We start from the raw sequence: 123,521 nt of genomic DNA, 5'->3' as shown, positions 1-123,521 counted from the left end.
TGCTCAGGCTGATGCTGTTGGGCCTTTAGGTCTCATGCCACTGTGCGCCAGGGCAGGCCAGGGGGACCCTGTGGACCAGGGGCAGGCGGGGGGACGCTGTCTCTCCCACAGGGTCAGGGCGGAGTGTGGCAGTGACAGCTGTGTGGCAGCAGAGGGTCCGCGGGCCTGGGTGCTCCCTGAGGGAGGGTCAGACCGCAAGCACATCAGAGAAGGGTCCCTTCTCCGGATGCTGCTGGGGACCTCCCTCCAGGACTGCCACTGGGCGTGGTTCCAGCCTGCGAGCCCCTAGTGAACAGGACCCCGCAGAATCCCAGTCACCTGCCCTTCTGAAGGGTGGAGATCTGGGCCCGGCCCCTCCTGGCTGCGTCCTGCACCAGCGGAGAGGCCCCTCGGCAGGGCCGTCCTGCACCCATTGGGCTGATCAGAGGGGCGCGAAGACTGGTGCACCTGCCCTGCAGGCATTTCTCAAACGTGCCAGAGAACAATGTGCTGGCAGCTGATCAGTGCTGATTCCCAGGCCCTGGCCTGTTCAGCCAGTCAGGGGCTTCACCGGCTTGGGTGATGGGATATGGCCATCCTGGAGAAGAGTGCTCTTGGGAACTAGGAGCTGTCCCAGAGAAACTCCCTCCTAAGTGGTCCCTGGGGCGGCTGGGAGGCCCGTGGTCCGTGCTCTCAGCTGCTGCCGGTGTGAGCCAAGCGAGGGCAGGCCTGTGAGCGAGGCTGGGCAGGGGTCAGGGGAAGCCCGGATGTGGATGGTGGCCGTGTGTGCACTAAGCTATGGGGCTCCCCGCACCAGCTTGAGTATGGCTGGCCGTGTCCCTCCTGAGGACAGCGGTGGGGGCGAGGCTGTACCTCCAGGGATACTGCTGGGACTCTGCCTGGGGACTTCCACCTTCTCCCACGTACCCCGACATGCAAGGCCAGCGGAGCTCCTGTCACCTGGCCTGCTGGCCCATGTAAATGAGTCGCTGCTGACCCGTGGTGCCAGGAACGTCCATATGCAATGATTCCTGGTGCCAGGCTGTCCCCAGAGGTGTGCAGGCAGCACTGGCCCTGGAGTGCTCAGGGCTGTGGAGAGCAACGACCTGGGTGAGGTTTGCACACACGACTCTGGGTGGGCGGCCCAGTTAGGAGGAGCTGAGGGTGGCCTGTGGCCTTGAATGTGGACAACACACTGTGCGTACTATGTATGCATTGTTGTCTGGTCAGATCGGGCCTCGGGGGGTGAAACTGGCTCAGTGTGGAGGGCTGCCCAAAGGTGGGAGAACAGGCGATGGACAGGCAAGGCCGGCTTTGTGGAGGCTGTGAGGTGGTGGGGAGTGCTCTTTTCCCTTCTGGTCCTTTCACTCCTCCAGCTTGTCTGATCACGTGCTCCTCCCCGAGGCCAGGTGCCCAAGAGGCAGTGGTCAAGGCAGGTGAGGCCGGTGGGGGCGGGGGAAGGAGGTAAGAAAATAAAACCAGGAGATCCCAAGAGTGACCGCCGTTCTGCGGAGAGGACCAGGTGTTAGGATGCAGGGTCAGGGAAGGTCTCTAAGCCGCATGACAGGAGCAGCCCTTCGCAGGAGCAGATGGCGAGGAAGGGCTGGAGCAGTGTGAACAGGGCTTTTGGGGATGGCCTGGCGGCTACCTTTGTGCAGCAGGAGCCCCGAAGGCCTGAAGCCGGGTGTGCTGCCATCTGGTCTCCCAGCCACTCGTCCTGGCAGTGAGGGGCGGTGGGCGCTGGCCGGGGAAGTGTCCAGTCCATCAGGTGGGGGTTACAGCTGGAGGCACCTGTCCCTAGCAGCTGAAATGTTTGGAATTGGTGGCTGGGGGAGAGCCTAGGCAACCTGGGGGCCAGAACGGGCAGAGGTGGGTTTGGCAGAATCACAGTTGCTTTGACAGTGAGGTGTGAGTAGATGAGGGTGCCGCTGCAGGTCTGTGCATGCGCAGGTGTGGGAAGAAGACGTAGGGGCGAGAATTCAGTCTTGGATGAGTCAGGGCCCTTGAGGGCCACGTAGTGGGTGCACAGGTGGGGCCAAGGGGCATGGCTGGGCTGGAGAGAGGTAGGGTCATGGGAACTCACGTGCCCGCCCATGAGAGTGAATAGAGAGCTGCGAATGGGGGTGGTGGCCCTGAGCCGTCAGTTGGGGGTTGTTCGGGAGCATCATGGCTCCTGGAGATTGGTGTCCCTGGGTGGCAGCTGTGACGGTGGTGGCAAGTTCTCAGGGAGATGGGGGTGGCTCGAGGCAAGGTGTGGGCAATGGGGGGGTCCTAGGAGGTTGGGTGGACTCAGCACTGGGGACCTTGGCTGGGCAGAGAGCTTGGCCTGGTCAGCAGTTCAGGCCTGGGGCAGGGGTCAGAGGTTGGCTCTGGGCCCTCAGGACGGGCTGCAGGATCCTGCAGCGCACCACACTCAATCTGTGGGCGTGGACCCTGAGGCCCTTTTCCAAGTGGTGCTGTCTTCCACTCGTGCAGTGAGGGGTGGGAGGGTGGACGCTGACCCCATCCTCCTGCTTTGAGCATCTGTGCTCATCAGCACACAGGGACATTTACCCTGCCTGAGGTTTAATGGCCTCTGCCTCACGTGGTCCCACTCAGAGGTGGAGCCTCCAAAGTCTGTGCAAATGAGGTGCTGGGCCTCCCCTTCCCCAGCCTGGGAGGGCAGGGGTGGGATGGTCTTCACAAGGGGGGCATCTGCCAGGAAGCTAGCTGGTTCCCCGGAGGCCCTGACCAGCAACTCTGGTCACACCCTGGTACTAAGGGTCAGCCAAAAGCAAGCGGGAGGGGGCTCTTCTTGTCCTGACACAGGTTCCTCAGTCTTCCACCACTGAGGACTGGGTGGGATGGAACTTGCCTTGGGCAGGAGAGTGAGTCTGGGTGTGTGGCAGGAAGCCTTTCAGATATTTGGAGGAAGAAAAAGGCCTTTTTTTTTTTTTTTTGGCAGTAGGCTACCAGGTCTGAGCAACTTCACTTTCATGCATTGGAGAAGGAAATGGCAACCCACTCCAGTGTTCTTGCCTGGAGAATCCCAGGGACGGGGGATCCTGGTGGGCTGCCGTCTATGGGGTCGCACAGAGTCGGACACGACTGAAGTGACTTAGCAGCAGCAGCAACCAGGTATGTTGTATTTGAAAAAGACATTGTGTACCTCAAATCAAGGGACACCAGGCTGGAGGAAGCCCACAGACACCCAGCTGCCAAGTGCCAAGACCACAGCTGGATTCCTTGCTTGGGTTTGGGCCAGGTCATGGTCAGCCATGGTGCATGCAGCCCCCACAGCATCAGCAGGAGAGACTGGGAGTGGGGTGGCCCCAACCTCGTGCCCACTGCAGGACCACAGGTGCCTGCTGCCTCCAGTCCAAGAGCTGGCTCTTCTCACGGAGCACTGTGGGCTTGGGGAATTGGCTGCCCATCTCCCTTCTGCCCCCATAGGCCTTGGCAAGCAAGGTGCTCCCATCCCTGGATGCCTCGGTGGCCTGTGACTGGACAGGTGGCATCCAGCGATCAGCACTGAGCAGGTGGAAGAGCTGTGAGCTGGCCAGGATGAAGCTCTTCTCTTTGGCATCTGGTGCCCAAAAGAGAGCTTCTGGCTGGATCTTGGAGGGCAGCAGTGGACCAGGAAGGCCAGCACCTGCTGTCCCCGTGCCCCAGGGGCCCGGAGCAGTGCCATCAGGCCCGACTCTGGGCGAGATCCAACTCTTAAGGCCACTAACCATGTGACTCTGGCCTGCAGTGGCCCGTGTGTACTCAGGTGTGGTGCTGGTCCTATGTGCGCCCACCCCGTAGGGCCCTCTGCTCAGAGAGAACTAGGCTGCTCCACCACTGTGCTCAGCAAACTGAACTTCTTTATTAAGTGCCAAGGTCCAGGCGGGCGCTGCCCCCTGCAGCCCCTCTGCCGAGGCCTGTGCGTGGTTTCCCGGGCCCCTGCAGGGCAGCAGCAGCCGGGCGCTCACTTCACGTGCTCGGCCGCGTGGGAGGAGCAGTAATACTTTTTGTGGGCGATGAAGGTGGACAGGCTGCTGAACCTGATGTTGCACAGGCGGCAGTACCTGTGGTTGCCGTTGGGCACAGGGGCCGGCGCTCCCTGGCTGGGGGTCTGCACACCCTTGTCCGAATACGAGGGGGGCGTCGGCACAGCCTCCGGGGACGCGGCTGGGGGCGGGCCGGGCCGGGGGCTGCTGGCAGGCGGCTCCTGCAGGTCCTGACCGTTGAGGCCATCGCGGGGAGCAGCGGGCGAGGGCGTCCGGGCCTCCGCGCCTGGACCAACTAAGGGCTTGCCCAGCAGCAGGCCGTGCGCCAAGCGGAAGTGCTCGATGAGGTCGCCGCGCACCACGCCGTTCGGGGGGCAGTAGGGGCAGACGACGGCGGGCGGGTCCTCGGGGGCCGCACGCAGGCGGCGCGGGGCGGCGGGGCACGAGAACTTTTTGTGCGCCAGGTAGGCCTCGAGGCTGTGGAAGCTCACGCGGCAAGCCGTGCACTCGTGGTAATCGGCCAGGGCCGCCAGGCCAGGCGCAGGGCCGGGGGCGGCTGCTGGAGCCTGGCGTCGCGGCTTCTTACTTAGGTCGATAGGGCCTTCGGCCGCTTCCTGGCCACTTCCGCCTCCACTTCCGCTTCCGGGCCGCGGCGATGCGGGCGGCGTGGGGGCAGGTCCGGGTGGTGTAGGGGCGGAGCCTGGCGCGGAGGGAGGGGCGGGCCCGGCCAGGGGCGGGGCAGGTCCGGCTAAGGGCGGGGCAGGCCCGGCCGCGTGCAACTCATAGAGCTTGCGGCGCCTGCGCGTGCGCACTGGCGGCGCCGAGGGCGCAGGTGTCCCGGCTGGTGCTGGGCGGCGCGGCGGCGGGTCGTGGCGGGAGGCGCAGTAGTAACGCTTGTGCACCGTGTAGGTCTCGTGGCGGCTGAAGCGGATGTTGCAGGCCTCGCACAGCGTCCGGCGGGGGTCGTCGTCCTCATCCGCCCCGCTGCCCGGGCTAGGGCTGCCCTCGCTGCCCCGGCCGCTCGCGTCAGCGTCTGCCTCGGGCGTGGCCGCGCTCCCCGCCTCGTCCTCGCGTGCCCCGGGACCCGGCGACGAGCGTGGCGCCTCGGCCTCCGAGGATGGCGGGGCAGGGGGCACGCGAGGCGGGGCGGGGGCCGCCTTGGGCCGGCGGGCTGGGGGCACGTCGTCGGGCGGCCGGCGGCCAGAGCAGTAGAGGCGCTTGTGCACGTAGAAGTTGTTCACGTTGTTGAAGGTGATGTCGCACTCGAAGCACGTGGCGCCCTTGGGGGCCCCGGCGAAGAGGCCTGTCGGCGCGCCCAACCCCGTACCCGCCTGCAGCCGGCTGTGCACCAGCTCGGACATCTTGGCCAGGATCTCGGAGGCCGGTGGCGCCGCGGGCAGGTGCGGCAGGAACAGTGCGCTGGGCCCTGGGCTGGAGCCGGGTGTGGGGCTGGAGAGCTCTGCTTTCACCCGCGCGGGGCCAGGGCTGGGTGGTGACGGCGTTCGTGAAGGGGCGAGAGGCCCTGGCTCTGCCTCGGGCTCCTCCGCTGCCTCCACCTTGATGCTCCTGGGAGCCGCTGGGGGATCGCCGCCGCCGCCCCCGTTCTGGGGACCCGCTCTAGACTCTCCGTTGGTGGCTTCGGCCAGGGCCTTCCTGTCCACTCCTGGTGAGGGGGCGGGCGCCAGGCCTAGGTCGGCAGAGGCCAGGGGGCCATGCAGTGCCGTGTGCTGATGGAAGGCGGCCAGACTGTCTGTGGGGAGAGCCCAGAGGCCACCTGTCAGGGCTGGAGCAGGACCTGCCTGGGGCAGACCTGAAGTGGGGAGGGTGGGAAGGGGGAATGGGGCTGGGCAGACGTGGTACAGAACCCAGTCTGAAACCGCCACCCCTCTTTCTGGTTCCCAGGGGCTCACCTGTGGGGAGTTTGGCAGTGGGGTGGCCTGTCCCTGGTGAATAGATCTCAGCCTTAGAGCCCGGCTGGCAGACCATGTGGTTGGTCACCAGGTGGCTGTAGAGGATGTCCCTTGTGGTGGAGATGAAGCCGCAGCTGTGGCAGACTCCTGCAGGAGGGCCATGGAGTCAGGGCCCTGGGCAGCTGGGCCCTACCAACCCTAACCACGGCCTCCATCCCCACCCTGCTTACCGGTCAGCGTGTCTGTGTGCACCTTTAGATGCCGCTCACAGTTGGCCTTGGTGGTGAAGGCGGACAGGCAGATGAGACACACGAAGGGGCGCTCTCCTGGAACACAGGCCTGGTGAGAGAGCCTCACTGGCCAGAGACCCCTCGGCTCTGCCTCCCAGGACCCTGGGGCCCGTGGGAGGCAGCAGGGAATGGTAAAGAGGACCACCCAGGCACACCCGTGGCTGGCATGCAACCCCAGGACAGGCACGGTGAACCTGGGTGGGAGGACACTGTTGGGGGGTGGGGGTGGTGCTCACCACTATGGCTACGCATGTGGATCTCCAGGGAGCTAGCGCTGGGGCAGCTTTTGCGGCACTGGGGGAAGGGGCAGACCCGCTCGTTGGGGTAGGTCTCCTTGGGCTTCTCATCCGGGGTGGCCACGGCAGGGGAGCCGGCACCCTGGCGGCTGGCACAGTAGTAGAGGAGGTGGGCTTGCAGGTTCCGCTCGCTACGGTACCAGATGCCACAGTCTTTGCAGGGAAAGACGTCTTCTGAGGGGATGAGAAGGCAGGGGAGAGTTGGGCCAAGCCTGAGGGGGTGCCCCGGCAGCAGTGTGGCCACCTCCCACCCAGGGCAGGCATGGCCCTCTGCAACATGAGGGCTGTGCCGCAGGGTCCTCCAGCTCGGGGAGCGAGGCCTGTGACCTGGGCTGTGCCTTCTTAGGTGTCCCTTGGTGACGCTGCGTCCCCTTTCTGTGGATCTCCAGGATGCCATGGGGACACGTGGATGGGGTCCCCCAGGACAGCCCCGCACTGCTTTCCAACAGTGAGCCCCGGAAGGAGACGCTGGGGTCTTGTGGGTGCCCATGGAAGGAGTGTGGTCAGTGGGGATGACAGGACATGGGGGACAGCCTGGAGCCGGGTGCCCATGGAGGAGGAGGAGACAGGTGGGTGGGCATCCAGGTGCACGTGTCCCCAAGCGCTGGGGGCGGGTAGAGGCCAGGAGCTGCGGGGGACCAAGAGCGTCAGAGTCAAATACACCCCCCACCTGATGGCTCCGTGTGTTACTGGTCAGACTTTGCTGATTCACCACACTTAGCCGTGTGGGCTGCCTCTGTGTTTTTGGTTTATGGGAGTGTGGCCTGTGGGGGTGGACCTGCCAACTGGTGAGGGTTTCTCTGATGGGCGCTTCAGCAGCCCTCCGGTTCCCAGAGATCCTTCAGGAATGTCCTGTTGTTTCTGCCCTGCTCTGCGGCTGAACCCAGGGAGGGGGAGGCTTTGTTCTGTGTCCTGACCTTGATGTGGGGTGGAGGGGCCTGGGACCCCTTCTTGGGGTTTTAACTTGTGTGGGTTAGGATGTGCTCCTCGCCCTGCTGGTTGGCAGTTCTTCAGAGGTGGCGGCCTCCCCACCGCCCGTGGGTGCTGCCAAGCCTCCACCTTCTGCCTCCTCTAAACCAGCGGTCCCCAACCTGTTTGGCACCAGGGGCCAGCTTCATAGAAGACAATTTTTCCAGACGGGGGTGGAGTGGAGATGGTTTTGGGATAATTCAAATGCATTACATGTATTGTGCACTTTATTTCTACTGTTAACATCAGCTCCATCTCACATCATCAGGCATTAGATCCCAGAGGTTGGGGAGCCCTGCTCTAAGGAATTTAGTACCTGTCTGTGGGGTGAGGTCGTCCCCTCATGCCCAGTATCTGCAGTTTTTCTGGCCCCAACCTTCCCACTGTGTTACCACTGGTTTTCAAGTTCCCTTTTATTTGGGGGCCTCAGGGCAGCTCTGTTCTCTTACTAGCGGAGGCCTGGAGCTGGGATCCAGATCTCTAGGGCCAGCGGTGGGCTTTTGGTATCTGCAAGCTCAGTGCTGGGGGATGGGGGGCTAGCTGTGGCATGGGGAGGGGGTGGGAACCTTGGAGTCTCAGGTGAGCCCTAGCCCTGAAACAGCGAGGATGGTCACAGTCCCACTGACCCAAGGTGACCCGAGTCCTGGCTGGACGCAGCCCTGTGACCTGCACAGACACCTCGATATGGGCATTAGCTCCACTCCTGTCACAGGTGAGAAAACTGAGGCTCCCAGTGCTGGAGTCTCAGGAATTAAACTGGGTCTGATTGACTTTGGAGCTCAGGGTCTGAGGGCCTTTCTAGACCAGCAGCTGGAGACCCACTTGAGGCTGGGGTGGGGTTGGTGTAAACTCGATAGCGAGCCCACCATGGCCTCACAGATGAAACATCAAACTCAAGGGGAGGGAAACCGAGGCCCAGAGAGGCTGCCTCTGGGCTGGCTCGAGAGGAAGTCCTCCAGCACTGGGGCTCCTGGCAGGCTCCCCTTGAACAGAGGGGAGACAGGCCTTGCTAGGCAACGGATGCCATTTCCTGCCCTGGTGCAGTGGCCATCCTGGCCCCTTAGAGACCCTTCCATTCAGCCTCCCTCTTTCCTGAAACTTTGTTTAGATAAGACCCCTCTGTACTCACCGCTGCCCTGAGCCCCCTGCAGGACCCGTTCTCCCTGGAGCGGCGGCCTTGCCCTGTCCAGTACAGTCCTTCCACGAAGGCTCTGGGCACGGGCCTCCTGCCTGTGCTTGTCCCCCTCCCTTCTGGTGACACCTGCCTCACTTGGCTGCAACTGTTTGGGTCATGGTGTCCCTTCCAGTGCCCGCAGATCCTGTCTCTCCCTGGGGCCTCATCCCGCCCAGAGCTCCCCACTCTGACTACACCCTGAGTCTCAGCACGTGTCCACTTAGTGCCCAACAGGCTGCTGGCTGGGCCCCCCTCCTTGCCTGTGATGCCCTGGCCTTGCGCTGCTGCCTCCTCACCCAGCAGGCCTTTGGGCTCCCACACCTCTCCAGTCTGCCTCGGTCCCTCCACTGGCTGCAGGTCACCACCACATTTAACCTGCTTAAGAAGAAGGCTACTCTTCTCCACCTAACAGCCCTGCAGTTTTAGAACTACATTGGATCCCTGACTTAGCGACTGCACACACATTGCTGCCTGAAAGCCTTCTGCTGGGGTCATTTCTCAGAAGGGACCCCAGCCCTCACGTGGGACCACCCTCGGAGTCTTGCTCTGGCCAAGGTCTTGCTGGGCCGTCCGCCTGGCTGCCCTCCCTGGTCTGCGGGTCTCCCAGGCACCCGGACTGAGGCAGCCCTGGGCAGTGCCCACGTCACAGCTTTTCTCCCATCATGAACCTGCCCGTGGCCACCTGCCTTAGCCCTGGGAGTGGTGGTGGTTCCCTCAACACAGGCAGGTCCCTCCACTGCTTGGTCTGGCATGGACATCAAACAAGGATTTGAGGAATAAGCAAGTCCAGACCCTCTGCTGGTCGTGGGGAGGGTCCCTCTGCTCCAGCTGGTCTTACTGGTGCCTTTGTCCTAGAGGACACAGGTGTGTCCCTCGCAACTGGGAGGTAGGGGTGGGGCCAGCACATAGTGGGTGAGGGCAGGGCTGCTGCTAGGCCCCCAGGGTGGGCGCATCAGAGACCCCACCCCAGCCCCAGGAGGCTGCTCTGATTGCTGGCCAAGTAGGGGGCTGAAGAACCTGTGTGTGCCAGACACACCGGGTGAAAAGCCCCCTCACCCATGGGCTGCATCCTGGGGCTCCCCCCGATCCCCACTGCCAGGCCCCTGGAGCACATGCCCTCCTCTGGTCAGCTAACAGACCAGCAGACTGGTCCCTGCAGATCTTAAGCTGGGGACCCCTTGCAGTCTAGCGGGGGCCGGGTGGCAGTGGGTTACTCACTGTTGACGACCGCGGTTGCGAGGATGGATGCCATGCCAGCCTGCTGGGGCAGGAGCTGGATGTCGGGGTGGGAGGGGGCTGGGCTCTCAGGCTCCGCTGGCTCCTTCTTCACAGGGTGGCTGGGGTTGCTGGGGGGCTTGGCCACCAGGAGCACTTTCAGCTGTCCACCTGCAGGCACCGGCCTGGTGAGCCTGCACCAGAGGGCTTCATCTGCGGGGGAGGGCAGCTGTGACGTGGCAGCCCGCAGCTCCAGGCCACAACGGCCGTGCCTCTGCAAAGACCTCCCTCCACCGCCCCAATCTTATCCTCCTGAGCGCCTCTGCGCGGCCCCATCTTAGACACCTGGGTTCCACAGCTGGGCATGGGGACCGGAGAGAAGCCACACCAGGTGGGCAGCTGTGGCCGGCTGGTTTCCATGGTGCCCCCTGCCTCCTTGGGGTTCCTGAGTGGTCCCCCAGGGTGTGCCTGCTCTTTTGGGCCTCCCTGCGCCAGCCTGTCTGAGTGGGAGGGCCCTTTTCCAGGAGAGAGGAGCCAAGCAGACTGGAGCAGCCCGGAGGGCTGGGTAGCCACTCACCAAGCCCTGGAAAGGCCTCACAGCTTGGCCGGCACGGCTGTTTCCACAGCAGCCTGCAGGGGGCAGCCGCGGCTAACAGGACTCAGTCCAGCTCAGAGGCTGCCAGGAGCCTGCCTTCCCTAAGAGGCAAGGCCCCAGGCCACCTTATGAGAGCATTCAGCACCCCAGGGACCCTTATCCTACCCGGGCAGATGGGCCCTGCTGACCAGGCAAGGCAGTGCTAACCAGGCCGTTTCCCAGTCAGGTGTCCAGGCCCCTAGCTGGTCACCTGCTGCCAACCCAGGCCCTCCAGTGCTCTCTGGGCCCTTAAGAGTACCCTCAAGCAGGGAGGAGGGGTGGGGGTCCTCTGGAGAGGAGTACATGTGGCCATGTTAGCCAGGTCCATGGGGTCACCACAGGCAGAGGGAAAGCTCAGGTCCCTGGGTGCTCCTGGGGACCCCACATGGGGAGGGGCTCGGGTGGGTGTTGGAGCAGCAGCCCAGCCTGGTCCCCTCTTGCCCCCAGGACACTTAATTCATTGCACTCAGGCGATGGTGAGGGGGACACCCCCAGAACATTCTACCGAAGTGGAGCCCCTGTCGGGGAAGGAGGTGGGTTTCCTGTGGTCAGCAGGCACATGGCCCTTCCAGGTGGCCACACTGTGGTGGATGGCCCTTGCTCGGGTGTAGAACTTGTCATGAGTCCGTCCTCCCACCCACCCTGGGACCAGAGCCTCCATCTGTAATGGGAGGTCCCCCGCCTTGATGCCCAGATCGTCACACGCTGGGAAGGCTGGTCTGGGCAGACCAGGGCAGGCAGGACCAGGACACCAGGGGTGCCAAGGACCCAGCCTGCCCCCCTCCCTCGAGAACCACTCCTGGATGGCACAGGAGGGGCATGGGGGCGCTTTCCTTGTCCTCACAAGACAGAGGCCCCACATGGACCTGCTGGCCCTTGCCAGACCCGGCAGCCCACCAGGCCTGGTTCCTCTGCTGCCCTGGTGGTCTCCCAGAGGTCCTGAGGGCAGTCCTGGCCTCACTGGGGGGGCTGCTCCCCCATGCCCGGGCAGATGTCTGTCCAGTCCCAGACTGACATTGATCGGGGCATGGCAGCAGTGGCCCAGGCAGGCTGGTTTGCCTTTAAGGGCTGCCCCAGGAAAAGCATGACCCCCCCTCCTCCGGAAGCCGTGAGGGAAGCACCAGGATACCAACCCTTCCGGTAGATCTCCGCGTTGGCCTCAGCCTCGGCCAGGGGCTGGGGCAGTGTCCTCAGCCAGCAGGCCTCGTCCTCCAGCAGCAGGGTCAGGGCCGGGCTCTGGGGGCAGGAAGAGGGGTCAGCAAGCACTCAGTCATGCTCCCGGACACAGCAGAAAAAGAGGTAGACCAGGAGCGTTCTTCAGGGACCACGTGGGCAGAAGCCTGAGAGTTCACCCCATGGGTGTGCCGAGCACCGTGCTGGCAACAGGCACACTGCAGGGAGCCAGCGCCTTCCACAGGTCAGGCGCTGGGTTCACTGAGGAGCTGAGGCCCAGAGAGGTCGAGCAGCTCACCCAAGGTTGCACAGACAGACCGCCATTCGCTCCAGCCGCCCCCTCCCGAGTGGGCTGCTACCCCAGGCGCAGGCTGCTGGCGCGAGTGAGCAGGGGACTGGCCTGGAAGAGATGGCATCATCCCAGCCCTGGGGCACGCCGGTGCACCTCTGTCCAGTCCATTCTGGGGCTGGTAGGTGGCGGACATGTGAGGAACCTCTGCCTGGGCCCAGCAGCCCCACAAGGTCCCCGGGCAGCAAGACGTCCCCCTGCCTTGCTGGCTGAGCACCCAACCTCCCCGCGGCTCCCAGAGCATGGTCAGCCCCTTGCCCCCACCTTGCTGGTTGCACCCTCCTCCCACCTCACAGGTGAGGGAAGGGAAGGGAGGCAGCTCACTCCCCCAGTGGCCTGGGCTGAGAGTCCGGCCTTTGAAGCGCCCAGCGGGGAGCAATGCAGTACAGACCTCGCCCTGCTTGGCCCCAGGAGGTTGGAGTGACCACTGCCGCCCGTCAGGCTGCAGCCCCAGGGCTGGGTGGGTTCTGGACTGCTCCTCTCCAGTGGGACGGCCAAGCTCAGCCCCTGGGCGCCGTGTGCAAACTGTTGAGCTAACTGTAAGACCATGTTACCTGCTGCCCCCTGGACGGGGACGTTTGTGCACCCTGAGGCACCTGTGGCAGTTGGCCAGGATGCTATGTGGTGGGATGTCTGGGGCAAGTAGCACTTGGAGGGGTCCTCTGATGGGTTGTGGGCACCAGCATGCCTGGTCCTAGCCCATGGCTTTATTAGGCTTTGCCTGCAGGGACCACATGGGCTCCAGAGCTGGGTACCAGGGTGCAGTCCAGACTCCCTGACTGGGAGACTTGGGAGGGCACTGGCCCTCAATGCACAGCGGCCTCACCGCACTCCTCTGCGCCTTGCCCTCATCCTGTGTTGGGCTTAGGCAGCCCGGCCAGTGGACTAGCTGCAACGCTCAGTCGTGGAACAGTCGAGTGGAGAATAGTCGGCCAGTGGGTCACAGGAGTGGAGCTGGCCAGCGCCATGCCCACCCTGCCTGGGCCCCAGCATCTCTGCAGATGGCGATGCCTGGAGCCTGCATGCCCCATCGACCGACCTTGTGCTGCGCCTGCTCTTGGGGTGGGTCACGTCCCTCTCTGTGACTTGGTTTCCCCTGGGGTACCGGGTAGTCACCGTCGGTGTGGAGCCCCCCTCACTTTGGACAACGCCTTCCTGGCAAGTGAAGAACAGGAGCAGGGCCATCCTTGCTCATCCATTCCCTCTGGCTGGCAGGACACAGTGGGCAGGGGCTGTGCCTCTGGGCCCAGGAGGCCACCAGGCCGTCAACCACCAGATATCAGCTGGAGGCAACGGGTGCCACCAAGGAGCTGGCTTTTGAGGGCCAGCCGCAGAGCCAGGGGTCTCCCCACTGGGAGGTTTTTGCCGCCCATAGCTGGGGACAGGCTGGGGCCAAAGCGGAGCGGGCGCAGCAGCGAGTGGCCAGCGGCTCCCACATCCCGGCTGGCCCGACCTGGGCTGGCAGCTCGCAGAGGCGGGGGCCTCTCCGAGTCTCTAATGAATATTAATGAGTGGAGGAGGGAGAAAAAAATTAATCTGCCTGATCCTCTGATGGGTGCTGCGGTAACGATATGAAATCTAATTATTCGTCCCAATATTTCTAAACCCTCAAACTGAGACTGACAGCCTCCCGGTCGGTTTAGTGCTTATCACTCCCGGGAGCGGCGTGTTTGCGGCATGATAAAAGCACAGCCCTGCTGACGCTGCAGAACCCCCGATTTTCCACGTCCGTCCACGCGGAGGGCAGGAGGCAGCGCCATGTTCCTGGGGGCTCTGTGTCTCCTGCCAGGAGCGGCCCCTTGCCTGGTGGCTGCCCTGGACTGGCTGGGCGCCCATGAGGGTGGGCGAGGGGTAGGGGACATGGGGACCCCATGCCTGAATCCCAAGAGGGAGAGGGGCCAGGAGATCCAGGGTTAGAACCCTTCCCTCTCATTCCCTTGGCCCTTAATACTCTGTGGGAGCCTGGCCCCCACTTACATGGGCAAGGCTGAGCCCATTACCCCTGGCCTGCCCTCCTGCGCTTGGACCCTAGGGGTGCAGGCACCAGCACCCCGCCACAGTTCCAGGGAAGGGAGCATGCCTCTACCCACCCTGTCCCGGGAGCTGCAGCCTGCCCCTGACCCAGCCCTGGGCGGTGAGGACAGATTTCAGTCTCTGCCCTCCCTGCTGTGAAGGGCCGGACATGGTTCGAGCTGCCCTATTCTATCTTTTCTTCTCCCCTCTGCCCCCACCCTAATTCCAGGCAGCCTTGGGACAGAGCCCTTTTCTCTGGTGGTTGAAGGTCCTGTGGGCAGCATGGTGTGAGCCTGGCCCTTCTGCCAAAACTATCAGAGACTGGCTGCCTCCCCTCCCTGGGCTCCCCCAGGCTCACTGCTGGGTTTGGGTCTAGCTCGCTCTGGACAGGCTAGGTCCAGAGCGAGCAAGAAGCTTGGTTTTCCACCCTGCCTTAGCTGTGGGGGTTGCTTGGTCCCTTCGTGACTAGGCCTCCCCACCCAGCCCAGGGATAGCGGGCGGCTCCTTTAAATTCTCTGGGTGCATCTGAGAACCCTCCTTGTTCCCCCAACAAAGAGGTCAGTGTCTGGGTTCTGTGCCCACTGATAACCATCAGAAACCCTATCTCTACCGCATCCGCTGTGACAGCCATATCTCAGGCTGTTCCCAAACCTGCCTTGCGTCCGTGAAGCAGCGTCCAGGGGCGGCGGGGTCCTGGCTCAGGGAGCCAGACGGCCCGCGGAAGGCCTCCCAGGGCACTGCGGGTAGGCTCACGGGAGGTGAGGGGAGCAGGCTGTGGTGGGCTCTGATCAGGCTGCACCCCTGTCTTGTCAGTCTGTCCCACTCACCATTGCCAGAGGCATCCCCACCCATGGGGCAGCTCAGGTGTGTCAGGCGAGAGAAGCCCAAGGGACCCACCGTGTGCCATGCCCAGGCTGGGCATCTTTCCTTAGGGATCATTCCCTATGGCAACCGCAGGAAGAGGGGCCTCACCAGGAGGGCCGTGGTCCTGTGCGCTGCAGCACCCCACCCTCTGGCCAGGGCTCGTCCTGCTGAAAGTTTGGCTCTGCCCGGCCATGACCACTGATGACAACCTTTGGGGGAGGTCCTGTGGGGAGAGCCGCTCAGGGCCTGTGGTGCCCGAAGGCCCAGCCCCATCTGCGTGGAGCCAGCTGACCTCGTGTCAGCCTCATGGGCAGGGGCTGCCTACCCAGACCTGCTGCTCCTCCAGAGGGTCCGTCCTGCCTCTCACTGACGTCACAGTGGCCTTGCAGATAAAGTGGATGAGCTCTGGGAGGGCAGCTGGACAGATAGATGGATGGGCCAGGTTAGTGCAGGCCTGCTGGTTCGCTCGTCCAGCCACCATCCATCTCCCCTTTCACGTGTTTACATAGCTACCTATCCATCCACCCACCCACCCACCCATCTTCTGCCTGCCCACAGATTCACCCACCTGTCCATCCACCTTCTAACTGCCCGTCCATCTTCCGTTCATCCATCCACTATCCATTCATCCATCCACCATCCACCTGCCCATTCATCTGGTACGCAACCTTCCATCTGACATCTACCTGTGCACGCATCCATCCATTTATCCGTCCAGTGTCCACTCACCCTTCCATCCATCCTTGTCCATCTACTATCCTTCCTCTATTATCCATCCACCTTCTGCCCATACATCCAGCACTTAACCTTCTGTCCAACATCTATCTGCCTGTGCACGCATCCATCCAGTTATCTAGCCAGTATCCACTCACCCTCCCATCCATTGACCAACACTCTTCCATCCACCTCTGCCCATCATTCTACCATCCAGGTCATCTGTTGGGAGAAGGCAATGGCACCCCACTCCAGTACCGTTGCCTGGAAAATCCCATGGACGGAGGAGCCTGGTGGGCTGCAGTCCATGGGGTCGCTAAGAGTTGGATATGACTGAGCGACTTCTTTCACTTTCCACTTTCACGCACTGGAGAAGGAAATGGCAACCCACTCCAGTGTTCTTGCCTGGAGAATCCCAGGGATGGAGGAGCATGGTAGGTTGCAGTCCATGGGGTCGCACAGAGTCGGACACGACTGAAGCAACTTAGCAGCAGCAGCAGCAGCAGCAGGTCATCTGTCTACCATCTGCCTGTCCACCTATCCATCTGTCCCTCTGCTTATCCTCCACTCATCATCCTCTTACCCATCTACATATCCATCTACCACCCATCCTGAACGTTTCTTCTGCATCTGAGTACAAGTTTTACACTGCTGGGCTTCCAACCCCTGGGTTTCCAGCAAAGGCCCCAGTTGCATCCTGGGGTACCTTGAGGTCCCACAGCGAACCAACTCTTGACTCCTGGCAGGCTCTGTGTGCTGTGTCCTTTCCTCGGTCCCATCCCCAAGGCCTGGCGTGTGCAGGGACGCCACCGTGCCTCCCCTCTGCAGGCAGCCTAGGCCCAGGGCGATTGTGGGAAAGTGCTGCCATACCCCAGAGTTGCCCCTCTCCCACTTTGTCCTCCAAACAGCAAAGACAAGCTGCGTGGCGGGCGATGGGATGGTCTGGGGTGGGAGGTACGCGGGGGAGAGAGCCAGGCCCATCAACTGAGCTCGATAAGGGGCCCGCTGGAACGCTAGCGAAAATATTTAGACAATAAATGAAGTATCGGAGAGGCACGCGTATCTTTAAGAAATCAATCATCTTGTACGCGTGTCTGGACACTTGGCGCCAAGGCAGAGATAGTGCCTGCTGGGAAGATAAGGGTTAATCAAGGATTTAATTCTGCAGGAGATAAAGCCGCAGGCCGAGCGGGCTGCCCTTCCTCCCTGGGCTCCTCTGCACGAGCCTCAAAGGAGCGCTCCCTGGACACTATCTCCCAGCCTGGAGAGGGTTTCCAGCCTCACGCCAAGTCTTCCCAGGCTGACCTGTGCCCTGGGCCCAAGGAATACAAGAACCTCCAGAGGGGAGGCTGCCGGCAGGAGGGGAGGGCCTGGGGGTGGGGGTGCAGTGGGGATCCCGGGGCTCCAGTCCCCCAGCCCCACCTTCAGGGGTCTCTGCTCTTTGGTCCTGGTGACTGTATTATGTTACCCACCCTCTTGGGCCTCAGTTTTCTCATCTGGACATTGGGAACAGCAGTGCCTCCCTCAGGCAGGGCTGGACAAAGTGAGGGGCCAAGTCTAAAGACCGGCGCCTAGCAGTTGTGTCTGGAACACACAGCTGTCCCTTGGAAGGGGCTGACCTTCCCCAAGGAAGGAGCGGAGGGAGAGGTAGGGTCCTGCTCAGGACAGACGGAGGGCGCGGTCAGCCTGCCTCGACAGTCACGGCGCTCCCATCAGCGCCGCCTAACAGCTGCCCTCTCGAGGGTAGGCTGCTACTTGCGTCCCTCCAGTGACAGGGAGCTTCCTGCCTATAGGGACTGCGTAAGCACCGCAGCCTCAATCACACAGTGGAGCCAAGTCTGGCTCCTTCCAAGGAGCTGAAATCCATGCTGGAGCTCTCGCTGCTTCCTACCTGCTTGGGGCCATGGGATAGGAGGGTTGCCCTCCACAGGGTGCTGGCCATGCTGCCCTGGAGGCGTGGCCTGGGGTAATCACCGCACGTGTATCGCCTCATTTAACCCACCCAGCATTCCCGGGAACCCGGCTTCCCCGCCTTACAGAGGAGCTGCTGCTCTGCCACCCTCTTCACTGCCAGGAGTGCAGGCTCGGGTCTCAAGGACCCTACAGGACTCCGATGTGTCCCCCTGAGGTTCCCGGGGCTGAGGAGACAGCAGCTCAGAGAGGCGGGGCACACGGCAAAGCGGCCACAGGGTAGGAGACCCCAGGGTCCGACCCTGTGCCATGGGGATGGCCTGGCCTTGAAGGTGGGCATCCTATGTCCTGGGCCAGCCTCCCACCACCTCGCTGAGCCGTCTCCAAGCTCCTGAAGCTCAGGTCCCGATTCTGAGACCTTTGCCCCAGCGTGACCCATGGCCCAGGCTTCACTTCTCACCAGAGTGGCTAGGAGCCATGAGCCACCGTGGAAGGGCATGGCTGGGGATTCTGCCCATGCTCCCTGCCAGCCCTGCTGCGGGCACCGCGCCTGGGCCTGGTTTCCTCTGCAGAGAAATGGGCTCTGTCGGGTTGGAGCTGATTAGAGCTGTGGGGAGGGGGAGAGGGGCAAGCCCACCCTCACAGCCCCGCACTGCCACTGAAGGCCGACCAGAGGCCCAGCACCACAGGGCACCTGCTGGCACCCTGGATCCAGCCTCACCTGAATGCCACACTAGCAATTGCAAGGGCCTGGGCCATGGCTGCGCCTGCGCACGTGGGGCACCGGGCCCTGGACTTGGGGGGGCCAAGCTGGGTGCTGCCTGGCCTTCTAGGCCAGCGTCACCATGGCTGGAGGTGTTTCCCGAACACTTGTCATGCACAACCTCCCTCCCCACCCCATTCCCATCACAGCAGGCGCCCACTCCACCGCCCATACACCAACCCACACAGGTTCTAAAAGGAGCACTTGTGCCCCATGAGAGGATGCCGCACCAACTCGCCTTAAGGAGAGGGCACCTCAGAAGTAGCCCTGAGACAGGTGACATGCCCCCAGTGGTCATCAGCCCGCACTGGAGACGCTCGGGCACCAACAGCGCCCTCTCCCTGTCGTCAGGAGGACCCACAGGCATGGGAAGGGACGCACCGCTCACCCTGGGTTGCAGCTGTATCCAGAAACCCACCTCCCTGGCCACTGGGGGTGACCCCACCCGTGAAGCCCAGTGCCGGGGCAGTGCCGCCCGCCTGCCTGGGCACAGGCCAGGCTCAGGCCCAGCACTGAGTCCCTTGCTGCTTCCTCCCCTCAAATGCCCTTCTCTTTCTCTGCCTCACCAACTTCTCCTCCTTCACTGAAGGCCCGCTCAAAGAATCCTCCCCCAGGCAGCCCTTCCTTGGTCGCCCTGAGGGCTAGAGTCCCACACCACCTCCCCCAGGCAGCCCTCCCTGTGCTCCCATAAAGTTACCTCTTCCCTTCCCTCCTGGTCCCAGCACCTCATGTCTGTATCTCCTGACCTGTTTTGAGAGGCAGGAGCTCCTGGGTGGGGGTCTAGCCCAGGCCTGGCTCAAGGATTGAAGGGCCTGTACCCTGGGCTGAACACTGCCTTGGCCCATGCAGCTGAGATTGGGCTACTTACCAGTTCCGCCTGCCCGGGGGATGAGGCTCTGGTCTGGATGCTCCCGCGGAACGGGCCCCAGGACAGGCCCTCGGTGAGGCTGCAGCGAGCCCGCACACACCTCTGTCCGTCTTGCAGCAGTGGCTCCAGCTCGTCTACAGGGAGAGACGTCAGAGGTGTGAGGAGGGCCTGCTGCCCAGGTTCAGTCCGTCCTTGCAGCCCCCTCACCCGGGAGCATTCAGGGGACTGAGGGCAGAGGAGGGCAGGCGACGGGTGGGTGGCCCTGTGGCCTGGCCCAGGTTACGAGGGTGGTGCTGGGTCCTGGGGGCCAGGCCAGACCCTGTGCTCAGACCTTTTATGAGGGATGGCAGGCTGCAGCAACCAGATAGCGAGGGGTGCTTGCCACTGAATCTGAGCAGATGGGTGCACAGCTCGGGAACCACGGCTGCCACATTGGGATGCGTGTGCCTTGCACAGCTCAGGACGCGCACACAGAGCCAGGTCACCCCCTCTGCCTTACATGGGGGCGACACTGCCGAGGATGACGATGCCGATGAGACTCACCTCCCGTCCCACCACACAATCCTCCCAGCCCCCTCCCATCGGCTTGAGTCCGAGATCTGCAGAGCACACCTGTACAGGCAGCTGTGGAAATGCTGGTTTCCCACCATGAGTCAGGGACTGCATACCTCCCACCTCCTGGGGTTGGGGTGAGGTTGAGTGAGTCAGTCCTCTTAGCGCCTGAGCACAGGGCCCAGCAGGGGAGCCAGGGCAGGAGCTAAGTGTCCTGCCCCTGAGGTCCTTGGCACAGCCAGACCGTGTGCACCCAGGTGGTGCCATCACTCCCTGCAGGACCCCTGCCCACTTTCTGGAAAGGTCTGGACCGGATTCCTGCTGTGGCCTTTGGTCAGCAGCTGCCTTTCTGAGCAGTCTGCTGTGCTACTGGGGGTCAAAGGCTCTCAGGCTAAGGCCGCCTGTGCTGTGGCCGGGGTGGTGGCTCCTGTGGCTGGGGCAGCCACTGCAGGACTCTGTCCCGTGGATGTGGACTGCTGGCCTCTGCCGGGAGCACCCCCAGTCCCTCTCACGAGGCAGGACTTCAGGGTTGCACAGTGTCTGCAGTCAGGCTCCCAGGCTCGGCTGGGCCTTGCTGCACGACCCACATAACCTCGTGGGGTGGACTACAGGGCGGCCCCTAAAGACACTGTACTGCAACCTGGGGGTGGGCCCTACAGCAAACGATGGGTGTCCTCGTGAGAGAGACACAGGAAGAAGCCCCTGTGAAGATGGGGCAGGGATTGTCATGACACAGCCGCGAGGACACTGTCCCTGGAGCCTCGGGGCAGAGCGGGACTTCAGCTCCAGAGCTGTGAGAGAGATTTCCGACATTTCAAGGCACCAAGGTTGTGCGATTTTCCCTGGGCCGCCTGGGAGAGACACACGTGGCAAGTTACCCACCCACAGGGAGGGGATGATGGTGGCCATGCCCCCACAGGGCGGTCCCTCTCCAGGCCACACGCCCTCTACCCTGGAAGGCAGGGCCACCTCGTCCCTCGGGTGCCACCTGGGCCTACAGAAGCCTCATGTGCCCTGGCCTGGACCCCGAGCAAGCACTGCTGTGTCGGCCCCACTTCCTGGATCCCTGATCGGGCAGGCTGTGGCCTTAATGGGCCTGATTATCAGATAACTGCCGGCCTAATGGCACAGATAACGTGTAAATACGCCAGGAGGCCTGGCTAAAACGTTCTAACTGGGTCCTTGTCTTCCCCAGGGCTGATAAGGTGGCAGGGGACCAGGACGAGGCCAGGAGGCGGTGCCCTTTATCGGCCCTGTGGGGAGGGGCAGAGGCTGCCCTGTTGCTCTGTGGCCCGCCCACAAGGGGCTGTGTCCTCCACCGCGCACCAGGATGGCCTGGGTCCTGGCCAGGGCTCCGCAAGGTACTGGCCAGCACCGGTCACCTGTTCCTGCCCAAACAGCCCTGTGACGTCGGCTTTCCCCTTGTTCCCTCTTCCAGTACAGATGAGGAAACAGGCCCCGAGAGGTGGTGAGGCTGACAGTGGGAGGTCAGGATCTGAGTCCAGGCCCCTGCTCTCTAGGGCGTACCTGGGTCTCTGGTGCTCCACTTGGCTGGCCCCAGGGGGTGGGAATGTGGGGAGCAGAAGAGGCTGCCTAATGGCAAGCTTGCTGGGCCCTTGTGGGTGCTGCTTCCAAGGCTAGGGGGAGCCCACCAGGGTTAGGGTATACTGCCCATCCCTCCCATTGTCCCCACTGGAGGCAGGGGTCAAGGAGGAATCTTTCCGAACCCCGATGTGTGGACAGCCAGAGCTTTCAAGCCTCGTGGGGTCTGCACGCTCACAGGCCTCTGGAGCAGGGAGGCCCACGCCCCTCCCTGGGCTTCAGTTCTGCTGCTGGGGCCACGGACAAGCCAGGGACAGTCCTCTCACTGCCCGGGGCCTGTTCCTGGTTTGTCAGGCTGGGGACCCCTGTAGGAGACAGTGGTGTCCATCCGAGGCCAGCACCCACCTTCCCCAGAGGAGGAGGAGCAGGAAGTCGTTTCAGTCTTCCCAAGAGTGGTCGAGTCCCGCCCAGACCTGGGGACACAGCAGGGACCGGGTGTCTGGCCCAGGTCCCCACCATGGGCGGGATGGGGTGCAGCCCTGGGCCCCCAGTTCCCCCTGACTTGCTACAGCTGTGGGATCCTGAAGCCCCTCTAGCCCTGGCGGCCTCCTGGAGGAAGGGGCAGAGCACCCACCCACGCCACACCACAACAAACCGCCGGCTCCCTAATCGCGCCCCAGGGCTGGCGGCCCCCGCTCCCAGATAACAGCATGGCTGGTGCTTCCCGTGGCACCCACTCCATCTCCTGGGTATCACGCACTGCCAGAGAGGACGGCTCCTGATAAAGGCAGCCGTTCAGCACGATGAGGTAGAACCCATCACTTTGGGCTTGCTGGGGGCAGGCCCAGGCCTGGGAAAGGCATGGAGGCCAGGGACCTGAGGGATGCGAGCTGGGGATCAAGCAACAGTCAATCAGAACCCACTTCCCTAGTCCAGGGGAGGCTATTCCTGAGAGGCTGGGCATTAGAAAGGGTACCCCATGTGGGCAGAGTCAGGGCCACAGCAGGTGCCTGGCTCGGTGGGGCGAACATGGCTGGATCTCAGCCTCAGCTCACTCAGTGCACTTGTGCAGTGCACAACCTGTGCAGCTGTCCACGGTGGCCCTGGTCATGTTCAGCATCCAACCACTCAGATAACCTATTTCCGGCTCCCAGTTCCTGCCTAACCCCAAGCACAAGTCAAACAGGTGTTAAAGCCCAGTTAGCACCTATCAGAGACCCTTACCCAACCAGAAATAACTGTATCCAAAAAAGGGGTGAGGTGAGTGAGGCCACCTACTCCTGGCAGACTAGGTACTCAGTGAGAGCTCCATTCAAAACTGAGAATGAATTAAAGTACAAATGAGCAAGGAAGGGGCTGGGGGTGGCAGCTGACCAGGTGCATGACAGACAGGAAGACACAGTTATTTTTAAACGGCCCCTAAAGCTCCAGAGGATCTAGACACTGGTGGCCTTGGAGATGGTCAGCTCCCAACTGCACTCACAGGAAACTTGGAGCCAGGGAGGCCCAGGAGTGCTCAAGCCACAGTGTGAGGCCTGGCCGGGTGGGACCGGAACTGTCTTTGGACTTAACAAAGCGCCAGGTAGGTCCCTGGGGCAGAGCTGAGGGTGGCACATGCTCTGCCCTCAGAACTCCCAGGGAACATGGACAGCAGTGGCAGCGCCACTGGTGGGCCAATCAGGGTGGGCTTCCAGGTGGAGGTGTCCTCCGCCCTGGCAGCCTCCTGTGACCATGTCTCTATCTCCTCCTCCCAGCTCCAGAGAAGCTGGAGCAAGCAGGGAAGCTAGGACTCCAGCTCCAGCAAGGTCCTCGCGGAGGCCTCCCTGCCTTACCTACCACAGCCCCATCCCCACAGCTGGACACTGGGGGAACGATGCCATCTGCCCTGAGAACTAACATGGTCCTAATGGAGTTTCCGGCTTGTTTATTGAGCCTTAGCCAAATGTTTGCCATCACAGGGATTCCTCCCAGCCACACTGAAGCTGCCCACACCCCCCCGCCCCGGCAACCCCCACCCCAGGCGTACAGGGGGAGAGAATGAGGTTCAGAGAGGTTAAAAGACTGGCCCAGGGTACACAGCTGGCTGGTGGGATTTGACCGGAGCCCTAGCACGCTCCCGGTCAGGGCCCTGACACCCTTTTCTCGGTCTTTCTGGGTGGAGGCAGGAGGCGATAGAGAAGAGAGAGAGGGGAGAGGCTGCTGGGGGGCAGTGGGGGCAGTGGGCAGCCCCTGCTCTCCTGTCGCGGGCTGGCTCCTCCTGGTGTGGAGGAGGGGCAGTCCTGTGTGGCCTGGGTGGGCCTCCCCACGGGGGTCGGGCCATCACTGCCCGCACAGTGTCGGGACAGAGACTAATTTATTCTGGCAAACAACCCCACACACACTATTTCCAGAACAAACATGCCACGCTGGGATTCAATTTCACCCCCAAAGCTTGTGTGAGAGTCCCGATGAGAAAATTCAGCCTTTGCATATTTACATGATTTAAACATCTATTTAGGTCTCAAACCGCTTCAATGGCGTCCTGAGGGGCCAGAGAAAGGAGGCAGGACTGGGCATGGCCACCCCAGGCCTGGCGTGGGATCCCAGCAGATGGGGTGGCGGCTGGGAGCACTGGGGTCTGGAGTCCCAGCCCAGCCACTGCCTGGCTCTTGCTGAGCCTCGGGTCACCTGCTGGGCTGGTGGCTCCGAGAGTAAAGATGGTGCCGGTCAGCACATGCGCCCGGCATGCCCCCTCCCCTGCGCCTGGGTGTTTCCACACCTCTGGTCCTGCCAGGGCTGCGGAGAGCTGTCCTCAGACTCGGCCCTGCCCCCAGCTCTGTCCCACAACCTGGAGTCCTTGGCGGCCTCCTTCAACAACAGGCAAAACAAACAGTGAGGAGGCTCTGGTCTGCCTGTGCTTCCTGCTGGAGTGGCCCAGAGAGCTCAAGCAACCTGCTTGAGGCTGCTCAGCAAGGGCTGCCGCCACCTGACCAGACCCGAGCTCCTTCTTGAGGGAGCATCTGGGGCCTCAACCCAGACCATCTGGCTGCGGAGCCCACAAGCCCAGCCACCCCCAGGTCCGGCCGAGCCACGGCCCGCTGGCCGCTTGGCAGTTCTGACCGAAGGGTCCTGATGTCCGCAGGAGTGTCTGTGAGCCCAGGCCTGCCCCGCGCCCTGCTAGCTGGCCCCTCCTTCCAGGGGCCGGGCTCCATCTGTGCTAATGGCCAGTGGCCTCCAGGGTACAAAGGCCAGCCACCCGGCAGTCCCCGCCCTGAACGGTGGGCTCTGGGATCGGTGTGTGGGTGCCCACCCTGGGGTCACTGCCAGAACCCACTTATCTAATCAGCCTCATCGCTCCCGCCCAGCCCTGCCCTGCGGCTCCCGGGGGCCAGCTGGCCCCGGCTTTGTCGGGAGCGGCCCTATCTCAGGGATCACGCTGTTTGCCTTTGATAAAAGTCACAGAAAAGGGAGAGAAGGAGTGAGAGGGAGATGAAGAAAACCCTAGAGTGAGCAGGCTCCACCCTGGCGGGTTCTAGAACTCTCCAAGGGCCTGGTCCCAGAGGAGCACGTCCCGCACCAACGTGTAAGCAGGCCGAGGGGGCGTGCGCCTCCCTCAAGGTCACACAGTAGGCCAGGTGGTGGGGTTACCCTGGCCAGGTAGGGTGGGCACCACCAAGGCTGTGGGGGCCCATCTGGACACACAAGACCTGGAGCTGGTCACCTTCCCTCTTGCTCTGTGGCCGTGGAGTCTCTGGGCTGGGAGGGGAGGGTCTGTCTATGCCGGTGCTGAGGCCCTGCCCGTGTGTGGCTCTCCTGTGATCTGGCTGGAAGGGCAGACTGTGCTGGCGGACGGCAAACTTCCATCATCTCCTCGGAATGCTCCCACCCTAGGTCCTACCTGCTGGCCTGCTTTTGATTCCTGTTTACAGACGGGGGAACACGGCCCAGAGGAGGGGACTGGGGACAGGCCAGGAGGGGGACCCAGGTCCTGCGGCACAAGCAACGCTGTGGGATGTGCCCGGGTGAGCCAGCGAGGTCAACGTGCATGGTGGGCAGCCAGCTGCTCAGCAGGAGGCCCACACATCTGCTGGAACCATGTGGCTTCTCCCACCCAGGCTGGTGCCCCAGGCTAGGTGGCAGCAAGACTCTCACCCTGGCTGCTGACAGGTGGCTTTCTCTAAGCTGTCCCACCCTGTAGGCCTCAGGACCAGAAGATGGCCTGGATCAGGCCACACCTGAATCCCGCATGGGAACTAAAAGGGGCGGAGCTTGAGCCTGAGCCTGCTGTCACTAGTCACCATGTGCCTTTTGGACAGACGCAGGCTCCCAGCTGTGACTCACGAGGACAAAGTGTCAAAGCTCTGGGGTAAAATTGGTGGGGTCTATTTCTGCCACTCATTGCAAGGCAAGGAGAACATGTCTTGGAGAGGTCAGGGGATGGTCTTAGGTCACAGGGCCAGCAAGCAGCACAGGAGGGTGAAGCCCAGATCTCCCTGACCCCAACCCACGACCCCACCCAGGCAGTATGCTCTCGCTCACAGCAAAGCCAGCACAAGCAGAGGCTGAGCACTCTGGGCCCTAGGCACGATCCTGTCTCTGTTCCACAGGGGAGCTGAGCAGGGTGGGAAGCCATCCTGACCCAGTCCTGCACACAGGCCCAGCCCTGGAACTCTGGGCCCACAGCAGCGGCGTAGCCAAGATGGAAGGAATAACCTGAAGCGTGTCTTCTAGATAAGACAGCTCAGGGAGACACTGGCTCAGAGCAAAGGCGCTTGAGTGCTTGGAGGATTAGTGGCTCTTTGGGGCCAGGTGAGGGTTTCCCCTCTGCCTCCAGCCTGGGTGCCCCCAGGGAGCCCCTTAGAGTACCTGGACCCTGGCAGGAGAGCCTAGAACCAGCAGAAACAGCTGGAGGAGCTGGGGGCATGTATGAAAACGGTGACGGGCTGTAATGAATTAAGAACTGTATGGCATACACCGGGGTCTCTGGCCTTGTGGGGGTAACTGGATGCTGAGACAGAGCCAGGCTCTGGTTCCCACAGGACCACGACCTGCTGGAGCCCAGTGCTGCCTGCTGCCCCTCGGCCTCAGATGCCACTCTATCCTACACCCGCTCTGGGGGCTGAGCTCCACCAGATCTCTGCTGTGTAGTTCACTTTACCAAGGGTGTGGCTCTGGAGCTGTGGCTGTGACCAAGATGATGCCCAATTCACTGACAGGGAAAGTCAGATGAGAGGACGCCTGGGAGCTGCCCCTGTGGCCCCTGCATGCCGCGGGGCGCACCGCCGCTCGGGGGTCTCCCACTTGTCTGCCGGCCTGGTGCCCTCTGCCAGCACTCCTGAGTTCCAGGCTGGGCAGAGGCTGAGCCTCCCTGGAATGAGATGGCCTTCTCATTCCAGGCCAGAGGTTTTCAAAGGGCTTTGAGCCCAGAAACTCCTTCGCAAGAAGCTGCCCACAGATCCTGCACTCACAGCGGCAGGTGGTGGGGGCGGGGCTGGAGCTCAGACCCAGAGGACCCCTCTCAAGCCCCTCCCTTGGGGTGGGGCACACCTGCCGCCTGTGTCTCATGGGGACCGCCTAGTGCGGGGTGGAGCCGGCAGGCAGGCAGGTTCCCCAGAGCCGACGGCAGAGGGGGGCTGGTGGGGCGGCACGGAGGCCCGTCCATCATGGGCCGGTGGTGCCAGGCACCACAGGGCCTGGGCCAGGGAGGGCCCTTCAGTGGGCAGGACCCTGGACACTCTGGCTGGGGGCCTTTGTTCCCAAGTCCCCTCATGCAGCGGGGTGCCTCCACCAGCTTACTGTGCCCTGAGCTGCCTCCAGCGCCAAGGGGCCCATGTGTGCATTTTAGTGACTCTCAGTCTCCCCTTAGAACGTACCCATTGGGCAGGGGGCACTGGCGGCTGGCTGTGTCTGAGAGCGCCTGGGTGCAGCCCACCCTGTGGGCATCTGTCTGCAGGACGGTGGCAGGGGGGCAGACCTGAAGCTGAGCACCCGGGCCCTGCTGATGAGCCACAGGCCTGGGAGAAGGGGCAGCTGGTCGTGTGGGGCCGGGGGGTAGGGTGTGCCCCCATGCCCGCCCACACATGCCCTGAGCCCCCAGATGGATGGAGGCCCAGAGCCACCTCTGGGGCTCCCGCTTCCCATCTGTGAAGAGCTGGCACACGGAATGGGCAAGGAGGGGGACATGCTGGCCCCTGGGCCTGGAGTCCACTGTGGACTGGCCCCACCCACCAGTGGGTGACGCCAGCCCCCAGGTGCTGAGCCCCTGCCCACCCCCACCCCGCCAGCTGGTGCTGTGACTCTCTTCCTATCGCTGGGACATCGCTGGGATTATTGATTTTTTGACACAGAACAACAGCCTATCTCTATCAGGCTGAACCCTGGCCCCGGCTAATGGCAGACTGGGACTGCCTGGGGAGAGCCAGCAGTGCAGGGTGGGGCCGGCCCCACACCAGGGTTCTGACTGACCCCCCTCGCCCACCGACCTGTGGGGCCCCATGGCCTCAAAGTAGGTGGCCGCATGGTCTCTCCAGCCTTCCCGAAAAGCTTAAAAGAAGATAAGAACTGTCCTGGTCTCCAGGCCTCAGCCTTCCCATCTGTGGAGTGGGCAGAGGGCCCCAGGAGCTCTGGGCCCTGGGACTCTGATCTCGGGAGAGACCTGTGGCCTGAGAAATCGGGTGGGGGGGGGTCCCTGGTTCTCCCTAGCCCTGCCTGCTCCTGGAGGGGTGGGCTGGAAGCAGGAGCTGTGATAAGGTAAGGAAAATACCTCCTGTGCAAACAGCTTATCAGGCTCCTATCAGCCTGGGCGTCCTAGCCCCGGCCCTGTTTTCCAGGGGCCAATGCCACCGAGGGCCTTTCTTTCTGGCCGGCTTCCAGCTCACCACCTCTCAGTTGGCCCGGCTGGCCCCGACACCCCCTGTACCCTGGGGCCCCACCCACCTGCCCCTTGGGCCCTGTCTCTCTACTGTGAATGGGCAGGAGAGGTGGGCATGAAGGCAGCTGAGGCTCTAGGCCAAGGCTGGGTGGTCGGGAGGGTAAAGAGAGGGTGCCCACCCTGCCACTGCCAGGGCACCACCACAGGATCCTTGGCACCACCCCAGCCTGGCAGGGGCCCACTCCGGCCCTGAGGGCAGTGGTGGGCACTGAGGTTGGCCAACATCATCGAGGAAGTTGCCACACCACACGACCCCGCAGGGCCGGCCCCTAGGGAGTAAGAATCTCCCTTGGGAGAAGCGCTGGCAGACCCTGTGTGAGCACCCTTGGGCCACTCCACCCACGGAGGAGGCTGAGCCCGGGGATGGCTGTGTCACCCAAGGCCCCAGGGCTCTGGGGCACTGGCCCAGGGCACCTGAGGATGACCCAGCATGAGGCCGGTCCCAGGAACTGTGAGCCCCTCTCAGGAGCCGTGCGGACCTGCAGACACCTGCTCCCAGGACGCGGATGACTCAGTCCTCAAGCTACCACGTGCCCTGGGGGTGGCGATTCTCTGCGTTCACAGAGGTGGAGACCGAGGGTCAGAGGGGATCTGGCCACGCAGTGTGGTGGTGACTGAGTTCAAGCCCAGCCCCTGATTCCTGTCCAGCCCTCTGTTCTTCCTGCCCCTGTGTGTGTGTGGGGGGGGGGGGGGTGGGGGGGGTGGGCAGGGCGGGGCAGGGGCTGAGGAAGAGGCGGCTTAGAGGACAGAGGGCCCTGCTTCCTGCACACAGCGGTCCCCGGCCAGCCCCAGCTCCAGACACAGAGCCCTTCTCTGAGCCTCTGCCCAGGAGCCTCCAGGGCACCCCCGCTGACCCTCCACAGAGCACATGTGTCTGCACCCCACGGCTGGGCTCCACCTGCTCTCTGCCTCGGGACCCGCACCTCTCTCATCTGCTGAGGTGATGGCTCCTGCCCTCTCTGTCAGGTCCCGGGCCCACAGGAGAGGCAGAAAGGCCTGGGACTGGGGAGGCGGCGGCGGCAGTAGGCATACACAGCCTGGCAGGGTGTCTGTGTGCAATCCGTTTTTTTGGGAATCATTTCTCCCTTTACGTGTGGACATTTTGCAGAGCCGCAGAAATAAAAACATTGATGGCTTACTATCTTCCGCATGCGGTGATGACTATCCACACCACCACACCGCCCTACGCCTGTCTGCATTTGAGATTATTTTTTCTGGGGTAAATTCCTAGAAGTTGAACTGCTGAGTCAAGGCAGGGGCATCTGAGCGCCCTGAGGGGCTTGGGCGGCTCTGGCCTGAGCACCTGAGTGTGTGGGCACTCGCGGGGCTGCGGTGGCCAACTTGCACCCACTGCGCCAGCAGCTCCTGGCCCCACGGAGACCACAGTGGACCTGGGACCCGGGCTGGCTGGCTAGATGCCAGGGCCACCTAGTGGAAGGGCGTGTGTGGGGATGGGGTCGGGGAGGGGTGGACACAGAGGCTCTGTCTGGAGGGGGAGGGGTGGCCAAGGCAGCAGGACCCCTCCCCCCAACACATAATATGCCCCGATAGCATCGCTCATTTCAGGCCCCGCTCGGCCCCTTCGGGCAGGATATGACCAGCCCTCGAGCCGATGGCAGCCCCTTTGTCCCATCTCCAGGCACTGATCTTATCGGTCGCGTCCACTGCTGTAGTAATGGAAACACGCGGTGAGGAAATAAGAAGTTAGCGCGCAGACAGAGCACTAACAATAAATAAATAAATAAATAAGGAGCCCAGCGCCGCGTGAGAGGGGCTCAGGGACACTGTTAGATCGGGAAGGCCGGGTAGGCGGCTCCCCTCCTGGTCTGGCTGACCCTCTGCAACTTGCCTTCCTCACCTGTCAGGTGGGCCGGCCAGAGTCGCCTGCTACCTGGTCTGCGGGGAGATCCCGAGACAGACAGAGCCGGGCATGAGGGCGGCCCTGCCCCAGTCTGCCCCTGACCCCTGGGCCGTGAGCCCAGGTCACCCCAAGGTGCCCCCCGTGCGGGCTTGGAGGGGGCCCCATGTCACACACACCACTCTGCCGCCCCGCCCGCCATCCTCAGCCCTCCTGGCTCTTCCAGATGGCCCGAGTGTCCGGTCTCCTGTCCCACAGATGCGCGGCCCACGTGCCAGGCCACACACCCAGTAGGAGTGGGGACGGCGAGAAGTCAGACTGTCCTGATGCCCATGGTCAGTGGGCCCCCCCAGCCAGGAGTAGCTGGACGGTCACCAGTGCTGGTGGCAGTAACCACGGCTGTGCAGGTCCCTTGCCAGCGAAGGCGCTGACGACAGTCAGGGCACAGCACGGCCCTAACCGCCTGTCGTGAGGCCGGCCCAGCGTTGGGCATCCTCCTGTGTGTGGCCTGCGCATTCCATGGGAGGTGGTGGGGGGAGGTGAGCTGAGGCGCCCCAGGCCACAGTGGGCCCAGGAGGATGAGGAAGCACACTTCCGGGAGGGGTCGCACTCTCCAGGGGCTCCAGGCGGGGCCGGGTGGCCCCGCACCCCTGATGTCTGGAGGCCCTGGCGGGACAGGCGGACGCTCAGACGCCCGGCCTCGGGGCTGGGGGCAGCCAGGGCAGGAAGCGGGCGGGAGGGCGGAGGAGGAAGCCGGCTCGATTAGCACTCGCGGCAGAGATAGGCGGCCCAGCCGCAGATAGCCACTCCCGGAAGGCGGTGAGGTCAGCGGCCAGGCCTGGGCCCCCACCCGCCGCCAGGAGAGCGGGATCTGGGCCTGGCCACACTCCCCACAGGGCACCCCGCGCCCCCTCCATCTCCACCGGCACAGGGTCCGTACCTGCCCACTAAGGGGCCTGGAGAACCCTGTGGGGCTGGGCTGGGAGGGGGGACTACAGGGCCCAGCCCCGGTCACCCCGCGTCTCTCTGGGCCTCAGTGTCCTCGCCTGAAACACGGGAGCATGGTGCCTGCCACCACATTTCAGGGTCAGCCTTTTCACGGGTCTCTCGTGTCCACACCGGAGCCCCTAAAGTCCACTCACCACAAGGCCGCTGGGCCGGCCCGAGTGGTCTCCCCGCCAGGCCCCGCACCGGCCGTGCGGGTGGGCCATCTTCCCCGGTGTCTGCGGGGCTGGCTCCCCCTCCGCGGAGCTCCTGGTGCAGACCCCCGAGGGCAAGAGGCATGCACCCCTCACCACGTGTGCCCCTTCTCGGTCGCCTTCCCTGCATATCTTCTGGGCCCCTGCTGACCGCTCTCCGCATAGTCCGTGGCGCTGGGACGGCTGGGGCTCCCGCAGGGTCCGTGACAAAGACTGGCACACAGTAGGTGCTCAATGAATGAAAATGGGAGCGAGTGAGTGGACAAGCTGTGTGGCGGGCAAGTCCAACGGGACGGTGGGCAAGTCTTGCTAAAGAGCGGTCCGTGGATTGCCGGCCCTGCCCATGGGTCCTGGGCCCTCGAGTGACCCGAGGCCCAGGCCTTTGTCGGGGTGGAGGTTTAAGTCAGAACTGGGCCAAAGGGTGGCTTCTACTAGCCGGACTGAAGGACCACTGACCACAGAGGGGGCTACTCAGGGCTGAGGGGTCAGCAGCCTGGTCTGGGGGGGGATGGGCCATGGCCTCAGCCCCCCTCAGGGTGGCGGGGGCACAGGCCCTCTGCTCAGGGCCCTCCTGGGGTGTTGTGTGTGGCCTGGCACCTGGGCCTCTGGTGCCCACTGGGCGGCACATGACGCAGCATCCAGGTGGGCCACACCAGCCAGAAGGAGGGACCTCGGGCTGACGGCCCCCGCTCAGACTTGGCCCCGGGGCTCTCCCACAGGGCCCCGCTGGCCAGGGGTTCAGGCCGCTCCCCTAGTCTGGGGACTGATGCCCTGGGGAGGGGGCTTGAGAGGGGGTCAAGGAAGAGCTCAAGTGGGCCCGTCAGGGTCACAGCCAGCCAAAGCCCGGGACCCTGAACCCCATTTCCACGAAAACCACCTACAGAGTGGGATCCCCCTGCTCTCTGAGACCGTCCCGGTCAGCGGTCCCCAGATGGCGGCCGGCTCCCCTCACTTTTCTGGTCTTTGCTCAAACGCAGCTCAGGCCGCCCAACTCAGAACTGCCCTTCAGTTCATTCCAGGGCCTTACCCCCTCAACTCCCCTGGACATGTGATGCTTTTACTTCTTTATTATTTAGTCTCTGTCTCCCTGATCAAAACAACAGCCCCCTGGGGGGCCAGGACGATGCTGGCACTGAGCAGGCGCAGGAAGCACAGGTTTGTTGAGCGAATAAACGACCCCCTTCCCTGGCCCACTCCTGGGCTGCAGACTCCCACTCCTTGCTCCTAATGGCCCATGTCACCCGGACACACCTCCCCTTTCCAGCTGGCGGTGCGTGGTAAACACCTGGGAAGGAAGGTCACTGCGGAGACCAACGACCCCCTCCTCGGTGCGCCCCCTCCCCGCTGCTCCAGTCCTTGTCCACTCAGCTGTGAAGGGGGTCAGGATGGGTGGAGGGCCCTCTGGACGGGGGTTGGGGGTGGTCTCAGGGAACATGTCTCTCTGGGGACATCTGCTGTGGAACAGAGGTGGCTCCTGACAGAGCTCCTGGCTCTGGTCTCTAGAGCTGACCCCAGGCTGACCCCTACAGCCCGCCGTCGCCCCCTCCTGTGCCCCTCCCCCCCGCCCGCTAATCTAAGATAAATGGGCCTATTGGGCCGCAACGCCAGGCCCAGTGATAACACAAAATAGCTGAAATGATTTTTCCCACCCACACATGCCGAGCGGGCGGGAGGGGCCGTGCGGCCAGGCTGTATCAGCTCATCTCCCCGCTGTCCATCAGGACGGGCCGTCCTGCCTCAGCCGCCTGCCCACCACCGCTGCCCGATAACAAACCTTGAGGTCTGCAGAGAAACTCCAGGCGGCAAGATTAGTCCACTGAGTGCACCCAGACGGCCAGCCCGATGCCCTTGTGCACGCTTCTGGGTGAGAATGCCGGGCCTCCGGCAGACCCCCGGGACCCTGCACAGAGAGGGAGCGGCTCCGGGGCCCAAGCGGAAAACTACAGCTGCCACACCCGCCCCTGCTCCCAGAGGTGGTGTCCACTAGCCCACTCTCCACGCAGCGGCCAACCAAACGGCCTGCTTCACACCCACCCCATGTTACAGCCAAGGAAGGGGACGCATCTCACTACAGTCCATGGCCTTGAGCCCAAACCCTGACCTATCCGTGTCCTGTCCTGTCTCTCCCCAACCCCGCTCCAGCCGCACCCATGCTGTCCAAACCTCAGGGCGTTTGCATGTGCCCGCTCCTCACCTGAACACCCTCGGCCCACTCCAGTGTATTCTTTAGGCTGCACCTTGGGGGTGGGGTACACCTATGGTGCTGTCCTGGCCTGACCACCTGGCTGTCCCCTCTGCTGACCTGCGGTGTGGTGGGGACATGACCAGCCTTCCCATCTCAGCCTCAAGAGCCCGGGATGAAGCTGAGAACCAAGAAGGTGACACCTCATGTTTGGTCATCTGAATTTTGTCCTGTAAACAGAGGTCACCAGGAAAGAATTCCAGGCCCTGATACACTTACAGGTGAAGAGACTGTTCCTGGGGCTCTGACCACACTGTCAGGTCATGGGCCTGGCCATCTGTGGAGTGCAGGCCACCCTCAGGGCCACCTGACTAGCCACCAGAGCTGGTGGGGAGCCCTGGGGTCCCCTAGGTTCACCCCTTCGCTCCCCAGCTACTCACTGCCCCTGAAGTAGACAGCCCTGCACTCAGGGGTGTCTGAACCACGCTGCCTCCCGGACAGGCATGCGGAGAACTGGATGGCACGTGCTCACGTGGTCTGCCCCAAGCAAGTCCCTGGGGGTAGCGGACCCCCACGAGGTCTGGCTGCAGAGGCTCTCGGGTCCCTGGGGGCCCAAACCCAGCCCAGCCCCCACTCACTGCTCCCTCTGTTTCTCATGCCCCAGCCAGGAGGCTGAGGCCATGCCAACCACCACTGCAATGGGGGCCACGAGGTGGGTGATAGGGCCAGGACCCTCCACAGTTGAAGGGGACCCTCAGGGCTCGCAGCCCTCCCGGGGGCTGCCTGTGTGCCCAACCCTCTGCTTTTCCTGCACATTAACTGGGGAGGCAAAGGGGGAGCCTGTCACTGGGGCCACGGAGCACAGGCAGGGCAGGGCCGTCACAGATGCGAGGTGGGGATTTCAGATTATAACTCCCAGCCATCTGCATATCGGAATTCTAAACAGCCAGCCCCTTGCACAAACAAGGTCATTTCAAAGATAAAAACACTCGGCTCTCCGGGTCCCTACCGTCTGCCCCTTTCCTCTACCCTCTCACTTGGGGTGGTGGCTCAGTGGGAGATGAGGACAGTGCCAGGCAGGGCAGCCCCCGCCCAACACCCCCTCCCCATTGCGGACTGTAGCCGCCCCACAGACTCAAAACTGGGGGTAGGTCCCTGCTCTGCTCTCATTCACTTTCCCAGTGGCGGCCCCAAGGGACCCCCTCTCCCGGGACCAGACCCTTCCCCCTGCACCCTGCTCAGCACCCTGGGGTCCTGGCGCATTCCTCTCCCACATCCATGCGGACCTGCTGACCTCAGCGCCTTCGTGCCTGCGAGCCCCTCGGGGTCTCTTTTCTGGCAAGGACCCGCCTCTCCTAGACAGTCCACGGAGCTGGTGGTGTTTGGGTACCATGAGGATGGGGGTGCCCCGCCCACCTGGTATGGCCTCCGCACCAGCCTCACCCCCAGTGCTGCTGCCCCTGCCACTCAGAGGAGGGGAGCAACCTCTCTGCGTACCCAGTCCAGACCCCGGGCTCCTGACGGTCAGCGGGGACCCTGGCCAAAGTGCCCGTTACCAGCAGGGGCTCCTCCCTGCTCCGTGGTCTCACACAGCGGCTTCTCCCCCAGACCCTCCCTGACCCAGAGAGGCCTGGGCCGTCCCAGCAGATTCACAGCACTGAGTGGGGAGCTGGCTCCGCTCTGTGTGGTTATAAAGATGAGGAAACCAAGCCCAGAGAGGTCAGGCAACCTGCCACAGTCACTCAGCAAAGCTGGCCCCAGGCCTGGGCAGGCAGGTCCCGGCCTCTCAGCACAGCTGGGGCTGGACAGGGCTCCCCCTGAAGCAGCTGCACTTGAGAAGTGGCTGCCGGCAGCTGACGACGCTCGTGACGTCTCAAGTGAAGCAACATCTGGAGCACCTCCCCACCTGTTTCTGGAGCTCTGGGGTCGTGGTGGGGTGGGGGAGCTGGCGTGGGGAGGAGGGAGCTGGTGTGGGGGCAGTAATGGTGCTGGAGCTGACAGGCCCCTCACACACCCTGCGGCCCCGACTTTGCTGTGTGTGTGGTGCAGTGCAGGGTCCCCTGGGAAGAGCGGCCGGAAGACCTCCCTTCTGCGTGGGCTGGGGTGTCTCCTGGGGTCTTTGCTCAGGGCCTGGACCCCTGCAGGAAGGGCAGCTGCACCAGACCCACACGTGGCTGCAGAGAGGCGTGTGGCCCAGCCTCTCTGCCGGGTTGAGTCACCTGCCCTGGGACCTCGCAGTCTCGGCCCGCACCTGGCATGGGTCTGACCCAGGAGCTGTCCTGGCCAGCGGAAGACAGCGGCCAGAAAGGCGAGGTAGGGGGCAACCCCCTGCCGGGGCCGCACCATGTGTGAGCGAGCCAGCCAGTGGCCCCCAGAGCCAGGCCGGACAGGGTGTGTGTGATCCCAGCTGGTGCCCCCATCCCGGAGGGAAAGGCAAGGTTCCACTCCCCCAACCCCAGCCTGACAAGCCAGGTCCCCAGCGTGGCAGTCCTCACGTGGGATGGGGCAGGAGGAACAACCGGATGTCAAGCGATCCTCAGATGGGGAGCGGGAGACAAGCACAGGCAGGGGGTCAATGGGACCGTGCGGGAGGGGCCAGGGAACCACCAGAGCCCCAGGACCTGGCGAGGAGTGGCTGCACACCCCTTCCCCTTGGCTGGTCGGACCCTGGGCTGGGCACTGCCCTTGGGGACGCCGATCCAGCCGGCCCCGGCAAGGCCTGCCTCCCATCGCCAGCGGGGCGGCCCCTACAAGATAAGAGCCCACGGGGCCTCTCTGGCTTCCCGGCCAGGCGATAAGTGTGGCCTGTTTGGGGTCTGATAGAGGACGGCCACCACGGCGGTTGGCCAGCGGCCGCTTATCGGCCCATCGCTGCCCACTACACAGAAATTCCTATCTGCAGGAGCCGACAGGGAGCCCCCCCGCAGCCCCCCGAAGATGCAAATAGCGCAGGAAGCTCCCGGGTGCACCCACCCGAGCCAGGCCCCCACAGCTGCCCTGGGGCCAGGCCCTGATCTCCAGGGCCCTCTGCCTTCCCATCTGTAGAACATGGATGTGGATGCTAAGAAGGCCGCGTGGTGGGCGGTGGCCGACGCAAGACAGCTGGGCCGGCGTCCACACACGCACAGCCCGAGCTCCAGAGCCGGGCTGGAGTCTGGTGTGCTGCCTCCGGGCAGTGACGTGGATCAGCCCCAGGGCTGCTCTGAGGACAGCCCGGCCTTTCGTCCCCGCGGTCATGCTCCAGACTGCAGCCTCAGGGTCCAATGCCTGGACTGGTGGTGGTCCCTGGAGTGTGGGAGCCATGGGGCCAAGGCAGGGTTGACTTGGAGTCTGTAGCTGCCTTTTTGTTACCTCGCCCTAGACCTGGGGAAACTGGGGCAGCAGAGTAGATCCCAGCCCCCCAGCTCTGTCCCCCGTGTGTGGAGAGGCCTGGCCCCGCAGGTGGGTGTCCAGCTCAGCCGTGCCCAGCTGGTGGTGCGGGCTGCGTAGACATGTGGCCTGAGGCCTGTCCCTGGCCAGGTGCACTGTGTGTGGAGAAGGCATGCTGTGGGCATGGCCGGCCAGGGCTCCTGGGGCCCCTCCCCGCCTGTCATTGGGTCACTGAGGTGATAAGGGGGCGGCCGAGGAGTCCCGACGGCAGTGGAGTGGCTGTGCTAACGCCCCTTCCAGCGCTGGGCTAGCATGGGGGCCCCGGCCTGTCTGACCTAGGGTGCTCTCTCAGTGGACTGACTCACCCCTGGCCTTGAGTCTGTGGTCGCGGTTCCCATCCTGGTTGTGACCAGCAGCCAACCCTACCCTCTCCAGGCCTCAGACGTGCACATATGGCAAAGAGGTAAGCAGGGAGCCCAGAAGACACACGAGCCCCTCATCTCTTTGGTGCCCTGCAGACATCACTAATCAATCCAGCCCTCTTTCACTGGCACCTCGGGATCACGATGAGGTTCACAGGGCTACTCGAACTGAACTGCAGGAGAGCATCTCTAACACCCCTGGGAGACCGTGGGGGTCCTCTCTGCCGGGGTGAGGTCTTCCCAGCCCCCATAGCTGAGGCCCTCGCCGTATGTCCCCTGCGACCTCCCTCCCCACACTGCTGGCTGTGCTGGTGTCACAGCTCCCCAGGAGCCTGTCTGCTCAGAGTTGACGTCCGGTACACAGCAGGTGCTCAATACATGCTACGTGGCCATGCGCCTGGCCCAGGCCCTGCGTTCACCAGGGCCACGCCTGCCCCCCCTCACCTAGTGGCCCCCACTCGGGGCCCTGACGGCCAGCCACGCTGTGCCCAGTGAGCCGCCTTAGCTCCAATTAGGATGCGCCCAGCCCACCTGCGACTCAAGCTGGTGGAGATGGGCGCCTCTGGGAGGGCCTGGTGGGCCCCGAGCTCACAATTTCAGCTACAAATGGGGTGGGGTGGGGCGGGGCAGTGCTGGGAGGCACAGAACCGATTCAAAGACATGCCCTTCATCCAGGAACCTGGGGGGCTGGAGCCGCCTCCTGTCTCCCCTCCCACCCCCTGAGGCCGGAGCCCCTTCCTGGCTGGCAAGGGCCTGGCAGGCGGGCAGCTCCAGATCCACACCCCCACCACCCTGCCTTGGCCCTGCTGCTCCTGCCTGGCGGATGCCCTTCCCGTCTCTCGGCTGCTCCGCTGTCCCCGCCAGACCACAGCCTGCCTCCAAGGAACCCTCAGAGGCCCGTCCACTTCGTGGGGCCCCGGTTTAGCTCTGAGCATCGGTACAGCTCGGTGCCCCATCCAGGGAACCTGCGGACCCACAGGCCGGCTGGACTTTGGGACAGACATCAGGCTTGGGCCCAACAGTTCACCACCCACCTCCTGGCCAGTATAGCTGGCCTGTCCACCGCGCTCCACCCCGTGCCGTCAGGTGGCTGGTTCTCAGGACCTCCCACTGGCTGGGCCCCAGGGCCGCCCTGCGAGGCAATGCTGCCAGACCCGGCCGCAGGCGCGCTTACCTGGCCCACTCCAGGGGCTGCTGGCTGCCTCCTCCTCCGGCCTCATCTCTGGCTCCCGATGCTCTGGCTCCTCGGGGCCTCCTGGGGACGTGGGGGCCGGCGGCAGTGGAGGGGGTGGAGGATTAGCGTCTGCGGAAAGGAGACCAGTAGGTTCCCTGGAGCCTCAGGACACCGAGGTGTCTGCCCACCCCAGCCCGCGGCCGCGAGGGATACTGAAGCCAGGTGGGTGAGCGTGTGGCCACGGTGACCCCCTCACCCAGGCTTCTTCAAACTGGGGGGGTACGATCAGACATCTCAGTTCCGCCCCCCAAGCCTTTTAAAAAAACAAACCCTCAGCCCCTCATTAACTGCAGCAGTGATAGGCGCCCTCCCCACTGTTGTTAATAATTAGAGCGTGGATGGCCTCTCGGCACGCCCAGGCCAGCGGGCACACGCGCAGCCCAGCTCCCGGTCTCCTCGGCTGGCAGCTGGGGGCCCCTCCGCCAAGCCCCGCACCCAATTCCAGCCCAAAGGGCATATTTGCCTTCCCTGCTGGGCCGATAACCACGGCGGCCCCCAATCAATGAGGTCCCATAAAAGCCCCCCCTTGGTGACGTCACGCACCCGGCAGATTATTAATACCGCGATAAGGGCTGTGATTAACATCGAATAAATCAATCACACGGTATAAAAGTCCTATTATTTTTGGCTATAAATCAACGCGGCTGGCATCTGAGCTCCAGCCACTGCGCGGGAGCCACGCTGGGCCCGCCCGACAGGCAGACATTGCTCCTGCCGCCTTATCAGGCTCATCAGCGCGTTATCACCACAGTCTGTGCCAGGTGCAACCCCGACTGTTTTTTCCAGCTCCTCCCCAGGCCCGCCCCCACTCCATGCAGCCCAGCTCCCAGATCAGATAAGGGACCCGGCTCCCCGGGGCAAAGTCCACCAGGAACCAGCCGCTGGCCCTCTGGAGAGCGAGGCCCCCGTGAGCTCGCAGCACCTGATGGTGATGGAGGTGGTGGTGGAGGCCCCTCGCCACACCCTGGGCCACTGAGGGGCTCAGGCCCAGTTACAGATGTGGAAACCAAGGCTCAGAGAGGGCCGAGGCTGGGGCCAGGCTGGGGTGGGCGGGGCGGGTGCTGGCTGCAGTGCTAAGTGACTGATGGAGATGATGAAGGCAGAGACAGAGACAGCCACCCAACAAGAGTGTCAGAGTCCAGGCTTGGGCCCCTCTGTTCTGCCCGCTGCCCAGGGGAGCTGAGGATGACGGGAACCCTGGCACTGGGTTCGAGTCCTGCTGGCCTGGCCTCACTGCAGGAGCTGGGACCCCAACGGGCTGTGCTGGGGAAAGGCACACAGGCCGCAGGTCTCAGGATGGGGCCTGTTGGGGGCCTATGGTTATCCCGGAGAGACTCTGACACTGGCACCTTACGGGGGTGGGGGGTCCACAGTGAGAAGCCCCCCACCTTGTGTCTGGGAATCTCAGCCCCTCAGTCCCAGCCCTGCCAGGCTGTCCTGCTGTCCTTCTGCATCCCACTGCAGGGCCTTTGCACGGGCAGCTCCACACGTCCTGCACGTCTGCTCACAGCTGCCCCCACCCATCCCGCCTTCACTCCCAGTCACAGCACCACTCAGTCCTGTGACTGTCTCCCCCATCACACTATGGCCTGGGGGTGACTCTGCCTCTGTGCAGGGGGCTTCATGGCAGAGTGGGGATGGGAGTGAGGTTTCCACCCACGGCCAGCAGGGCAGAGGGGGTGGGGTAAGGTGAGCAGGATTCAGAGCCCACCCCCAAACCTACTAACCACCCCCCAGTCTCAGGTCCCTCTTCTGGAAAACAGGGATGAGGGCGCTGACCTCCCCCAGGGCCTCCACCTCAGGGAGGCCTCTCCTCCTAGGGGTCTCTGGGACAATCTGAGGACGTGGCTGGCCCAAGAGGCTGGGCCAGCTTCGAGGCCCTTCCAGGGACCTGGCCAGAGGAGACTCCTTGGTGTCAGTTAATCCACCGCTGGGTGTGTGTGGGAATCTCTCCTCCCAAGTCCTGTTCTCAGCTTTAGAAACACATCCCCAACCCCTAGGATGCTGCCACCAGGAGGGCCCAAGGAAAGGGTCAGGTGCAAAGGGTGGGGTGGGGAGGGGAGGGAGCCCGCAGAGGGCTGGGAAGTCCACCTGAACTCAGGCCTAGGGTGGGATCCTGTTTGGGAGTTTACAGGCGGGGTGACCCTGGGCAAATCACTCAGCCTCTCGGGGCCTCATTCTCTCGTCTGTAAAGGGAGCCCCACATGTGCTGAGGCAAGCGTCCCTGTTTCACTGAGTCTGGGAGGCCACTCAGAGCCCACGTGACCCTGACTCAACCTGGACTAGACCCTCCCCATCTGGTTTCGCTCTCCCCATCTGCGCCATGAAGGGCTTAGCTTTCCAGACCCCCATCCCCGACCCCCTCCATGCCTTCTCCTGGCCCTGCAGGGCATGGCTAGCCCACGGGCACCTCTCAGCACAATGCCCATTTCACACGTGTGGAAACTTGAGTCCTCAGTGGGCACTGGCTCGTGTGAAGTTGCGAGGATGGGGGGCAGCCCAGGGGGCCGGGCCAGGCCTGTGGGGCCCACCGCCCGACTCACCTGGACTGGAAGGGCTTGTGGGCTCAGGCTCCACCACTGTGGCCTCCCGCTCTGGGAGGCTGGTGTCTGCGGCCTGGGCCTCTTCTTTGGCCTCCATGTCTCCGAGGGAACCTGTGGACACAGCCCCAGAGGAGTCGTAAGGCGCTGCCCCCTCACGGTGCACCCACCACCGGCCCCCTGACCCTCCCAGAACCAGTGCAGCCCCAGGGGCCGGTGCAGTGGGGACCAGGCAGAGTCTCAGCCCCTCACACGGTCGGTCAGAGGCCCCGAGGGGGTGGCCACGAGCAGGGCTTCCCCCAGGGATGCGTGTACCCTGCCCCTGTACCCCCCCCAAGCCCCGCACCAGTTCCCACACCTGGGGGTCACCCAGCCGCCCGCTGCCCGGGGCTGCCTGCTGGGCCCCCCAGGGGAGACATCACCCCGGCCTCTGCGCGGTCGCCCCCATGCCCGGGCCCCCTCCTGCAGGAAGCCCCTACACTCGGGGTTCCAAAGTCTGAGGATGTGCCGAGGGTGGGCCCCAGGGCCTGTCCCGCAGGAGGAGCTCGTCAACCCAATTAAAGCGGCAATGGCCGATGAGGCTGAGGTGGGCATGCAGGTGCCTGCAACCAGCCCATCATCTTCCCTCAGAGGCTCCTGTGGCGGGGTTGGGGGGGGCGGTGCCCCACGGGGCTCTCCTGACAGCCGAACAAGCAGCCTGATCCCAGACCACCTGGGAAACCTGCCAGGGGCCCCCACGTGCAGGCCAGGGTGGCAACCTCTGCTCCAAGGTCAGGATGGTACCTGTGTCGGGGGCAAGAGACCTGTGGAGAGCAGCTGTCCCACTTCACCCTCCACCAATCCCCCAGACCCTTGCCCTGCCCCCTTCCTAGCTCCTCCTCTGGACACCTGCCCCACCCACTGCTCAGCTGCACCCCTGGATTCTAGCTCCGGGCCCCCACAGAGCTGTAAGGACAGGAGATGGGCCGGCGGGCGCTCACTTCTCGTGGCCGTGGGGCTCAGACACAGAACCAGCCCCAGGGCGAACCCTCATGCATGGTCTCTCATCAGTGCGCCCGCATGGGAGGCTCCATGGCAGGCTGGGAGCGCCACAGACTCGTGCCCCTGGGATGAGCGGGCGGCCTGACCCTCTGTGACCTCCCCTGCCTGTGGGGTTGGCCGGAGCAAGCACTGCTGGTAGCCTTGGGGGCGCACAGCACACAGGCCTGGGGCCGGCCCATTCGCCCGCCTCTTTCTAGAAGTCCGGGTGCTTCGGCAGCTTACTCAGAGTGAAGAGGGGGCCCCGAAGCTGTGGGCCCTCGTGCAGATGGCAGGGACTTCATGGCCTCAGTGGCCGGCTCCGGAGAAGGGGTGTGAGGCCCCTGCTTTCAGGGACTGCTGGGACCAGAGTCCTGGGGTTGGGCATTTGTCTCTCTCCACCCCACTCTCCCACCCAGGTGGGCCTCAGCCACCCAGGGAGGCCCCAGCTCCTGGCAGCTCCATTTATGAAAGAACAAAGGGATCTGCTAGGCACAAAGCGTGACAGGAGCGTGAAGAAAGAGGCTGCCGGCCGCAGCAATTTATCCTAATGGCGCTAATTCATTCTAGCACAATTAATGCTCTGATAATGCAGGAGACAATCGCCAACCAGCAAATGGCTCCAGGCCCACAAGAAGGATGTGATGGGATGTGATGCTGTGAATCCCGCCCCACGAGACCTTGGAGCTTCTGCTGGAGCCTCCCCGCCACTGTGACACCCCAGAGGCCACCTGGGCACCTGGGTCCGGGCTCCACCTGAGGGGGTGGGGGGCAGGAAAGTTTCTCCACTGACTGGAGGGACACTGCTGCTTCTCCAAGCGCCCTGGGCCAGAAAAGACCCCACTTATCCCTGAGGAACCCTTTCTGCCCAGACACCCCAGCAGCTGGGCCAGGCCAACCCTCAGCCGGGCAGGTGGGGTCCTTCCACCTCTCTGCGCTCAGAAATTGTAATAGCTCCAACCCCGCATCAGGAAGCCTGATTTCATCTGTATGGAGCCATGATCAGGTCCTGACACACAGGAAGTGTGCAGGAAACACCAACATTACCAACATCAACATCACACCAACTTTAACAGCTACTAACGCCCCGCACCCAGCAGGGCCTGGGAAAAGGGGCCAGGGTGGGGAGGGGCACTGCTCCTATGGAGCTTCACGTGTCTGTGAGCCCTGCGCTCAGCATCTACAAATGTCTCCCCCTAAGCCCTCCCTGGCCTCATAGCCCAGGGGTGGAGGACAGTGGGGAAGGTGTGAATGGGGAGCAGCAGTGGGAGGCAGGCCCAGATGTAAGGAGCTACGGGCAAGTGCCTGGGGGCCTCCCAGCGCCCCAGAGGTGAGCCCCAGGTGTAGCCATTTTGCAGGCGAGTCAACAGAGGCCCTCAGCCAGAACCCCCAACACTGCACCTTCCTGGCTGCTGCTCTTCCCCCACCCTGCCCGCGACCTGGGGTGAGGGTGACACCAGCCCCGTGCCCGGAGGGGTGGAGAGCGGGATCCAAGGCCGAGCACCTGTCTGGAAGCATCCACGGGGGATGATGCTGGTCACCCGTGCTGGGCACAGCCCCCGCTGCCCGGAGCCCCTCGGTTATCACGGCAAGCAGACGCCCCGCGAGCCGATCTGTCTCCTGCTCATTAAGCCGGACGCCGAAATGGAAATGAAAACATAATAGCTATTTGATTGGGGGTGAGATATTTTGCATATTGGCTTGGCGCTGATAGTGGAATTTCATCAACTCCCTTTTTTCATGCTTTAAAACTGAATTACTGAGACAGGCTCTGTGTGGAGGAACGATCCCTGCTCCTTCCAAGTCCCGGGCTGCCTGGTCCTCCTGGCTTTGATGGTGAGACAGCTGGGGGTCTTTTTGAATGACTGCTCAGAAGAAAGCCGGAGCTGGCGGCTGAGGGGGACTAAAGCCCCCGAGGTGGCCCCGAGGGGGCTGGCACAGAGTCAGGAAGTCCAGAGGCCCCGGGTAAACCCCGCCCCAGTAGGGAGACCCCCGCTCCCGCCGCAGACCGCTTCTTGGAAGGCGTTGCCACAGTCGGCCCAGCGAGCTGCTGCTCCCTAGGCTGAAGGTGCGCCCATAGCTGCGATGATGGGATGGCTCCCTGCGAGTGCAGAGTGGCCTCTGGTCCTCTGCAGACTGTGCTTGCCCCCCAGGCCACTGGAAACATTAAGTGAAAGAATTTGGGCCAAGTCCAGCGGCCTCGCACCTGGACTCCGTGCGTGACCCAGGTGTCACCCCCCCCGCCCACGGCTGCCGTGTTACACAGTCATTCATGGCTGTGGGGAGGTCCTCTGTGTCCCCAAAGCACGGAGGAGGGGAGGTGGGATCGCCTGACCCCACTCAATGTTGGGGCCGGGGCCTGGTCGTGCTCACAGGCCCACTGGCCCAGGGGTGGGGTGGACTCCCCTGGGCACGCGACCCTGCTCAGGTCTCCACCTGGAGTGTGGCGGACATGAGCGCCCATGGCCTCCTGCTCAACCGCTGTTCACGCCCTCGTTCTCCATTCGCTCATGAAACCTCCCCTGAGTCCACCTTCCTGCACCAGGCCCTGGGGACCCTGCAGCCAACACACCCCCCGCCCCCCACCCACCAGGGGAAAAAAATGTCAAAATGCAAGTGTGGCCACTGCCACCAAGGAGAGGTGGAGAGGCCAGTCAGGGAAGGCCTCCTGGAGGAGGTGACAAATAAGCGGCGATCTGGAATGGGACAGCGGAGACTGCCTGCAAGTGGGGCGGGGGAAGAGCACTCCAGGAGGAAGGAAGAGCAGGACTCGAGGCCTGGGCCTGTGTGCCACCCACCCCTCCAGCCCAGGTTCCACACAGAAAACAGCTCGCGAGAGCAGCTTGTATCCAGGGCTGGGGTCAGGGTTCAGTGAGGTGGTGTCGGTGGGTGCTGAGCACAGGCCTGACTTTATTGCAAGTGTTGCTATGATTTCAGCTCCCCAGGGAGGGGCCCTATGGGCTCCTCTGGGGGGTGGTCTCAGGGTGCACGGGGGTGGAGACCGAGGGGCACAGCAGAGGGAAGGGTATAAGGGGCTGGGGACTGGGCAGGGCATCGTAGGGGAGGAGAAAGACTGCCCCCCAGGCTGGTGGAAGGCCTGGCTCCCTGTCCCGCTGGCTCCGGTCAGCTGGCAGGCAGGAGAGGCACGGGGCTGCCAGGGAGAGACCCTGGCCTCTGGGCGGCACAGTGACCAGATAAGGGCCCGATAACAGAGAGAAAATAGCAACAGATTCAGACTTTCCCATCGCTGGGCAGCTGGGCAGCTTGGGCCATGGCGGGGACAGAAGGAGGTGGGGATGGGCCCACTCTCCTTGCGGGGCTGTGCTATGTCCTGGGGGCTCGGGCAGTGCTCGCAGACTGAGTAGGTCTGAAGCCTGACCCCTGGGGGGCCCGTGGGACCTCTGGTGACCCGTCCCCAGCAGGAGGGGCTCTGGCACAGCTGTGTGGAGGAGGGAGCCAAAGCCCTGAGTGCAGAAGCTGCCCAGGCCCCTAGGGGCCACATGACCCCTCCTTCACCCGCAGTTCTCACAAGGAACCAAGCTGAGTTGGATGGAGTGAAGCGAGCGAGAAGAGGAGCCCTTGGCTGGGATGGGCGAGCAGGGCGGGCCTGGCACACAGGGTCAGGGTGAAGGGCAGGGCTGTCCCACGCCTCGGAGCCTGGGCAGGAAAGGGGCACAGGGGTAGGCAGCGGGGTAGAGACAAAGTCTTGGCACCAGGGAAGGTCACCAAGGCCTGGAGGGTCCCATTAAGTCAGGACTTCTTACACCTCTGCCAACACTCAGCAGGGAGGAGGGTCCTGGCCCCTGGGCCCTAAGAGGCTCGCTTGGCACAGGGGTACAGTCCCCTTGGAGGAGGCTGGGGGTCTGGGAGGTTCCCTGGGCGCCCGTGGGTCCTCCCACACCCACCCTCCTGCCAGGGGACCTTAGCCATGCTGTCCTTCCCCCTGCCCAGCTGAGGCCTCTTCCTCCCTCTGTGAGATTCCCCACCCCCACCCCCCCACCCCCAGTCTGGGTCCGCCCTGCAGCCTCACATTTGTCTGCAATTCTCCCCAGGGTGGGGTGCTCTGATGCTTTGCTGCCCCTCAGTGCCCCCAGTAGGGAGACCCCCACTTCTGTCTCAGACCACTACTCGGAAGGCGTTGCTGCAGTCGGCCCAGCGGGCTGCTGCTCCCTAGGCTGAAGGTGCGCCCACAGCTGCGATGATGGGACGGCTCCCTGCGAGTGCAGAGTGGCCTCTGGTCCTCTGGAGGCTCGGACTGGGAGGGGCACACACTCCCCCGTGGTGACCCGCCAGCAGGCCTCATCAACCCAGGATCACCGCTGACAGCCAGGGTGGCCACAAAGAGGATGTTGGAGAGATAATCTCGGCTTCTTCGAGTGGGCAGCCTGCCCTGCGGAGGGGACAGAAAGGAGCTGAACCTCTGTGCGCTGGGGGCCTGGGCCTGGACGCCCTCCTGCGCTGGTCCTGGTGCGCCCTGCCCCCCGACCTGCCCAGGAAGGGCATGGCCCTGCGACAGACGAGACGGGGGTGGGTGGGACAGATTGACTCCTGCTAAGGTTCAGCGGGATGGTGCTCAGGCGCACTGCGCACTGGGGGGCTCGTGACCCCTTGCAGAGGAGCAGGTGTGGGCGAGGGTCACCCTCAGGCGCAGCACCCCCCATGGCTATGGTGGGGTGAGTGGTGGGTCACCTGCCTTTGCTTCCAGGCTGTGAGCTGCACTTGACCCATGAGGCATCCTAGCCCCCAGGGTACCCAGACCGACCCGGGGGGCCCAGACCGACCCCGGGGGTGCTGGTGGGCACGGTGTCCCCAGTGAGCCAGGCCCAGGAAGTGGCTGGCTGCTGTCACAACCCACTCTGGGTCACTAGAGGGCAAGGAGGGAGTTGGGTGCTCAGTGCCGAGCCCAACAGGGTCACACTCTCTAGGAATGGGGGCCCCACGCTCCTAGGAACAGAGTGCCGTGATCTACCCCAGCTTTCAACAAATTAAAACATTGTAAGGAGATACCCTTCGCATACAATGACATCCGTCCTTTTGGGCATAACTCAGCTTTTGGAAGCCTGCTCACTTAAAGACACGTTTCCCTGGTGGCTCAGAGGGTAAAGCGTCTGCCTGCAGTGCGGGAGACCTGGGTTCGATCCTTGGGTCTGGAAGATCCCCTGGAGAAGGAAATAGCAACCCACTCTGGTACTCTTGCCTGGAAAATCCCATGGGCTTTGCCTGGTAGGCTATAGTCCGTGGGGTTGCAAAGAGTCGGACACGACTGAGCGACTTCACTTTTCCCTTTTCCGTGGTGGTCCAGTAGTTAAGACTCCATGCTCCCAAAGCAGGCGGCCCGGGTTTGATCCCTGGTCAGGGAACTAGATCCCACATGCCACAACTAAGAGTTCACATGCTGCAACTAAAGATTCCTCACACCACAACGAACAGGGCAGATCCCACATGTGGCAAGTGAGACCCCTTGCAGCCAAAGGAAAAGAGAGAGGAACAGGACAGTCCTACATAATTCAAATGAAACCCAGGCCCCCGTGGCTCAGGCTCGTGCAAACAAACGCTCCAGCAGCCCAAATGCCCACTGGCTTCTCCCCAAAGCTCCGCAGGGGTCAGTCAGGATCTTAGCCCCTTTATGTCATCGACCACCTTTCTCAGTCACTTCTCCACCCCCAGCTGACCCAGCGCCTGGCCGTCTGGTCCTGATCCCAGCTTCCTTGTCCCCACTCCCAGGACACCCCCACTTGTTTGCTGACGCCCTCACAGGACATCTGCAGCTGGGCTCCCAGCTATGGAGGGAAGGCCTGGGTGACCAGAAGACAGCAGAGGGGGCAGGTGGGGGGTGCAGAGTGAGCCCAGCAAGCACATTCCTGGGGATCCCCTGTTCCCCAGACACGGGAGCCCCGCTGTCCAGTGTAGCTGCTGAGCCTGGGGGACCACCTTGGCCAGCTGGTCAGCTCCCCCAGCCTCTCTCTTGGGGCTGTCAGCACAGATGCTGAGTGACTGTCTCCACCGTCCCTTGTTCCTGGTGATGTTCACCCAGACCCACCATGGGCCATGGCCCACTGCAGTCACACCAGTGCCCACCTGCTCCTGACTCTGGCAAGGCGGCACTGTCTCTTCATGGCACACTTGCTCCATCACCCCTCCTCTGTCTGCACCCCAGCACCCTCAGCTTGGGCTCACAGTCATTGCTCAGGGACTCTGGTGACCAAGTGATGGGTGGGGGAGGGTAACAGGCTGGGGGCCACTGGGCCCCCAGGAGAGGAGCTGGGCACAGTGGTGGGGTGAGAGGGAGCCTGAGCCTGCTTGTTGGGGGGTATGTGACCAGGGAATGAGCCCCAGGAGCCCTGAGCATGCCACCTGCCCCCACTGGCAGAAGATAAGCTGGCTGGCCCTGCCTGGGTCTCTGAGGCCTGGTGAGTGGGGGGCTCCAGGCAGGCAGGAAGGAGTTGTGGGAAATAGGACACCAACCCCCATGGGGCCCTGTGCCCAGCCACCACCACTTCCTCCTGCAGCCAGCCTGGAGCAGACGGGTGAGCCTGGGGGGCTTAACTGCCCCAGCCTGAGGACCATGACTGGACCCCTCCACACACATCACCCCTCAAGGCTGCACTGGGCAGGCAGGACCACGAGCAGCTCTGGGATCTCTGCCAAGCAGGAGCAATGCCACAACCATCATGACACTTGTAACGACCCTTAGTGTGACCCCATCCTCCAGGGAGAGTGGGGGAACCAGGGCACAGAGAGGTAAAGAAACTTGCCCAAGGCCTTGCAGCTGGGGGAGTGGACAGGCTGCCATCTATTCTCCCTTCCAGAGCCTTGCATTCTCCCTGAGGCCCACCCCGCTCAACCCGCTGTCCCTGTTTGTAGAGACAGGGGGCCACTCATGGACCTTATAGAGCTACCGTGAAGGTGGACAGGTAAGGGTTTTTCAGGAGATAAAGATGCACCCTGGATGGGGGTGTCCTTCCCAGGAGCACTGGGAGTCCACCAGGCCTGACACATGTTGGGTCAATTGTGAGCAAACGGGTCCAGACTGGGGACACACCTCGGATACCATGAAGGGCCAGGAAGGGTGCAGGATAAAGAATCGTGGGTGGGTATGGAGTGGTCACCAAGGGCTGTGACCGTGAACAGGGAGAACTGCCTGTGCAAAGTCCTGGGATTGGAGAAGAGTCTGGTGATTTGGCTGCTGCAGCTGAGGATGAAGCACCAGGCCGAGAGAGAGGCAGAGAGGCCAGCCAGTCGGGGTTTATTCTCAGCACCGTGGGACATAGCAGAATGTGGACGCTGGATTGCAGGAAGGACCCCAGGGTGCGGCTGCCGTGGCCCGGCCGCCATCTCCTCAGGCCGGCTCCAGGTCTCTCCCTGCTAGGAGCCTGTCCCGTCTTGCAGATCAGGGCCAGCGGGCTGGTCCCCCACCTCGGTCCCTGGGGGCAGAGGCCCAGGCGGGCGAGGCAGAGAGAAAGGGGAGGCGGAGGAGGCGGGAAGAAAGCGCAGGGCCTGAGAAAGCCCAGCCCGGCTGATAGGGGAGAGATTGGTTTCAGCCGGAGCCGCGCCTGCCAAGTCTACATCCTACCAGCGGCCTGCACTTACTCAACATTCATCACTGCTGAGCTCGGAAACTTTATCAACGCTAGAGGTTGGCGCCATCTCTGGGCCTGGCCACTCCCGGCCCTCCGATGGGCCCGATAGCTGCTGATAGATTACGCGAGATTGTTTCACTCTGGAGAACCGATTACGAACGCTCCTGGGGGAGGGGTGCAGACCACGTGGCCTGGGGGTGAGAGTGGGGGGAGGGCCGGGGTTTTCCAGAAACACTGGCACGTGTGGCAGAGACCCCACAGATGACTGGTGGAGAGGAGGAGGGCGTGAGGCCACTCGTGGGGCGGGAGCGATGGTCAAAGCCATGGCGCGTGGCAGGGCGACCGATGCTGTGGCACAGCCATTGAGTGGGCAGGGGAGCCGGAGGAGGAGAGGACGGGGCCGCGGAGAGATTCTCTCCAGATGGGCCGATAAGGCTGACAGATGGGAGCGGGGCTGTGGCTAATGGAGCCATCGCCGCGTAGCCTGCGTCAGACGGATAGAGGCAGACTACTTCCCAGCTGGGACTCTGTGTGACTGGCCCTGCCATCTGACGGGGGGCTGGAGACCTGGAGGGCACGGGCTGGGTGCTGAGCCCTCCTCAACTCTCACCCCTGGGGGCTGTGGCCCCAAGGGGCCCATGGCCAGGCCTGCCCCTGTGCACGACTGCCTCGGTCCCACACTGCAGAGGGCCCTCTTGCCATGGGAACTCCCACGCCTACTTGGGTTCTGGGTTCCATTCATGCCACGGCGCAGCGGCCCTGGAGGGCGGGCGGCAGGTGTCTCCTCCTCCAGGCAGGCCCTCTGGATGCTCGGAGAGCCAGGACCAGGACCAGCATTGGGCCTGTGAGACTAGTGTCCAGACTCGAGGCCAGTGCCGTGGGTGTCTCTCCAGCACCTGGGGACAGCGTGCAGCAAGGGAGGAAGGAGCACAGTCATTTGGTGGGGGGGCTGTTTTCCTGTTCGGTGTGCCTGGTCAGAAGCAGCCAATCCCCTCTGCTCCCACTGCACAGATGGGGAAACTGAAGCCCGAAGTGGCGGGGCTCTGGGGCCCATGGGGAGTCGGTGGCTGTGCAGAGCCTGAGCCCCAACCTCCTGGCCAGTGCACCCCTCGTCCCTGTGGGGCCTGGAACCACAGCATCCAAGAAGCTGGGAGCAGGGACCCTGGAAGGCCACTCACCACCCTGAGCCCAGCTCCTCAGGTGTAAACTGGAAGTTAACCATCAGCCTCAAGTTCACAGATGAAAGAAGGAGGCTGTGGGGGCTAGGTGACTAGGGAGGGCGGTCAGGGTTCAGTGGGACAGAACCTCGTTGGGAAGATGGAGAATTTCTGGAAATGCACAGTGGTAATGACCTGTGAATGACCTACTGCCACGGAGTTACTTGAAATGGATAAATGGTGTTTCATGTTACATGAATTTATCAATCACACACACATACGCGCGCACACACACACACACACACGTTGGTCTGCCACCTACCACCATAAGCAACAGTGGGGGCTCCCTGAGTGCCCATTCCCTGCTTTAGAGATTCAGACACACACCCCTCCACAGCCTGCCACACCATGGTGCCCCAGGCCACTTGCTAGCTTGGGAGACAGGCCGGGGCTTGGCGGGGTCTGGTCCTGTGCCCACGGGTAGGGGCCGGGGATGCTGGGGAGGGCATTGAGTCCACAAGGGTGGTTGGGTGAGCTGACCAGTCCTGGGCAAACCTCTGTGGCCAGTCATGGCCCAGCCCTACTGGTCTCTCCTAGAGGGGCCAGGCTTCCCTGGCCCGGCTCCACCCCCTATAGCCAGCAGCCTCTCCCCTCAGCCAGCTGTCTCTCCCTGTAGGGCTTTGCCTCTGCTATTCCTTCTGCCAGGAACGCTCTTCCCCACACATACTGTCCACCTCTGCTTGTCTCTTGTCCATCCCTGTCCATTCCCGGGCGTCCTCAAGCAGTGAGACTCTGCCCTGCCCATGACCCACATGTCCACATCCCAGGTGGCCATGACCCACGACAGCTCCCTCTTCCAGCTCTCTTTGTTCCCTGGGTTTACTCTGCTCCCCTGGGACAGGGGAGCTCAGTTGAGGGAGCATGTATGGAGTGCCTGCTGTATGCCCTGCACTGTCAGGGGGAGACAGAGCAGCTCTGCTGAAGTCACCCGGCGGCACTCCAGTTCTGGTCCGAAGGCCCCCCCCCTATTTCCTTCTCCTTGATCTCAGCCCAAACTCCTTCCCTCCACACCTCTCCGCTATTTTCCACTTAAGCATTTTTGAAAAACGCCCACGCCTGTGGCTGCTTTTCAGGTCATGGAGCCCTGTGGGTGCCAGGGGGCCTTGGCCGGACTCTGGGCCCCATCTTGCCAATGAGACATCCCAGGGGATGAGACGTCCCAGGGGACGCAAATTGCCCTCAACTTGCTGAGGATTCCCGTTTCTTGACTGCTTCCTAGAGACATGGTCCATTGTCATGTAAATTTCTAGGATGGGAGCTGTGGGGAACCCCAGTTTCCAGAATATACTCTGCCACAGACAGGAGAGGAGCCCCCACCCCAGAAAGGGTACTGTGTGAGCTCTTGCTGTGTGGACAGGACAAGCCCCAGGGAGAGCACAGACACCCTGGAGGCAGCCAGGCCAGGTCCTCCTGCCCTACGGACCACTTGGCAGTTTTGGCCAAAGGATTGGTCTGTGAAGCGTCAGGATGATACCGAGGTCCCCGCCTCCTGCCTGGGGCTACACGGAGCCGGCAGAATGAGAGTCCAGATGAGGATCCCAGTGGGCAGTGTGGAGGGAGAGGGGGCAGCTCGCACCGGGTCTGGAGGTGCCCCAGACACATGCAGTGGGAGCGGGGAGCTGGCCCGCCTTGAGCTGTCCCGCCCTGCTCTTGAACTCCGTGTTCCCATCCGGGAGTCAGGGCTGGCTGCCCTGATTCCAGGAACACCCAAGTCCTGGGCCCCCAACTCAGGGTGTGGGGGTCTGGGCTCTGTGGGTCAGCAGGAGGTCACCCAAAGGCCCGCCTGTCCATCCCCCTCCACGTCCAGACTAATGTGAGGCCTGGACTGGGGTTTCCAGCACTGAGGAAAGGTCCTGCCCAGGACAGTAGTCCCCATATTAAGGGCTCCCCTAGAGGAGGCCTCGCCCACTCTGAGGCCGCTCCTCCCACAGTGCTCAGCCAATCCCCGGCGCTCAGTCCTGCTCATTTGCATGCCGCGTTTCCATTGGCTGAGGACACACAGGTTAGGATCTTGGTTACCTGATTGTAGGGACGGGCCGGGTATTGGGGGACCTGGCAGGGTGGAGAGGGGGCTACCTCTGGGGGAGACTGTCTGCCGGGCCATTTTGGGGAGCCTGAGGGATAAGGGCTGGGGCTCTGATGGGGGTGGGGGAGCAGGCTCTAGGCGGGGTCGGTGGGTACTGGGCTCAGGGTGACCTGCCTTAGCCTCAAGTCTGGGTCCCAAAGGGCCACCTGCTGCATAAGAACTCTGGTTATGGTGTGGGCTCTTCATTAAATCCTCCCACTCCTACCTATTACGATGACTCAGAGCAGGAAAGATACCTACCCAAGGTCACACAGCTAGGACACAGCAGCACAGCTGAGACCTCACTTCCAGTCTGGCTCCCACCGCAAGGCTGAGTCCTTCCCTCCAGGGAGGCCCTCTAGGGCCAATTCTTATTTTTAGCTGCCTTGTCTTGTCTCGGGGAGGGCTATATTTTGGCTTCCTTGCAAAGTGGTGACGACATTGATGATGGTTTTACGAGGACCCAGTCCCCTGGCTTTCACCTTAGATCTAGTGGCACCATGTTTGCGGCTCTGAGTTGCAGGGTGGTGGGCTCGCGGGTGTCTGCGTGTGTGTGAGCGCGTGTGCACAGGCTTTGTTCCTGGCATTTTGGTGGGTGAGATAAGAGGAAACAACAGAACCGCTGGGAGCGGCAGGCAGATAGATAACGTGATAGGGCTGCTTTACCACCAGGCCTATCTGCTCGTATCGCAGTTCCCTTTTCTTTCTTTCTGCTTGGGGGGCAGGGCGGAACACACCCCCACCCCACCCCTACCCTGGGGCCTGAGCTGGGGGCCTCCCTCTCGGGCACACTCCCTCTGTATCTTTAACACACCCAGTGCCCAGGTCCGGAGCCCCCAGCTGGAAGGGGTGGGGGTCCCCAGGGTCAGTGTCAGCACCGAGGTGGGTGACAAATGCAGGGAAGCACCCGCTTTCAAGAGAGGACCCAGTTCGCTCTCACCAGCCACGCCAAAAGGGCCATGAGGAGGCTGACCCCCATTCTAGGATGAAGGCAGGAAGCCCAGAGAGATGACACGGCTGTGCTGTGCTGGGGTCGGGATCTGGAGAGTGGATACAGAGTTCCTTCCTTGAGAAGTCCTGCCAGCCCCGGGAGGGTACGGCTGGGTGGGCACGACTCCCAGCCCAGTGCTTGCAGGGCAGGCCTTAGTGTCTTCAGCCTTGTTTTTGTAGACGTAGAAACAGGCTCAGGACAGGGAACTGCCTATGAACACAGCGATGGGCAGGCGGATCCCCTCCCCATCCCCATGTTCTCTCTGGCCCTGGTGAAAGCAGAGGGTCCGAGGGGAGGACTGCTGGGCCCATGGGACAGACGTTCTGGAACCCCCGGGCTGCTGTTGAGAGCACCCCGGAAGGATGCTGGCAGGATAGAGGAGGAGGTGCCACCAGCAGGGACGCTTTGGGGACCCTGGCCCCTGCAGGCGCCCCAGGGAACTCCACGTCCGGCTGCATGGGACCCAGGATGCCCTCCCTACTTCTCTCCCTCTCCTCCCTCGAAGGCCGAGGAGGCTACAGTGCAATCCTGCCTGTCACACGGGTGAGGAAGCAGTGAGTCACCTGCCCATGCCACCCCCCCCCACCAACCCGGGGGCAGGGTTCAAACTCAGACAACCCCCCCAACTCTGGGCCCCCTCCCCCACACATGCATCCATTTTACTGGAAACAGCTGACTTCCTTTAGAATACTGAAACGAAATAAAACCCAATGACAAAAAGAAACCAACTTTGTCACCAAAGGAGCCTATTTTCTGAGGACAGATGAAATGACCCCCACATGTAAGCAGGAGCAGTCACCCCATCGTCCCCCACCCACTCTTGGAAAGGACTGTGCAGCCCTCACCCTCTCTGTGCCTGGGCATTTTCCCCCAACTAGAGGACAGTCCCCTTAGGGCAGGTGGAAGCCCACAGGTGCCAACACCCCGAGAACCTCCAGGATGGAGACCCAGGCCTTGACAAGGCCTCTACCTCAGGTCTCTACGGTTCCCTCCTCTGCTGTGTGATCTTGGCTGGGTTACAGAACCTCTCTGAGCCTTGAGTTCGCCAAGAAAAAAATGAGGTCGCTGGTGCCCCTGCAGGATGTTGGGAGGATGTTATAGGAGAACACGGGTCACGTCCAGGCCTGGCATGCAGCAAGCAGTGAGCGGAGCTGTCAGCTAACACGGGTTCCACTTGGATGGGAAGTGGGGAGCCCCTGACCCACCGAGCAATGTCACTGACTGTCCCTTCATGCCTCCTGCCTCTAGGATCTCATTTCTCAATAGTTGCTTAAAAAATAAATGCAAAGAGCAGGGAAGACGGCCAGCTGCCCTGCGCCTGCCAGGAGCTCCAGGCAGCCCCTCTGTGGGCTTTCTGAGTGGAGAGGGCGGGGTGCCTGGCCTCCTCTCCCCGCCCTGGCCCCTCCCCCACGGCTGCCGCACCTGTCCCTCAGCTGGAGGATTAGCCCCATGGCGGCCCTAATCGCGCTCATCGCACCATCAGCGCAGGATCTCGGATCAGCTGAAGGAGGCGGCTTTATCCAGACAGACGCGGAGATGGCACCTCAGCCCCACCTGGGCGCCAGCTGTCACACGTGGCGGCCGGCAGGCCTCTGAAGGCAGGGGAGAGAGACAGCTGCCCCGCTGGGTCCCTCAACATTTACGGGGCACCTACTGTATAACTAGGCACAGCCCGTTCCAGGGGTCGGGGAGAGACAGCAGAGACCCAGACAGGCAAATTTCCCACATTCTCACCCCACACCTGGCCCACCAGACGGAGGAGGACACTGAGGCCCAGAGATCCGTCCCAGGGGTTGGCACCAGGTGGCCGGTCCGGACGCCCAGTTCTGGCAAGGAGCTGGTGAGGGCCCTGTACCCGTGAGGGCGCCTCTTGGCCCTCACGCCCCCCAACCCCACTCCTGCTATCCTGGCCCCGGGACACTGTTTTCACACAGAGGCCTGGGAGGTGCAGGCCGGACATGCCAAGGTTCATGGCCCGCTGGGGCGCCAGGAGAGGCCAAGAGAGATGGCTCCCACCCTGCCCACCCTCCTCCCTACCTTCTTTTTCAAAAACATAATTTATCTGTGTATTATCAAGAAATCCAGACACTTTAATCAGTGAGCTATGAAGTCAGAATTTCCATTCTTATCTGCGGGAGGAGTGGAAATGGAGGAGATAGCGCGGAGGGATCGCTGGTGGGGAATGTTAATGGGTGGAGAGGCTGGGCTATTGGCCACCGAGACACCATATCTCCCCCATTATCAAGGCCATATCTCCCCAACCATCTCGGCGCGGTAATGGGGCCAGTTCAACTTTCCGAGTTATCACAGGAGCTGAAACCTGCGCCCGCCAGAGGCCTGGACCAGGAGACAGTTCGGGCAGACCAGGCCCGGGCCGGCAAAGCCGGGATGGAGAGGAGGGCCTGGCTGGGGCCCCCCGGGGAGCCCTGACCATCAAGGCCCCCGCAGTGAGCAAGGGGGTTCCTCTGCTCTCTGGGAAAATGTCCAGTTTTGGTGGAACGAACATAGACATCCTGTGCAGGAGGGGAAACTGAGGCAGCAGGCCACCTCAGGGTCCCAGTGGGGCTGGGTGGCCTCAGCCTTCCCAAGCCACACCAGGCCTATGACATGAAAAGGGTGGGTGTGTGGAGGCATGGCAGGGGGGAGGGGGTGCGAGCAGCCTGCCCTCCTGCCTGCGGCCCTCAGGGTCTCCACCCTACCCCCAAAGCCTTCTCCAGGTCCCCAGCCCCAGGAGCAGGAAGCATCAGTAATAAAACAGCCCTGGTGGGCTCTGCCCCTGCCAGTCCTGACCTGGGGTTCGGGGTATGCTCAGCATGGCCCTAAAATGTTGAGGACTTGCCACCTGCCTGCAGGTCCCGACATGGGACACCCTGGGGGATGGGGCACCAGGGCTCATAAACAGAACACCTCTGCCCATTCAGAAGCAGGGGTCCCCACAGCCACTCACTCCTTGGGGAGCACTACAGCTGAGGTGTGGAGCAAGGGGCTCACCCGGGGGCCCTGTGTGACTGGGAACTGCCCCAGGCGGGCTCAGTCATCAGATGCCAGTGCAGCCCTGGCTCTGGTCTCCCTCCTGCAGCTGGGGGATGGGCTGTGGCCTCTCTGGCCCGGGAGGGGAAGGGACTGGCCCAAGGTCACAGAGCCAGCAAGGAGACCACAGCTAGATGCTCTCTGTAACTGCAGGAAGGCCTCGGTTCCCTGGACTTGAACACAGTGGCACCATGCCCAGCAGGGACAGCGCTGGACTGGGACACCACGACTGTCACCATCCTCTGCTCCCTCCAGGGTGGGAAACTCGAGCTACCTTCTGGAGTATGACCTTTCAACTCTCTAAGCCTCAGTTTCCCCTCTGAGCACTGAGCTAACTGCTGAGCCCAGGTTGTGAGCTAACGGCTCCAAGAGTTGGGCACCCAGCAGGGGCTTAGTAGGTGCTCAGCTAACACCTGCTGTCATGGCCAATGCCCACACTGTCACTGGTCTCAGGATGAGCTCGGGGCCCCAGTGAGCGGGGGTCACACGAGGAGGCTGTGGCTTTCTCTCTCATTGCATGGGGCCGAGTGCCTGATGCCAGGGCTGCCTGAAGAATAGAAGGGGGCTGAGAAAGCAGAAGTGCCCTCGATGAACCTTTGGGAGCCCATGAGGGCCTATTCCAGTGGCGCGCCCTCGGGCAGTTCTTCCCTGTTGCCCACCGCAGGACGGAGCTGAGACCCCATCTGGTGGCCCCTCCCGCTCCTGCTCCCAGGGACTCCCAGGACTCCACTCCTGCTGCATATTTCAGGGTGGAGACAAGGGAGACTAACGCAGGAGGCTGCAGCAGGTGCACGTGGCAGGTCAGGAAAGCTGGACGGCTTCAAGTGAGATGCCAAGAGGAACTGGCAGGAAGCAGGGCAAGGGAGGTCGGGGGATGTCGTCCCCCTCTTCATTTTAACTCTGCCAAATGACACAGACGACGCAGGGGCTCTGGCCCAGGCTGGACCTCTGCTGTGGGGTCTTGCCAGCCTCACTGCCCTGTGAGCTCAGTATCACGGTTCTACTGAAACCTTGCAGGGGAACCGAGGCTTGGGGCGGGGGCTGGGCATGCACCCAGCCCAGCATCTCCACGACATCCCCGCGCTGCAGAGGTGGAGACTGAGGCTCAGGAAGGCAGCATGATGTCTGCAGACCTGCAGAGCCTAAGAGCCCCGCCCCCAGGGTGTTCCTGCTGCCACCCACCACCCACATGCAGAGCCCCCACCGTGGCTGGCTCCTCCTGCCCAGGTGCAACACACTCCCCAGTTCTGGGGGTGCCCAGAGCTGGCGTGGGGTTACACAGACTGCCCCTCTGATCCCCTTTCCACATCGTTCATGTCGTGTGTGACCCTGGTGCAACCACCCACCCTCTCTGATCCTCCATTTTCTGGTGCAAAATGGTTTGAGAACCCCAGCTGAGTCTGGCTGGCTAGGTCTCTGTCTCTGGACCAGCCTGGGGACCTGGGCCAGGGCTGAGCTCCAACTGTGTGGGGCTCACGGAAGCTCACATCACACCCATCACCTCTTTCACGGGAGCAGAAACCGTGGCTCCCCGGCCAGCAGGCCCAGGAGAGGCAGAATGGAGGGACAGAAGGGGAGGGGAGGGGCCTGCCTATCTGCCCGGCTCTGGCCCAAGGTCAGCCACCACATTCCTGCCCCAGCGGGTGCTGCCTTCTCCCAAACAGGAGACCAGAGGAGGGGGGAGGCGGGGCTGGGCCAGGAGGACCTAGGACAACTCAGGAGGGCAGGGCGGGTGGCTGGGGGCTGCGTGGGTACTGTCCAGAGAAACCTGGGCCCACTTCTGGGGTCCACAGACCCCAGCTCCTGGGTCACAAGGTCTTGAGCATGTCACTGCCTCCCAGAGCCTTAGTTTTCTTGCCTGTAAGATGGGTCAATCCATAAGGCTGATGATTGTTAACAGCAGGTAGGATACCTGCGCTGGAAAGGGACTGAGGGGGCCTGAACCAGCCCTGTCCTGCAGTCAGGGAACGTGGCCCATGGCTCACCCCCAATGCAAAAAGTGATACATGAAGGAAAAGAAGGCAGGAGGCAGGACTCTGTGTGACATGTCCAGCCCTGGGGAATTCTGGCAAAATATCAGCAGCGCAGCCACCAGCTCGCAAGGCTGCCCCGTCCACCCGGGACATGACCCCGGACAGCACTTTACATTTTGCATCTGGGATCTCACGGACCCCACGTACAGTCCCCAGGAGAGGGTGATCTTATGAAGCTCCCACTTGAAAAGCAGAAACTGAGGCAGGAGACAGGCCCCTGCCCACAGGGTCACAGCAAGGCCACGACTCAAGCCATGTGGCAGCCCACGCAGAGTCAAGGGCTGGCTGGTGGCCTGGATCTCAGAGTACCCATGCCCTGCTGCGGGGCACTGGGTGGGGTGGGGTAGAGATGGAACCCCTGGGACCCGGAGCAAAAGGGTCCTGTCCTCAGCCCGCATGGTGGCCTCAGGGACGACTCGGGTGGGTGGCAGCAATATGCCACCCAGCAACAACAGCCCCCCTCTGATGTGGGAGCCTGCTCATCGCCTTTGTGTCCCAGCCCCGCAAGAGCACATTCACACTCCTTCCACAGATAAGAAAACACAAGATGCCTTCTGAGGCCCCTGGGCTGGCGGCTGTGATGCCGGAGCTGAAGGCAGATCCACAGGGCTGGAATAGAAAGTTGGGGAGCGGGGCAGGACTCAAGGCCCAGCCTCTTGCCATCTTCATCGGGGCACTGGACTGGGATATTCCCATTGAACCAGGAGGCAAACTGAGGCAAAGGTGGGACACCACACTGATGCTTCGGTACCTTCGGCAAGGCCCTGTTCATTCCAGGCCTCCAGCTCCTCATCTGTGAAGCAGGTACAGGGACGCAGGAGGCCCTAGGGTCCTCTCATTTCGCTACCCAATTCCACAGCCCTTCAACTCTGGGCTGGCTTGGTCCAAATCCATCCAGAGCTCAGGCAGGGAGGGGAAGAGGAGGTGGGGGAGAGGGGGAGGGGGGTGGGGGAGAGAGGAATGTTGTTGCCAACTGCCTAATGCAGCCCTTCTTCTCTGATGGTGAAACCTCAGCTCAGAGAGGGCAAGTGATGCCAGGTTTGTACAGCCTGGGCGCTTGCTTGGCAAGCTGTCATTGGAATGGCCGGAAGGAAAGACTAGCCACGAAGAGGAGTGATGGGAGTGCAGGAGGTTGCGGTGCCCACTTCCTGGACAGGGTCCTTGTATGTGTTTTACTCTCTGGAGACAGTTTGGGGAAAGAGATTTGTCCCTCACTGATAAACTGGAAACCACAGACCTGACTTGACCAATGGACCACAAAGATATCTTGGAGAAGGGGGATGAGGATGCTGGCAGCTGTCTGAGGTGATGTGTATTTCATGTCGATGCCCAGGGACCACCGGTGTTGTCATCCCTATTGTGCAGACGGGGAAACTGAGGCCGAAAGGGGGTAAAAGGAGAAGCCAGAGAGAAACCCTCCAGGTCTTGGCTTGAGCCCAGGCCCCAGTGAGTGGTCAGCCCCGATGGGGGCTGGCCCTCCCCTCCTCACAGGACCACACACCCTGCAGCTAGGAGGAGCTGAGTCCTTACACGTGGGGCCACCTGCCTTCCGTTGCCACAGTCAAGGACATGCAGGCCCACTTGGCAGGTGTTGGCCTTCACTTCTGCAACCCTCCTGGGGCCAGGTCACTCCTGCCAGAGTAGGGAACAGCGGGCAAGGTCCAGAGAGCGAATATGTGATGGTGGCCTCAGTCTCCCCTTCTGTGAAATGGGGACAGGGCTGTTGCAGGAAGGGGGAGCAGGACCAGGACGACCAATAGGATGGTGGCTGGTGGGCAGGAGCCAGCCAGGCGCCCAAGCGCTGCCCGGCCGGCCTTCATGCGGGGCCAGGCCTGGGTCTATTTGGGGGGGGGGGTGGCGATACCCATCAGCGAGGCAACAACTGCCTCCAGGAGGAGGCCTGTCGATGGCAGATAGGCTGCCGGGAGTATTATTCACGAGCCCGTCAAGCCCCAGGAACGTCTGGTTGGCATAGAAACAGGAGATAAGGGGTACAATTAATGGCATCGTGTTCCCTCCTCCTTTCTTCCCCAACTGACCCATTTAAATCCCTGGCGGTGCTGGTGCCATGCTGGGCTCCCAGTGACCTCTGGGGAGGGGCTGGTCAGGTGGGCGGGATGAGACCAGGGCTCAGGCCCTGGGCAGGGTTGGCTAAAGCCTCCTGGGAGCCCACTCCTGTCAACGTGAACATCTCAGGAAGGAGCTGGAGACTTGGCAAGGGCAGGGCTGGGGAAAGACTGCTGGGCACCTCTATTCCCAGGGGCCCATTGCACAGCTGTGGAGACTGAGGCTGGGAAGCCCAGAGGCAGACAGAAGTGAGGAACTGTGGTTCCTCACTCCTCTGAGCAGTGCGCTGCTCAGAGCAGGGCCTCACTGCCAGCCTTCCAACCCCAGCTGCCATTTCCTTGGGTGAGAACTTCTCTGCACTTTGGTTTCCCCATGAGGTAAACAGTAAGAACGGGACCCGCCCGAAGACACTGTGTAGCCTGGCGCAGAGCGAGTAGTAGCTACTACTGGTATTACTGTTACTGCCTAATGAGCAAAAGAGCTGTCTTCCCTCAGACCCAGGGATGCAGGAAAACCAAGAACCACTTGGAGCCAGTGTGAAGGCCCAACCTTAGGGCCTGCAAGCCCAGCCCAGGTCGCAGCCCACCAGCTGGGGCTCCAGTCCGGGGCAGCTGTGTAGCCAAAGCCCCCTCTCTCCCTGCTTCTTGGCCATCATGGTGCAGTGGTGGGCGTTGCAAGGTGGCCCCCAGAACCAGGCGACTCCCTCGGCCTCCCACACCTGGAGGGAATGTGCATGGCTCTGTGAAGATGATCCCTCTTAAGTTCCTAAAAACTCAGATAAGGGACCACCTCAGCCCCTTCCGGCCCCACCCAGGCTCTCCCTGGAACTGGCTCAGCCAGAAGACTCTGACAGCCCCCAGGTGGGCGTTGGGCTGCTAGGGGGAGCGGGTAGGTACCTTAAAGCTTGGAGTGAATGAGTCATCCTGTGGCCACCAATAATTTGCTTAATCAAACTCTGAGAATGTGTGAAAAACACCCCCACCTGCGATGGAGTGGCTGCTGGGCATGGACTGGCTGCTGGGGCACGGACCGGCTGCTGGGGCACGGACCGGCTGCTGGGCATGGACCAGCTGCTGGGGCATGGACTGGCTGCTAGGCATGGACCGGCTGCTGGGGCATGGACTGGCTGCTGGGGCATGGACTGGCTGCTGGGGCATGGACCGGCAGGGCTTCTTCTGGGAGCCCCTTGCTTGTCTGTCCTCGGTTTCCACTCACCGTCTGGAATCATGGCCCCCGGGGGCCGTACCACTGCAAAGGGGCTCAGCACCCCTAGTCTGACCTGGGGGCTTTCCATGTCCCCACTGTTCAGAGCTGGGAACTGAAGCTAGCCCATTGTCCTTGGAGGCACCCCCATGCTGGGCTCTTTCCTGACCCCTGCTGGAGGTCCCCCCTTGCAGGCAGAGCCCCATCTGCCTCCTCCCCCATTTCCCACACTGCTCACCTTCTGCCTCTGGTTAGCTTACCCCACCTCTGGCTCCCAGGGCAGTGACTGTGACCAGTGCTTGCATACAGCAAGTGCTCAATCAAGACCTGCTGAATGAATCAAGGTAGATCCGAGTAGACCTTCCCTTCTGATTTTCAGGACCCGCTCAAAAAAAAACTAGTACACTGGGCTCCCCCCAACCTCAACCCGGCAGTGGAAGCCACTTTGATTCTTTTTTCAAAACAAAAAAAAAAACTGTAAGCAGGTTATATACCTACCACTTGCTAGGAAGACCCCCAACCCCAACGTGACTCAAGGGGGAAAACATCCTCTCTCCTTCCGCCTCTGACTGTATCTCACACCATCTAATAGGAATCAGGGTTGGGTGTCCCCCACCTCCTGGCCTCTGCAAAGTCAGTTTTCTTTCATTTTGACGGACTGTACCACCCGCAGGGGGAGGATCAACTTCTTGGCAATGAAGTGTGTTTGGGATGAAAACTCGCCCAAACGGACCCAGACACGCATGCCCCTCCACCCCTCCCTGGCCTTCGGAGGACCCCACTGGCCCCAGCCGCGCCGCCCCCGCGCTGTTGTTGCCTCCAACCCTGCCGGGCCTGGTGGCCGTAGATAAGGCCTCTTATCGCTGTTGGAGATCGCCATCCGGCCGACCGGCCCGGCGCTTATCTGAGCTCCCATCGACTCGGGCGGGAGGAAACCTCGGCGGGCCGGGGGCGCCGGGGGTCCCTAGCTGCTCTCCTCCCTGTGTTCCCCGCCAGCGCGGCCCGGCCTATCGTCACAGCCATCTGGCCGGCCAAGGCCGCGCTCCCGCCTCGCCCTCCCCCGCTCCCACGTTTGAAGTTAATAAATGGGAGCGCCTATCGCCTCCGCCATCGGTTGTGCGCCTTATCAGCGCGGCACATCTATCTGCGCGCGGAACAAAAGGCGTACAGAGGCGCGGGCAGCTGCGCCCCGGCTTTGGTGGGGGCACGGGGGCGGCGCCCCAAGAGCCGCCATCCCCCCCCCCCCACTCGCGGCCTGGTCGCAGGTGAGGCCAGTGGAGCGGGCACACAGCTGCGAGAGCCTGTACGCACAGCCCCGGGCAGAGGGCGGGCGTGCGGGCGCCGCCGCTTGGTGACAATCAGCGCTCGCATCTTAACGCGCCTAGATCTGCCGGGGGTGGAGGCGCCCCGGGCCGCAGGCTGAAGGGACGGTTCCCCAGCTCCACCTCCCAGGGTCGGCTCCCTCCCTAGCCTGGTTCCCGGGCGCACTGAAAGTGGACAGCAGGGCTCGCCCTCCCACCCACTTTGGTCTCTGTCCACAACGCGCTCCGCTCAGTCCACCCAGCCGAGCCCGGGCACTCGCCCCGCTCTGGGCCTTATCGGCGCTGGCATCGGCTCCCAACCTGCAATCTCCCTGCCCGCGTTATCTGCATTTCTCATCACGCTGAAACACAGACACACGCACACACGAGAACAGACCCAACAGAGGCACACAGGGGAGGAGGGGAAAAAGAAACCAGAGAACCAGCGCAGATCGGGACCTGTGGGTGGTTTTAATACTTGAGTTGACTTGATAGAAGGCGACTTTCGGAAAACAGTCCCGCTTACACGCTGAGGAGTCAGGTTACGGGAACCCGGATTCACGCTTGCCTTCCCCCTCTATGGGATCTGATCTGGGGACTAGACACTCCCCCCCAGGAGCACTCACAAGGGGTCTTGAAGGCAGAGCTCATGTGGACAGAAGAGACAGTGCTCAGGAGCATGGGGCTGGCCACCTCTTTGCCTCTTGGGCAGCCCCAACGACTTGCCGGTCTGGCCCGGGATATGTAACCCAGGTAGAAAGCCTTGAGCCCTGGCCCTGGCTGCAGAGGCGTGAAGTTATTATTGGCGTGGGGTAGGGATTCGTGCTTCCTGTGCACCGCCCTCTTTCAGCCGAGTGGCCCCAAGAGTTTAGGGCACTCTTATCGCTGGGGTAGGGGGTTGGGGGCTGGGCATCAGCAGTGACTGCCTGGCCCCCCTGGGGAATGGCCTTTGGTCCAGATGGGGGAGAAACTTGGACGCGTGGCCCAGGACTGAGTCCTGGGAGACCCCTCCCTGAAGGAGCAGCCCCTTGGATAGAAGGTGTGTGACCGCAAGCCTAGGAGCGCAAAAGCCCCTGTGGTTCTGGCTGGGACACAGGGAGAAGGCCTCCAGGAGGCTGTCCCCGGCAGGGAAAGCTGGAGTTGGAGACCCGGGAGACAGGGCTGGAGCCCAGCTCATGGGCTGTGGTAGCAGCACCCCTGCCCCCCGCAGCCAGGAGGTTCTGTGACCAGAAGGCATGGTGGTGGGCACCCGCGGGTCTCTGTCACTTGGCCTGCACTTCCACACGCCCTAGGTGCCCCTTCTCCCTCTCAGGTCTCTCTTTCTCCCTCTAGATACAAAGCCTGGGAGAGTCAACCGCGCGAGATAAGATCACAATTTCAGCCCGTCCCGACAGAGCGATCTTATCAGGATAGGACTTGCAGAATGGAATATTTTAAACTTTATCTGAGCCCAGATCGGGGCCGCCTTATCGCTGCACCATCTCTGGGATGCGGGGGAGGGGCAGGGCGCGAGGTGGCCGCACCCCCAGCCACCCCGTTGCGGCCCTCTGGGCGGACACCCCCTCCAGGCCGGACCCCCGATGCTGGAGCCCAGACGCGGGGGCCCGGCCCGCCGGCAGAGATTAGATTACGGCGCGCTTGGCACACAGCGCGGGGGGCGCGGCGCGGGGTGAAGGTCGCGGGCGCCGCGGGCAGAGCGGGGCGGGCCGGGGAACGGGTAGTGGGGGCGGCGGGGGTCGGGGCCGGCGGGCAAAGTTTGACTCACGCTTGATCTGCCGGGGGTTGCTCTGTTTCCTCCTGGACATGTCTCCGGCGCCGCGCGCCCTCCCGGCGGCCGCCTCTAGCCCCTGGTGGGCGGCGGCGGGCGGCGGGGGCGCGGCGGGGCCGCGGGGCGGCTCATGCCCCCGGCCCCTCGGCTCCACGGCCGCCCCGGCCCGCGCCCCCAGCCCGCCGCGTCCGGCCCGGCGCCGCTGAGGAGGCCGGAGTCTAGTCCCTGCTGTACGGCCGCGCAGACCGCCGGGGGCGGCGGGCGGCGGGCTGCTGTCGGCTTCTCCGCTCCCGCGCAGACGCCGCCGCCGCCGCCGCCGCCGCCGCTCCGCTCTTCTCAATGGAACCTGCGGGTAGCGCGCGGCGGACCTGGCGGCCTCTGCCAGGGCGCTCGGGGCGTGGGGGCGGGGCGTGCGCGTCACGGCGCCGCGCCTCCGGGCCCGCCCCGCCTCTGGCCCCGCCCCGTCGCCGAGTCCGGCCCTTATCTCCGCCCGTCGCCCCGCCTCCTGACCCTCCTCTGGCTCCGGCCCCGCCTTCATCTCCGCCCCCAGAGCCGCGCTCCGCTCCCCCAGCGCAGCGCGCGCAAGCCCCCGGGCGGTCTTGCTTCCTCGCGGCCTTGGCCTCTCCCCGCCTCGGCTGGCCCCGCCCCGACACCCTGGCTCGCCCTCTTGCTTCCTCGCTGAAATGGTCCCGCCCCGCCTTCTGGCCCCGCCCCCAGGGAGCTGGCCCCGGCCCTGGGTGAACCTGTGGCCTCCTCCACACCTCTTTTGGCCCTGCTGCTTTGTCCCCAGGCCTGGCTCAGACTCTGCGACCCAATACACTCCGCCGCTCCGGATCACCGCGCCCGACCGGGCTCAAGCTCTCTCTAGACCCGCCCCCCGATGCCAGCCCCACCCCAAGCCTGACCTGACCTGGTTCGGCCCCTAAACTCCGAGGCTCCGCCCAGAGCACACCCCAAAGCCTGGGCTCCGCTCACCGCTCCATCACTCCGCCCCGCTGCTCTATAATTCCGCCTTCAGGGCCTCTGACCCGCCCAGAACTCCTAGGCTCTGCGACCACCCTCCTCGGCCCGCCGGGTAGGGGACAATGAGGGCCGGGTCAAGCAGCCCGAGGCCTTGACGTCCCACATTGCCTGGGACCAGATTTGGGGTGTGGAGCCGGCTCTGGCACGGTGGGGATTCCGTCCAAGACTGGTGGAAGCAGCATCCGAGGGGTTCGCCACCTCCGGTGACCATAGCCCCAAATGGAGAGCGAGGGACTTCGGACCCTCCTCCCTTGGACTCAGATCTGGCTGGAAATCCGGGAGGCCGCAGAATCCAGCGGCCTGTGCTTGCTCCCCGCCCCCTCGCAGCAGCCCCCAGGCGTTGCCCCTCTGGGTCTCTCCTTCCCAGGCCGTGCCTTTCCAGGACGCCCCTGCTGGAGGCCCAGGAAGTAGAAAGGAGCGAGGTTCCCACGGTCAGTACTGCCTGTTCCAGCCGTGGACACGGAGGCCAGCCCTTCTGTCCTTTGGAATATGTTCATGGGATCCCAGAGGCCCCCCACTTTCCAGGAGGCTCAAGGTCACACAGCATCAGAGTCGTCCCTGGGAGCTCAACTGTATTCCTTTAATATTCTTGGCCTGCATTTGGTGCCTGCCCTCACCCCACCGTCCCCAACCCCATATTCGCAAGAAATAGGAAGTTAGCAGGGGCCAGAGGCTAAGGGGAAGAGCTTTGCAAACAGGGTGTCTGGATACCTGTCTGCAAAGCTGGACTCACCCACCTGATGGCAGGTGATCCTCACAGTGATGTGTGGGGGCTGGCTGGGTGCTGAGCACTCTGCCCTGAGACCCCCTCATTCTGTCTGACTCCTGTTGCCTTTGCCCTTCCCCATAGAAGACAAACAATTCGCCCCCAGGACCTGGGCACTCTCCCCTGCTGCTGCTGCTCTCAGGAGGGCAGGAGGTTGGCAGGTGGGGCATAAGGTTGAGGTCCCCCCAGGATAAGCCACTGCCCCTGGACAGGCCAGAACACTGAGGCCAGGAGGCCAAGAGACCTGGCTGGAGTCATGAGCTTGCCCACTCTTCCCACTCCCTGCCCAGAGCCAATGGGTACAGCCTTCCTGCAGCTGCCATGGTGCTGTACCCCTTCTCTGCGGAGTATGCGGCCCATAATTGACTGGTTCACTCAGCCCAGGGCTCCCACTATGTCTGTCAATGAGACAAGGGACTCCACCTGTCTGGGTTTCCCATTGGGCCTGCTGCCTTCCCAAAGTGGGGAGCCTCTTTACAGTATGGGCACCTGGCAGACAGAGGGATCCCTGGAAGAGGTGGCCACGAACTGGACCTCTGCCAGGTTTGAGGCTCCATGCACAGCAAGTGGCACCCAGGTTGCTACCACTGCTGGAGTGGCTGGAGGTCTGTGTGGAGGAGGGTTCTGAGGGTCAGCAAGAGCAGAAGAACCAGGACCAGTTAGTGATGCCTGATCCCTGCGGGGGTGGGGGTGGGGCGTCCCTTGTGGCTCAGTGGTAAAGAATCTGCCTGCAATGCAGGAGACTGTTCGATCCCTCAATGGGGAAGATCCCCTGGAGGAGGGAATGGCAATCCACTCCAGTATTCTTGTCTAGAGAATCCCATGGTTAAGAGGAGTCTGGCAGGCTACAGTCCACGGGGTTGCAGAGAGTCAGACATGACTGAGTACGCATGTTGAGGGTGAGGGGAGAGAGGGCTGGCAGCACTTCAGGCTACTTTAGGCTCCCGAGACCCCCATTGCCTAGGGACTTAGGGGCAGGGGCAGGTCAGAAACAGAACCTGCTGACCAGGACCCATTTCATAATTCTCAGGGCTCAGTGGAAAGTGAAAATGTGGAGCCCCTTGTTCAAAAATCAAACATTTTCATGCAGCCTCAGAGGAACCTTAAACCAAGGGTAGGGTTCCATGCACCTGTGCCGGTCACCTACCTGTGAAACGCCATGACAGCCTTGACTCAGGCCCGCACCAGGGAACTTTGCTTCCATGCTCTGCCCCCTCTGTCTGCCTTGCAAGGGCTGTTATTCTCACTACTGCAAAGATAATGACACTGCAGGTTGCTCGTGACCAATGGCGGGGTCACTGGACCTCACTCAGACAGGCCATGACACCCTCCACAGAGCTCTATTGATCACGACAATAAACTGAGGAAAGAGGAGCAAGGAATGCTGAAGAAAGGAAGGCCTGGCTTAGCACAGAGCAGAAGTCACCACCTTTGCCTGGGGAAGTCAAAGAAGGCTGACTGGAGGAGGCGTCATCTCTGTGGGGTTCAGCAGGAGTCCCTGATCAGAGTGGAGAGGGGCTGCCTCGGGATCCTACCGGCCACCTGCATTCCTTGTTGGGAGTGTCACGATTCACATCCAAACATCACTGGTGGAGGTCCACCTGGATGTTCGCAACACCCTTCCCTGGAGCTGGGAAGGGCTCGGCGTGGAGCTCAGCTGCCCCGACCACAGCCTGGCTGTTTCCTGCTTTGCTGGATTTCAAGCCCTAATAATAGCCTGTAGGCCCTGGAGAAGGTTCCAAGGGTATCTGGGCCCAGGAAAGGCTCTTGGGGACAGCTCTGGGTGCCCACACTAGGGCCATATCATTATCAGCATCACTAACCTTTCCCTGGTCCTTTTTGGGGCCGGTTCATGGTCTCTCATGGCATCCTGTCCTAGCAACCATCTGGTGGTCCCCTTGGCAGGAAGTGGCAGGGCTGGGCCTAGGATACAGCATCAAGGCTGTCATGGTGATAATGACATTGAGGCTCAGAGTGACCCTACAGCTCAGAAATGGTCATGATTCCTGTATCCCGGGCAGTCGCAGGGCAGAGCTCACGTTCTTAACCCTGGCTGGGCCCTGGGAGAACAAGGTTCAAATCTTGGCTCTGCCACATAGGAGGCCATGACCCTGAGCAAGTCCTTAAGCTGTCAGGCTCTTGGTTTCCTCATCTGTCAGTGGGGTGGGCAGGACCCTCTAGTCTCGATGCTGCTGTGGCTCCAGGCTCACGTCTGCTCCACCTCTGCTTTGTGCGCTGGCGGTCTGGGGGCCTGCTGATGGGCTTGCTCTGTGCTGCCCTGTCCCAGGGGGACTGCCTGGGAGCGGGCAGTGGCTGTGGGTGGGGAGAGGGCTGATTGTGGCACTTCCCACATAGCAGGCTCTGTACTGGTTGTTAGGTGATGACCAAGGGAGCCACAGAATGCTCTAGAAACTTAAGCTGGACACTGAAGGATGAAGATGACTCAGGAAAGAGTGGTGGGAGAAAGGCATTCTCAGCTTAGGGAGGAGCAGGGGCAAAGGCTCAGAAGGGCTGGACAGGCTGGGAGGAGTGTGTCCCTAGCCCAGGCCAGGTGAGGGGCTCTGCCTGCCACGCTGCACTGGAAGTCCTCTTTCTGCCTCACTGTCCCCACCAGTGTCCCTGATCGCACCTCCTTATAGCCCTAAGAGGCCCCTTGGGGACTCTGCCATCATCCCCACCCAGCTCCAAGCCTCCCTCACCCACCAGCCTGACTGCTGCTGGCCCCACAGCCACCCCTGCCCCACTGCAGGGTGAAGCCAGTGGGACCTCCCCAAAGCAACTGCAATAATCTCAGCCCTCCCCTCTTAGTCCTCCTCTGAACCTCCCTGAACAGGTCCAGGTGTCCTGCGGCCCCACACGCTGTTCCTGCCACTAGACGCACCCTTCCCTCCCACTGCCCACCCACTTTCCCTCCCTCGGGGAGGCCCTGATTGCTTCCGGCCCCTCTCTGGTCCAGCCTGCAGGGCCCAGGGTGCCTTTTCTGCAGTTCTCAGCACTCTGTTGCCTCACATGTGGGGTGAGGGCAGAGAGCTGCAGAGGGTTCCTCAGTGCCAGGCCTTGCGCCAAGCACTGTCTGAAGAAGGGACTCTTAGAATTCCTATTTGCCAGACAAGGAAACTGAGGCTCAGAGAAGTGAAGTCACCCCCACCCCACCTGCCACACAGCAGGTGAGCAGCAGAGCCTCCCTTGGAGATCCACAGCTGCTGCTCCAGCATGGCCCCTGGTGGCTGCCCTGTGGGGAAGGGGGCCCAGGATTTGCTCCCCCACCGCCCGTCAGCCCCAGGCCCTGGAGCCCTGGGCAGTCATGCCAGGGGCCCACGCCAACACTTGTCAACACTGGCTCTGTGAAGGGTTTAATTAACTTCTTGTTTCAAGGGGGGGATAATGAGTTTTAAGCAACACGTGATACCACAAGGAGGTCACACAGCAGCGAGGATGTCAAAATAAATTAAGCTAGGGATCAGAGGCGGCCTGCAGGACGGGCAGGGGAGGAGCCGGGCAACGCAAGGGACAGCTGGATGCCACCCTGAGGTGTCGGGGGCAGGCTGCTGCGGGGGGCTGGGCTGGCTCTGGCCTGGGGGATGGGCTCAGGTGTTCCCTGTCTGAGGGGAGCAGAGGGCGGGACTCAGCTGGTCCCCTCTGGGCTCAGTGAGACTCTCTGAAACAGCATCTCTAACAAGCCATGCCCTCTGAGGTCCCGGGACACATGGGTTCTGCCTGGACACTGTCCTGAGGGGTTAGTGACCCACCCCTTCATGCAGCTGCCCAGGTGTGGCCTATTTACCAGCCTGTGCAGACAGGAAATGTTATCTGGACATTTCCGAAGGAAGAGAGTAGGGTTCAGGAAGCTCACACTTCCCCGTCCGCCCCTTCCTTCTCCCTCCCGCTTCCTCCCACTCCAGCACTGGCGGTACAACCGTGGACAGCACACAGAGTCCAGCGGCCGGGCAGCAGCCAGGATCAGTGAGTGGGCCGTGGGCACCCCAGGGCAAACATGCGGCCTCGGGCCTGGGCACTGGGGTGCAGCTGTCATCTTAGCAGGTGGTTAGGAAGGCCGCAGATAGGAGGTGCCATCTGAGTAAAGCCCCGAAGGAGGAGAGGGAGGGAGCCAAGTGGACGGCGTGGGGAGAGGCTCTGGCCAGAGCCAGTAAGCCCCAGCACTTAGCCCTCGGAGGGAGCCCGAGAGTCAGGGCTGGACGGGTTTCTGGTGACCGCTGCGCTCAGAGGGGACGGTGAGACCCCTGGCACTTGCCCTCCTGCCTGGGCCCAGCAGTGTGCCTGAGTCTCTCATAGCTGAGACCGAGGTGTGTTCAGGCCCAGCTAAACCTAGGGAGGGCCCTGTCTGCATCCTCTCTCGGCCAGGGGCTCCACGGAGGAGGCCGGTGGCCTTGAGCTGCAGCCCACAAGGCCAGGCCATCTGGTCAGGGAGGCACACATTGGCCTGTGGGAAGGGGCTGTGGCCTTGGGTGCCCAGGCCCAGGAGGGAAGGCTTGGCATGGCTGCTTCTGGGCAGTGGTCTTGCAGCCACAGCAGTGGACCCGCTGGCCACCCACCAGACAGGCAGAGAAATGGGGTCTCACGGGGTGCAGCCTCAGGCTCAAGACCAGAGCCCACCGCAGCACATTTTCAGGTGACACGGACAGGACCCACGGCCTCCAGGTCCTGTCCCCCCATGGTGGTGCTTGGAGGGATCCCGGTGACACAGACCCGGCCCATCCCTGATGGCCCTCTCTGTGGGACCCCGGATGTACGGATTCTTCTGTCTGTATGAGCATGGCCTTCTACACCCTCTCCCTGGGAGGCTGGGTTCTCTGAGCCGTCTGTGGCCCCGAAGCCTAGGCAAGCCCATCCTAAGGACGTTCTCCAGCCATTCCCAGTGGATATGCCCTCTGGCCGCCCAGGCAAGCCTCCCCCTTCACGGGGTCTGGGGATGGGGCCCAGGGATGGGGCCCGCTGCATGCTCCACCGCCAGCTCTTTCCCTCCTGCAGCCCTATCCCCCATGCCCAGGCAGACTCCTGCGTGTTCCCCAGCCTGTCCCCGCCACCTGCCCCTCCTCACCTGGTCCCAGGCACCATCTTCTCTCCGGCCCCATGTCCAGACTGGTGGGGCCAAGGGATCACTGGGGTCAGGCTTCGGGACCTGGTGGAGTGCAGTTGTCAGATACAGCATTCACGTGACCTTGCTGCTGACCCTCAGGCTCCCCTGCTCCTTGCCCCCTGCCTGGCAGCTCTGGGGGTGCAGTAGTCTCAGGGTGAGGGACACTCTGGCTTCCTAGAAGGGGTGAGCCAGGCCGTTGAGGTCCAGGCAGAAGGGCCTGTGGGCCTGTGGGGGCCGGGCTCTGCCTCCTCGGGTCCTCAGGGAGCCGTGGCCCCTGAACAGGGTCTGTGCCTACCAAATCCTCTCCCACTCTGTCCGGCCCGCTCTCACAGCCCACACGGGGCCCTTCAGGATGCCCACCCTGGATCCCTCGCTCGGGCCAGTTCCCACAGATGTGCCCAGAATCAGTCAGGTGTGTGGTTGTGTGTGTGGGTGCTTGTGTGTGTGGTGTGTGTGGTTATATGTATGTATGTGGCTGTGTGTGTGGCTGTCTGTGGTTGTGTGTGTGTGGCTGTGTGTGTGGGTGCTTGTGTATGGTTGTGTGTGGTTGTGGGTGTGTGGTTGTATGTGTGGCTGTCTCTGGTTGTGTGTGTGGTTGTATGTGTGCTGTGTGTGTGTGGTGGTCTGTGTGGGTTCTTGTGTGTGGCTGTGTGTGTGGGTGCTTGTGTATTGTTGTGGGTGTGTGGTTGTGTGTGTGGCTGTCTGTGGTTGTATGTGTGGTTGTCTGCGTGGCTGTCTGTGGTTGTATGTGTGTGGCTGTGTGGGTGGGTGCTTGTATGTGTGGTTGTGTGTATGTATGTGGCTGTGTGTGTGGCTGTCTGTGGTTGTATGTGTGTGGCTGTGTGGGTGGGTGCTAGTGTGTAGTTGTGTGTGTGGGTGCTTCTGTATGGTTGTGTGTGTGTGAGGTTGTATGCGTGGCTGTCTGTGGTTGTGTGAGGCCTGGGAACAGTGCACCCGTGTGTGCTGTGAGCGTATCTCAGCCCGTTGGTGAGGACGAGGGTGCCTCGTGTACCTGTGATGTGTGCGTGTGGTACCTGAGCTGCCCTGGCCCCGCTGAGCTGGCGAATGCTGCCACCTGCTGGCCAGGCTGCCACTGTCCACACACTGGGGCTCGCAGCCCTGCCGTGGACTCAGCACCCAGGAGGGCAGGTTCACTCATGTCCTGCCCCTAAGACTAGAGCTGAGGGGTCCCTGATGTTGTGAGCCTCAGCACCCATGGGCACGTGACCATGCAGAGCACCAGGCTCACCCCCTCCCCTGCCAATCACAGCCTATGGCAGGGCCTGGACACCCCATCGTGCTTCCAGGGACATGGAGGCTGGCCCGAGGCTGACCGAGGCATGGCGAGCCGGGCAGGGGCACCCAGTGCTGCAGACCTGGCCGATCCCACAAGGTGTCCACCACCAAGTCCCAGGACGGTGTTTCTCAAGTGCGACTCTGAGCCGATTCCACCCACTGCAACCCCAACCCCCAGCTAGCACCCCTTGTCAGCTGCTGGTTTGTTCCGCAGCCCACAGTAGGTGTGTGCCAGACAGAGGGAGGCAGCCTGCTGGGCAGGGGGCATCGATGGGAGGGGCTGAGACTGAGGGCAAGGACCTGGGCAGGGTGTCCCTGGTGGATGGAAGTGCGGGGCCAGGGCCTGGTGGGACAAGGGGAGTGGTGGGGTGGGTGGGGCTGTGGGCAAGGTGGTCCCTGCGCCATGTGCAGGACCTGTCTCCCTGTGGATGGCGTGGCTCCCCTCCCACTGTCCAGCAGGTGTGGTTGGGGGCCTGCTCTGAGAGAGGCACCCCCACTCTGCCCCCACCAAGCCTGGGCAGCTGTCAGGGACCGGACAGGGATCTGCTGCCCTCCAAGTACTTGTCCCAGACACAGGGGTCTCTGGAGGCATCTTCAGGACTCAGGGTCCCTAGGGGTCAGAGCCTGTAGTGGGGGAAGGTCTCTGGGTCTGGTGCCCCCTGCTGTCTCTGCTGCCCTCCGATTCCCTAACCCAGAGGGGCCCACAGCACTGAGGTGTTATCTTCGCCGGGTAAACAGGTCTGGGACCTGGTGGGACCGCTGCCCTACCAGTAGGCTCTGCAGGGCCAGGTGACCCTGGGGCAGGACGAGGGTGGCAGCTCGGTGGGGCAGCAGGGTGGGGCTGGCGGGAGGACAGAGGCCACGGCGGAGGCACCCTGTGACAACAGTGGGCATATATTTGACAGCACGGATTGCTACGGTTTTTACAGTACAACCTCAGAGCCCCCCCCGGGTTTATTCATCAGCACTAAAGAGGCACTCTGAGTGGCACACACACCTTCTACAAAAAAAGGCAGTTTGGGCTTGATTTGGTCTCTTTCAAAATATCAAAATTAGAACTTTTGACATACACACTGTACCTAAGGTTAAAATGAAGAAACAGAACAAAACAAACCACAAACCTCAGAGACACCTAAGGACAGAAGGTAGCCTCTCCCCACCTCCTGCCCCCGTGAAGACACGGTTCTGTAAAAAGGACATGTGTGCCGGCCCCTGGGTCGGGTCAGTGCATGAGCCGGCCTTGAGGGTCCCATCTGGCTGCTCCGACCTGACTGCGGGGCTGGAGCCGCACGCAGGCGGCTTGGAGCCAGTCAGGGCTTCTTGGGCCGCTGGTGCCTTGGGCAGCCTGCATGTCCCCTAGCACCTCTTGGTCCGACACCATCCCCCAGGTAAAACAAATCAAGGAAGCCTATATTCACATTACATGAAAATAGCACCAGAAACTTCAGAGTAAAATTGCTCATACTTGCAGCAGAGAGCTCTGTGTAGGAGGCAGGCTCTAGAGAGGGCAACTGCGGAGGCTGGGGTGGAGGTGGTGGGGGTGGAGACGGAGGACCAGGGGTCAAGGTGCACTAGAAACCAGCTTTTCTGTCAGCAGCACGGACAGTGGCTGGCACAACCCTGTGGTCAGAGGCCTGTTGTGCTCTGTAGGGCTGGGCAGCTCAGAGATGGCTCTTTGGCCCCCATCTGATTTCTAGGGTCGCTTTGGAATTCCAGCAACAGCAGCAATGACTCTAAGATGGAAGCTGCCACCATCGGACTGGTGGCTGCCTCAACTTACTTCTTGTTAGATGACAAGGGTTGGGGGGCCCTGTGGAAACCTTCAAACCGAGGGGTTCTGTGGCATACTGGGCCTTAACTGTGGGGCAAATGGGGCTGGGGGGATGAGCCACTCTCTCCTTAACTTCTTGGTACTGGATAAACAGCTGCATGGCCTCAAAGAGGCTGCAGCTGGCCCAGCCCTCACCCTCACCTACCAGCTAGAAAGGGATTGCTGTCCACCCCAGGCTCTGCTCAAGGCATCAGAGTTGCAGCTCTAACACTAAAGTCTGAGTATTTTCATGGTACATCAGATGAATTAAGATGTGGCCACCAGACAACTCTCAGACGACTGGAGCTCCTCAAAAAAGACCAGGGTCCCCCATTTGCGAGTTCATCCCCAATCCCACTCCCAGGCACTTGCTGGCTCCTATAAATTACTCAGAAGAGTCCTTTTTCAAAGGGATCTTGAAACTGGTTAGTCTCTGACCGAACAGCTGGCTGAGGAGGTGGCTCTGGGACTCGGCTGTGCGGCAGGCCCGGGGGTTAGGGGGTTCTGCACTGTGGAGAGCCCCACCCTTCCTGGGGGGCCTGTGTAGAGGTCTTGTCTGGGGGAGGGCCTTGCTCAGCCCCTCCTTGCTGCATCTGAGGTCCCCGTGGGCATGGCTGGGCTCCCGCTTCTGCACCTCTGAGGGCTGAGGGAGCATCGAGCTGTTCTGGCTACTGGACTTGGGCTTGGGTTTGGGCTTGGCGGGGATCACACGGCTGGGAGTTGCCTGCTTCCGGGGAGCCCGGGGGGGTTTGTCAGGGGCTGAGGGGCCTTTGCCCAGGCTCCCCACACCTTCGCTCCTGGCTGGCTCCGGGGCCCGGCCTTTTCTCTTCTTCTCACTGCTGTCTGCGTCCTCCCTGGGGCCCAGGCTCCCTCGCAGCCCCTGGCCACCAGCTTCCCTTGGCCCCTTGGGGTAGCCTTTGGCTAGGGCTCGAGGGAGGGCCTTGTCTGGGGCGGGGCCCTGGCCTGGGCAGTCGGGCTTGGCTGGGGTGGTGGCTGTCTCGCTTTGGAGCCGCCCGCTGGCTGGCTGGGGCTGGCTGCCGCCCACTGCCTTGGTGCCCTGCCGGGGGCCTCCAGCACCCTGGAAGCCTGGCTTGGCTTTGAGGGCGGTGGGCTTCAGCCTCTCCTCAGTGCCACGGGGGAGTTCTCCGGGCACTGGGCTGGCTACCGCCTTCTTCAGTTGTCCTGGGATCTTGGGTGCTTTGTTGGGGGTGGATGAGCTTGACCTGTCCTTTGATAAACTCCCACAGCCCCTAGGCTTGGGGGCACTGCCTCTGTGGGAGGGGCCCCCTGTTGCCCCTGCAGGCACCAAGAGACACGTGGACACCTGCTTCTCCTTCCAGAGCAGAGAGGGGGCTTCTGGGTGATGGTCAGGGGCACATTTTCCAGGTGCACTTGGGGTCCTGTGTTTCCCTGAGAGCGGGCCAGCTGCCCTCTTTTCCTCTACCTCGTGGTCTGCGGCCCCCAGCCGGGGTAGAGAGCCTCCCAGCGGGAAAGCCTTCTGGAGGAGGTGCTCAGGGCTGCCTGGGGAGGCCTCATCCTCGGAGCTCTCCAGGGCCTGGTCCGGCTTGTGACCATCTTTGCCACCAGCCGAGGCCGCTGGAAAAGGAGACAAGGATGGGGGCAGGAGCTCCTGGTGGCCTAGAGGGTCTATGGGCCTCTCTGGAGTCCCGGGCTGCCCGGCGGTGATGCTGGGAGCTGCCTCTGGGCAGGGCTGGAGCAGGGCTGGGAGGGACCCCTCACTCGGGGTGGGGCTGCTGCCCTGGGACAGAGGCCCGTCCGTGCTGGACCTGGCGGGGCTGCCGGGAGCGGCCACCCTGCGCCGTTTGCTAGGCAGCGTGCCCTCTCGGGCAGAAGCCTTCCGCCCGGGGGCTCCGGGCCTCCTCACGCCGCGGAATGTGAAGGGCTGCTGCCCTTTCCTCCGGTGTTTGTCCATGTGCCGGTCGAACTGCTCCTTTTTGGCGAAGGTGTAGTTGCAGGAGCTGCAGACGAAGGACCGCTTGCTGATGTGCGTGACGTTGGCGCAGAGCTCGCAGGCGTACAGCGGCGTGTGCGCCAGCTCCAGCTCCCCGCTCACCCCGTGCTCACCGCCCAGGTGCGCGCGCAGCTCCTGGTGCTCCGGGTAGACGCGCGGGCACTGCGGGCACAGGTAGACGCGCTGCGGGCTGTGCACCGCCAGGTGGCGCTGCAGCTTGAAGGGCTTGGGGAACCGCTTCCCGCAGTGGTGGCAGTCGCGGGCCGGATCCTTGCAGTCCTGGTGCACCGGGACGGCCGGGAGCGGGGGCTCGCCGTGGGGATGAGCTTCGGGGGACGCGCCGCCGGCTGGGGCGGGGCGCGCGCAGGCGGACGGGCTGCCCTGCGCCGAGGCGCCGACTGCGTCGCAGCCGCGACTGCGGGCCTGGGGCCTCGGCCGCTCCCTAGGCAACGCCTTCCTGGCTCCCGCGTTCGGCCCCGACGACTCTGCGCAGCCCCCACCTGCCTTGCCGGCGACGGAGCGCTTGCCTCGGTGGGATCTGGAGGCCTGCCCCGCGATGCCGCTCAGGAAGTGCGTGACCACGCCGCCGCCCTCCCAGCAGGCGGGCAGGTCCTCCAGTGACCGCCGCGCCTGCCCCTTGCGGGCGAAGCGCACGGCGTGTTCCCGCAGGTGCTCGTTGTACATCCAGACGTCGGCCACCTCCCGCAGGCACATGCCGCAGGCCCACAGCCCCGCCTTGCTCTGCACGTGCTTCTCCAGCAGGTGCTCCCGGAGCAGCTCCCGGGAGCCGAACCTGCGCTCCACGCACATGTAGCAGGTGGGGGGAGGGGAGGGGCTGTGGGCCAGCTTGTGCAGGTCCAGCTCGCCCAGGCCGTGGAAGCGCTGGAAACACACCCTGCACTTGTAGGATGCTCTCCTGGCCTTGGCATGCTGGCCTTCGCCTGCGGCCTTTCTTGCCCCGTCCGCCTCCTCCGTCCTGCTTCGTGGGCCTTGGGAACCTGCCGTAGCCTTGACATCCAAGAAGCTGGTGCTGGGGAGACCCACAGGGTCTTCACAGGGTCCCAGGAAGCTCAGGTCCTGTAGCTCCAGTTTGGTGCCGAGCATCTCCAGGTCCGCGGCACTCCTGGGCACCCCGCCGTCGTAGTGCTCTCGCTCCAGGTTGGGGGGCTCAGGGCTCGCATCTCCTAGAGAAGAGGTAACCTCGTCCTCCGGGGCCTGAAGTTCCAGGCCTCGCCAAGCTGCCGGGACCATGTGTAGCTTGGGGATGTTTTCCGACGGATGGTCCTCGGTGCGGCAGGGCTTCGTCTCCAGGTGGGGCTCTAGGGCCCACAGGCTGGGGCCTGGGGCCCAGGGGTCAATGCCTGGAACCTTGCTGTTGAGGAAGCCCTCCAGGAGGAAGGACTCGGGCAGATCAGTGGCCTCATCACCCCATGGGTCCTCATGGGACAGGCAGAGTGAGCCAGAGTCGCTGAGGTCTGTGGGCAGGCGGGCAGAGGGCAGAGTGACACTGCCCCCTACCTGGCCACTGGGCTCCACCCGGGGTGGGGGCTTCGATTTTTTACAGCGCTTCCCATAGACACGGGGGTTCTTCTTCCGAGCCAAGCGGTCTCCCAGGGGGAAGAGCTGGGAGAAAGAGGCCTCATCATCCAACAAGCTCAGAGGGTCCCCACGCTCCGGGCTGGGAGGTTTAGGGGCCGTGCCCTCCTGCTCTGGGACCCCCTCTGCTGGGCTGTGCAGGGGGGCCTGGGAGCAAGGACTGCTGATGGTGCCACCTGCTTCAGAACCACAAGTCTCAGGGGGGCCCTGGGGGAGCCCATGCTCCTCCAAGACACTGTGCCCCAATCTGCTGTCAGCCTCTCTGCTGTCCCCTGCAGGCTTAGCCCCAGTCACCCTCAGTGGCTCTTCACAGATGCCAGATGTCCTGGTCTCTCTGGGTCCCCCACACCCTCCTGCCAGGGCTGCCTTCTGCTCCCCTGGCCCTTCCCCTGGAGGCGCTCCCTCCACCATCCTTGGACAGGTCACCCAGTCCCCAGGTGGCTTCTGTGCGGGTGTCTCCTCCAGGTCCATGGCTGCAGGAGGCAACTGCATGGCCTTGGTCTCTTGCTCTGTCTTGGGTGAGAGGCGGCAGCAGTTGGCAGCAGAGGTGGATGGACTCCAGCAGCTTCTGTCTGGAGTCACATTGGCAGGGGCCTGGGGATTGCTCTCCTCCCGGAACCTTCTCGCTCTGGGCTTCCTAGCTTTCTTGTTAGATTTCCCCTCTGACTCACTGGGGAAATCTGTGTGTGGTCTGCCGCGCCTCTGGCCCCCGCCTTTCTCTGCCTGTTTGGGTCGGAGCTCTTCCCTCCCCAGCCGGTCCTGTTTTCTGGGCTCTGCAGGCTTCACGTCCACTCCTTGCCTGATTGTATCTGGGGTGTGTGGCTCCCAGCTTGGGGGACAGCCTGGAGCTCCCAGAAGGCTGAGCCCCTGCCTGAGCCCCTTGGATGTCTCGGGACCCAGGGCATCCTCAGGAGGTGTAGAGCCACAAACAGGGGGCGGCTCCCCAGCCTGGCTGGGGTCTCCCACCAAGCGCCCAGCTTCCTCCTTCCCCAGAGCTCTGCGACTCTTCTTCCCGGGGCGGTGGCACATCTGGGGAGCAGGTTGGGGCGCTGGGCTTGGCTGGGACGTAGCACCCTTGTGCAGCCCATGCTTCCTGGCTCGGTGGCGGCTCAGGCCTGGCCCGGAGCGGAAGGAAGCTGAGCAGACCTCACAGGTCACCGGCCGCCCACTGGGGGCTCCGCCCCTCCAGTGGCCATTCTCGGTGAACACCGGCTTCTTTTTAAAGCCACGCGGCTTCTGTCTGAGGTCCTGGGGACTGAGGGCATCTGCCTGGGGTCTCTGGTGGAGGGCACATTGGGGGAAGTGGGCTCTGGAGTCGCTGGTTGTGCTGCCTGGGCAGAGCTCTGTGGGAGGGCACATCACTGGCACACCCCTGGCGCCAGCCTCGGACGCCTTGGTAATGGCAGGGAGCCTGGCCCCAGGCGTCTCCAGGCTCTCCTGTCCTCGGAGGCTGGCCAGAGCCTTGCCTTCTTGGCAAGTGTGGGGATCTGGCCACATGGCCCCCCGTGTGGAAGGGTCAGTGGGCACAGTGGTGACACCCTGGCCTTCCCTGTTGCCTAGGGGTTTGGAGGAGGAGCCTGTGGGCACCCCATCTGGGTGCGTGATGGGCAGAACTCCCCTGGGGTCTGGCCACTCAGCCCTGGGACCTCTGAGTGCCCCAAGGCCATCTGTGATGGGGACGCTGGGCAGGGCAGCAGCCTTGACAGTCGCTCCCGGGGTGCTGACTGTTGTTGGGTGGGGAGGGGTGGCATGGGCAGGGGAGTCCCTTGGCCTCTCTTTTCTGGAAGCTCCTAGGGTTTTTGACACATGACCTCCAGGGCGGGCCCCTCCATGGGCGGCACTGATGACACTGACGAAGCTGGGCTCCTTGGGAGGGTCTTCCAGGGGGCTGCCGTCCCCCAGGAGAGGGTGGTGAGCCGGGCTTTCCTTGAGGCCATGGTGGCTTGTCTTCAAAGAGGGGGACACTGCCAGGGGTGCTACAGTGCATGTGGTTGCTGGGCTGCGCTCGGCCCCTTCTGGAGGTGTCCAGGTGGGAGAAGAGGCCGACAGAAGCTGAGAGCTGGCAGCGCCCCTGTGGGATGGAGATGCTGGGAGCAGTTCCCTGAGCTCCTCTGAAGGTGCCGCGGAAGGGCCTTCCTGGTGTAGGGGCTTGAGGCCACAGGGATCGGAGGGGGCTGCAGAGGCGGACGAGGGGGTGCGGCTGGCCAGGTCCCTGGTGGGGGGCTCTGGGCTTTCCCCAGGGAACAGCAGATGCTTCCTAAGGCCTGGGCCAGCTGCCACCGCCTCCAGAGTCCAGTCCCGGGGCCTGTCTGGGGTGTGGGCTGCCACCAAAGCTGGGACTGAAGAGTCTGCCTCAGAGGAGGTGGGGCTTGGGGTGGCCTGTGCCTTGTTGCAAAGGCCCATGGCCGCCCTGCTTCCCTGGAGCTGTGCCCCAAGCTGGTCTGCAGCCCCGACCAGCCCAGCTGGTGTGGTTTCAGGGTCGGCACTGGCTGTGGTGCAGCTGTCCGGTCCCCCTGGCCTCCCTCGGTCGCCTGGCTGCAGGTGTCCGGCTTCGGCTTGGCCCCTGGGCTTCCTGGCCTGGCCATGTGTACCTGCATGTCCATCTTCGTCTGGCTCCAGCTGATGTCTGGCCACAGTGGTCATCTGCACGTCTCCCAGGGAGCCCAGGGCAGGGCTGTGGGCCACTGTCTCTCCTTCCTTGCCATCGCCTCCCACATCTGAGGGGTTGCTGTGCAGAGGGCTCTGGGCATCAGCAGTGGGGGTCACTCTTGAGCCCCGGGCATCATCTCCCCTCTCAGCCGCTCTGGCCACCAGGAGCTGCAGCTGATGAAGTGGGCTGGAGGCTGGGTTCTGGAGCCTCCCGCCCGGGCTGGGGTTGGGTATGGAGGCACAACTTGGAGAGACTCCCACTGGCACAAACTCCTCCTTGCCCTCAGGGACAGGGCCCGCTGTGACAGCGGGCAGGAGCTCTGTTCCTCCTGGCTCACCTGTGCTGCTCACAGAGTGTCCCCTGGGGGCACTGCTATGAATGGCAGCAGAAGGTGGGGTGGTGCCCAGAGGCAGAAGCTCGGCACCCCGATATGCCAAGCCAGGTGCTAGATGGGCAGTGGGGCTGCTGAATGCCTCCAGCTCCAGAGGATCCTGACAGGGCCCAGGTGCTTTGTGGGGTCCCGGGGAAACCCCCCCTCTTGGTGGGCGCGGAAGGAGCAGCGGGAGGCCTTGGCTATGTTGTGTTCCAGGGGCCCCGTGACCCTTAGGAAGCGAAGGTTCCAGGCTTGGGCTGCACTTTGCTAAACTCCCCACATCTGACATGGGGTCCGGTACGCAGACTTCCTGGCGGGCCCTTTGGCCCCCTTCAGCCCTGGGGAGCCTTGTCTTCGGGACTCTGGCTTTCTGCACTGATTGGAAACTGAGGCTGGCCCCCATGGGGCTGGAAGGACCCCGAGGAACCATGTCCTTGTGGGTGCTGGGGGCCAAGGGTGAGGGCCACTCCTCCTGGGGGCTCGCCAGGGCATCCCCTCTGGTGTCCACCCCCTCCCCGTGTGGACTTGGATCCCGGGGAGCAGTGTTGCTGGCCCTGCATGGCTCTCCCCGGGCCCCCTGTGGGCCTCTGCTCTGCAGCTGACTCTCCAGTTCTGTGACCAGCCGTTTGATCTCCAGCTCCTCCTCGGACAGGTCGCTGGTACTGGCAGTGCTACACTCGACAGCCCTGGTGGGCAGAGCGCTGAGGCTGGCAGCCACAGGCCCTTCACTGGGACGCTGCTGACTCAAAGTCTTTTCCGCCGAGAAGCCAGGAAAAAGGCCTGGGTGGCCAGGCGGCACCGGGGACACTTCCTCCAGCAGGGACCAGTCCCTTTCAGGCAGAAACGAGGGGTACGGTGGGTCTAGCTGGGGTTTCCTCGGGGGAAGAGCAGCACACGCACGCAGTGCAGGGGTGTCCCCACGCCCAGAGAGGCTGCCATAGGGCGGAGGGTCGAAGTTGTCCCTGGGCAGCCCCAAGGGGAGGGGCGTGGGCTCCAAGGCCAGTGCCGACTGGCCTCTGCCTGGGTCTGTGATGCCTGTGTAGGGCGGGCTCCTGGGCGGCTTTGGCTCTGGGGAACTGGCATCGTGGTTATCCTGGCAGAGGTGTGCCCTAATGGCTAGTGGGCTGTCTGGGGCTGAGGACTGGGAGCCCAGGTCTTCGTGGAAACAGCCGGCCAGGTCTTTGGGTCCAAGGAACAGCTCACTGTGGGGGCTGCTGTAGGGCTTAGGCCCCTTTCTGGCAGCTGGAGCCTCTATGGACTCTCCAAGACCAGGGGTCTTCACAAAGAGGGTGCTGGGGTCCAAGTGGACCATATGGACAGCGTTAGCGACAGGCACCAGTGATTCTCCGGATGGAGAGGCAGGCGGGTCCTCTCTGTCCTGGGAGGCGACTGGCTCCAAGCACCGACGTGCACCCAATGTGGGTGAGCTTGCGAGGGGCAGCCCTGCGTCCTCCCCGTGGAGCTGCGGTAGCTCTGGGGCTGAGGGGCAGGGGCTGCCTCCCCTGCAGGGAGCTGGAGAGGAGCCTGGAGCCTCCTTGTGAAGTTCCGTGGCATCAGGGGAAAGGCCGTCAGCGACTTCAGGGGTCTCAGTGTCTTGAGGGAAGCCTGGAGGCGGATGGCTCTCCTCTACAGTCTTGGTGCCGATGAGATCCCGCAGGAGATGCTGGGGGCCCTTCTCCTCCAGGTCCACTCCAGCCTCTGGGCCATGCGATGGGCCCTGGGCCCCGGGACTCTGGCTGGGGCCTGGCCCAGGCCTGCCCGGCTCCTCGGGGCCCAGGTAGCCCCTGGACCTTGCAGCCTCCTGCTTCACCACCTTCCTGGGTTTCTGCTGCTGTCCGTCCTCTCTGACGCCTGGGGTCAAGTCCACTTCCTTCCTCTTCTCGCCCCGGCGCCATCGCCGGCCGCTGGGGCGGGGCCGGCCTCTGAAGCGGGAGCCAGGGGGCCGTGGTCCGTCCTCCTCCTCAGACTCGGAGGCGGCGCAGTCGCAGTGCTGGGGCCCGCCGTCTGCGGCGCTCGGGGTCGGGCCACGCCCGCCTGCCCGGTTCTTCTGCTGCACGATCTTGTGGATGAGCTCCTTGCTCCAGGTGCCGCCCCGCGCCCGCCTCCGCCTGCAGTCCTGGCCGGGGGACAGTCGGAGGCGCCGGGAGCTCCTGGTCTCCACCAGCGGGGCCCGACCCCCGGGGTCTGTGTGGCTCTTGGGGGCCTGGGTTCTGAGATCCCGCGGGCGGGCCTCAGCCCGGCCTTTCCTCCGTGGCCTCAGGCGGGTGGCCCTGGAGCCCCTGCCAGGCCTCTTGGTGGTGTTAACCGTGTCCAGCTCTTTCCGGAACAACTTGAACCGCTTTCCTCTCCTCTGCTGGCCAGCCAGGCTGGCCCCATCTGTCTCTGCAGGTGCTGGGCCCAGGGAGCGGGTTTTGGGCCTGGGGCCGGCCGGGTTGCCCCCATCCCCGGGCTGGCGGGGCTGGGTCTCCAGCGGGACATCCACTGCTGGGGGCGGGGCTGGGGCTGGGGCTTTGTTCTCTGGTGTCGCCCCCAGCCTGGCCTTGGGCGGCTGCCCGGCAGCGGAGCCCTTGGGGCCGGAAGGTTCCTCGTCGGTGAAGACGTCAATGAAGCTGCTGTCGATTTCGGGGTTGTCAGACTGGTACTCCAGGCCATTGAGCGCCTCCGTGATGAGGCTGTCCAGCTTGGCAGCGTCCTCCAGGTCCAGGTCCCCTGTGGGGAGTGGGAAGGGGGTGGCGGTGGGGCCAGGCAGGAAGCTCGTCCTCAGGGGGTCATCTCTGCCATCAGGCCGGAGGTCTCCGCCCAGCAGGAAGGGAGCTGTCCTGGCATGGCTGAGTGGGCTTGGGGTCCTGCCAGCTGGCACTCTGGGGGGCGCGGGGAGCCCCGGGGGCTGCTGGTGGCTGTCCTGGGCCCTGGCTGGCAGCAGGCCGCAGAACTGCCGGTGGCCCAGGAAGGCGGCCAGGCTGCTGTAGTTCCGGTCACACTGCCTGCAGGTGAGCAGCACGTCCAGCTGGTCCAGGCTGGCGCTGCTGAGGGGGAAGTGGTGGGCGGAGTAGGGGGGCGGCCCCTGGGGGAAGCCCTCCAGGCCCGCACTGCCCGCCTGGAGCCCCGAGCTGGGGAACGGGGTTTCCTCCAGCCCCTCTGTGGGGAAAGGGAAGGTCTTGGCTGGCTCTGGCTGGTAGTGGATGGGGAGGCTGTGCGAGGGCTCAGGGGACGGGAAGGGGCTGCCAGCTTCCTGAGGGTGAGGGGCTGGGTGGAAGAAGGCAGAGGGCACGAGCGGCCCGGGCACCTGGCTCTCGTCTGAGCTGGGGTTGGCTGGGCTGCTGGACAGTGGGGAGAGTGACGAGCAGGTGCTGCTGGCTGTGTGGGTGGCTGGCGAGGGCAGCGGGGACTCACTGGGGGAGGCTCCCACCACCCTGGGCGGGGGCAGGCCAGGGGGTCCCCGGGGTGAGGCCTGGGGCTGGGCTGCCCCAAAGAACAGGGGCTGGGCTCCTGGGTCCTTCAGCCCGTTGTAGGCAAACAGGCCAGGGGAGCCACTGCCGTGCTGGCCTGGGCTGTTTCTCAGGACGGCCAGCTTCTCACCCGGCCCGGGTGTCTTGCCCACAGCACCCAGGGCTCCCTGGCTGCCCCCCTGCCACTCAGGGGCCCCTGGGGGGAAGGGCAGCCGGTTCAGCATCTCCATTTGGTGGGGGCTGGGCCCGGTGGCCGGGAGCACCTGGGGCCAGGGCAGCGGGGGGCTCTGGGGCAGGCTGAGCCGCTGGCCTGGGCTGGGCTGGGCTTCGAAGAACGTGGTGGCTGGGGGACCGAGGGGAGGCGGAGGGTAAGAGGCTGGAGCAGGGTCCCACAGCGGGGGCAGTCTGGCGGTGGGGGGCCCTGAGGCGGCCAGCTCTGTGTCCCGAGGCCCTGGGCTGGTGCCCACCCCACTGGCTCCAGGGCTTCCATAGGCCTGCCCGGGAAACTGCCTCTGGGACAGGGAGTTTGGGGGCCCCCTGGGGCTCCCCAGCCCTTCGTGGGCCGAAGGAGGTCTCTCAGGGAGCACTTTGGTCATGTTCTCGTGCAAACCATCCTGGAAGGTGGCTGTGCTCTCCGAGAAGGGCTTGGGGGCCGGGGGAGCAGCACTAGGGGGAGGGGGCACACCACCAAGGTCGCTGGGGGCCTCGAGGCTGCCGGGTCGGCTGGAGTAGCAGGGTGGGGGCGGGGGGGCCGGGCGGGCAGCCAGGGGGTAGGCCGGGCCTGTGCCCACCGCCTCTGGCCATGCCCCCCGAGGCTGGTGGAAGGCAAGCACCAGCGCCCGTTCAGGGTACTTGGGCCCGGCCGTGTCCTCCGGGAAGGGTCTCCGGCCAGCCCCGTGCAGCTCCGGGAAGGGGTACTGAAAGGCCGCCACCCCGGGGCTGCCGCCTTCGGGAAAGGGCTCCGGCTCAGTTGGGGGGACCCCAAAACTAGCACCTGGGAAGCTGTTCTCAGCTGGGGGAGGCCAGGCGTCAGCCCCACTGGCCTGGAGTTCCAGGTAGGAGGCTGGCCGACAGGGGCTGGTGCCCCTGCTCTGGGGGGCCCTGAGGGGCGGGGGCCCGGGGGTGGCACTCGGTGAGGTATAGTTGGTGGAGGTAAAGCTGGAGGGGGTCTCCTGGAAGCACTTTTGGAAGCTGAGCTCCTCCGGGGCAGGGGAGGCCTCGGCCCTGGGATGGCCGGGCCTGAGACCGGCTCTGGTCCCTTGGCTTGGGGGCGCTTCTGCGTTTAGGGGCCGGAGGTCCTCGGGCTGCAGGCTCTCAGGGGTCTTCCCATCCAGGGCGGGTTTGGGCCTTGTGCTGGCGATGTTCAGACTGTAGAGCTGCTGAGGGCTGCCAGCCACCCTGCCTGCCCGCCGGACACGAGCCTGCATGAGGTTGCTTCCCGCTGGGGTTTGGGGGCTGCTGCCCTTGCTGGGGACGCTGCTCAGGGCCTGCGCTCTGGGGAGAGGGGCCTCGGTCACCCCTTTCCCAGCCTGCTGCACCTGGGTCTTGGGGTCGTCCATGGCCTGGACCCTGCTCCCCATGGCCTTGGTGGTCCTGTTGGCCAGGGCACTGATCTCTCCGGGGGGCCGCAGGGGGCCTCCTGTGCCACTGGCCGCCGGGCAGGGCTGCAGGTCTCCGGTCATGGTTGGGGGTGGCGCTCCGAGGGGCTGCTCCCCAGGCATGGCCCCTCCGTCCTGGGCGCTAGGAGGATGCTGTGGTCCGAGGAGGGCCGCAGAAAGCGGGCTGGGCAGCCATCCTGGCCCCTCGAGGAGCCCTGGAGAAGCCTGCTTGCATGGTCCTGACTGGAGTCTGCAAGGAAAGGACAGGGTAAGTGGGGGACAGTGGCCTCTGTGGCTCCCGTAGTGGTGTGGCAGGCTAGAGCAGAAGTGGTGGGCACACAGCCTTCCCTTTTAGGGATGGCAGCTTGGCTCTGATGGTCCGTAAAGAGATGAGGGAAAATGAGCTCCTGCTAGACTGAGGAGAGGGCTTAGTGGGTGGCGGTGGGCTGGAGGTGGGGAGGAAGAAGGAAAAGAGAGCGAATGCTGCTGGGGGCCGGAGGTGTGGGAAGACCCTGGCCACCCCCGAGCAGCCCTGATGGGCGCCAGCCGGGCCCTGAGCATGAAGGCCCCATGTGGCACATGGCTCCCAGACCTGCAGAGGCCCCATGGTGGGGGTAATGGGCACCAGATGGCAGGGCAGACAGCCAGGAAGGACAGAGGGCATGTCTGGCCGAGGCTCCCACCCGCAGCCCCTGCAGCGGACACCCAGCCTCCGGAAGGTGATGGCTCCTTTTCCTGGGCCCTGAGTTGACCTGCTGTTTGGGGCAAACATGTCTGCCGTGTGCTCATGACCCTCACGCAAAGCTCAGCGTGAGGTACCAAGAGACACTTGGAAATTATGAGTTTAATCCACAGGCCTCTGGAGAAAAGCCCCACCCCGAACACTGAGCTTCTGGAGTGCAGGGAGATGCTGTGTGAGGGGAGCCCCAGGCCCCCTTCTTGTCTCTGTGACCCCATGACCCCACTCCCACCCCAGTGGCTCTGGGTGTCTCATTCTCAGAGGAAGCCTGGGGCTGGCTGGTTGCCTCACTTATTTCCTTGGCTTTCTTGGGGCAGTCCAGGGAGGTCAGCCGCCAGCTCTGAGGTCAGGGCAGGGACTCCTCGACTCAGGGGGTATGGTCCAGGTGCTGGACAGCAGAGGGCATCATGTTGCCCACATGCCCCTTCCCTAGCCAGGCCAGTCCTGCCTACTGGGGAGGTCCTCCCTCCAAGGTGGAGGCCTCCCCCCTGCTCTGGGCTGCATTGCCCCAGGTGAGTCCTCAGCTCCCCTTCCAAGGGCTCCAAGGGCTGAGAGCCCTTGGGGGCAGGGCTTCTGGGTGCCGTGTGCTGAACAGATAATGATGGCAGAACAGAGCCCTGAGGTCCCGTGGGCCCTGCTGTGGGCCAGGGCATGGAGTGCTTCCCATCACTCCTCTCATCCTCTCAGTGGCTCAAGAGGTCAGAGCGTTATCATCACCCCTGAGTTATGGGTGAGATGCACTGCCCGAGTAAGCGAGCAAGATGAAGGAGACGGGGCAGTGGGGCAGGTGGGGGCCGGGCAGCTCCGGTGTCCACGCTGGCCATCCCCTCTACATACCTGGAAGTCGGCCTTCAGCTGGGTTGCTGCACAGCTTCCTTGTTGGTGGGGATTTCTTGGCTGCAAAGAAAATGGGGAGCATGTCAGCATCGCTCTGGTGCTTGGCTGGGGACTGAGAGCCCCAGGGGAAGCTGGCCAGGGAGCATGGAGCCTGCAGAGCCTCTGGAAAGCCACTGAGGGCAGGGCCATGGGGAGCTGGGTGAGCTCGGGGGACCCCCAGCCCTGGTGGGGCAGGGGCGGGGCTAGGCTGCAGGGCCGGGGTCAGCTGGTGGCCTTTGCACTGGGTTAAGAGTGATTTTACATTTCTTGTCGTGGTATTTCATGTGCATAGATCACAGGTTCCTGTGGTTCGAGAGTCTGAAGTGAGAGGTCTCCACAATGCCCCCATCTCTACCCCCAGCCCACGGACGCTCTTTCCCTGCCTTGCTGGGTCAGCACAGGAAGCAGCTTCTTGTGTTTCTTTCCAGAGTTTCTTGATGCAAATACCAGCAAATGTAAATAAATATTTCCATCTCCCCGCTTTCTTCAACAAGAGATAGTCCACTGCACACACTGTGCCTCCCTTTTTGCATTTAACAGTGAACCTTGGTGGTACCTCCACAGCACCCCATAGAGCAACTCCTGGCTGATATCTGTCTATCCACCTTTCCACCAACACACGGCTATAGAACATTCTGCGGAACAGCTAAGCCTACACCCAGACCCTTCTGGGTGGACGGATGCTGGGTTGCCCTCTCTGGGCCTTTGTAAGTAGTAAAGCAATGAACATGTGTAAGGAGACCAGCAGAACAAACCCAAAGAAGAAACAGCACGGTCAAGGGCAAACGCACTTGTGATCTAAAGACACTGTCAGGTAACCACTGCTGTGGTTTCAACATTTGGCCAAATGTTGAAACCACAATGCTTTGATCCTTCTCCCTCCAAAAGGTGGAGCCCAAGTCCCTCCCCTTCAACAGGGGCTGGACGTGGCGACTGGCGGCTGATGAAAAGAATACCTGCCCAAATTCCAGACCCACAGAAACCCTTAGATTTCAAGCTGCTGTCTGTCACTCAGCATTAGGGAACTACTAGGACAACTCTTGGTGGTTGTGCTGACTCGCATCCCCCCCGAGATGTGGAGATTTCTGGCATCACAGGGCGGAAAGCGTGCCCTTGCCTGGAGTGGGGCAGGCCAAGTCCTGGGGAGGGCCTACAGGAGGCAGAGATCTTCCCTGCAGCTTCCCATTCACTCACTCACTCACTCACTGATTCATTCAGTCACTCACTCATTCATTCACTCACTCCTTCATTCCGTCACTCACTCCTTCATTCAGAGATCAGACACTAGGTCAGGCATCTGTCACACAGTGGTGAGTGACTGACTCTGCTGTGAAACATCAACAGGAACCACAGATGAGGAAACTGAGGCTCAGAGAGGTCATGTGACTTGTCCAAGTCACACAGCATGCAGTGAACGTGGGTCGGTGCGAGGCAGGCCTCCGGGGACTATGCTTGCCCTGTGCAGGACCGAGTATCTCTGCACTTCGGCCCCATCTCAGGGCCCCTCTCTTCCTGAGGTGGCCCTGCCTCCACGTGCGGGCCTGTGGGCAGAGCTAATGGGCCCCATATTCTGCCTTCAGCACTCAGGGCACCCCAGACTGGCTGCCCCTTCAAGGATTTGACGGCCCGTCCTGGGTGCTCAGACAGTGGGGCAGGCAGGGGGCAGCGCATGCCCGGTCTTGGGTTCCCATCCCTGCCCAGGCTCTTGGCAAAGCCCCCTGGTTCTGGCCGGTGTGGGTTTCAGCAGGCCTGGGGCCCCTTTGAAGTGGGGAGATCCAATCCCCCAGACCCTGGCCTGCCCCCGGGAACTCCAGGAGTGCAGGCATCTCCTTTTCACTCAGAAACACCACCTGGCCCCAGCCTCTGGGTAACTCAAGCCCACAGTGGTGCTGGCTGGCTCCAGCTGGGTGTGGGTGGCAGCTCCTGGTGAGGGGTGTCCCGCTGCAAGCCTGGGCCCCTGCCCTCCAGTACTCCCTCTCCATGGACCCCAGGCCTCAGCAGGGAGTCCAGGCTCTGCTCCTGACCCTCTGCCCTCAGCTCTCCTTTCAACCTGCCCCGTTTTAGCTCTGGCCTCTCGTCCTTGATCTGGGCCCTCCTGTCCACTCCTGCCCACTCCCCCAGACCCTCTCAGGCCTTTGTCTAAGCAGTGCCCCTGCCCAGATGCCCCCGCCTCCTCCCCCACCCTCCCAATTCCTACTCACTTCTAAAGGGAGACCATTGGCAGGGGGGTCAGCAGGGTCTGGACTTGAATCCTGGCTCTAGCACTTCTGGCTATAAAATGGGGTGATCACAGCTCTGGCCTCAAAGGCTTGAGGCCTGGAGGCTGGACAGAACCGCACACACTAAGCCCGCAGACGCTGGCTCTGAATGAAGTCACTGCTCCTCCAGGCTCCTCTCCAGCCTCCCTCTTCCAAGAATTGCCCTTTCAGTTATGTGTGTGTCCACCGGTGAAGCAGGAATGATCTTGGGAGCCCTCACTGGGGGGCTGTCCCCCAACACCGGGTTCTGGACAGCTCAGCACAGATGGCCCTGCTGGGTCAGAGCTCTGCGCCCCGGCTCCCCTCCCTGGCCCAGCTCCCTGGGCCCTCCGGCCTCAGTTTCGAGGGGCTGGGGCTGCTGACCTCTCAGGCCGCCCGGGCTCCCATCTTCTGTGACTCGGGACCTCTGGCCGGCAGTAGACTTGGCTGTGGCCCTGTGGTCTCCTCGGTCTCCCTGCTGCCGACCTGCCCAGAGGTGGGCGTGTTTAACTCCCCTGTTAGGATGTTTCTCTTGTCGGGGTGGGGCTGCACCTTCTAAACAGGCAGGAACCTGGCCTCTTCTGGTTTCTACCTGCGAGGGGCAAGGCCCACGGTGAGGTGGGGTAGAGGCATCTGCCCTTTCGTCCCCTTGTCCTGTCCTGGCTGGGTCCCTGGCCCCCAGTGCCCTTGGGAAGCGGTCAGCATTGGACGAGTTGTGAGGGTAGGCTGCACACTTGCTCCATCCTGGCCTTGGCCTGGCGGTGCCTGTGTGTGGCCTCTGCTGGCTGGGCACTGGGTGACTGGACAGGCATGGGGAGCAGGTGTGGGCGGGGCAGGCTGGGCAGCTGTCCCCCTCTCCTGCATCATCTGTCCCTCCCTGAGGAGCTGGCAGCTTTAGGGATGGTGCAGAGGCAACGGCAATGACCGCAGAGGACTGTGTGGACACCGCCTTGACCTCATGGCTGCCCTTTGTGGCCAGTGCTTACTCTTGTTACAGGTGGGAACAGAGGTTTGCAGAGGGGGTCAGTCCCCATGTGGTGAGGGCAGCACGGTGTGACGTCTTTCGGGAGGAGCTTGTAGCGGCCGGTTGTGACCAGGGCGGAGGGAGGGAGCGGGGTTTGGCTGAGGGTAGCAGGCACAGGGGTCTAAGAAGCCCCTCCAAGGACGTGACCCTCGGCCATGTGTGGCCAGGCCGTGGGTAAGGGTCCTTCAGGTATGGCGTGGGGGATGGGTCCCCCAGCTGGGAGGCGCGGTGGGGCTGGGGTGGCGAGCAGGCTGGCGAGGGGGCAGCCAGTGGGGGTCTTCTGGCGGATCAGGGATGCCGTGGACATACACCCCCTAGGCAACCCCCTTTCCTAGACACCGATCAGGAGGCAAGATGTAGGTGCTGCTAGGTGGACCAGGCTGTGATGGGCAGCCAGGGTCCAGCCTGACCAGGTGTGGACGGGGAAACTGAGGCTTCCAGGAGACTGGGCTGTCTAAGGCAGAGCCTGGAGTAGGACCCTGTCCCCACCCCCGTGTCCCCCTCCACCCTCTGCCACCCCCACACAATGCCCCCCTGGGAGGCACAACCCGGGCCCCTTTATAGACCCCTGCCCGCCTCTGGCTGCCCGTCCAGGCCAAGTGCCCTGAGCTGCGCCTCCCTGGACACTGGCCCTGCCGCCTGGCTGACCTGTGCCTGCACCACTGCTGGCCCGTGGCTTGGACCAGCCCCCCACCGCCGGCCTGCTCCCCGATGGACACCCTGCACGTCAGCTCAACCGGGCAGGGTCTCCGCTCCAGGTCATCCCTGACTAGCAAGGCTGGAAAAGCATGAGGGGCACAGCCTTGGGCACCGCCCCACAACCACCCCCTGCCAGCCTCCCCCACGGGCCGCTCTCTTGTGCCCCCTCCATGCCCAGGCCAGCCCCCTTCCCGGCCAGCCCCACAAAGGGTTCCGAATCCTGGGCAGCGAGCGGAGCAGGGTGGCCGGCCCAGATGAGGCGGGGTCTCAGTTGGCACAGCCCGCACGGAGGGGCTGCCGCAGCGGCTCCTTGTGACATTTATTTTACAAACATTCCCCTTTCCTTTTGCTTCAAAAGCTGCCGCTTTGCTTAAAAACTATCTGTTACCCGAGCGCTCAGATAAACCTTAGCAGGTAAAATTATATCTGAGATACGGCCCGAGGGTCTGTTTAAGAATCCTGGGCAAATTATCAGCTGCATTTATCTTAATTACTTTGGGGAAAAGTGGAGGCTGGTGTTGGATGGGACCGGGAAGCGGGGGTGCGTTCCACCTTATCGGGGTGCATATTTGAGATCCTTTAACAGGAGGCAGATAAGAGGAGCATGTGGGGAGAAAACGATGTCTTCACAATTGACAGGGAGGCGGCCGCGGGGATGCCGGGGGTTCGTGCTGAAAGGCGGGACCCATTGCCCATGGAAGCTGTGAATGCCTCCATCCCTCCTGTTCCCCTGAGACCCATATTCGGGGGGTGTGAAAAGGATCCCGACTTAGTTCTTGGCCGATTCCTCCTAGAACAAGTCCCACAGCCTGCTGACACCACATGGCCACACTCTGGACATGACACAGAACTAGGGCCTTAACTCTGACGGTGCTGGGAGCCCTGGAAGTCCAAGCAGGGCCTGGAAGGAGGATGGAGCAGGGGGTGCAGAACGGTTTGGGGCAGGGTGGATGCGGGAAGAGATGAGGGCTATCTGTCCACGCCTGGCTCTGCCCGAGAAGCCGCCCCCTGGCCTCAGCTGCCGGACCGCAGTGCCTCATTTGGCGCATCCCAAGGGCCCGTGTGGATCCGGACGTGCTTGCTGGCACAGCTGACTACCCGGCTTCAGGAGAGCCGCCGGAAATCAAAGTTTCCAGGACTGGCCACCACTCCCGAGAAGGGTCACCCCTGACGCCCGTGCTGACTGGTGCTCTTTGGACACCAGCAGTTCTCCAAGGACCTCGGTGCCCAAACTGCAGGATGGGAGGGACCATACTGGCGCACAGGCTGAGCAGGGAAGGGCCAGAGACTCGAGAGGAAGACAGGCGCATGGTCTGCAGAGGTCAGGACACCGGGACCGGGGCAGGAGCCCTCAGCACTGCCCAGGGCCACGGGGGATCTCGTGCCGTCATCCCTGAGCACCTGCTTCAGTGCCCACCTGTCAAGAGTGCTACACAGGCTGCCTGGACCCTCCTGCCCCTCTGCCCTCTGCTATCATCTGCCGCCACCCTCCCTGGTACCTACTCGCCCCTGCCACCCTCTGTGTTGCCGCATGCCAGGCTGCTTAGACCCCTGCATGGGCCAGGCCCTTGGGGGTGTCCCTCCTTCCCTCCTTCTGGTCCAGCTCCAAGGCCACCTGTGCCAGGAATCCTCTGCCCCGAGGCCCATCTGTCAATCTCTCAGGGAACATGATTTCCCCCTGCCGTCTGCCTCTGCCACACCACACGTCTCCGCAAGCAGGCTGCCTGATGGATGCCCAAGCCATGGTGCTCAGGCCCCACTGTCTGCCCCTCTGCAATGCCCCCAGGGGCCAGCCCGGTGGCAGAGAAGCCGGGTCTGCCCAGTCCACCAGCTGACCTCGCCAGGCACCTCCGGGAGCGCTGTGGTCACTGTTAGCGGGCGCACCCCCATCCACCTAAGCACAATGTCACGGAACAGGATGAAACATGCATTGCGGACCCTGGAGCCCAGCCCTCACCTGGGGCTCCGGGTCTGGGGGGCCACCAGGGGGTGTGCAGCATACAGCTGCATATGCGTGGGCCCACGGGCACCCACAGGCAGGTGAGTCCACAGACATGGGGACACACCCTCACACACAGATTTGCACACACGCATGCATATATGCACACATGCACACGCTCACACCACACGCATGCCCCCACACTCCTCCCAGGGTCGTGCAGGGCTGCCTGCCCTCTGCTTCTGGCCCTCATTTGTAGACGGGCCCTTGGGGATGTTCTGTGTGCAGCAGCCAGCAGGTGGGGAGTTGCTGGGGGGAGGAAGGGGTTGAGGTGCACAGACAGCACCCTTGGGCTCCCCATCTCTCCAAGTAGTGCTCGGGTCCAGGAACGTTTGTTGGTGAGGATGGTGTTTTAGGAGCAGGTCTTACACCCTAGAATTTAACAGTGTACCAAGCTCTGCCCAGGGAACTCTGGCCACGCCTTGCCTGGCCTTGCTGTGTCCGCCCCCCACTGAGAAGACTGCTGGGGTCCTGTCTGCAGGAGCATACTGGGGCTCAGCGGCCCTGGGAAACTCCCACCCGAGTTCCAGGCAAATGGAGCGAGTGCCGACCATCCCAGAGCCGAGAGGCAGCTCATCCAGGCCAGGCTGGTCAGGGCAGGGAGGGCAGCAGGGCTACAAGCACGAGAGACAGTGGCCGGGGCTCCATGAGGCCACCTTGAAAGCCATGCTGAACAGGGCAGGACCTGGGGGCAGCTTGGCCCCAGAACTCCAGCACAAGGACCCCTGGGAGCACCTTGTGCAATGGCAGCTCAGAGAGAGGGGGAGCTTGCCCACGACCACATAGCAGCAGAGACTGGGAGGGCGGCAGCCCAGGGACACTTGAATCAGCCAGTAACAGAATCTGGGGGGCCAGAGGAGGCCCAGCTCCCGGCCTCCTGGAGAAAGGAAGGGTGACATTGCTCCGAATGTGTAGTGGTTCTGAAAAAGCCCCCACAGACCCCGGGCTTGCCCTTGTCTGGGAGCTCCAGCTACACAGGGACCCTCCCATCTCCCAGAAAGGTAAGGGTGCAAGAGAAGGAGGCGCTCCGAGGGACCCAGAGGGTGGGGTGGCTCGGGCCCCAGGGTGGACCTGGCCCCCAGCATGGCTGCAGACTCGGGCCTCTCGGGCTCTGTCCAGAGTGGTCATCCTCTCTCAGAGACTTGAACCCCTGTCATCTGACACCACTGTCCCCCACCCGAGGTCCCCAGCCTCAGTGGGCCCTGGAGCCCGGGCTCGCGGCCATGCCGGGACACCCTGGAGGCTGAAGGGTGTTCAAGGCTCTGGGCAGTTTTGATTTTGTCGGAAAGGTTGTCTCCATCCTTGCCTCCAATCGACCCTCCAGTCATCCATATGCGACTCTTGGTTATAAACATTGCCAGTCCTCTGTCAACCCTGTGACACGGAGTCCGCGGGCACTGTCGTCACAGCGTCGGTGCCTGGAGGGGCTCTGTCCACACCCTCTCCTCTCCATGGGCCTCACGTGAGAGACGGGCTTTCAGAACCCTTGGTCCAGGGTAGGCCAAGGACCAGCGCCCAGAGGCCGAGTCTCGGTCTGAAGCCTGGGCTGGGGCCAGAGTGTGCCTGGGAAGCTTGGACACCCTGTGACCCTGACATGTGACAGAGAGCTGGGACCAGGCTGCAGAGGGGGGCTGGGACCCGGGAATGCATCTGGCCTGTTTTGCATGTTCAATGGGCCTCCCTGGGCTGGGCTTGCTCCTGGCTCTTCAAGGCCTCGGGACAGGGCCCCCCGGGCCGTCATCTCACCTGCCAGCCAGCCTGGGGTGGAGTATGCTGCTAAGTCACTTCAGTCGTGTCCGACTCTGTGCGACCCCATAGACGGCAGCCCACCAGGCTTCCCCGTCCCTGGGATTCTCCAGGCAAGAACACTGGAGTGGGTTGCCATTTCCTTCTCCAATGCATGAAAGTGAAAAGTGAAAGTGAAGTCGCTCAGTTGTGTCCGACTCTATCGACCCCATGGACTGCAGCCTACCAGGCTCCTCCATCCATGGGATTTTCCAGGCAAGAGTACTGGAGTGGGGTGCCATTGCCTTCTCCGGGGGTGGAGTATACATCAGACCTATTTTACAGGAGAGGAAGCTGAGGCTGAGGGAGGTAAATGAACTGGGACACAACCTTGGAATTCCCACCCTGTGCCTGAGACCCCCAAACAGAGCTTGGAAGCCTTCTGGTTTTTGGAAGCAACCATGTCGCCCCACGTGGGGCCTCCCCGTGAGAAGCAGGGGCCTGTGTAGAGGTCACTGTGTTTGGTGGGGATGCAGGGATGGCGGGCTTTAATGAGCTGTCTCCTGAGCGACAAGATTAATGAGCTTCCATGGCTGCGTTAATTACTGTCCTGTCAAGTTCAGAATCCTATCAGCCTCCTTTCTCAATTAAAAGTGATTATGATTTCATTCCTCAGAACCAGAGGGTTAGTGAAGCCCACTGGGCAGCAGCCAGGTGGGGGGCCCTGGACACTCGGGGATCTGCTGCATCGGAAGTTGTGGGGGGCTGTGTCAGGTGGGGAGCCCGGGCAATTGGTCCAATGGGATGCCTGATGCCCACTGGGCTCATGGCTCCACCCATGGTAAGCAGGTAGGCACTCAACCCAATTTACAGATGAGGAAACCGAGACTTGGTGTGTAGGGGCCCGGGCTCCTCCGTGCTAGGGGGGTGGGTGCTTCGCTCTGGCCACTCTCCTGTCGCCTTGTCATCTGCGGACAAGCTGGGTTGTGTCCTGAGAGGACCCGGGGGGCTGGAGTCCCACTGCGGGTCCCAGCTGCTCCAGGGTCTTCCTCGGTGGCGAGGGACGTCTGCCATCATCCTGGTGTCTAGACGGGACCAGCCATGGCCACACAGCAGGCGGTGGTCCAGGAAAGGACTGTCCCCTCGCGTTCCTGCGAGCCTGTCCTCTGACAGTGCGGCCTCAGCCGTCTCTGGGCAGTTGGGCTTCAAGCGCTCCAGACCTGGCTCACCAAGCCCCTCTGAGAAGCCTCCCCCGGGTGCCCTCGCTGTGGTGGGTGATCGGAGCTCAGGAGGGACTGATCGGGGTGGCTGTGGGCCTCTGGCTGCAGTGGCTTGGCTCCACAGAGCCCCTGGTCCCAGGGGCAGGAGGCTGCCCTCCCCAAGGGTGTCCACTGGGCTTGGCTGTTCCAGAGGGTGGAGGGCAGGAGGGAGATGTGGCCCTGCAGGCCCCCGGCCTCCGCCTGCAGCCTTGGGGCCCTCTGTCCTGCTCCCTCACAGGCCCTGACCCGCCTGAGGACCTCATCACTGCCACCGCCTGTCGGTCTCCCAGGAGCTGCCGCCTGGCCACTCACTCCCCACCCAGCATCACACCCACGCTCTGGGGGCTCCGGGCTCCTCCAGCGGGGGGCAGGGGAGGAACACACACTTCCTTCTCACTATCCCTGCTAGGCCGGCCACTGTCGGCCACATCTGTTCCAGGCTCCTGAGGTCCACTCCGCAGGTGCCCGTGTGTGGGGAGCACTCAACGTGTTGGGGTGAAGCGTGGGCACTGGGGAGCCACGGAACATCAGACCCCAAGGCTTCTGGGGGGGATGCATGCCGGCGGGGAGACCAAGCAGGGAGCCCCTTCCTTCCTCCTGGGGACCCTTGGGATTTACGGTCAAGGGGCTCGAGGTGTGACAAGTGCAGGGAACCAGAGGCCCCAGTGTCTGAGGCTGAGGGGCCTGGAAGCTCCTTCTCAGCCTCAGCCTGCTTCCCCGTCCATGCCTTGTGCTGCCCTGCCCGAGCTCAGGGTCCCCGCCTCGCCAAGGCCCCTCTGCACCCTCCCTGCCAGCCCTCCCCTGATGGCACCTGTCACCTCCCCTCCTAGAACATGGTGGGGTGGGGCAGGGGGCAGGACTGGGGTCCCTCTCAGCCCATTTGTCCCCAGAGCACAGCCAGGGCCGGCTGCAGGGGGCACCACTGTCCACAGAAGGGAAGGCTGAGGCCACAGAGCCAGAGGCAGCGCTGGCTGGAGCCGCACCAGCACCAAGCCACCCGCCCCTGCCTGGGCACGACACGCCGTGGCAATCTCACCCGGGGCCAGGGAGGGAGGCCGAGTCTCGCACCCACCAGCTCTGCACAGAAGGGGCAGCTGAGATCCCGAGGTGGGCATGCAGCCAGGGGTCAAGGAGCCGGGGCCGCAGGCCGACAGGACAGGCACTCACTCACACGACTCGGTACTGAAACACAAGGGCTGCCGGCTGGCCCCCACGGGCAGCGACGGCCCTTCCCGGAAGGCGCGGGCCCAGCCTCTCATTTACGGCTGCTCCCTCACTCAGTACCCGCTGTCCTGTCCGCACCCCCCTAAGGGTGGAGAAAGGGAAGGGAGGCTTCAGACCTCTGGGTCTGTCCCCTGCTCCTGCCTCGCCCCTCCCCAGGTCGGGCAGCCCCTGGGCTCACCTGGCCGTGTGCGATTCAGCACAGTCCCATCCTCTTGGACACACCATGGATTTGGCTGTTTCTCCCCTTGGACCGAGCTTTTCCTTAGTATAAACGTTTCCGTGTCTTGGTGCCAAGCACCCTGCCCGCATCAGCACATGTTTCTTCACGGAGGGGAAGAAGCCAGACCACCGGCACCCACCCTCCTCCCTGCGGACGGGTCCACGGCTGCAGGAGCGCCTGGCACCCGCCCTGCCTGCCCCGCCCGCCGGGCAGCTGCTCAGCCAGGAAATCCAGCACAGAGGCAGCCCTCTGATTTTTCAGGAAAAGCCAGAAATCCAGGTTTTAAAGTGAAATCTCCCCATTTTAAAACTTTGGCAGCAAAGTCACCTAAGACAAAATAAGTACTGTGGGCTGAAGCGGCTGGGGCAACTGGGGCTGTGGTTGGTCTCCCGTGACCTTCCTGTGGGCGGAGGCCCCCCAGGCTGTGCCCTCGGTGGGGGGATGGGTTCGGTCACCGGCTCCCTCACTCATTCATCTGTGCCCAGGCTCCCCGCCAGGCGCCAGGACAGGACTGTGGACAGAAAGGACGGACACTGTGCCCCACCCCGCACCCCACTAGGGGGCTGGGTTTAGGGTGCTTAGGATGTGAACTCAGGTCTCCTGGCGCCACGTCTGGTGAAGGCCTGCGGTGCCCTGGAAAGCTCTAGGATTGCTGGAACCCCTGATGGAGGGGGAAACCCCTGCACTGGCAAAGTGGGGGTCAGAGAGGTTATGCCCTGTGCCGTAGGTCACACAGCAGGCTGCAGAGCAGGCCGGCTGGGGAGGCTCTGCAGACCGAGTGCAAGCTGAGCACTGTGGCCTGAGGGACGGTGGGGGTGTACCAGGCCCACGCCCGGGCATCTTCCTGGCCTGAGGCTGGCCTGGGTTCCAGGAGGGACAGAAGTGTTCAGGCTCCCCTCCCGGGTGGGACGCGCCAGTGGCTGCCTGTCACCTGACCGCCCACAACAAGCACCCAGGCCTAGTCCTTTCCAGACCCACTGCTGGCGGCTGCCTGGTAAGGGTGGGGTTCCTCACCGGGGAGGGCAGGGCTGGCTGGTGGAGGGGCCTGCTCGGTCTCCAGGACACTGGAGGGGGCTGGTCTGAAGTCCTGGAAGACACGGTGGTCCCATCCAGCTGTGTGACAAGAAGGGGACCTTCCTTCTCACTCTGCAGATGGGCCCGGAGGGGCTGGGACACTTGCCTGTGAACACACAGCCGACAGGCCGCAGGCTGGGAGACCTGGGCTGGTCTCTGTTCGGCTGCATCCCTGGTGCCCCTCCCTCGCTGGACCAGGCAACCATCTCCTGTCTGCAACACTATGTCCCCAGCTTCCCTGGGGCCTCTTGCACTTCCCTCTCCCCAGAGCCGCCAGGGGGTCTTTCCAAACAGATGGGGCCATACTCCCCTCTGCAAATGCTCCACAGCTTCACTTGTGTTGGAATCAAGTCCCATCCTGGCCATGAGCCCCTGGACCGTCGGGGTCCTGCCTCCTGGGCCTTCTAGAATGCCTTGGGGCCTTTCCCTCCAGAGTTCCTGTTCTGGAAATGTGCCTCAGAGACCTCCCCACCGTGGCTGCCTGGGATCTGGACCCCTCCTTGCAGAGTCCGAATGGGTGTGATTCTCCTTCAGGTCTGTGTCCCCTTGCTTTGTCCAGGCAGTGTGAGTGGCGGGAGGTGGGTAGGCTGGACTGTGTCCCCTCAAAGACGTCACTAGGTCCTGACCACCCTCCTCTGCCCCGGGGAACCTGGGAATGCGGTCTTATTGGGAACAGAGTGTCTGTAGGGGTGGTCAAGATGGGTCATCCTAGGTGAGGGTGGCCCTGTCCTTAGAAGAGACAGAAAAGGAGAGACACAGACCTGGAGGAGAGGCCCCATGTAGGTGGGGGCAGACTGGCCACTGCGGTCACCTCCCTGTACCCGTCGCCACCTCCCCAGTCCGTTCTCCCCACAGCCTCCAGGGCAGGGGCCCTACCCAGAGCCCTCGCTCACCCAACCCGGGGCTTCACCTCGGCCTCCTCTGGCTGGAGCCCTGCTCCCCAGACAGCCACAGACGGCTGTTCTCTGCCCACACATGCTGGCTGTCCAGCGGCACCTCTGACCACTGGGTCCACCTTGAGCCCAGTCCCTGCACTTTCTGTTAATATCTCCTGGCCCTGCTTTATCCAGCTTTGTTTTAAATGTCATCATGAAGTGGACACACGTATAAAAGTGTGCATTTACATACATTCATAAAGCATGTATGTTTTTATAGCATGTATGCGCATGTACACGTGTGCGTAAGGCATGCACATGGGGCATGTGACAGGGAACATCGCCGCCCTGAGGGCCCCTGTGCCCCACTGCCCTGCAGCGGCTCCCCACGCGGACAGGCCGCCAGCCTCCGTCACAGACGCTGGTTTGGCCCTGGTGACATCAGGCTCCACAGTCACGTGTCCCACCTCTGTCCTCCACCCACTTCCTGCGGCGCCCCCTGGGGCCCCGACATTGCACCTGCAGAGCTGGGGAAACTAAGCCAGGTCAGGGACGCCTGAGCCCAGGGTCCCCCAGGGGACCTCCATGGACTGCACTCTGGGGGTCTCTGGAGTCACAACCCCTGCTGGCAGCCTGGAAGACACAGCCCCCATGCCCCTGCCTCCCTGCAGAGGGGCCCGAAGTGGATGGCTGGCCAGGGAGGGGCCTCGGCCCTAAGGGGTGCAGCCTGAATAACGTGGATATTCATCCCAGGCAAGTCCTGGCTCTGTTGGCCTCCGAGGGTGGCGCTGGCTGAGACCCGCAGAACGCCCCTCCCTCCCCAGCCCTCGGGCTGTTTTTCTTTCATCAGCTGGAGAAAAGGAGGGAAGAAAGGAAGACAGCGGAATATTTTGCAGGGACTGAAAAGGCATTGTGACCATGTGTTTCTTTGATGGCCGTGGGGAGCCCGGCCCCAGAGTCCTCTCCCTCTGGCCTTCGAGGTGGAGGTGGAGGGGGCTGCCTTTGAGCCAGTGAGGGTCTGCAGCAGTTGGAGGGGGGCAAGGCCCATCCAGGCAGGAAGCCTGTGTGAGCCAAGCACTGGGGACTGGAAGGGGGCCTGACACACACAAACACACACACACACGCACACACACAGGGGAGAGAGAGAGAAGATGCTGGAGGCAGTGCTGTGTATACAGCTGGTGCTCACGAGTATGTGCAGGAATGACTCTGGGTGCCGACCCTGACTGCTGGTTAGGGCTGTCCCCTCACACTGGTCGGATAGCAGCAGCCCCTCCCTCTCTTCCTCCATCTTTGATTCCCCTCCCGCCAATTTGTTTCTTTAAAACTTGTAATTCTGCCCCAGCAAGGACTAAAAGGGGCACAGGAAAAACGGTGCCTACACCACAGGTTGTCAGGACAGAAGCCAAAATCTGCTGGGAGGGCCAAATTAAGCTCTGAGCTTCCTAGGCGCCAAGCTACAAAGGGAGCAAGATGCAGGGAACTTGTCTCTCTCATTGTCTTGGGTGGGGGGTGGCGTGGGTGCAGAGCACGCGTGGTTACTGTCTTCCTGCAACCCTGCTGACCAGTCCCCACCTCCCAGCAATGTGCTGAGACGAAAGGAGATGCAGGTGTCTCGTGCCTGGTGCACAGTGTTTGCTCGGTGGCTGTGAACTTCTTCCCCTGTGTTACAGGTGAGGACGCTGAGGCTCAGAAGCTACTAATACCTTTTGAGATCATGGCACAGCCAGTGAGAGCAGGAGGCTGGTGCTGGCACTGGCGGCCAGGACCTGTCCTCCTCGCTCCCTTCTTAGGGAGGGGAAGCCCCAGTCCAGGCGCTGCCTGTGTCTGGCTGTGCCCAGCCGAGGCCTCCGAGCTGCTGTGAGCCTGGAGGGGCAAATCATCCAGGCCAGTTCCTCCCCAGAGCATGAGGGGCAGCTCTGGGGCTGTGGGCACAGGGCCCGGTCACATGTGGTCCTGCCCTCCCAGTCCACTGGGGGCTTTTCCTCTCACGAGGAGGGACCCCTGGAGACCCAGCTTGTTAGAAGCTCTTGAGTGGGGAGAGCGTAGGGTAGGGAAGGACAGGGCCATGCACACCTTGCTGCAGGAAGGTGATCTTCCTGGGGCTGGCCATGACCTGGGTGACCCTGGCCTGGGGGTGACCCTGACCTGGGATAACCCTGACCTGGAGGTGACCCTGACCTGAGCCAACCTTGACCTGGGGTGACCCTGAACTGGGGTGACCCTGACCTGGGGATGACTCTCACTTGGAGTGACCCTACCCTGGACTGCTGCTCTGGGGTGAGGGACCTGAGCCTCGGGGGCTAAACGATGCAATTGCCGTGGGCTCCGGTCCAGTGGACAGAAGAGGAAAGGGAGACAGTGTGTCTGTTCCATCGCCTGCCCAGCTGGCATGTCCCCATGGTCCCCTCTCTGTCTCCTGGGCAGCAGATGGAGCCCAGTGCATGCACTAAGAAGCCAGACACTGCCCTTGACTTCTGGGCTCCGTAGCCTTCCCTGTGTGGGACCACCCTGGACATTGACCATAGGGGAAGATGGTGTGAGTGGCAGCCTGAGGTACGTTGACCCCAGAGAGAGGGGTCCTGGCCCCACTCACGAGCTGGGGGCCCAGGTCAGTCAGCCCCCTCTTGGGAGAGTGGGACCAAGGCATTATGGTGTCATAATGTCAGAGCACATGCACCACCACTTCCTTGCTGTGTGACTTCAGGCAACTGATTTAACCTCTTTGAGCCTCATTCACCCACCTGTAAATGGGTCATCCCTAGCTCACATGGTCTGTGGGGCTACATCAGACACTGTATGCAAACCAGTGAGCTGGTCCTATTCCTCAGGGGCTGTGAGCTATTATTCCATTACCATTATGTTTATATTAATTAATCTCTCCCATTGCCCTGAGCTTGAATGGACAGGCCTGGGTATAAGATACAGAAAGTGTGGATGTTTTAAAGTGATGTTATGAAAGCATCTCTCTGGGCCTCCACTTCCCCACCAGAAAAATGGGTATGACACCACTGGCCCTCCCACCCCTGGGGCTCTGCTTTGGCAGGGGGGTGGTGCCTTGGCTCAGCCGGTTCTTGGAGGCCTGGTGACTCCCTCCACTGGCCCAAGTGTCCAGCAGATGGTGCCTGTTACAAGATTCCTGCCCAGGTAGGCTCTGGGGAGGCAAGAATTAGGGCAGTGTGTGCGTGTGCATCTGAGTGTGCACACGCGGGTGGGGGGCTCTGGTGTGTACGCACACATGCAGGAGGTGCACTGGCTCATGCACGTGGGAGCTCTGGGCCAGCTGTTTCTGCCTGGGGGCATGGTCCCCTGAGTCTCTGCCACTCGCCCTACCGAGGCTGACTGCCGGCACCTGCTGGGGTCACAGCGGCTGGGGAGCAAAGGCCGGGTGACGTCCCAACAGGCTGGCCTCGGGCATCAGTAGGACTGACTGATAGGTGCAACCACCTCCAAGCCTCTAGGCACAGCCTGCTGATCCTTTTTTTTTTTTTTTTTTTCCCCTAAAATAACATGTTTATGCTAAGACTGGAAAGGTTATGCAAAGATTGGAAGAAACAGAAAAGCAACCTGGGACTCCAAAGGCCATCGACAGGATCGGTCACTGTGACACAGACCCCCAGGTACTCCTGGGGGGCTGTTGCAGAGATGAAGGCGGAGCAGCAGGGGGCGGGAGTGTGGGGGGATGGTTTGGACATCTCTGGTGGCAGGACACTGCCTCGCAGCCCATTGGAGGCAGGAGGCGTGTGCCAGTGTGTGAACAGATGCACTCGATGGGAGCAGTACCAACCCCGTTCCACCCCAATGGAGCAGCGAGGTGCCCACAGTGTGCGCGCAGTGAGATCTATCTCAGAAAAAGCAAACAGAAGCCAGCCTGTGCTCATGGAGAGAATTCTGGACGTCTGCGGTGGGGATTGGAAGGGACTGGGCCTCACCGGCTCACTTTTTAAACATCTGTGTCTGACACGGAGCGGCAATTGCTTTGATGATGAACAGGGTCCAACATGGACCTTCTGAAGAAGCTCACTGCTCCTCTGAGCGCAAGGTGCGGGGCCCCAGCCCCGGCTGTGGGGGATGCGGCTGTGGGGTGCTCTGCAGAGCACCCTCAGGGAGGGGCAGGACTGCTCCTGGAGCCTCAGCTGGTGACTCCGCAGGCACAGAGTTGAGCAGCCTTGCGGCCCCTCCACCACTTCACCCCGACCCCCACACCCCTGCCTTCCTGCCCCAGCCCCGCGTGCAGCTCTCGGCCTTGAGCAGGGGCAGTTTCCTGGCCGGTCCCTCCTCTGGGCAGGCTGGGCTGTCGCGGGGCCTGGCTGGACACTACAGCTGGCGGTGGCAGAGAGTTGGCTCCGGAGCCCCATGGAAAGTTGTCCCTGGCTCCTGCCACCTTCCAGCTTTTCACATCTCAGCTGGTTTTAATTAGCTTCCTTCAAAGTCCCCAACAGCAATTCAGCCACGTTAGCGCTCGCCAGCTGCCAAGATGTGTATGTGTGTGTGTGTGTGAGCATGTGCCTTTTGGGGGAGTGGGTGGGAGGAGAATGCAGGAACCATCTTGATCTGTTGAACTGCAGGGCTTTTCTGCTTTTGGGGCCAAGAGCTGCAGGCTGGAGGGCATGTTGGGTCTGGGCCCTGGAGCAGACCAGCAGGGCTTGACTGGGCAGGAGATAGATGGCCGGGACACGGTGGCCCCACTGGGCAGCTGGGAGGGGCTGGCCTTCACTGCCCAGATACTCTAAACTTTGTCTGCATTTCCTGGGTGCCTACTGGGGCCCCCTGAACCCTCTGCTCTGTTCCTGTTCATGCTACCTGGCTGGGGCCCTGGGCCCACACTCTCTCAGCCTCTCCCGCCCTTGGTACCCCCTCCAGGTCCCGAGGTGCAGATACAAATGCCCAAATGGAAGGGGTGAGAACACAGGCAAGGTGGGTGTTCTGGGGGTGGGCAATAGGGAACACTGGGGACTGTGGCCAGCAGGGGCTTCTGGCTCCATTCCCCGATCTGACTGTTTTCCTAGTGGCATCGTGGGCCCGGCATGGATGCATATCTTGGGTTTCCACCAGGAACCTGGACAGCCTTGTGGAGTTCTCTGATTTTAAAACAGCTGTGGGCAACCAAACACACCAGGTGGACCTGACCCAGGGTTGCCAGTCTGTGGTGCCCATCTTGCTTGTGGCCACACCCCGGGTTCGGGGCTTGACCCTTCTGGCTCTGCCCTATTTCTAGCCCTGGCCCACCCCTGGACCTGTGAATGTTTCTGCTGTGAGATCACCTGCTTCCTGCCTGCCCAGCACCCATCCTCCTGTTCCTGGCAATGGCACCTTGGGTTTCCTCTACCCACCCCCCTGCCCTGAACGTGTGACTTTGGTGGGGCCGACCCTCCACTGTCCTATTAGACTGGATTCTGATGCCACTACTTGAGCACCTAGATCCAGCTATGCCTGAAGCATGCATGCAGTCAGTTAGGTAAACCAACAGTTGTCTTTTTATTTAACCTATTTTGAGTTGAGTTCTGTTCCCCTGTAGCTGTTTATATCCTGACCAATATAAACTCATGGGGGTAGGGTGGGGTAGGGTGAGGGGCTCACAGATGACCCTGCTGGGCGACAGCTTTGTTCTGGGCATCAGCTGCTGGCTCTCGCGAGCGGCCCAAAGCACCCTGTGATCTGCTCGTTACCTCTCTCCTCACTCAGCCACCTGGCCTCGCCTCTCCCCATGGTGCGAACCTCCTTCCCACAGCTCCCTGCTGTCCCCCACCTGCCAACTCAGAAGAAACACCTCATCAAGTGCGCTTGTTCACACACTGGCACACACCTCCTGCCTCCAATGGGCTGCAAGGCAGCATCCTGACACCAGAGGTGTCCAAACCATCCCCCCACACTCCTGGACACCCAAAGCTCTGGGGGCCCAGGCCTCCCTCTGAGACTGTGCAGGGATATGGCGACGGGACAACCACCGACTCGTTCTCATTTAGGTTAAAAAGGCAGACAGCCCTTCACGCCAGAAACTCACTGATGTGCTGATTGAAATGCCCCCATGACGGAGCACCCCCTTGTCTCACCTCGGAAGGACCAACTGCTCTTCTTGACATCTTTGCAGATGAAATGGGGCTGTATCTGGGATTTGCTTCAGAAACTCAACAAGGATAACTCGGAGGGCAGGCAACCAGGTGTCAGTAACCACTGCAGTGGCCAATGGGCTGCTCAGGGTGCCTTTATCACTACCTTTGTTGACGTTTAAAAAGGTCCAACATAAACACGTGAAAACAGCTATCCTAAAAAACAACTACTGCCAGAAAAATTCCAACTTTTTTCTAAGGACCCCAGGATTGCCAGGGATCTTGGGCTACCTGACAGCACGTGGATGCCGTCTGCTTTGTCGGCTCCAGGAGGAAAGGTTTCTGGAAAGAGGGTCCCTCAGCGGGGGATGGCAGGGAGCAGTCCCTCCTGGCCTCGATGCAGACCAGAGAATGTGCAGTCCAAATTGGGTCCTTCTCAGAGTAAAAGGGTACTAAAAGAAAGAGAGTCCAAGTAGTAAATTTATAATAATAGTAAAGTAGAAAGGGTCAGCTACTGGGGCGCGCCTCACTCTGGGTGAAATATGTGGCTCGAGGGTCCCAACTCCGCCCGTTCCCAGGACTGCCCTCCACGGCCAGCTCTGCAGCGCCCTGACCACATCCGCCCTCCCCGCCCGGCATCTAGACCTTGTAAAAGCTGAGTGTCCTGATCTACACATATCTCTCACATATCTGAACTCTGGTATGTGTGGCTGGGTGCTGGCATTTATGGTCTTATCTTCTTAGGGTAAACTGGCCTTTTTATGGTGCCTTTCTGTTCCCCTTGGGCTGGTCAGATGAGAGAATCAGCAGAAGCTTAACTGGCTGCGTGACTCTGGGCGCCCAACCCCCACTCTGCCCAGATGTCTCCCCGCCAGGAGAAGAGACTGGGAGAGGGTGATGGATGAGCGGTGGGCCGGGTCAGACAAAGGGACTCAGGAGAGTGAGGCCCTGAGGCGCGTGTGGACACCCCTGCACCCCCTGCTCCTGCTAGGGACGTGAGGACTCAGAGAGAGGTGAACGCTGGAAGCCTGGGGCACAGGTGTGGACCGAGGTTGACTGTAGAGGAGTCAAGACTGACCAGGGGCCAGGCCCCACTGGGGTGTCTGTATCCATGGGACTCTTCAAACCCCACGTCTACACGGCACTCTCGTCCCACCACACCCTTTTCCAGGGAGCTGATCACTGTGCCACAGGGCAGTGTCCACTCCCAGCGCCCAGAGCCCTCCAACCACCCGTCCACCTGGTCACTCAGCCTTCTGAGCTGGATGGGAAGCTCTCGGAGGGCAGGGATTAGCCTGAAGGGTTCACACTTGTGTCTGCTGCTCGGCACAATGACTGGCAAAAGGAGTCATCCATCTAGCCACCTATCCATGCACCGTCCATCCACCTATCTACTTACCATCCATCCATCCACCATCCATCCATCCACCTATCCAATATCCATCCATCCATCCACCCACCATCTGTCATCATCTAACCACACATCCATCACCAGGACTACAATTCCGGTCTTAGGGCCCTGAGTGCTGTATTCCACCCCTGGCTCACAGTAGGACTAATGGTGCTCTGAAGCTTTGGAGTAAGCAACTGCCCCCTCTCCCACCATGTGAACCCCTCCTCCCCTGAGAGCAGACCTGCCATGACTGGCGCTGCATGGCATGGGTGCCTGCAGGAGAGACACCACCTCTGTCACTGACAGCTCTGTCCCAAGTCTGGGAAGGGGATACACCCTCCTTCTCCCCAGTGACTCCTGGTCAGCTCTGTGATCCCGTGGGGGAGGGACCATACAAAATCACTGAAGGTCTGGATCCCTTTTCTGCTTGAGCCTATGGAGGGCTCCAGGGTCTCGGGGGCCAAAGACCTGGCAAGGGGCTGGGGGTGGGGGACCTGGCCTGTCAGTGGGCCCAGAGGGAGAGACTGCCTTTCTGCCTCCAGGCCCCTTCCTGGCCCCATCTCATTCCTAGCCCTTCCCTGGGCCGGCTCAGCCCCCGGCTGCAGTAACCTGCCGTGCTGGGGTCCTAGAAGACCCTCTTGCAGCACCCCGAGAGCAGGGCGACTGCCAATTACCCAGATGCTAGGAGGTTCAGATGGAGCTGAGGCAGGCTCTCAGCTCACTGTCAGCCTCTGACTGGGGTCCCTGCTCTGCAGCCCCCAGTTGACCCGGGGCTGAGCCAGCTCCTGTGGCCGCTGCTCTGTTTTCACAGCTGAGAGGAGGGACTGATGGGAGAGGCGGGGTTCTGGGCCCCAAGGAGGCCACTGGGCTTGGAGGTTCCGGAAAGTAGGCACCGGCGAAGCGCTTCCGCGAACCACAGAGGCCGTGGGACCCATTCCTCCCGTGCTGGCCAGGGTGTGCCTAGGAGAGCAGAGGTCGCCCTCAGAATCTGCACCCCTCTGCCAGTAGGCAGTGCCTCGGTCCCCCCGCCATCTGGAAAGAAGAGCCAATTTTCTAGCTGCCAGACCCAGGTGGAAGCTAGGCTCCCGAGGTTGCTGAGGTTCAGGGGTTGCCGTGGGCAGGGACAGAATCTGGGCTCAAGTGTGCCGACACTGGAGGTCAAGGTTGCCCAGTGGTGCCCCAGTCCCTTCCTGCCATGAGGGCGGATGGCTCTGGGCTCCCCAGTGACGGCCACCACAGTAGGCGCTGCTGGAAGCAGCTCACTGCACCCTCTGCTCACCCCACCTGTCTCGTATATTCTGGGGGCTGATTCTTACACTAACCTGCGAGCTGCCAGGATGATGTCATCCCCAGCTCCTCACGGAGGACTCGAGGTCCAGGGAGGTGGTGAGAACTGTCTGGGGTCACACTATGCTTGTTACCCTGAGTCCAGAAGTGGTGGGGACTGGGGTGTGGCTCTCACCTCCTGGGTGCTTTGCCCTGGGGGTCCCAGGGCGCCTGCTGGCCTGTGGGCCCTGCCTAGCCCTCCCCCTTAGGTGGCCCTGGGCCCGGCCCTGGGGAAGGAACACCCAGGAGAGAGGGGCTGCCCGGCTGGGGTATTCTCAGCTGGCCTCTGCCCAAACCACCAACCACCAGCTATGTGAGCACTGCCAGTTGGGACCGACTGGCCACCTACCAACCCACCAACCCAATGCTGCCCCTCGAGGGGCCTGGGTGGGACCAGCAGAAACCCTGTTGCAGCAGAACCCACAGAAGCACAAACACATATAAATCACAGTCGTGTGAGTCCCCTAGGCTGGGGCTGCTTGTTACGCAGCAGCGGGTAGCTGTAGACCTCTGCATCTCTCAGCTTTAGCTTTCTTCTCTAAGTGGGTTGTGGGGTGGGTTAAACAGGAGGGTGCAAACTCAAGTTCTCGGCACAATAGGCGCAGCTCAGCGACGGCTGCTGTAACTTTATCACTATCGTTTTTGTCCCAGGACCCGTGAAAATGATCATTTTCCTGTGGGAAAGTGACTTGGGTCCCAGCTGACCGTCTGGTCACAATCCTTGTCCCAGACGCTCCGGGCTGCTGCCAAGGACGCAGATCCAAGTTCATCTGAGAACTCCTGTCCCCCTGCCTTGGGGCACCGGTCAGCCTGTCCTCCTCCCTGACGTCTTTGCACCCAGATGTGTCCTGAGCCGGGAAGCAGGGGCCCTGAGAGAGAAGTGGGGAGGGCCTTGCGCCCCACTCGCTGCCCCCTGCGTCACTGCAGGAGCCCCTGTGACTCCGCAGCGGGAGGCAGGGATCAAAGGCCCGTCCAAGGGAGAGAACACTAGCTTCCTCCGGCACTCTTTATTTGCTGAGATAAAGTGCTTTCTAAGGCCTTTGTTTTGTTTTCTTTGACGCAGCTTTGTCCAGCGTGCCGACGAGAGGGGCGCCATCTGCCATGCGCCACCCAGCTGGCTGGGACAGGGATGCCTCTGACCTGTGCCCGGGCTCTGGGCGCTCTAACACCCCAGGGCCTGCACCCCAAACGGGAAGGCTGGGGTACGAGGGCCGGGCTCCTCTTCTGACCATCACTCCCAGACACCCGGACGCCAGTGTGTCTGCAACTAGGGTCTGAGGTCGTCCGAGCCTGGGGGCTTCCAACGTTTGTAGCCACTGAAACCTTGGATCGTGTCTAAGTGAAATCTCCTAGACAGAATCCGTCTATCTCACACACACGTACAAGACACCTATATAAATATTCGGATTCGTGTTTACGTGTCAGAGCAAAGATTACTAACTTAGGAGGGTGCACAGCTGTGCCCTCCCCATCTCCTTCGTCCTCACCCTCCCTTCCCCAACACCTGGGACAGGGGCAAACCCCACGATGAAGGCTGGAGGATGGGGAAGGGAGAGACTCAGGCCGCTCCCACCACCGGTCAGCGGGAGGGCGCATGACCCAGACCTGCCCCGGGGCATGTTCAGACCACAGAGACTGGGGTGTGGTGGGCACACCTCCACCAAGGAGAGGCTGGGATGGCGGGCAGGACAGAGGCCTTCCAGCTGCCTCAGGAGGGTCTCCTTCGAGGTCCACGCAGCAAAGATAGAGCCCAGAGGCAGAGAGGCAGACTTCCGAGAATGCTACCATCCCAGGGCCTTCTCGGCCCCACAAGCCAGTCAAGAGTTGTTCTGCCGCTTGCACAAAGCTGATTGGTGCACACAACACGGTCCAGCTAAAAGTGGGATGACGAGGGGAAAGCACTCAGAGAGGGGGCATAAGATGGGGACCGAAAATGAGTGAATGGACAGCGGACATCCCTGTGCGTGACTCTGCCTGTACAGGGGCCTGGGTGTGAGACGACCAGCATGGACCGAGGTGGCGTAGTCCACTGGGGACAGCCCAGGGCTGTGGCCTTCGGAGACAGGCGTCCAGAGAGGAGGGACAGTCTCAGTGTGGTGATGCTCTTAGTGGTGGGGGCCGCACGGTGGGATGGACAGAGGCCTCCCGGAGCTGACACCTGGTTCCAACCCCAGCTCCCCTCGATGGCTGTGCAACCTCAGACAAGTCACTGTAGCCTTGGAGCCTCAAGTGGGAATTATAGTGTCTTAATCCACCCAGAGGGGTACAATGAGAGGGACACCAATTATCCGGGCAAAATTCTAACATGGTGCCTGGCAGGTGGTACCTAGACTGGCACACCATCCCAGGAGCACAGCGTGCAGTCTATAAACATCAAATATATACTGAAAGGCATGGTTCTGCACTTCGCATGATGCAATGCATACAACTTTATGTAACGCATGGTGCTCTACTGGAACAAAATATCATCCATTAATACAACCACCCCTGCACCGCTGCCTTCCACTTCTGGACACCTCACACTCCCTGCAGCGCTTCCTCACTGGCTGACTGTGGCTGGCAGAGAAACAGCCTCCTTGCCACACCTTCCTGAGGCCTTGCCGGCACGGTCTGCCCCAGGTAGGGTCTAGGCTGAGCCAGGCTTGGGGAACTGCCTGGGTGGAGGTGGTGCCCAGGGGAGCGGGGCAGGGGGTGTGGTGAGGGGCAGGCTGAGAGGCGTGCATGCCTGGGGCGGGCACAGCAGCCTGCGGGGACTGTGAGGATGGAAACCTCGTGGAAACCACAGGGCTGGGAGTCCCCGAGACCCGAGTCCCCTTGGACACGGCGTGTCTCCTTCCCTTACCCGCCAGAACCTGCCTGTCCCCTGACCTCTGGGGCCATGAACCTACCAGCCACAGCTGGGCTCCAGGACACGTGGGGCGTGACGTCCCAGGGGAGCTGAGACGGGAGCGTGATCCCCAATCCTGCCTCCCAGGCTGCTCTGGGCGCACATGGTGCTGTCCCTTCCCCTGCTAAACCCAGAAAAATGAGAAGCACCTCTGGGGTGGCTTTTACAGACGGCAGGTAAGACGTGGGTCAGTCACACCGTGGAGGCTCATGTCGCCTGTCCCTCTCCTTGCGCAGCCACCAGGACTTGGAGTGGTCCCCAGGGCTTGCACCGCATTCCAGCCACAGTGCCGTGTTCCCAGGCCCCATCACTGCTCTAGGGCCGGCAGTCCCTGCCGAAGGCGCGTGTCCAAGAAGCTAGGCTGCAGGGAGGCGTCCACTCCACTTCTGGGGAGCACAACGCTGGCTGCCGGATACCAGGCCTGGCCTGTGGCAGCCAGAGCCCTTTCAGACCCACTGTGGGCCATACAGGTACTTGCCCCTGTGCTGGGCGGCAAAACCGTGAGTGCGGACTGTGGGCAGGAGGGCTGAGCATCCAGGAGGTGACACACTGAAGCAGCCCAGGCTGGCTGACCTTCCCCCAGATCCCTCGTCCTTCCTGACGCACCGGAGTCCCCTGACGGGGTTCAGCTCAGAGCCGCCAGAGTACAGCTCAGCTTCAGTCTTTTTTCAACAGGCTGCATGGAACAGGGGCCTCAGGCCTGCGCGCACAGACCCAGCACCTACCCAGGGCAGGCAGGCCCCTCTGGGAGCCTCTGAGGCTTTAATTACTCCCCAGGCACCAGCCCGGCATAAACATAGCCTAGATGTCCAAGAAAAGCACGCTGTCGGCACGGGGAGCCTCTCTCAGAGCTAAATGCAGCCCGGGCACTGGCCTGCCGGCCCGTGCGCTCAGATAACAATCGGATGTGCTGGGCCCTGAGCTGACCCCAGAGCGGACACGCTCCCGCTCGCCGGGAGCGACCACCCTGGCCAGGCCTGCAGGGCCGCCGGCTGCCTTTCTTCCGCTGGGAAGGGCACTCCAGGGTGGGGAGCAGGAATGCACGTGGGCTGGTCTGAGTTTAGAATGTATTTATAGACGGCTGCCAGCCGAGTGGTACCCTCGAGGTCAACTTCCTGCCAGGCCCTGTGGCCAGATGTTTACTGAGATTGCAGAGACCGACCCACCCACGCATGCCCGGATTCATTCCACATCCATGCTTGGAGGTCGCTCCATGCTGGGGGCCCAGCCAGCCTCTGGGAGCACGGAGGAGAGCTGGGGTCAGGCCCCAGCACACCAGGGACTTCAGACGCAGAAGCATTACGCACAGGGTGGAATCAAGAAGGAGGAATGGAGGGGAGAGGACTTATGCTTCCCGGGAGGTAAACCTCAGAGGAAAGGCAGGGCAATGTTGGCGGTGGGTTTAGAAGGATGAATAGGAGCTTTCCAAACGTCCCAAAGAGAGAAAAACAGCATGTGCAATGATATGGCAGTGGGCAAGGAAGTGCTGCGTGTGTGGACAGCTGCTGTCCGGCATACCTAAAACACAACACCTAGGAACAAAGAGGTGAGGGCTTAGGAGGGTCTCCAGCTTCAACGTGGATAAAGCCTTCAAGTCGCCAGGGGAGCTTATGAACACGCAGGCCCCAGGCCCTCCTCTAGTGATTTTTGATTCAGCAGGCCTGGATGAGACAGGGTCTGATCAGGGTCACAAAGCCCAGAGAAGGAAATGCACTCTGGAGAGGCTTCCTGGAGGAAGCAGGTGAGAAGGTGAGGTGGGCTTGAAGAGGGGAGGGCCCTGTGCTGGGGGTGGTGTCAGGGGCACCACAACTGCAGGGCACCTGGAGACCAGAAGGGCAGGGCGGCCGCCAGCACATGCCAGGCCTCAAGATCCTAAACTGCCTCACTGATCTTGTGTCGACCCCATGCTGGAGTGATGCCTTTTTGGATATATTGGATTAAATATGATCAACTTTGCTCCTTTCACTTTTTGTTTTTAAATGTGGCTCTCTGAACAATTAAACTTACCCCCGTAATTACTTTGGTAACGTTACTCTGGTAATACTGTATTATACGTGTACATACAGTACTCACGACACAATGTCATGTACGCACATGACACTCACGTATGCACACACAGGCACACATGTGCATACACACTCACCTGCACACCCCTGCTCTGATGGTTGCACGGGGCCTCACGCGGCCACACAGGCAGGCCGCGGTCTCCGGCTCCCTTGAGCAGAACATGGCACGCGTGGCAGGGGCGCGGGCAGCAGAGCTCCGGCCTCTCGTGGACTCTACAGGCCAGGAGGTGGGCTGGGCGCACGGGCTGCCTAACCTGTCACTGGGTCGTGCTCTCCTCTTTCTAGGATCGGCCCTGGGACACCTATTCCTCCTGGCCCCTCTGACCCCGCCCAGAAGCCCCCTTCGCACCTTTGCCCCAGGCACGCTGAGCTCCTGTTGGGGCGAGACGGCCTGGGAGGCCCTGCACAAATGCTTGTTGGACGAAGCCACGGAGCACAGAGGGAGCCCAGCACCCAGCGGGGTCGCTGGGCTGCCAGGGAGGACACCGCCTGCTCCCGCTCCCCGGGTGTCCCAGAGTCCGCTAGTTGTCGGATTCGTCTTTCCGCCTGTGTGTTCTGGAACCGTGGAAACAACCGCAGGACGGGTTACGGGGTGCGCTTTGGGACGGACCTGAGCTAACGCTCTACAGGTTCACCTGACCTCGATGTAAGTGATGTCTGGGTTTCCTGGGATCAGTTCAGAGCTAGTGGTCCCTGACTGATGTGCTTGGTCTCTCTCCAAGAGCACCACCCTCCCCCGTCCTGAGAAAAAGCCCCTTGGGCAAGATGGCGCAAACGGTGAGCAAGTGCACATTTCTGGCAGGGCAGCGGGGACCCCTGGAGAGGCCCTGGTCTCCCCTTCATTCAGAGGAGACATCTCAGGGAGTGGTGGGGCCAGAGGACAGAGCCTCCCGCAGGACAGGACTGTTCCTTAAAGACACGGCCTCAGGGTCGTGGTGGCTACCCTTGACCTCAATCTCGCCTCCGCGCCCAGGCAGAGGTTGAATCTGGGCCCCTCTTCCCAGCACGTGACCCGAGTCAGTGCCTCTGCCTCCCGGTCCTGGTTTCCTCATCACAGGAAGAGGGTAGGGTCCCCACGGCCTGTGAGAACAGGAAACGGCATGGCTGTCATGAGGAACGCTTGGGCAGCTCCTCAGAGCGACAGGTTAGAGCGACCACCTGAGCCTACGGACGTCTACCCACGAGAGATGAGAACATACGTCTGCACAAATGAGAGACGAGAACACACAGACGCCTGGGCACACAGTGTGGTCACCCACAGTCTGGAATATTATTCAGCCAGGAAAAGGGACAAAGTGCCTATCCCACCTACAACGTGGATGCGCCGGGCAAGCACCCAGTGAGTCAGAAAGATGAACACGGTGTGGTTTTGATCGTGTGAAACATCCAGGATGGGCAAAGACAGAAAGCAGCTAAGTGGTTGCCAAGACTGGGGGAGGGGCTGGAGTCACTGCCAGTGGGTCTGGGTTTTGTTCTGGGGTGACAAGAATGTTCTAGAACAAGATAGTGGCGACGGTTGCACAACCTTGTGAATATACTAAAACCCACTGACGTGTACACTTTTAAAGGGTGAATTTTATGGTGCATGAATTATGGTTTTTTTAAAAAAGAAAACAAGGCTCCTGCAGGGCTGATGGACACAGGACACCCACCAGCGCACAGCCTCCACCTATAGGGCTGCCTCCTCCAGTGCCAGGGCCTGGTCCTGGCTCCCTCGCCCCGTTTGGCCATGGCTGTGGCCGTCCCACACTGACTGCTCCCCCAGCCCCCCTGGCTGGGAGCCCAGAGAGGCCTCATTCTGCAGCGTCCCTGCTGGACACATGCAAGGCCCAGAGAAGCAGGCCCTGCTTACACATGGCCACCTTGGCCCAGTCGTCCCGGAGGAATTCGGAAAATGCAATGGTCACATTCTGCAAGGCTGGGCCTTTGGGAAGACTCGAGGCCGCTCATGAATGTGGAGTCTGTTCGGCCGCTGGCTGGGATGCAAGCCTGAGAGCAGACCAGAGTCGGGACGGAGGCCGCAGCAGACGGCCTGCTGCTGGCTCCCGCTGGCCAGGAGGGCCTGGGGATGGCAGAGGAGGCTGCCTGGGCTCAGGGCCTGGTTCCGTCCACCTGCAGCACGTTCGCCTCCTGCTGTGACCGGCACAGCCCTGCCCTCCTCCACTGGTTGAGGACCCCAGGTCCAGGCAGAGTGGCCAAGACCAGGACAAATAGCTGCATTCCACACCCTGAAGACCACCTCCCCTGGCCCTCTCTGGGCTTCCAAGGGGCCACTGCCTTGTTCTGGCCCCGGGGAGGCAGAGTGGGATTTGATCGTAGGCTCTGAGTTCCCTCAAACTCATGTTTTCTCTGGAGGGTCTCCCACCCCCACCTGGGAGGGGGAAAGCTGTGGGTGTGGGCACCCAACTGCTGGGCTGCCAGCTCCTGGGTGGCGGGTGGTGGCCCCTCTTGCTTCAAGTGCTGGGTGATGGGGAGGCTGGGGCCTAGGCTGACAGTGTCAGGATGTGGTAGGTGACCCCCAGGGTTCCCCAGATGAGCCCTGCCTGCTCACCCCCCTCCTCAGGCTCTCCCCATGGTCATAAAGGGAGCTTATATTTGGAACTGTGCTCTGAGAAGCCGGCTTTATTTAGACAAGGATGTAATTCTCAGAGACCACTTCAATCCCGACAAGAGCTGGGATGAGTAATAGCAGGAAGCCTACGTTTTGACGCTGGGGTCACAGCCCTGAGTCCTGCCAGTTCAGTCACTGATCTCACTTCTGGTCTCCGGGACTTAGGACTGGCAACCGCAGGCCGTGGTGCAAGGGGCAGGGCCATGGGCTCCAAGGACCATCTGGACTCAGGAACTCACCGTGCTGACTGCAGCCAGGCCCCGGCCCCCAGCACATCGGTGGGGGGAGGGTCCCTGAACGGCACCACCCTGCCTCCTACACTCCCCCCAAGTTGGTGGGACACACCCAGGCCAGGGGGGGTGGGTCAGTGATGTAGACACCAAAGGAGGCTGAGGGGCCCAGACACTTGACAGCGTTTGAGGAGAGGGGAGGGAATCCCAAGTCAGGAGGCACAGAGGCCCTGGTCCTGTGGGGAGGGCAGCGTCCAGGCTGCGCATGTGACTGCACTGCGTGTGGCCTCCTCCGGAACAAGGACAGCTCCGCGTGCACTGCTCACACGTCTGACGCGGTGCCGCCGCTCGTGCTTCCAGGACCTCTGGGTGTGTGGAACAGGCACCCCCAGGGTGGACACAGCCTGGGCAAGCGGAGGTCTGGTGAGCAGAGTATAGTATATAGCTGGGTGCCCTTGTGCAGTGAACAACCTACCCAACCGTACAGGCCTACCTTTCCTTCCAATCAGGGAAATGATGGAACTGAATGAAGTACAAGATTGCAATCAGTCCCCAAGGACAGTGTCTGCCACCCTGGCCATGGTCACTAAGTGAAAGGTGAGGATAAACTAGCCAGGGAGGGACCCCAGGCACCTGCAGGAATGTCTCCCAGTGCTCACTATCCCCCCCACCCTCCTCCTTCCGCCATGCTCAGCTCAGCCCCCAGTTCTAGCAGAGAGTGAGGCTGGCAATAGAAGCTTGGAGTGCTGAGTGCACTGTACGGCTCGGAGGACAGAGGTCCGAGCCCCAGCATCATCTTCCTGTTCATGGGGGACAGTCGAGTGGGAGACAGGCAGGCCCACAGGTGATGGGGAGTGCCAGGAGCAATGGGGGCAGAGCAGAGGAGAGGGCACCCTGACAGGGAAGGTGGGCCGGTGGAGATGAGAGACTGGATGCCCAGTATTCTGGCCAGGAGTGGGGAGGGGGAGCCGGCGTCCTGTATGCTGATGGACCTGGAGCTCCTTCCAGGGGAGAGCTGGCTGGACTGTGGCCATCCACAAATGCTGGGCTCCAGCTCTGCTCTGTCTGCACGGGCAGAAGAGTGGGCTGCTCCTGTGCTTACCCTACTCTCTTCCCTATCACGCAACTAGGATGAACAAAGCCAAGGTGGGCGGGCCAGCGGGAATGGGCTGGGAAGTGGGCCCACCAGGAGGACCCGGGATGCACAACAGTTCCCTATGACCTCCCTCTGTCCTGGACTGGCAGCTGGCATTTCGCACCCCTAAGTCTTCTGCATCTTCCAGACCCCTCCCACAGACCCCGTGGAGTCTCCGAGAGTCCCAGGCCAGTGACCATAAGGCTGGGCGTGCCCACCTGTGCCCCCACACTCTGCACCTCGGCGGGTACCGTGAGGCCCTGCAAGGTCCCCCATTGTGCTGGTGACTTGCCCACACAGCCCCTGGACAGCTGTCTCTAGAGCCTGCAGTCTTGATCTGCATGGCCTGCCCCTCGCTCTCAGCCGGCCCTTTTGAACAAGGAAGAGGAAGGTAACCGAACTCTTAAAGTCAAAGCCAACAGGGATGGGGTGTGCTGGGCTGGGCAGTCTCAGGCTCCAGAGGAAGCTGCCGTGTGAGTGGTGTCCAGGGCCACATGCGTCGTTGGCACCATTGGTGGTGGCAGGGTTCCAGAAAAAAGGAGGTGAGGGCAGGTCTCTGCTTCCAGGCCACCCTGGTGCTCACGAATGTGAAGCTGGCAGAGACCTGCCACCCTTCTCTGAGAGAGAGGTGGGAGGGTACCTGGCCTGGAAATCAGTCTGAAAAGGCGCAGGCCCTGAGATTAGACTGAAAGGGGATGTAACCTCTCCGTTAACGTTCTCCAGAGGCAACTGCGTGTGAATTAGCCCAAATGCCTGGCTCCTGGAGGGCAGGACTGGGGTCGATAGGAGCCACAGGTGGGAGGTTTCTGCTCTACCTGCAGCAGGGCTGGCTCGGGGCTCTCCAGTGGGTTTCAAGGGTGGGACCTCGCTGCTGCGACAGGAGTGAGTTTCCCATTGCTGGGGGTATTTAAGCAGAGTCGGTAACCTGGAGGCGGGGTCTGGTGGAGACTGAAGGCTGGATGAGAGGATCGAAGTTCATGACCTCTAAGTTCCCTCTGACCCTGAAATCCTGGACGTGCTGCTTCCACACTGCCAGCCGGGGACCCAGGTGGGGACCACGCATCCTTTACCTGTTTCCCACGCTGAGATGCTGGATGGGCCACGGTGCCCCTCCAGATGGCCCAGCCTTCCTATTTGCCTCAAAAAGGACTCCCCCTCTTCCTCCTACAGGGAGGCTTCAGGCAGGCTCTGCCCTGTGGTTCTGGACCTGCCAGGCTGGGCACAAAGCACATGAGGGCACGCCCTCCCAGGCCACCTTCTCAGAGGCAGCCTGGCTGCCCTTTCTAAGACCGTAACTCCGCCCCACTCCCCCGCAGCCAGCTCCCTGTCTGACACTGCCTGTTACTCTGCTTGTTATCAGGAAGGCAGGGGTCTTTGCTGGGTCAGGGGGCTCCTGGGACAGTGTTGGGGCACAGCGAGGGCTCAGGACACTCGCAGATGTGGAGTCTATCTGATGAAATGGAGAGGGCTGTCAGCACGGCTGCTCACCAGCTGTGCTGTGCTGCCCCAGGTACCTAACCTCTCTGACCCTCGGTTTCTTCACCCAGAATACAGGACACCTCTGCTCGCAATAGAAGGACCAAGCACAGTAACACGTGGCACAGTCCCGACACAGTAAGGAGCATCTGCTCAAACGCCAGTCCAGAAAGGGTTAACGGCCTCAGCGGCTGCCACGGCGAGAATCCCCCACCACCTCCGCCACCCAGAGGCTTGTCCCTCTGACTCCTTGCCCCTCGAGTGGAGGGGGCAGGGGCAGGGTCTGGCGGCCGCGGGAAGTCTCGGCGCGCCTGGCTGGCCTTCCCTTCCGGCTGCCGCCGCGCGGCGCCGCATCCCCACGGGTCCCTCTGGCCGGGTTCCCCTGGTGCCCTGAGCCAGCCAGGGGCGCGGGCCGGGTGGGGAAGCCGCGTGGCCTCCCCTGCAGCAGCACAGCGGCGCGGAGCCCCTCAAGACCGGAAAGACCCCACCCCGCTCCTCCTGTTGCCTCCGCCGCCTGACAGAGGGCCACAGGGCCAGCACGCCCTAGGGCGACCCAGAGGAGGCAATGGCCCGGCTTGGGAACCAGCTGCTGCGGTCTGCAATGAATGATCGGTCCCCGGCCGCTCTCGATCCCACTCGGCCCTTCAGCTCCCTCCGGAATCCCTGGCCATAAGTCCCCGCTCCCCGCTCCCAGCAGTCCGGCCGGGCGGCTCCTAGCTCCCCCAACCCACCGCCCAGCGGCCCCGGCGGGCTCGCAGTTCCCGGCACTTGGGTTGCACTTTGCAAAGTGTCCGGCGGAGCCGGCCCAAGCTCTTGTCAAGGGCGCTGGACAGGGCTGAGGCTGGGCGGCACGGCCGCGGCCCCCACCGAGTCCCCGGCGCGCCCTGGCTTCTGAGTCGCTGCACGGCCGTCCCGGGCTATGAGCGAGGTCGGGGCAGCCGGGCCGCGGCGCAGCGAGGGCCGGGAGGGTCCGTCCGGTCCCGCCGGGACGCGCCACCAAGGGCGCGGGGATGTGGAGGGGCGGGGGTGGCCAGGTGACCCGGGGAGCAAGCCCCGAGTCCCTCCGGAGCCGCCCGAGCCGGTGGCGCTGACCGGCAGCCTCGGGAGGCGCGCGGCGCGGCGCGTCCACACTCACCTTCTGCTCCGAGGGCCCCGCGCCGCTCGCCGCGCTGGCGGATGCAAACGAGCTCCCGGAACGGCAGCGGCGGCTGCCGGCGCCCGGCCCGCGCACGGCGCTCTACGGCGCGGAGGCACAGTCCTCATCCCCGACCGCAGGCCCGCCCGGCCGCGCAGCGCTCTGCCCCTCCGGGGCGGGGTGGGGAGAGGAGGAAAGCAACCTCCACCCGCTTCCCAGGTCGGGCCGCGCGGGCCAAGTCCTTTCCAAACAAGCTCCGGCGGCCGGCCGGGTGCTCCGAGCGCCCTCCGCCCAGCCGTGGGCGGCCTGCGGGGTCTGCTCCCGGGCACCGGTGGCTACGGTTACAAAACTTCACTCCCCCAGCAGCCCCCGCCCCCCGCCCCCGCTACTGTAAGCACTGCTCTTCCTAAGTGTTTGTTTCAGGGGACCTACCCGAGATGGGGATGCCCATGGGAAAGGTATGTAAGCCCTGACCCCTGCCAGCCCACCCAAGACTGGCGGGGCTTGCTGCTGCTCAGAGGCAAGTACTGGATTCAGCAGGACTTTCCAGGTTGCCGGAGTGCGCCCTGTGGTTTCCAAGTGCTCGCCTGTCTCCATTCCCCGCCTGCCTCATCTCCTGTCCCCACCAGGTACCAGCAGGGTAAACACCTTCTTCCCCTGTGCTTCCGGCCAGGAGGATGAGGGCACCCCTGTCATTTGGCACCTACTTGGGGGACTCCCGTCTGAGGTACCCCCATGCCTCAAAGGTGGGAGTCCAGGGTCCCTAGAATCAGAGTGCCTTTCCTCTGCCCCCCACCCCCCAGCCTGGAACACAGATGGTGGGGAGATGGAACCATGCAGGCCCCTAGAGCGGGAGGGGCCCTTACAGGTCAGCTGCTCAGGGGTTCATGCGCAGATGAGGACATCGGGCCCAGAGAAGGCAAGGGACCTGCCCAAAGCCACACAGCCCAGAGCGCATGACACGGGCTATCCTGGGACAGGCAGGAGCGAGAGGCCAGTTCCTGGTGTGGACATGTGGGTCCTTCGAGGTCAGGGGGCAGTCCTCTTGGGAGGTGTCCTGCAACAGCTGCAGCCCCTCCCCACTTTAGATGAACCAAGGCATAGGCTTATGGCTTCTACGATGTGAAGTGTGTGGGGAGGGAATTCTTCACTTCCAGAAAGGGAGTCCTTTCCTAATTAGTCCTTTGAACCATCCCCTGAGAGTGCTGTAGGGAGCTGGACTACTGAAGTTCAAGTTTCACACCCTCTTAGGAACACCTTTCTTATGTAAAGCAAGGTATAGGTAACAAGGGCCTTTGGAAATTAGTGAATGGGCTGCCTCCCCCAACCCCCCGCCCACACCCCCGTAGCCTGTGGGTTTCCATCGGTGGCTGAGCACTGAGCTCTGCACGGACAATTCACAATCAGCTAAAACATGCTGCGAATCGAACTCAGTTTTCCTCTGGCTGCTCATTACAGTGTCAGAGGAGGTTCCAGAAATCCCTGCCAGCTGAACCCGGGGTCTAGGGGCTTGGAGGCCCGGCTGCTTGGCCCCGTTGACGCTTGGGGGCTCCAGGCCTCAGCTCACATTTCCGTGGCATCATTCTGGGCCTCAGGGTCCTGGGATTGCCCTCTCCATGGAACGCAGCATGGCAAGGGACTAAGAGTCCCCTCTAGTTAATCGGTATTTCAATCAGTTGGTTTCCTAAAGTTTCTAGTGCCGGGGGTCCCCTGGCTCAGACCAAGTTCCCAGAAGGTATTTCCTTCCTAATTCTTCCTAATGGGTCTATTCTTGTTTCTAAGAAAGGCCGCACTTTCAGAGCTCATATGTGTGTGTGTGTGTGTGTGTCCGTCCAGCTGCGACACACCCGTGCACCCTGTGGTGTGAGAAGTGAGCTCTCTTACGAGCAGGAGGAAGCGGCAGTGGCCCCCACTCCATGCTGCCCCACGACCACAGTCCTAAGAGTTGATGGAGAGAGGAAGGCTACCCTCCTCATCTCCCAGAGGGCTTAGAATATGCCCACGGACATATGAAAAGCCTCTCCTGGCCATCCAGTGCACTGGGAGCCCAGCCCTCCAGGTTGGTGCTCCCAGGGGGACTGCCCCTGAGCCCCTGCTCCAGTCCCCCAGGCACACTTGCCTGGGGGTGAGGTCCAGCAGTTCTCCACCAGGAGTCTGCTGTGGCGGGTGGAGACCAGGGGAGTTGCCAAACCTCCTACAGAGCGCAGGTCGGCCCCAGGACAGAGGGCTATTTGGGCCCAGATAGTTAGCTGTGCCGACGGTGGGAATCCCAGGGGCAGCAGCCTCCAGCCTCCAGGTGGTCAGCGATCTAGGCCTCTGGCTCTTGGAGCCTTCTCTTCCTCCCCACTGGATATGAAGCTGTCTTCTTGGGAGGAGCTGGCCGATAGGACGCCCCGTGGGTCTGCCCCGTGGGAGGCCCAGCTCCTGCCCGTTTGCTCGGAAGAGTAAAGAGCTGGA

At 62.5% G+C, this 123,521-nt stretch overlaps 2 protein-coding genes and 1 long non-coding RNA gene across 5 annotated transcripts; 1 reads left to right on the top strand and 2 right to left on the bottom strand.

Moving 5' to 3' along the window:
- Window positions 1-3,806: 3,806 nt before the first annotated feature.
- Window positions 3,807-72,070, bottom strand: ZFPM1 (zinc finger protein, FOG family member 1). 3 transcript variants are annotated; one of them, XM_086349465.1, is made up of 10 exons: window positions 72,022-72,070; window positions 40,905-41,015; window positions 38,302-38,430; window positions 19,094-19,227; window positions 11,572-11,674; window positions 9,808-10,017; window positions 6,387-6,620; window positions 6,091-6,186; window positions 5,861-6,007; window positions 3,807-5,700 (listed from the first exon to the last, which is right to left on the bottom strand). In XM_086349465.1, the coding sequence occupies exons 1-10, from the start codon at window positions 72,053-72,055 to the stop codon at window positions 3,929-3,931; spliced, it is 2,970 nt and encodes a 989-aa protein (XP_086205591.1). In that variant the 5' UTR covers window positions 72,056-72,070; the 3' UTR covers window positions 3,807-3,928. The 3 variants fall into 3 exon arrangements, with proteins under 3 accessions (XP_086205591.1, XP_086205590.1, XP_086205588.1); XM_086349464.1 differs by lacking the exon at window positions 72,022-72,070 and adding an exon at window positions 65,171-65,905; XM_086349462.1 differs by lacking the exon at window positions 72,022-72,070 and adding an exon at window positions 65,171-65,769 and having other exon boundaries at window positions 6,387-6,617.
- Window positions 72,071-74,234: 2,164 nt separating this feature from the next.
- ZNF469 (zinc finger protein 469) lies at window positions 74,235-86,927 on the bottom strand. Its single transcript, XM_086349461.1, has one exon. It carries the CDS (start codon window positions 86,925-86,927, stop codon window positions 75,552-75,554), a length of 11,376 nt encoding a protein of 3,791 aa, XP_086205587.1. The 3' UTR covers window positions 74,235-75,551.
- Window positions 86,928-86,952: 25 nt separating this feature from the next.
- LOC147353075 (uncharacterized) lies at window positions 86,953-88,928 on the top strand. The gene is made up of 2 exons (XR_015144985.1): window positions 86,953-87,072; window positions 88,712-88,928. It is a non-coding gene; the product is annotated as an uncharacterized LOC147353075 (long non-coding RNA).
- The last annotated feature ends 34,593 nt before the right edge of the window (window positions 88,929-123,521 follow it).

This window comes from Bos grunniens, chromosome 18 (genome assembly GCF_055505025.1).
Source record: "Bos grunniens cultivar Pamir isolate PY7600 chromosome 18, Bosgru_T2T1.0, whole genome shotgun sequence".
NCBI classification, from domain to species: Eukaryota; Metazoa; Chordata; class Mammalia; order Artiodactyla; family Bovidae; genus Bos; species Bos grunniens.
Note: the sequence above shows the minus strand (reverse complement) of the source record. Positions and strands in the feature narration are given on the sequence as shown.

Bases quoted from the DNA above. Each gene is read 5' to 3' on its own strand.
- ZFPM1 (XM_086349464.1), bottom strand. From the start codon at position 65,711: ATGAAGGCGGGGCCGGAGCCAGAGGAGGGTCAGGAGGCGGGGCGACGG. The intron at 6,187-6,386 runs GTGAGCACCACC...CCTGTGTTCCAG, and splicing joins CCACATGCGTAGCCATAGTG to GAGAGCGCCCCTTCGTGTGT. The intron at 6,008-6,090 runs GTAAGCAGGGTG...GCCCTCCTGCAG, and splicing joins GCACACAGACACGCTGACCG to GAGTCTGCCACAGCTGCGGC.
- ZNF469 (XM_086349461.1), bottom strand. From the start codon at position 86,927: ATGCCTGGGGAGCAGCCCCTCGGAGCGCCACCCCCAACCATGACCGGA.